General features: G+C 44.7%; 1 protein-coding gene and 1 pseudogene across 3 annotated transcripts; both read right to left on the bottom strand.

Annotated features, from left to right (window-relative positions):
* Positions 1-20,912: 20,912 nt before the first annotated feature.
* PHRF1 (PHD and ring finger domains 1) lies at positions 20,913-104,588 on the bottom strand. Of its 3 annotated transcripts, none has more exons than XM_040328612.1 (20): positions 104,496-104,588; positions 77,092-77,208; positions 70,469-70,582; positions 65,255-65,466; positions 61,194-61,277; positions 59,635-59,750; positions 58,385-58,479; positions 57,441-57,610; positions 53,472-53,604; positions 53,008-53,102; positions 49,847-50,034; positions 49,415-49,534; positions 47,180-47,334; positions 43,218-45,949; positions 33,151-33,403; positions 30,047-30,378; positions 28,837-29,014; positions 27,890-27,945; positions 26,688-26,816; positions 20,913-21,587 (listed from the first exon to the last, which is right to left on the bottom strand). In XM_040328612.1, exons 2-20 carry the CDS (start codon positions 77,183-77,185, stop codon positions 21,438-21,440), a joined length of 5,406 nt encoding a protein of 1,801 aa, XP_040184546.1. In that variant the 5' UTR covers positions 77,186-77,208; positions 104,496-104,588; the 3' UTR covers positions 20,913-21,437. The 3 variants fall into 3 exon arrangements, with proteins under 3 accessions (XP_040184546.1, XP_040184548.1, XP_040184547.1); XM_040328614.1 differs by having other exon boundaries at positions 57,441-57,607; XM_040328613.1 differs by lacking the exon at positions 104,496-104,588 and adding an exon at positions 104,383-104,483.
* A 10,932-nt stretch (positions 104,589-115,520) lies between these two features.
* On the bottom strand, positions 115,521-115,651 carry LOC120918031 (annotated as a pseudogene).
* Positions 115,652-140,495: the final 24,844 nt, after the last annotated feature.

The raw sequence follows: 140,495 nt of genomic DNA, 5'->3' as shown, positions 1-140,495 counted from the left end.
TCAGTCCTGTATCCCTGCCCTGCTATCCAATCCCTTCCAGCCTCTCCCTGTCCATTGCTCCATGTCCCCCATGTGCTGACCTCCCGTTATGACCCTGGCTTGCTAGACTACGATTCCGGTATTCCCTTTGGCTATATTTATTTGTCTGCTTATTGTTATTTTTGGGTCTTGTCTAATATTGGTTGTTGTGCACTGTGTATTATTGGAGGTGGTTGTGTTTCATATTATTCACATTTTCATTAATAAATTATTTACTTTCTTCACCTATATACGTTTGGTTCACTTGTGCAGTCCACACAGTTCTGATCGCATCTGATTCATGACAGGTATTCTAAGGAGCCCTGACCAATCCCCAATCTGGATTGGCAGGCCTCCTTAAATACCCAGGGTCAACCCAGCTGGGGAGGAGTTGATTGGATGGAAGAATGGAGATGGAGTGTTAGGCTGTCGGGGCCTTTGAGGGAGCTCCCCAGTCTAGGGGGGTAACCTTGGGCCAGAGCCTGGGTGCAGATGGGACCCTCTTACAACCCGCAGAGGTGTCCTGGACAGGAGGCACAGGAGGAGCCAAAGAAGAAATTGGGAGAACACTGCTGGGCAAGTCTCCAGGAGTTCCACAACAGCAGCCAGGAGGGCTGGTGAGTGTTACACAATCAGGAGGACTGGGAGGCATGCCTGAGAGGACTGATGTGTACCAGTCTGGGATGGGTGCAGAGGCAGTCAGGAGGATCATGGTGGTACAGGCAGTGGAAAAGGGCAGCTGCAGCCAGGAGGGCTGGCAGTGCCTAAAGAGGTGGTGCTGGGAGCAGTAGCCACAGGGACAGCTAGCATTGGGACTTTTCTAAAATGTTGCTACACCATAGGGGCCTACAGTGCTAGCTGGTATGGGAAAAAGAGGAAGCAATGTGCAGGAGTAGTAAGGAGTGATACTCTGAAGAAATGAAGTGATGTGTAGGAGGAGAAAAGGAGTGATGTATATATAAGTCCTAAGTTCTGCTGTTTGATTGCCTGGGCATCTCATAAGTCCCCACCCATCCAAGTTTAAACCCCCTCATTAAAAAAAAACAAGTGCAAGGACTGCTTCATGTCTTTGGATGAATTACAAGTGTGTGCCTTGCTGGGGCAGGGTGACAGACAGACCACAATACTCAGCAGCTCCTACAGGGGTACCGCTACATTTACCTTAAACTGCTCCCTTGTAAATGTACTGTAACCTGGTTTAGAGGCAAGAATGTGTGCACCCCCTGCTGACCTGTGATTGGACACCACACAAGTGTTGTTCACCTGTGGACTGTGTGCTTGTAAACCTAGGCTCTGGCTGGATTTCTCCCTGTCGTTTATAACGCAAGGAGAGAAACCCAGCGAGAACTGTGAGTAAACGCATTACACATAAACTTGTTAGGCACACAGTTAACCCCTTCATTGCCCTCCTGATCACCCCTGTCATTAAGCCAGTGCCATTAGTACAATGTCAGTGTACAGTATTATCACTGTATTTTTTTTTTTTTTTTTTTTGAGAGTTCAACATTTTTTACTAGTATTGGTTCATAAACAACAACAACATAGAACGACCAACACGTTTCGGGGGCTCGAGGGCCTTCCTCTTCTTTAGGGCTACAAAACATACATGAATTTCTATAAAACGGAAGGGATACATCCCAGATTTATATAAACCAATAAAGTAGTTCAGATATATGGAGATCTGTGGGATAGTGGCTGAAAAAGTGGGACGTCTTTGAGCCGACGAAACACGTTGGGAGTCCATAGATATTCTAAAGTCATTTCTGAACCAATACTAACAGTTCTTTCACGTCAGACTCTGCTCACATATGGCAGCGAGACTAGCTCATGGTTCGACCGCCCATAGCGTCTCTCTTGTGGCTTCGCATCATCCGTGGGGGTTTTTTTTTATTCCCCCTTATGTTTATTTTTATTCCTTTTTCTTTTCTTTTTCCTTATATTTCATTAATTTTTTCCATCATATTATCACTGTATTAGTGTCACTAGCGATGTCAGTGGTCAGCCAATTAGTTTCCCTCCCAGTCAGTTGCAGTTAGTCAGATTGCTCACCACACTATCACAGTCTCACTATAAGTCGCTGATCACCACCATTACTAGTATAGTGTCTGTATCAATCAGTATCTTGATCACGATCAGAACTATACTAGTGTCCCCAAAAAAGCACAGCGTTAGCAGGATCAGCCTCCGATCACTGCCAGCACTTGCAATATGGTCTAAGTTTATAAAGAAATTTGATTTAATTGGATGTGTTTTATATCGAAAAATATTTTTTTTCCCCTTCTTCAAAGTGTTTGATCTTTTTTTGTTTATATAACAAAAACCCAATGATGATCAAATACCACCAAAAGATATGGCCTGCCACAAAATACGTTTTTTTTTTTCCAATTACAGCATGCCATTAAAGCCCAGCCCTCTCTAGCTTAACTCCTCATTTAGGTTAGGGAAACTTCCCCCATCTATGACGAGGGCTAGTATTATTCTATTGCTGAAGCCAGGCAAGGACCCCCTTGATCCAGGCTCGTATAGGCCTATTTCACTGCTGCAAAGTGATGTGAAAATTCTAGCTAAGGCATTGGCCATGAGAGTGAATGAGGTTATTTTGTCCATTATCCATCCAGACCAGGCGGGGTTCATGCCTCGCAGTTTTACCGTAACTAACCTTAGGCGCCTATACTTGAACATGCAGACTCCCTCGGACTTCGTCGGCCATAGGGCACTGTTGTCTCTTGATGCCAACAAGGCTTTCGACAGTGTCGGCTGGCGGTATCTGTGGGCTGTACTGGCCAAGTTTGGTTTTGGCCCCAACTTCCTGAGGTGGGTGAGACTGCTGTATGACGCGCCGCAGGCGGCCATACGCTTGTCGGACAGGATGTCTCATGCCTTTGCCCTGGGCAGGGGGACCCCATTGCTCTTCCCTTTGGCCATTGAGCCCCTGGCTGCCCAGGTGCGGAACTGCCCTGCAGTCAGGGGCTTCCGATATGGCGACATGCATGAGAAGATCATGCTTTATGCCGACAACATGCTCCTCTTCTTGGAGGATGCGGAGGACTCCCTGAACCAAGTAATGTATCTTATCACTGGGTTTGGACGCTTTTCGGGCATCCCCAGTAACTGGACTAAGTCCGCCCTGTTGTTTCTGGATGGGCCCCCCACGTCTGGTGGTGGACCCCCTTGCCCGGTTCCTGTAGTGACCTCCTTCAAATACTTGGGGGTCTATGTCTCCCCTAAGGTGACCGACTACTGTCGCTTAAATGTTTTTCTCTTACTGACCCGGTTTAGGGATAAGATCCACATATGGAACAAGCTGAAAATGTCCCTGGCAGGCAAGACTAACCTCATCAAGATGATTTTAATGCCACAGTTGCTGTATCTGCTCCATAACTGCCCTGTAGTTATTACCCTTAAAATATTTAGAGTTGTTAACTCTCTTTTTAGGCAGCTGCTGTGGCACACTAAAACTCCCAGGATAAAGCTGGAACAATTACAACGCCCCAAGGAGGGAGGGGGGATTTCTCTTCCCAACCCCTGGATTTACTACCTGGCTGCACAGCTACAGCACCTGATTGGTGCTATGTCCCCGGTGTCGGTGGGCTCCTTGGCCAGGCTCTTACTGCTGGGTTCGGGAGCCGATTCGATACCGGAGGGGCTGGAGGCCCAGCGGTTCCAAAAAGCAAATAAGAGAATGCCCACATATGCACTCCTTCAAAAGGTTTGGAATAAGGCAAAACAGCTCCAGGGGGTCACGGGGTTCACTGCATTCAGTCCGCTGTGGGGGAACAATACATAAGCTGAATTGGCTAAGATAGATCAGGGCCCTAGATGGCACCTTCTGGGCATAACACTCCTCAACCTTCTGGGCATAACGGCGCTTTACTCCCGTTTAGTACTTTACAATCTAGCTTTGCGCTTCCTCCCTCCATGTTATTTTACTATTTGCAACTGCAACATGCAATTAAAGCCCAGGGGGATGTGGTGGAGTGTGTTCAGTCCCCCACTCCGGTCTTCCGCATCCTACAGGCTGCTTCTGAGACTAAGGGCATTATCTCACAGTGTTACAACATGTTGTTGGCTTCATTTTTGTAGGGGCACCCCATGATAGCAGTGGGTCAGTGGGAGGCAGACATTGGACCAATAACGGGGGAGATGTGGGAGGAGGCACTGCAGGCAGTCAACATGTGTTCGCTTAACGTAGCACAAAAGGTGTCTCAACTATACATTTTGCTGAGGGTCCATTACACTCCGGTTAAACATTTCAAAACGGGAAGGGCCCCTGACACGTTGTGTAACAGATGCAGGGTAATGTCTGGTGATTTGATTCACCTGCTCTGGCGTTGCCCCAAACTCCACCGGTTCTGTACGGGGGTCTTGGCTACACTCAATTCGGTGTTCCAGACCAACGTCCCTCTCGACCCGCTGCATTGCCTGCTTGGAGTTCTGGAGGGGGTGATAATGGAGGAGTTGACTCAAATGGCGTTTGCTAGAGCGCTATTTCAGGCCAGGAAAACTATTCTTCTGAATTTGAAATCGGAGGCGCCCCCTACGATTAAATCTTGGTTGGCACACATGGGCAGGACGCTTATAATGGAGAAATACATTTATCAACACAGGAGAAATGCGGATAAATTTGATAGGCTGTGGGATGCATGGCTTGCCACACCTGGCTTAAGCCCCGTGGAGCTTGTCCGTCTGAGGTTGCTGAGGGGTATTTAGTGTTGCAGGGGGTGGACCGGCTGGCCACAAGTCTGATCACCTGAACGGCCAGGAGGTTTTCCGGTGGTGACTTGGGATGGGGCCTTTGGGAGATGATTTGTGATTCACTAGCATGTGGGGGGAATGTTGCTGGATGTGTTCATTATCTGTTCTATGCATGATGGAGAGATGCATTGTTAATTTGTTTTACACACTTTGTATGATATGTCATATTTTTATTCCCTGTATGTTCTGTGAGCAATAAAAACCTTTTTGATTTAAAAAAAATAATCCACAGTGCAATGCTTTCGATACACTCACTATTACTTGGACTACTGATAATTATCACCAATTAATACTTCCCCTTTTCAGCTACCTAGGTATGGTATTCCTCATTTGAGGCCTCTTGTCACTCCTGGGAAATTAACCATGCAGCCAACCATTGCCTTCTGTCCATCTGATTATTGTCTGCCAAATGGGCTGTTATCTAAAAGATATCTTCGTTATTGGTGGGACACAGGCTTCTCCTTTTTTTTTTTTACCCTCGATTGTATAGCAAGGTGACTGTAATTGCAGGTTTTCTAGTCCAAATGGGTGGCCTTTTGTACAATTATTCAATTTCTCTTCAAATGGTGCAGCCTTACAAAATGACATCTATTCTCACTCAAAAAAACAAAACAAAAAAAACCCACATAAGATATGGTCACTGTTCAGCACTTAAGGGTAATAACAAATTTGGAGCCATTATAATATACTTGGCTCTACCTGCAATGCCAAAACAGCATGAAATGAACTCTCCCAAAGTCCCAACCTTTTTGCATACATGCAGCCAAGACTCTGGATGAAGAAGGTAATTCAAGACCTTGACCTCTGCCAAACTCTGGGCATCAGCACAACCAATTTATGAAATCTAAGATCGTAAGGCAAATAGAAACTGCATAGCCAGTGTAGAGAAAAACGTAGTTTTGCACTAAACATACGTGAAAATTAAGTTTTAATGTTTATGACAGATTGTGGTCTTTTATTCATCTATTCTCCATGCCTTGTTTCCTAATGGTAGGGCCCATAACTCACAGTCAACATGTCCTCCCCTAAAGCTGGGTTCACACTGGTACGACAAATGCTCTGATGGACTTTAAGGGGAACCCCAAGCCAAAAACTGCATGGGGTCCCCCCAAAATCCATACCAGACCCTTATCCGAGCACGCAGCCCGGTTGGTCAAGACACCTTGTCCCCATGTGGATGGGGACAAGGGCATTGTCCCGACAACCCTGGCCAGGGGTTGTCAGGGTCTGCGGGTGGGGAACTTATCGGAATTCGGAAGCCCCCTTTAACAAGGGGAACCCCCACCCCATGTAAATATGGGGTACATTGCACCCCTACACATTTACCTAAAAAGTACACAGGTTTTTGACAAAGTAATTTATTAAAGCAGCTCTGGCATCTCTTCTCCTTCAGATTTCTTCTCACTTCGGTGCCGTCTTCTCCCCCCGCTGGGTCTCCTCTCTCTGCTGTCTTCTCCTGCTGCCGGGTCACCCCTCTCCTATGTTCTCCTGACACTCTCTCCCGCTGTAATGCAGGATTCATGTGTGCCATTACTCATATAGGCATGGGGCGTGGCCCCCCAGTGATGTCACCACCCCATCATGCCATGGGTGGCGATGTCACAAGGGGCAAGAGCTCAGGATGATGTCACTATGTGCCCTTGCCCAATGGCTATAACCCCCATTAGTCTTACCGGTAACAGTATTTCCATGAATCTTCCAGGACAGCTACTTGAGAGATGATTGGCTCCACCTTCTACAGGAAACACAAATCAGACATAATTTAAAAGGCCCCTCCCTTTCCTCTGACCCTCAGTTGTTTGAGGATCAAGTAAACCTCCACCAAAAGTACCGCAGAGGGGGAAAAAAAAAACTCCCATAAAAACCACCACCAGGTAAACAAGGTCGACCAGTGAAAAACAGAATAGGGTGGGAATATAGTTGCTGTCCTGGAAGATTCATGAAAATAACGTTACCGGTAAGACTAACGGGGGTTTTCCCATTTATCTTCCAGGACAGCTACAAGATTCTATACCTTAGGGAGGGACGACAGCCTGAAGCACTTTCCTACCAAAGGAGAGGTCCTGGCTGGAAAGCATCTGAACTCTATAACATTTGCTATGCGAATTGAGCGTGTTGTGCGAATTGAGCGTGGCTTAAACCCCATCCAATTCGCATAACATTATAAAATACATTGATTTTAATGAGGCTGGTACGCATATGTGCGATACATTCGCACTGCGCATTGCCCAAAAAACGTGTGAATTTTCTAGGCATTGCGGTGCGGCTCAGGTGCGAATTCACCTAGTGGTTAACCCCTTCACAGCCAGTGTCATTTTCACAGTAACCAGTGCATTTTTATAGCACTGATCGCTGTGAAAATGGTCCCAAAAATGTGTCAAAAGTGTCCGATGTGTCCGCCGTAATGTCGCAGTCACGATAAAAATCGCAGATCACCGCCATTACTAGTAAAAAAAAATTATATATATTAATAAAAATGCTATAAAACTATCCCCTATTTTGTATACGCTACAACTTATGTCTAGATCTGGCTGACAGTAACCTCCTGACCAAAGGGTCCTCCATTAGTCTTCTTTCTGTAAACAAAGATAGTGCAGCAATCTGAACCCTAAGGGTGCTGACAGAGTCCTTTTTTCACTCCCCTCTAAACCGGACTTATTTTTGCCAGGAAACAAGTTTTCCAAACTTTTCCATAGATTTTCCTTGTGATCAACTTACAGCTGTCCAGGATAGTTTGAATAACCCTCTCAGAACACCCTCTTAACTGTAGGATGCGTCGCTCAGCCTCCAGGCTGCCAAATGAAAGGTCTGAGGGTTTGGATGAAACACTGGTCCCTGATGGAGCAGATCCTTTCCTATATGGTAGGGGCCAGGGTGGATCTACAGAGGGGGCTCTCAGAGAGGAAAACCAACTCCTCCTGGGCCACCAAGGGGCAATCAGAATAACTTCTGCCCGGGCCTGAATAATTTTCCGAACTCCTAGAGGTAAGAGGGGAAAAGGAGGGAAGGCGTAGGCCAGAGTGAAATCCCACGGGAAGAAGAGAGGATCTGTAAGGACTCGTCTCTCTCCAGTGAGAACGGCAGCAGCTTTCTGTTGAGACTGGATGCAAAAAGATTCACGGTGGGAAGACCCCCATCTTAGTACAACCACCCGGAACGTGCCTTGATGTAGTTCCCAAACGCTGAAGCTGATGCTCACCCTGCTCAGATAGTCCGCCAGGACATTCTCTGTCCCAATGATGTGGACTAGGGTGATCACATTTCCAAACTGCCATTCAGGGACACCCCCCCCCCCCCCCAAAAAAAAAGACCCCCCCCAAATGCAGTCACTTGTGCCCCATCAAATGCAGTCACTTGTGTCCCATCAAATGCAGTCACGTGTGCCCCATCAAAGGCAGTCACGTGTGCCCCATCAAATGCAGTCACTTGTGCCCCATCAAATGCAGTCACTTGTGCCCCATCAAATGCAGTCACTTGTGCCCCATCAAAGGCAGTCATGTGTGCCCCATTAAATGCAGTCACTTGTGTCCCATCAAATGCAGTCACTTGTGCCCCATCAAATGCAGTCACTTGTGCCCCATCAAATGCAGTCACTTGTGCCCCATCAAATGTAGACACTTGTGCCCCATCAAATGCAGTCACTTGTGCCCGTGAAATGTCATCACTGTGCCCCATCTAATGCCGCCACTGTTCCCCTCATATGCACCTACTTGTGCCCCATCAAATGCACCTACTGTTCCCCATCAAATGCCGCCACTGTGCCCCATCAAATGCCGCCACTGTGCCCCATCAAATGTTCCCACTGTGCCACATAAAATGCTGCCAGTGTGTACTGCAATTGTTGCTACTGTGCCCCTTCAGATGCTGCCAGTGTCCAGCAATTGCCGCCAGTGTGCCCAATAAAATGCTACCAGTGTGCCGAACAATTGCTGCTACTGTGCCCCATCAGATGCTGCCACCCAGTGTCAATTGCCCCTATTTGCTCACCTTTTGATATGGAGTCATATAATGGAGATGGAGTGACTGTCTGACTGACTCCTCGTCTGGTCACTGGTGGTGGTGGAGCAGGGCAGTCTTCAGCCAGCGTTGGCGCCGGTCTTCTCTTTTGGTTCCAGTCTCAGGACTCGAGGAGGCACTGGCAGTGAATCGGGCGGGAGCCGGGAGGAGCCTGCCTGGGCGGTGGAGGAGGTCAGACCGGCGGAGATGTGTCTGTGTGACCGTCGGACGGTCGGAGAGATGTCGCAGCCAGGGCCGGACTGGGAGTAAAAACCAGCCCTGGAAAACATTTCATACCAGCCCCGGAAAACCTTTCATACCAGCCCCATAGCATTATTATACCAGCCCAACATCATAACGTCATTATTTTTTTGTTCATAAAAGAGAAAACCATACATTTTAAAGAAACATTTAAAGAGCGTATTATATAAAGATAAGACAGATATGAAAGCACATAGGGCTAGGGATATATATATATATATATATATATATATATATATATATATATATATATATATATATATATGTTACACAGTGGAACCGTGGATTACGAGCATAATCGGTTCCAGGAGAATTCTCGTAATCCAAAGTGCTCACATATCAAAGTGAGTTTCCCCATTGAAGTTAACGGAAACGAAAATAATTTGTTCCGCATTGACTTCAATTGCATGCAATACCGCATGTAGCCAGAGGTGGGGGGCGCTGGAGAGCATCGGAAGACACTCGGAAATGTCACTTGCCACTTGTCACCAGATTCAGCATGTCACTTGCCATCCGTCCCCTGGCACCAGATTTAGTGTGTCACTTGCCACCCATCCAGTCACCAGATTCAGCTTGTCACTTGGACTGGGTGACAGCAGGTGACAGGGGGCTGGGTGACAGCGGGGGGCTGGGTAGAGAGAGATTATACAGTCCAGATTACAATTTGCAGGGGCAGCAAAGGTGACAGAGAAAGGGGGTGCACCATGCAACCCCCTCTCTCACTGTCACCTCTGCAAATTGTAGTCTGGACTGTATAATCTCTCTCACCATTGCATGGTCAACCCCCCCTCCCCCTGCACCTACCTTTTCTGCCCCTGCTCCAAGGATGGCCGGCGCGGCGCAGCGGAAGTCGGGACTCGCGGGAGGTTGGGACGGACGATCGAGTCCAGCTGAGCAACTGAGGCCTGGAGGGGAGGAGGAGGTCTTGGTCTGTGCCGCGGTAGGTGACGGTGAGTGACTCACTGTCTCTGCCTGTTACGCTGCTGCTCTCTCTGCTGCAAGAACCGCGGCTGGCCGCTGGAGGAGGTGGGGGTGGAGTCGGAGCCGCAGAGAGAGCGGGACACGGTGACGTCACTGGTTGCTACACACCAAGCGGGGCGTCCCTAGCAACCAGTGATTTAGAATGATTTAATTACAGTGGCAGTGAGTGTGGCAGACTGGCAGGCAGTTGATTCCGGGACTCTGTATTGTCCCGGTTTGAAGGCTCCCGGGACACGGGACAAAAATGTATATTACGGGACGATCCTGGGCAAACCGGGACACGTGGTCACCCTAATGTGGACTGCTGTGACTGGAGTGACATTGACCTCCACCAGGACAGAATCTGCTACCTTAACATGGTACACCATGGTTGTAGCATTGTCTGAGAAAATCAACAGGTCTTTTGAATAGACCCTCTCTTCAAGAGATATTATAGCCTTCCCCACAGCTAGTAGTTCTCTGAAATTTGAGGAGCGGATTGCCTCCTCTGGTAACCAGGCTCCCTGGGCCTGCCAGTCCTCTGAGTGAGCACCCCAGCCCCACAGACTGGCGTCTGTGGTCATTTTCACTGGATAAGGTTGTGCCCAGTCCTCCCCTCCCTGCAGATGTTCACGCTGCTCCCACCAGGACTGATTGAGAAAATTCAAGTTAGGCTTACCGGTAACTTGTTTTCCAGAAGTCTTTCAGGACAGCACCTTGAGATATCATGATCCTCCCACTCCATCAGGAAACACCTTCTTTCATCCTTTTAAAAGGAGGCCCCTCCTTGCACTCCTCAGTTGTTATAGAGAAACCTCCGGCCCCGGCTGGAACACACAAGCATATATGTTAGTCACAGCATAGTACATCACAAACAATAGGGCGGGTCGTTGCTGTCCTGAAAGACTTCTGGAAAACAAGTTACCGGTAAGCCTAACTTGAATTTTCCTGAGGCGTCTTTCAGGACAGCACCTTGAGAAGACAACAGAGACTTACTACCTTAGGGCGGGACGACAGCTTGTAGGACCTTCCTGCCAAAAGCCTGATCACTAGCTGAGGCGAGGTCCAACCTATAGTGTCGCACGAACGTGTGGAAACTTGACCACGTCGCTGCCCTGCAGATTTGCTCCGGCGTGGCACCAGCTCTTTCTGCCCAGGAAGTTGCGAGAGCTCTGGTCGAATGGGCACGGATACCCTCTGGCGGAGTCAGGCCTGCCTGTAAATAAGCCTCCCTGATAGCCAGCTTCAGCCATCTAGCTAGTGTTCCCCTAGATGCCTGCTGACCCCTTTTGTTACCCCCAAAAAGGACAAATAAAGAAACCTGAAAGCCTAAATGGGCTTGTTATTTCTAAATAATATAACAAGACCCGTCTGACATCCAACATATGAAAAAATAATTCTTTTTCACCCGAAGGGTTAGAACAAAAAGTGGGAAGTACAATGTCCTGTACACGATTATTGTTAGAAGCCACTTTAGGCAAAAACTTAGGGCTAGTTTTAACCACTACCCGACGGCCGTACGACTTTATACGGCCGCGGGGTGGTTCTCAATCTCTAACGGCCTGCGCGCGCATCCAGCGGCGCGGGCTCGCCGCATCGCTGAGATGCCGATGCGAGTGCCTGGTGGCCGTGATGTCCGCCAGGGACTCGCGATCGGCAGCTACAGGGACAAGATGTGGAGCTCTGTGTGTAAACACAGAGCTCCACGTCCTGTCAGGGGAGAGAGGAGACCGATCTGTGTCCCTTGTACATAGGGACATAGATCGGTCACCTCCCCCAGTCACCCCCCCTCCACCTACAACACAATTTAGGGAAACACATTTAACCCCTTCCTCACCCCCTAGTGTTAACCCCTTCAATGCCAGTCACATTTATAAAGTAATTAGTGCATATTTATAGCACTGATCGCTGTATAAATGTGAATGGCGCCAAAAATGTGTCAAAAGTGTCCGATGTGTCCGCCATAACGTCGAAGTCACGAAAAAAATGCTGATCGCCGCCATTAGTAGTAAACTAAAAAATAATAACAAATAATAATAATTCTGTCCCCTATTTTGTAAGCGCAATAACTTTTGCGCAAACCAGACGCTTCTTGGGATTTTTTTAATTTTTTCCCCCCAAAAATATGTAGAAGAATACGTATCGGCTAGACTGAAAAAAAAAAAGTTTTTTTTAAAAAAATGGGCTATTTATTATAGCAACAAGTAAAAAATATTGTTTTTTTTTCAAAATTGTCGCTCTATTTTTGTTTATAGCGCAAAAAATAAAAACCGCAGAGGCGATCAAATACCACCAAAAGAAAGCTCTATTTGTGGGGAAAAAAGGACGTAAATTTTGTTTGGGAGCCACGTCGCACGACCGCGCAATTGTCAGTTAAAGTGACGCAGTGCCACAAGCTGAAATTTCACCTGGTCAGGAAGGGGTATATGTGCCCCGTAAGGAAGTGGTTAAGCACTACCCTATCCGAAAATAAACATAAATAAGGCTCCTTCACTGACAGGGCCTGCACTTCGCTGATCCTACGTGCTGAGGTAATAGCGATTAAAAATAAAGTTTTGAAGGTAAGGTTCCTAACTTAAGCTTCCCCTAAGGGTTCAAAAGGCTTGCTTGCCAAAGATCTCAAAACCACTGAGAGTTCCCACTTCGGGAAACCCTTTAACCTTGGTGGTCTAGACCTCAAAAGAGATCTAAAAAACCTCACCACCAATGGTTCTGTGGCTACAGATCTTTCCAAAAAAACTGTAAGTGCGGATACCTGTACCTTAAGGGTGCTAGCAGCTAAGCCCTTATCAGCCCCCTCCTGTAAAAATTCCAGGATAGATTTCAGTTCCTTAGGGTCCTGACTCGAAGAGCTACACCAAGAGGAAAAAACCTTCCAAACCTTGGTGTAAATTGCTCGGGTTACCTTCTTCCTGCTGTTGAGTAAGGTGGAAACCAAGCGGTCGGAGAACCCCTTTCTTTTCAGGATTTCCCTTTCAGAATCCACGCGGTCAAGGACAGCCGCGCCACATCTGGGTGAGAAATTGGACCCTGAACTAGGAGATCCTGCCTGAGGGGCAGGTGCCAATAGGGCCTGGTTGACAAGGCTAGAAGCGTTGCAAACCATGCTCTCTTGGGCCAAAATGGGGCGATGAGAATGACCGGAACACTTTCTCTCTGAACCTTCCTCAGAACTAGGGGAATTAACTGAAACGGGGGAAAGGCAAAGCAGAGGCGGAAATCCCAGGGATGCGACAGAGCGTCTACCCCTGGGGACCCATCCCCCCGACTCAGAGAAAAGTATCTTCCTACCTGGGAGTTCTCCCTCGAGGCAAACAAGTCTACCTCTGGGAGACCCCACCTGCTGGAGATCTCTGAGAAGACCTCCGCATTCAGGGACCACTCTGACTCCCGAATCTGGTGTCTGCTTAAAAAGTCTGCCACCATATTCAGGGACCCCTTTAGGTGTAGGGCTGTCAAGGAGAGCAAATTGCTCTCTACCCAGGAGAGAATCTCTGTGGCCAGGGACAGAAGCGAAAGGCTTCTTGTACCCCCCTGCCTGTTCAAGTATGCTACTGTTGTAGCATTGTCCGTCAGGACCTGAACATGATGGCCCCTGAGAAATGGAGCAAACTCCACTAGTGCCAGGGCCACCGTCCTTAGTTCCCTCCAGTTTGAGGAACGCAGGGCTTCCTCCCTTGACCACCTTCCCTGAGAATTTCTCTTCTAGGTGAGCTCCCCATCCCCAGGCGCTGGCATCCGTGGTGAGCCTTAGTCCCACGGGGAAGGACCACTCCAGACCCTCTGCAAGCACTCGCTGGTTTTTCCACCAGTAAAGGGATCTTACTACCCGGGCTGGAATTTTTACCCGGGTGTCCAGAGAACTGGTTTTCCGATCCCATGTCTTTAAAAGAAAAGCCGGCAGGGGCCTGAAATGTAACCTCGCCCATTGGACCGCCGGCATGGTGGAGGTCAAAATTCCTAGGGATGCCATTACCTGTCTGACCGTCAGACTGATGGGACTGAAGCAACCGAACAGTGTCCAAGACCTTGGATGCTTTTTCTGGGGGGAGAAAAATTCTCTGGTTCCGCGAATCCACCTGGTATCCCAGAAAACGAATCTTCTGAGAAGGAACCAGGGCGGATTTCTGAAGGTTTAAAATCCATCCTAGGGTTTCCAAATGGGTTCGCGCCAGAGAAAGATCCCTTAACAACTTCTCCTCTGAGGGAGCAAAGAAGAGGAGGTCGTCCAAGTAAGGGATGACTGCTATTCCTTGTAGACGCAACGGGGCTAAGGCCTCGGCCAGCACCTTCGTAAAAATCCGAGGTGATGATGACAGCCCGAAGGGGAGGGCCCTGTACTGGAAGTGCTGAACTTGACCCCCCATCTCTACCGCCAGTCTGAGAAACGTCTGGGACTGAGGGGAGATAGGTAAGTGAAGGTACGCATCCCTCAGGTCTATCGACGCCATGAAGCAATCTGGCGTCAGCAGATTCCCGATTGAGAATATTGAATCCATTTTGAATCTCCTGTACCTGACACACCTGTTTAAGGGTTTTAAGTTTAATATCAGCCTGAACTTTCCCGTAGGTTTCCTTACTAGGAAGACATGGGAATAGAACCCTCTGCCCTGTTCTACTAGGGGAACCCAGACCAACACCCCCTGCTGTTGAAGTTCCAACAACGAGGACTTTAACGCTACGTACTTCACTGGATCCCTTGGGGCCTGAGTGACCAGAAATCTCTTTGGCGGGGTTTCTGAGAATTCTATAGCATACCCCTGAGCTAGAGTGGTCAGTATGTACTGGTTGTTTGATACAGCTGACCACTGCGGAAGGAACCCCTGTAACCTCCCGCCTACCCTCAGGGTCGAGTCATTGCGGCTTATTGGCCGGCGCAGGAGGATGGAAAAGGACTCCCTTTCCTTTGCCCTTCTGCGCTGCCCAATTCCTTTTTCCTTGCGGTCTTTTCCCCTTATCCTGCTGCTTAAAGGCCCGAAAAAAACGCTTGGGAGGGGGGTTCTTGTTCTTGACCGGGAAGGCCTTATTCTTGTCTGCCGTCCTGTCCAGGATACTATCCAGTTCAGGACCGAAGAGAAGATCCCCTGAAAACGGGATTCCACACAGCTTGCTTTTAGAGGCTGTGTCACCAGGCCAGGTCTTGAGCCATAAAGCCCTTCTGGCTGAATTGGCTAAAGCAGCGGATCTAGCGGACATTTTGATCGCCTCGGCCGAGGCATCTGCCATATAGGCTACAGCTGCAGAAATGGTAGAAAAAGAATGTCCTGTTTTGGGGAGTCTGCCTCAATATGAGCTTTGAGTTTATCTAACCAGAACTCTAAGTTGCGTGCCACACAGGTGGTAGCCATGGCAGGCTTGAGGTTAACCATAATAGACTGCCAGGCTTTTTTAAGGAGAAGATCCATACGCTTTTCCATCAGGTCCCTCAGGATTCCCATATCCTCAAAGGATAAATCTGTGGACCTCGACACCTGGGAAAAAGCTGCGTCGAGTTTAGGAACTTTGTTCCACACGACTGATGGATCTTCTCCAAAGGGAAACCGCCTTTTGTGGGATTTAGAAAAAAATGGTTTCTTTTCTGGGTCCTGCCATTCCCGCAAGATTGTGTCGGAAATAACCGAGTGAACTGGAAATGTACGCCCCTTGGGCTCACAGAGACCGGCATACATCCGATCGTGCAGGCTTAAGTCCCTCTTCTCTTCGCTGAGACCTAAAGTGGCATAAATAGCCCTGAGGAGGCCATCCACATCCTCCAGGGACAACTTAAATTTTGAGGGAGGCTCTATTTCTTCCTCATTTTCTGAGTCCTCACTAGAGAGGGCTTGAGGCTGACTATCCCTGGACCCCTCGATATCAGAGGGCCTAGGAGCCCATCCTGCCTCCTGAGAAGACTGTGATGTGGAGGGCTGAGAAATGGTGACAGGAGCTAGCGACTCTCTCATAGTCTGAAAGGTGGCCAAAAGCTCATCTTTAACAGAAGCCATCAATTCCTCTCTGACTGAGGCTGACTCCTTCTGTACTAAGGCTGAAATACATGCCTTACACCATGGCTTCTTCCAACTTTCCCCCATTTTCTCCCTACAAGAAGGGCATCTCTTTTTTTCAGGTTTGACCTAAAAAAAGGAACAGGGAGAGAAGAAAAAAATAGGGGAATCCAGCATGAGACCCGGTCTCAATGAACAAACAGGACCCCCCCCTCACCTAGGTGCACTTTAGGAAGCAAATGCCACTGGAGGGAAAAAAAGTGAAGAGACCGAGAGAGAAATCCCAAAAGGAGAGCACCCTCACCCCTAGGGAAAAACAGACTTACGTTGCTGCTTCCCGCCGAGGTCCTGCTGGTGCCCGTGCCTGTCTCCACCGCTGATGCATCTGCAGTATCCATCGCAGGAATCAGCGCTCTGTGGCATCCACGGCGCTTCCCGGACTCCAATAGCGCCGCTGCGCCGGACCAGGAAGCGGAAGTAGGCTCCAGCGTCCGCCCTACCCCTCCTCCTGGCGCGCCGGAAATGACGCGCCTCTCCAGCGACCAGGCTACGCCAAAATGGCGACGCCCCGCAAAACGAGGCACCTCTCGATCGCCGAAGGCTGGCTCCACTGAGCACCGGGAGAGAGAGGAGCCCGACTACCATCACCGCCGCGCGGGTGGTACGGGAGAGCGGACAGTCTCTGAAAGAAAAAAAGGTAAGAGGAAAGAGTCTGTTTCTCAGGCAGCACCTGAGACATCAGACCCTTCCCAAGAAGATGCTCCCTCCGGAGGAGGAAACACAAAAACTGAGGAGTGCAAGGAGGGGCCTCCTTTTAAAAGGATGAAAGAAGGTGTTTCCTGATGGAGTGGGAGGATCATGATATCTTAAGTTGCTGTCCTGAAAGACGCCTCGGGAAAATCCTCTCTTGGCAGCTGCAGAAGCTGATCTAGAGAATTCCTCCTGCGTTCTCAATAGCGTAAAAAAAACGCCTGGAGTGCAGTTGGGCCAAAGGCTGCAGTCATCAACCCTAATAACGAAGGAAGGGCGTTGAACTGCCAATGACTTGGCCCGTTCTCCATAAGAACCGCAAATCTGAGGAACCTTCGTGATTCTGGCAGATTGGTACATAAAGATAAGCATCCTGAAGATCCAGGGTTATAATGAACACCCCTGGCAACAACAGATACCTTCCAGAATAAATGTTCTCCATCTGGGAACGTCTCTAAACCCTGAATTTGTTCAGGACGCTTAAATTGATGACCATACGAAAGCTGCCGGATGCTTTTTTGACTGTAAAGACGAGAATAAAATTCAAGGAAATTTTGAACTTTCGGAACAGGAGAAATAACTCCCTCCGTTTTCTACATAGTAATCAGATTCATCATGGCTTGCTGTCTCTCTTGGGCTCTCGGCAGATGGGTATGAATTTTTTTTTTTGGGGGGGGAGAGAGGACTTTTGAATTCCAACCTGCAACCCCTTTCCAATATTTGAAGAATAAAGGAATTGTTGGAAATCTCTGCCTGTTTTTTTTGACAAAATGGGACAACCCCACCCCTGTCCTGGCATCCTTTTGCTTGTCTTTGTTAAAGCTTGTTTTGGAAGTTACAAAAATGCCTCTTATTCTGGGAACCGGTTACACTTCTCAGAGCTTCAAAAAGGTATGCCACAGAGTGGCGATCACCTTCCCAAGATTTAAGCCAGATAGTTCACCTAGCTGAATTAATGAGAGCTGAAGACCAGGCTGTAGACTTTACAAAATATCCACTGCTGCACCAGCCAAAAAGGCAAACTACTTGGCAATAAGGGGGAGAGACTCCCTAATCTCCTCTATGGGGGTGTTAGATGAAAAAAGATCACCCAGACGCTGAACCCATACGTCTAAATTCCTAGCCACACAGGTGGATGTTACCGCAGGACCCAAAGAAAAAGCCAAAGCAGCCCAGGCCTTACATAACAATGAGTCAGCCTTCCTATCCCTTAGATCCTTAAGGACCCCAGAGTCTTCAAAAGATAGATATGACCTCTTGGACACCTGCAACATAGAAGCATCTAATCTAGGACACTTTTAAAAAAAAAATATTCGAACTCAGACTGAAAAGGAAACTTTTTGTGTCCTCTAGACTGGAACAACCTTATTTCCAGACAGAATCATGTCCTTAAGTGACTGGTGCACAGGAAAAGCTCTTGACCTCCGCCCCTGTAGACCACTATACATTTTATCGTGCACAGATTAGGCTTACTGCGGTATCTCAATCTGTTCCAAGGTATATATTGACTTTAGAAGTTCGTCAATGTATTCAACTGAGAAAAAAAAAAAAGATACTTAGTTGAGCTACCCACATCTTCCCCCTCTGATGCACCTTCTTCCAGATCAGAAGTATTGCGTGAACTAATGGTCTCAGACACTAATGGAGGAAGGGATTTTGCGGAGGCTGAAGGCTCTTGAGCTATGGGTTTAGACGAGGAAGGTCTTAGCCCAGCTACCCTGTCGTTAAAGGACCGAAAGGAGGCCACTACCCCTTTCATAGAAAACATTAACTCATTAAAAGAGGTACTCTCTGAACTAGCCTTGGATGGAATACAATCCGCACAAAGTAGCTTTTTAAAACTATCAGAAAGCCTGGCCCTACAGTTCCCACATTTCTTCTAGGCCAAACCTGTGAAGGAGAGCAGAAACAAGAACCATAAACAAAAAAGGTTCATACAAAAAAAAAAAAAACCCTGCTGTAGAAGCGCCTAGCCACAGACAAGAGCTTACCTTGGGGGCAGTATGGGACCCGGATGCTACCGCTGGTTCCAAACGAGCGGGCGCTCCATCCTCAGACCTGTCCTCAAGCTCCATGAAAGCAAGCGGAGACTGGCTGGAGAGATTAACTGCTGCTGCACTGCTAAATGCGACTGTCTGGCATTTGGCAGACTGTTCCCAAAGCCAGCACGTCCTCATCGTATCTACACCATGCTTCCTTATGAAAACAGAGCCCGAAAATGCATCATGCGACTTCCGGTGCCATCTTTCCGCGTCACTGGAAGTCCTCCGACCTCATCTTGGTACACTCCACGGTGAAGCACGAGGAAACAGTTTCTCCACTCAGCTAGCGCTGAGAAAATTGAAGGGAGTTGCCACCACTCACACCACCAGGCAGGCAAGTAACCCCAAAACCGGGAAACCCTTCAGGATGCAACAAAAAATACAGGACCATCACCCAGGACTTGGCCACAACTAGTCCTGGATGATACCAGAAAAGGGTCCACCAACCACAGTTACCAGACCTTAGAAAACAACAAACATAACGGTGCTCCTGGGGGGTCTGGAAACACAAAACAATTAAGGGTCAGAGGAAAGAGAGGGGCCCTTTAAATTATGTTCGATTTGTGTCATCTCTTACGTAGCTGTCCTGGAAGATGAGGGGGGAACTAAGTAATGGCACACAGCGGACCCAACATTACAGCTGGAGTGTCAAGAGAATATCGGAGGAAGAACAGAGGACAAAAAAAGGGGGAGAGGACAAAAAAAAATGGGAGAGGACAAAAAATAGGGGAGAGGACAACAAATAGGGGAGAGGACAAAAAATAGGGGAGAGGACAAAAAAAAGGGGAGAGGACAAAAAAAAGGGGAGAGGACAAAAAAAAAGGGGAGAGGACAAAAAAAAGGGGAGAGGACAAAAAAAAGGGGAGAGGACAAAAAAAAGGGGAGAGGGAAGACCTGGTGGTGGGAAGACAGTGGATAGAGAAGAACCAGCAGTGGGAGAAGAACCAGCGGAGAGGAGAGACGTCGGAGCTGCTTTAATAATTACTTTGTCAAACCTGTGTACCGTTTTTACTTTTGACACTTTTTAAGGTGAATGGGTAGGGGTACAATGTACCCCATACTCATTCACATAGGGTGGGGGGCAGGATCTGGGGGCCCCCCTTATTAAAGGGGGCTTCCAGATTCCGATAAGCCCCCCGCCCACAGAAACCAACGGCCAGGGTTGTTGGGAAGAGGCCCTTGTCCCCATCAACATGGGGACAAGGTGCTTTGGGGTGGGGAGGCGGGTGGGGTGCTCGGATAAGGTTCTAGTATGGGTTTTTGGGGGAGAACACACATTTCTCTTTGGTGTGGGTGCTCCCCTTGAAATCCATACCAGACTGAAGGGTCTAGTATAGTCTTGACCCTATGCCGTTTTATTTTTTATTTGGCGTGGAGTTTCTGCCAAAGATTCATGCCAGACACAGAGGGCCTGGTGTTGTCGGGATCAAAGTCGGATCACCGTTTATTGAAGTCAGATGGAAGTCGGACTTCAAATCGCAGGGCAAAGTTGGATCCACAGTCGTATGAGTGTCATGTCGTACTAGTGTCGAACCCAGCCTTAGCCCCTTTCACACTGCTCGGACTTCAAAGTCACACGATTTCAGGAAATGCCTGGGTAAACTTGAGGTATATGGACCTCAACTTGCCTGAAAGTCGGACCAAAGTAGTTCAGGGACTACTTTGAAGTCGGCATGACTTGAAGTCGCACATATACGAATGGTTACCATTGGAAATTATGAGGAATGACAAGTCACACAAGTGTGAACAGGTCCTAAGCCAACAATGAAAATTAAACATTTTTCTTCATTGTTGCCATAAGAGGCTATAGGGGGAGACGGAATAAGTATCTGCCATTGTCTTTTAGAGCATTACTATCATACAGAAATTAGCTGTGTGATGGACTAAACAATGGTCTCCTAAACTATTTTATATTTATAAGTGTATGTGGTAAGAAACACCTTTCGCATAGACCCTTTTATGAAAACTATATAAATTTGATATAGTAGCCCTTTAATGCAGGAAGTGCCCACAGATATAAAAACTTGCCAAAAGGATGTTAAAGAGGAACTATATTCCCACTTACAAGGTGCACAAGGATTCACTAGAATAGGTATAAAAAATAAAATAAAAAAAAAAAAAAAAAAAACAACCCAAAGACAAAAACTTTGAAACAATTAAAATTTGATTTATAAACTGTCCTTTATACATATTACTTTGTCAAAGGACAAACTTTATTCCAGAACATTTTCTTCTATCGCTCTGAATATAAAGCACTGGGTCCCCTTCTCAGTTCCTCCTTTGGCAATTAAAATAAGTGTATCCATAGCCATCAAAAATAGTTGTTACAAATTCCTCCTTCTGTATACACCTCTGTAAGCACAGAGAAATTGTAGGGGAAATGACAACGACCTCCACAGTAATCCCAGTTTTGATGCCAAAGTGTTGAAAAGTCATCGCTCAGGACCTCCTCAGTGCCTTGGCACATTGGTGGGCCACTGTGAAACTTCACATGACTGTCAGATGATTGGTGTGCAGTTTATGGCAACAAAACCATCAAATCAAAATCCAAGATGAGCTTATCATTGAAAACAAAAAAGGACAGTGTCCAGAATCATCGTATTATACAAATCTTCCACTGTGACATCTAGCAATCTACGCTGTCTAGGTTTCGAACATGACAACACTTTCTTCATAATGGTGAATCTGGCCCGAAGAGGTGATCATCTAATCCTCCTGACTTCTTACTCTTGTTTCTAATATGCTTGTACTTGTCCACATAGCCTTTCACTAGGTTCACCACTTTGACTGGATTAATTTCCCCACTCTTGCTGTGGCAGATCTAGGAAAGAAGATAAATACATTGATTTGTCTCCACCAATACCGTTAGGGGTCACTTAAATGACTAACAATACATGCCATTACAATGATGTAATACTACCCTTATAATTTATATAAAGAGTACTTTATGCTAAAACTGAATATGCTGCAGCAACTGGTTTTGGTCAAGTTGCCAGGCACTGCAGGAAATAAGCCAAAAACATGCCATTAAAAAGGAAACTATGATAGTCTTTGGGAAATGTTATTTGAAATTTGCTTAAAAAAAATATACACAAGCTGAAAAACTACATTTAACATTTTTAACAAAATATTTTTACAGGGTAGCATTGCGACATTCTGTTTTAAAACAGCTTGCATCTCAACCCAGTCCTCAAGTACACCCCAAACAGGCCATGTTTTGGGAATTTCTTAGATAACATAGCTGTCCAAAATACCGGTTGAGGGTACTTGAGGACAGGGTTGCGAACCACTGAGCTAGAAGGAGGATGAAGGGGTTGTGTTTCAATTCAGCACAGAAACTAAGAGCATGAGACTTCACGCAGCACAGCACTTGCAAACTGGCTGCAGATGAATATAAATACAATATTTAGAGCAACGTTTCATATTTGCCTGATTAATAAGCCATAAATCACTTTTAAAAGTATTTTTTAATACTTAAATCAGAGCTACACCAAAAAGGGGGAAATTGAGGTTTTGGGAAAGAGCAGGGGCCAATGCTTTTAAAGACTCCACGTCTCCTCCCCCATTTGGCAAAATATCATCGATAAATCTAAACAAAACCACCCCATGTGACAAAAATATTGGGTGTTCAAAAAGTGTAAGAATTTATATCAATCTGTAGAACAGTTTGTGAGTGTTTCTGAATGGCTCCGGTGCTCCCTCTGGCCAAATGCGGTACTGCACACTGCAGAGGCTTGAATCCTGCTAGTTTTGCGAGACACTAGCAAACCGAGTCAGGATTTTTTTTTAATAATCACTCGTATTGTTTGTTAACCACATTACTCGCAAAGTCAAAAAGAGAAGTGTGTTTTCAAATATATGATTAAACAGGAGCTAAATGCTATAAAGGGTTTGTCTCAACATACAGGGTTATCAAGCTGGCTGATCAGGGCGGCTCATTGATTGTCATAGAAGACAACGCCGTACTGGTACGGCAAATTGAGCAGCTGAGCCAAACTGCGACGGCTGGCCGGCAAGTGGTCAGGAGACACCAACGATTTTTTGATTAAATTGAGCAATGTGACATTACCACAACAATCCGTTTTAGTTACCTGGGATGTAGCGAGCTTATATACATCATGAGTAGAGGTCGACCGATATGGGTTTTTCTCTGGCCGATGCCGATATTTAGAAATCGGGGCAGCCGATGGCAGATATATGATGCCGATTTTTGCGGCCGATATTTTGGGCCGATTTTTGGATTGGGATGCATTGTGGAGGAGGATGGATGGTGGTGGGCGTGGGTGGGAGATGCGCTGTGGAGGGGGAAAGATGGTGCTGGCTGTGCGTGGGGGATGCATTGTGGAGGGGGATGGCTGGATGTTGCTGGCGGTGGATGTGTTGTGGAGGGGGATGGATGATGCTGGCCGTGGGTGGGGGATGCGTTGTGGAGGGGGATAGATGGATGGTGCTGGCCGTGGGTGGGAGATGCGTTGTGGAGGGGGATGGCTGGATGTTGCTGGCCGTGGAGGGGAAGAGATGGATGGTGCTGGCTGTGGATGGAGGGAAGGGGGTGGATTGATGGAGCTGGCCGTGGGTGGGGGATGCATTGTGGAGGGGAAGAGATGGATGGTGCTGGCTGTGGATGGAGGGAGGGGGGTGGATGGATGGAGCTGGCCGTGGGTGGGGGATGCATTGTGGAGGGGGATGGATGGATGGAGCTGGCCGTGGGTGGGGGATGCATTGTGGAGGGGAAGAAATGGATGGTGCTGGCTGTGGATGGAGGGAGGGGGGTGGATGGATGGTGCTGGCTGTGGGTGATGCTTTGTGGAGGGGGATGGATGGATGGAGCTGGCCGTGGGTGGGGGATGCATTGTGGAGGGGAAGAGATGGATGGTGCTGGCTGTGGATGGAGGGAGGGGGGTGGATGGATGGTGCTGGCTGTGGGTGATGCTTTGTAGAGGGGGGTGGATGGAGCTGGCCGTGGGTGGGAGATGCTTTGTAGAGGGGGGTGGATGGATGGAGCTGGCCGTGGGTGGGAGATGTATTGTAGAGGGGGGTGGATGGATGGAGCTGGCCGTGGGTGGGAGATGCTTTGTAGAGGGGGGTGGATGGATGGAGCTGGCCGTGGGTGGGGGATGGATATATATAAAATGTGTGTGTATACAGGAGTATGTATACGAGTTTGTATACAGGAGAGGGGTGTGCTCTGACATGTACACACTGTTCCCTCCAGCACTGCCCATTGGATGACACCTGTGAGCTCCCACGTGAGTAGAGTACTATCACTAGAGAGCCGAGGCACCTATCATAGATAATATGAATACTGTACATTACCCCAGTATCAGGCTGCCAGCCTCCAGCAGCACGAGAAATGAATCCCTCAGCCACGCTGCTGGTAGCCTCAGCCTGCGCGCCGGCCCCGCCCCCCTACCTCGGCAGCTGCAGTAGTTGTCTGTGCGAAGAGATCACAAAAGCTTCCTGCATGCTGGGACGGTGGCGAGATTACTGAACATGGGCTCTAGGCTACGGCTGGAGCTGTAGCCTAGAGCCCATGTTCAGTAATCCCGCCACCGTCCCAGCATGCAGGAAGCATTACATGTGTGATCTCCGCACAGACAACTACTGCAGCTGCTCGGGCTTGTGACATGTTTGCTTTCTGCTACAGCCCGCCGAGGTAAAGGGGGGGGGGGGGGGGGCCGGCGCGCAGACTACCAGCAGCGTGGCTGAGGGATTCATTTCTTGTGCCGCTGTAGGTGGAGCGGGACTTAGTGTGGCAGCCGAAAATCGGCCGATTTTTTTTACAATAATCGGCCGATGCCGATCTCTTAAAAACGGTCAAATATCGGCCGACCGATATATCGGTCGACCTCTAATCATGAGATTGGCATATATGCCACAGTGAAACTTTTACAGTCCCGTGCTCTATATAGTGAGGCACTATACTCCAACCAAGGATTGGTAACTGCTGATGGGGACACCAGTGTCCCCATCAACTATGATGGGGACGCTGCTGATATTTTATACATACATATTTTTTTTTGGCCCCCGAATACTTGTAAAATCTACAATGTGGCCCTTGTGTTGAAAAGTTTGGAGACCCCTGGCCTAGGCCATCTTTATGTACAGCATCACTTTGTTTTCCAGATCCTCAGAGTTCTTTGCCATTAGGTGCCATTTCGAACTTCCAGTAACCAGCAGGAGAGAGAGTGAGCGTGATACCACCAAATTTCACAGACCTGAGATCTTGTAACACTAGCGAGTCACATGACACCGGGGAGTGAAAATGGCTAATTGGGCCCAATGTGGACATTTTCAATTGGGGCATACTCCCTTTTGTTGCCAGTGGTTTAAACATTAATGGCTGTGATGAGTAATGAGTGTTGAGTTGTTTTGAGGGGACAGCAAATTTACACCGTTATACAAGCTGTACACGCACTACTTTACATTGTAGCAAACTGTCGTTTCTTCATTGTTGTCACATGAAAAGTTATAATAAAATATTTACAAAAAAGTACTCACTTTTTCGAGATATTGTATATATGTTTTTCAAGATATTGTGTGTGTATATATATATATATACACACACACACACACACACACACACACACGTTTTATAGATTTCCCTTTATGTATACTTTATGAGACCGAGCTACTTATGCCCCAAACTTTATTAAAAAAAAATCAGATATTCAAATTCTGGGCTAGAGGACACACAATATCTCCACCTGATCATTTAACTCTGCTAAACTGTATACAAACTTCACTCATATCCTTACGCCATTTTCTTGGTCCTTTATTTTTGAGTACTAATGGTGCCTTAGTTTATACTTGGTTGGACTGTACTTTACCATACTTATATAACGCATTATGATTCTCATATTATTAGGCTCTTATCCCTTGAGCCATTCATTGATGCACAGGCACCTGGATGCCTCCCGGTGGCGTTGAGAGATGCTAAATATTCTGTTGATTTTTTTGCAAGTTGAAATTGTAAACTAATGTAAATTTATATGCAACTATCTATTGCCATTTACGCTTTTGAATATCTTTGTTTATTATTAATGGATATTTTTCTTTGAGAACCTATTATTTCTGTCCACCAGAAACCTCTAAAGAAGTCTCTCTCTCGGTGCCTCAAAGTCCCCTCCCTGGTGCTGTTTATTCATAATTTGCCATAAGGAATTGGCACCTTTACCTGTGAGACCCATAAGGCACAAGAGGTATATTTAGATTCCACAGACCAGACCATTACCCAAGACACTAGCAAAAAACCGAAGCCTTGCCTAAAACTACTTTCACAATGAAGGTGTTTTAGTGCTAAAAATAGCCTGAAAACCGCCTCCCATGTGTAAAAGCCCAAGTACTTTCACACAGGGGCGATGCGCTTGCGGGACAGGAAAAAAAAGCCTGCAAGCAGCATCTTTGGGGCGGTTTGGGAGCGCTATACAGTGCTACTAAACTGCCCCTGCCCATTGGAATGCATGGGCAGCCTGAAAAGGGATTTGGAAGCGCTGTAACACGGGCAGTTTTAACCCTTTTAGGGCACTTAAAGCCCCGCTAGCAGGCAGCTAGCAGCTGAAAAGCGCAGCTAAAACTACAGTAAAGCACCGCTAAAACTAGAGGAATTTTACCGCCAACATGACACGGCCCTCAGTGTGAAAGTAGCCTAACTGGGAGGGGTTATGGCTAGGAGAGGATCGCCTGCTTTTTTGCCAGTGACCAATCAGCAGAAGGTGGCATAACCCTATTGTAAAGAAGATAAAGTTCCCCTGTGTCCTGGGATGTACAATGAAAAAATAGAATTCCTGTTTAGCTGTATTGCTGTCTGAAGAATCTTTACCTTACTTTTTGTCCTAGACACACCAGGAATAATGAGTCACCTGAACAGGACAGTTGCCTTTATCATTGTGGTGTGTTATATATTACAAATCTCACCCACCTTCTGTACTGCTTTCCGCAGGATCTCTTTGTATTCATCCTTGGTGATTTCCCTCTTCTGGTAAAATGGTTTGATGGCCAGCTTGACCTCTTCGACTGCTCGTTCCTGTATGTGAAGTTTCTTCATGTACTATAAAAAAAAAAATAGAAAAAATGTAAAAGGGGAGAAGAAAATTGACATCATGCAAATCATCATCTGGCTTCCTCAGTGTTCTCATGGGATGAGCCATATATTTTCTCTTCAACGCCTATTCCACGAAATATAAAAAAAAAAAAAAAAAAAAAAAAAGAAGGACATGGGGCCTCGGGTACTTATTTACAAAACTAGATGGCAATTCTATCCCATCCAGTCAACCCACTAGAAAGCCTTCCACTGTAGTGAATTTGATAAAGTCCATACTGTGCAGGCCACACAGTGAAGATATCCAGAGAGAAGCCCAAAAATTGTTCTGCTGTATTTTGCTTTATCCAACAGGTACTGCTACATAAACTGAGACCTCAGCTTTAGCAAGTCCAGGAATTTAGTCCCAAGTGCTTCGCATATTCAAAAAGGTACATTCACTATTGGACACCTTTTAAAAGAGAAGTAAAAGTTGTTTTTTCCCCCCTGATGATACTTACTAAGGGTGGATGCAGCATTGGTTCAGTGCTGCATCTGTCCCCCACTGCCTCTGCACGGAGAACCAAGCTTTTGAACATTGCCAATGGTTCGGTTCTCTCAGCTCCCCGAGCAGGGAGCTGCTGGCCTGTCAGTCAGCAGCTCTCCGCTCTGCCCCCCTCACTGGATCGCCGAGCTGTGATAGGTATATCAGGATATACAGCAGGATACCCGGCGGAGCTAGAGCTCAGAGCGTCCTACTCCATCGGCTGCAAGCCACGCCCCCGCCGAGCTGTGTAGGTGCGGGGAGCGGCCATCTCAGGCTCTCAGCGGCTCACTGGGAGGCTGAGACGGACATCAATCCAGGCACCTGGGGTATCCAGACTTCATTGTCGTGATGATAGGGTGCCTGGACCGATTCCTGTGATGTCAGCAGAGAGCGGACTTCAGACCGCTCATTGTTGAAAATGAGTCATAGGAGTGCAAAATAAATTGCACTTCTGTGCCAGATAGGAGAAGCCCAGCCAAACAAGCTCAGACTGGACTTCTCCTTTAAATAAAAATGGAATGTGAAACAAATGTGAGAAGAATGCACAAAATCTTACCTCTTCATTTTTAACCACCTCTTCTTTTTTCAGTTTTGATTTTCCCTTTCCTTCACCTAGAGCACCACATAACAAAATCATAAATCAAGCATCCTTTTACACATTTTTAAAATCATCAAACCATACACTCAACCCACACATGGCTGTCCTTAGAAGCTTCAGGTTTGGCATATAAAAGCAGAAAAAAAAAAAAAAAAAATACCCTTTCAGGACAGCAGAGAAAGATTCAGATAAAATCCCTGGGTAGCTTTTTGGAAAAAGAATGATTCTAAAACAGTCAGTAAATAATCTGCAAAAAGCATCCAATCTTTTTAAATGTAGTAAAGAGAAGCACATTTCAGTACAGATTACTACCTACTGACAGGGATCAACTGCCCAAGGATCAGTGTGTGTTACTAGGTCACATTTTTAGCTATCTGCATGAACTTTATTTCTACCAAACTACCTGTCAGGCAGGCAGGACGAGACACTTCCATATACATTCAGGCAATAAGAAAGGCATACGCGCATTATAAGCAGAAGGCTTGCTTTTTGTTATTAAAATAAATTAAAATATTGACATACTAAAAAGACGTTGTCAGTGTTAAGGCCCCAAATACCATAAGGATAGACATCAAGACAGAACTGGGGCCGGACTCACGTAGTACTGAACGTCCAAAATCCAATGACGAGAGTAAAAATCTAGCACCAGAATGTCTTGGTATTAAAAATGTATCTATCTTTATTTAATTCATCAAACTTGTTTCAGCCTCCTACATAGGCCTTAGTCATAATCATTATGACTAAGGTCTATGTAGGAGGCTGAAACGCTTTTGATGGATTAAAGATATCAAATTTTTAATGCAGAGGCATAGTGGTCTCGGATTTTTACGCTTCATTGTTAGTGTTAGGCCTTGGAACTGTTGAAATGTCAAGAAACTGAAACAACTGGACGCCAATAAATTTACCTGTGCTTGCCGCTTGCATTTTCGGCTCATTAGTTGCAGCCAGACTGCCAGCTTTTGGGGTTTGGCTGAGGACTGCTTGGCTGCTCTGAACCACACATGGCGCTGTGGGCTCACTTACAGGGGCAAAGGGAGGAAAGATTGGTGGGAGAGGTAATGGAGGCAAGGTCTGTGGAAATACCTGTGAGAAAACAGGACAAATATTAGCAAGACTTCAAGTAAAAATCCTTAGATTTGTACACATTAGGACAGAGCGATGCTAAGGAAACAAAAGAAAACCTTTGCCTGGAAGTTCACAGCTATATCTTACCTGCCTGTTTAGCGACATAGTAAATTCTGTTGGCATGCACTGTTGATGCACAGCAACAGCATTTATAATTGCACACAAAACAGTTGGCTACACTGTAGACTGCTTTCTGAAAGCTCTGCACTGGGTATTGCACAAGCCTGTGCACATTACAGGCTCCTCATTTAAAGAATTAGGTTACATTACTGTATAATTAAGATATGCAGCGTTTCCACATTCAGAATAAGGTGTAGCACAGTACAGCCTTCCTAGAACAGAAGGTATTTCTTATTAGAGTATTTCTTATTTCAGGACCATGGGCAGAGCCATGCAAGTCAGGCAAATACCATAGCCAACTATGCATCCAGAACCACGGGTGTAGAGTGCAGATACAAAATGAAAATTTATAAAGCTATTTATTTCGAACTGCATCATCTTTAGGCTTGTTAATCATCAGTGCAGTGTATAGAAACCATGATTTTTAGGGAGAGGAAAGTTCTGCTTTCTTGCAGTGAACCATGAATTAATTAGTCATAGCTTAGTCTTCATGGATCCATTCGGTGATACACAACACTTATATCACAGTAACAGGGGCTGCAGTAGGTCTGCACAAAGCTCACCTTGTAACCTCTGACAGTTATTAGTTGCTAGGAAAGGTTTTAACTATAAAACTACTTGGATTGCTACTATTTTCTTTGCATGGACTACCCTTCTCAACCCGTGCGTATCAGAGCACCTGGTAAATAGGCTGAGCTATGATCTCGGATGTCTGTCAACTCTGTGAATGTTATGATAGTGGCTGTATGTCATGATACTGCTCATCTGAAACAAGGATATTATGTCCTGAAGAACCAATTTATACAAACCATAACCTTGTATGAAAAAACTAGGTAGTGTAGTTTTAAAATTAGGCTAAAGTAAGGGCACCTGCAAGGGCGTATCAGTTGCAATCCAGGGGACTTGACTGCCATCTTTCGCAGGAGCTTGTGCAGTGTGCCAGTCTACCGTATGGATTGCAGGTTTGTCTTCCGGCTTATTCACAATGTGTGTCGGGGATTTGATGCCAGCGTCCCATGAAGCTTGAGTTAAGGATTCTTTCCTGGAGTCTTGTGTGGTTTTGTCTGGTAGTGTCCAGGTAACTGAAGTGGATGTCTCACTCTCACTAGTGGGGTCAAGTTCATAACTGGATACTTTATCATCTGTATGCTTCTCTGGGGATAACCAAGACTCATCATGCTGAGTGTTGTTGAAGGGGGAAGCTTTAAAGATAGAAAAACAATACAACTGATATAATTCATATAACCAAAAAAATGAAATGACAGAGATTATATATAATATATAAAATGTACAAAAGACAACAATAATGAAATTTCACTTCCTATTTATTAAACTACAACTCCATGATTATTCAGGCAAGCTATTTGTGGTAAAACAAGGAGTTTATTAATGTACCACAATGCATGATTACACTATGCATACTGTATGCGTTTCATATTGCCAACTATTCTTAACCACTTCCCGCCCGGCCCATTGTAAAATGACGTCCACAACGGACCTCTAACGATCCGGGTGGACGTCATATGACGTCCTGGGCTTTGCGGGTGGATATCTGAATGATGCCTGCAGCTAGAGGCATCATTCAGATATCCTTCTCTTGTGCCGGCGATTCTGCACAACGTAAGAATGATCATAGTGGCCGCTAGATAGTTCTTACAGGCGGCGGGAGGGGACATCCCCCCCTCCCGCCGCCATCCGGTGCTTCTCCGGGCTCTCCCGTGCCATCGGGGGCCCGGAGAACGAATCGTCCGGCGCTGGCAGGAAGCATATCTCTATGACCGTCGGAGGACCCGGGCGCGATGTGATGACGTCACGCCCAGGTCCCCGTAAGTAAACAAAGCCGCATTTGCGGCTGCTAAGCAACAGTAAGCATGAGATCGGTGAATTTTTTTTCACCGATTTCATGCTTTCCAGCCTGGAGGAGAGATGTGGGGTCTTATTGACCACGCATCTCTCCATAAAGAGTACCTGTCACACACATTCCTATTACAAGGGATGTTTACATTCCTTGTAATAGGAATAAAAGTGATAATAAAAAAAATAAAATTAAAAAAAAAAAATGTGTAAAAAAAGAAATAAATATGTAAAAAACGCCCCTGTCCCCAGTAGCTCGCGTGCAGAAGCGAACGCACACGCAAGTCCCGCCGACATATGTAAACGCCGTTTAAACCACATATGTGAGGTATCGCCGCGTGCGTTAGAGTGCCAGCAACAATTCTAGCACTAGATCTCCTCTGTAAATCTAAACTGGTAACCTGTAAAACATTTCAAAGCGTTGCCTATGGAGATTTTTAAGTACCGAAGTTTGGCGCCATTCCATGAGTGTGCGCAATTTTAAAGCGTGACATGTTAGGTATCTATTTACTCGGCGTAACATCTTTCATATTTTACAAAAAATTGGACTAACTTTACTGTTCTGTTATTTTTTTAATTCATGAAACAATTTTTTTCCAAAAAAAAGGCGTTTGAAAAATGATTGAGTAAATACCGTGCAAGATAAAACGTTTCAATGACCGTCGTTTTATTCCCTAGGGTTTCTGCTAAAAAAACATATATAATGTTTGGGGGTTCTGCGTAATTTTCTAGCAAAAAAATTATGATTTGTACATGTAGGAGAGAAGTGCCAGAATAGGCCTGGTATGGATGTGTGTATAAAAGCCCTGTATGGAAGCGGTTAAAGCAGACCTTGCATGGAAGGTCCACTTAACTGACAGCCACCACCCATGAAATACATACAATTTAAAGCAAATCTCCTTTCCTTTACAGCCAAGGAAGGCACCATCTTATCCTCTGTTTGGTCTGCAGTTGCCATGGCGCTGCATGTGATCCGTTATGACACTGGTTATTTGCTGGCTAGACAGTCTGGTTGCAAGTTTTCATTCACAAAATGCTATACTGTAACCATTTTGGGAAACTTAAATGATTGGATATAGTTCTGATTTGGGCCTGTCAAAAACAACCAAAAATTGGTTGAATCTTACTCATGCCCTTTGGAAAAGATAAACGTTTGAAACTCGCAATTGCTCTTTATTATAATCCCTTAAAGATGAGCTATGTCTTCTTAGTAACCAACCACAAACCAATGAGACAGATTGCATTAACCTCTTTTCTGCCATGGCAATTTTTAAAAGGTTACATACATATGAATTTGGTAGAAAACCATTTTAAACTGCCAAACTAGATGTCTATTAGAACCCCAATGTCATGACTGCCCTCTACTAATCATCAACCCAGAAGGCTAACGTTTACTTTGCTGTAAACGGCTTTAACCTTTTAAATGCCAGGATGTTTATAGAAATACATTGGTGGACAATGGCTTATAGATGGTTAAAACTTTATAGGATACTGTTAGCAATTCATAAATCCATGTTCTTTTTGTGTTACTCATAAATGCATGGCCTGTGTTATTCCATAAATCCTAATTTGTTTTTAAATTTGAACTATGGCCTCTAATGATATTTTCTGAAAGCAGAAAACCTTTACATTCTGCGTGCCAAGTGCTCATCTTCTTTTACTATATGCCCCTATACAATAAAGAATAATCTTTAGCGAAGAATGCCTAGCATTGTCAGGCAGATTCAATAAGGCAATGCAAAGAGCAATGAGTAGATAAAAAGTAATCGAAAGCAAGGAAATGGAAAGCATCTTTCATTCCAGTAAGGTGAAGTCTATTTAGCCTCTTATCGTTTACTACACTTTGCACATCTATGCATTGCCTTATAGTGGAAGCAGATTTGTTCATTCTTCTAGAACAGGGATATGCAATTAGCGGACCTCCAGCTGTTTCAGAACTACAATTCCCATGAGGCATAGCAAGACTCTGACAGTCACAAGCATGACACCCAGAGGCAAAAGCATGATGGGACTTGTAGTTTTGCAACAGCTGGAGGTCCGCTAATAGCATATCCCTGTTCTAGAAGTACAACACATCGGATCCACTGTGCACCTTGGGAAAAAAAAGACCAGAATCTTACACGGAGATTGGTCTGGGGTTTCATCCTCAGACGCGTTGTCCTGAAGGTTCCAGGTGACTCTCTTTATCTGAGGTTTGGAGGTGGAAGTGGGTTCTTTTTCTTTAAGCTCATCAGCAGACTTGCTTTCTTCAGAAGGCTTACTTTTTGAGGTATTTTCATTAATGTGATTTCCAGCCTCTGTTTCCAACAAATTTTCATCATCTTGAAGAAATGGAATGACTGATGTTTTGGAGAAGTTAATTAAAGTCTGCTCCTAGAATTTTAAAACAAAAGTCAATTAATAAATTTGCCTTAAAGTTCAGGTTAGTGCTTTCATCAGAAGGGCTGCATTAGTAGTAAAAAAAGGTTTATTTTGCAATGTTCCTATCCAATACATATTTAATTTGTTCACACGCTACCCAAATATATACATTGACAGGATTTTTAAAATTTTCAAGCTTACCATTGAACTGGAACTGCAGTCAAAACTACTTTTAAAAATGTTTCCCCTCCCCTCTTCTAGCATGAATTCTGACTAAAAGAACAATCTAGTACAATCAAAAGAAATCATCTACTATAGATGGATCACAGATCTTCAACTACTCCAATGTTGGCAATGGGCTTGGGTAACTCAAAAGACACACTAAAAAAAAAAACAAGAACAGAGGGTGCACCAGCCTTGCACATTGTGATAGCTTTAATTATAATAATTTTGTACGTATATAAATCGGTTTTATTAATAAAAGGTACCAATTCTGACTAATTTGATCCCATATATTTGCCTAGTTTCAGGCCACTCCGATCCAGGCCCATGATTAGCCCACCTGTCAGCCAGTACCGGCTGCAGGGGACAGGAGAGAGTGACAATAACGCAACAATAATGGGCCATAGTAAGCCTATAGGTGACGTCACTGCTCCCAGGCATTATCAGGTGTTATAGAGCGCCTTCTCCATTCTCCTGCCACTAGCTGACACATGGGAAGATCACGTGACCAGACCGGAACAGCCTAAAAATTGGTATTAAGGCCTCATGCCCACGACGTTTTTACAGCCACTTTTATGAGCGTTTTTTGCAGCTTAAAAACACCTCTTCATATTAGCCTATGGCCTCATGCCCACCATGGCGTTTTTGAGCTGTAAAATGGCATAGCTGTTTTTAAGCTGCAAAAAAAAAAAAAAAAAAACACACAACAGGACCAGTGCATTGAGGCTCCAGCGCTAGAGCTGTAAAAACTTCAGATGCCGGCAAAATGAACGCGATTTAACGAGGCTCAACGCTGTGTTAATCCTCGTCCGGCGTTTCTGTCTCTATTCAAAATCAATGGTTCCCTATGGGAGCCCATTGATTTGAATAGAAGTCGCACCAGAAGTCGGATAAAGAGGATCCGACTTTGTGCTGAGAAACTTGAGGGTGTATGGTTCTTAAGGGGAACCCCACACCAAAAAAAAAAAAAAAAATGGCGTGGGGGGTTCCCCCCAAGATCCATACCAGACCCTTATCCGAGCACGCAGCCCGGCAGGTCAGGGAGGGGCAACCCCCCCCACCTGGACCATGCCAAGCCACATGCCCTCAACAGCGCCCCCCACCCCAAAGCACCTTGTCCCCATGTTGATGAGGACAAGGGCCTCTTCTCGACAACCCTGGACATTGGTTGTTCGGGTCTGTGGGGGGGGGGGGGGGGACTTATCGAAATCTGTGAGTCCCCTTTAATAATGTGGCCCTCAGATCCCAGCACCCCCACCCTATGAGGATGAGTAAGTGTAAAAAATAAAAAAAAAAACAACACACACAACACCACTGCAAAAGGTTTTTAAAGTAATTTATTAGGCAGCTCCGGGGGTCTCTTCAGCTTGTTATCCGCGCTCTCTGGCCTCTTCTGCCGGGCTCCTCTGCTATCTTTTGCATGCTCTTGCTAGGTCTTCTCCGTCGTCTTCTTTCCTCTCCTCTTCTTCCAATGCCAACTCAACGCTCTCTCCCACTGTAATGCAGCGTGCGCAATGACTTATATTGGCATGGGGCGGGGCCACCGGGTGATGTCACCCCTGTGACCCTGCCCCTTACGACATCACCATCCCAGGGCATGATGGGCCGGTGACGTCATAAGGGGCGGGGTCACCGGATGACATCGTCCAGTAACCACGCACCATGCCAATATAAGTTGTTGCGGCATTACAGTAGGAGAGCGTGTCGAGTCAACACCGGAAGAAGAGAAGAGGGAAGACAGGGAAAACCTTGCAACCATTAGCAAAAGAGCGTGCGATAGCAGAGGAGCCCGGCAGAAGACACCGGACAGTGAGCGAAGAGGCCGGACAGCCCCCCCCCGAAGATAGAAGAGACCCAAAGTCAGAAAAGACTCCCAGGGCTGCTTAATAAATTACTTTAAAAACCTTTGTAGTGTGTTTTTTTATTGACACTTTTTTCCCCAGGTGAATGGGTAGGGTACCCCATACTCATTCACATAGGGGGGGGGGGGGAGGCCAGGATCTGGGAGCCCCCTTATTACCATAAGCCCCCGCCCGCAGACCCCGAAAACCAACGGCCAGGGTTGTCCAGAAGAGGCCCTTGTCCCAAAGCACCAACCACCCCATGCTGAGGGCATGTGGCTTGGTATGGTCCAGGAGGGGGGGGCACTTGCTCGCTCCCCTTTCCTGACCTGCCAGGCTGCGTGCTCGAATAAGGATCTGGTATGGATCTTGGGGAACCCCCACGCCATTTTTTTTTTGGTGTGGGGTTCCCCCTTAAGATCCATACCATTGATTTTAAATAGAGAGAGAGAAACGCGGCTGAAAGCCAGCCCGGCTAAACGTGCATTGAATGCAATGCAAAACGCAGATAATTGCATTTTTAACGTCGCTTTTTTCCTGGCGCCTGTACTGGCTTTACAGCACGTTTTTTAAAACGTCCATGGGCATGAGGCCTTATACAGAACTTTTCTTACAAAAAGGTTAGTCATAATTTGTGTCAGGAGAGAGAAGGAGCATTGTTAAGAGTATAGTAGTAAGGCTTTAATCAGAATTCTACATGTGAAAAATACATTATTGACTTTTTATTTGAAAAAATATTTATAAATCTGTAGAGCTGCTCTTAGAAATAAACAGTGTTATAGTAAAAACAGTGTTAAATAAAATAAAAAAATTATCAGAGTCTACTCCTTTGTTCAGGAAACTTAAAAGGTGACGTACATAAACGTACACATCTTATGTGGAAGTAAAACAATTGCTCATGTACGCGTTCTATATTTTGTACAATTAGCTTGGGGTTCCACTTCAAAAAATGCTTCAAGTGCATTCATTGATTAAAGCAGGGGTCTCCAAACCCCGGCCGGCTTGTGCCTTTTCCCTAGCCCGTGGCTCTCCCAGACTTATAGCATTGCCGATCTGCTGCCTAGGGTTCAAAGCAGCAGATCGGCAGTATGACTGGCAGGTCCATAATACAAAGCCGCTCCCCAACACCCTCCCATGCTGCCACACTGTGCTGAGGATTGGCTGCTGGGACCACCTGTCCTAGCAACCAATGACGTCATCAGTGCGGCATCTCCCAGCGTCCCGCCCGCTGTTTGTATTAGAGATCCTTCCACGTGTAGCAGCGGGCGCGAGTCGGGAGGTGCAGGAGAGCTGCCTCGTGTCAAGAGGCAAAATGTACAGGAGCCTCTGCTGGGGAAAATTATAATTTGGACACCATGTGGGGAGATTGTTCCTGGGAACACTGATGATTGTGACATTGCTGCTGGGGACTCTGATGATGGGGACACTGATGCTGAGGACACTGATGATTTGGACACTGATCCTGGGGACATTGTTGATCCTGGGGAGACTGCGGATTTGGACACTCTGCTGGGGACACTGATGACGGGGAGAATCTGATGGATGGGGGGACACGGTATTGGGGAGACTCTGATGGGGGACACAGATGTGTGGAAATGCTCTGATGTGGACACAATGTGCAAGGAGACTCTGAGGGGAACACAGACATGCAGAAAGGCTATGATGAGATTATTTACATTGTATTCATTTATTTATAAATAACACATTTTTTTTTGGCCCGCAAATATTTGTAAAATCTACAATGTGGCCCTTGGCCTAAAAAGTTTGGAGACCCCTGGATTAAAGGATACCTATACTAAGAGAAATAGATGGTCGTTGTTGGCCTCTTTATGAACACTCTTGCTGCCTGGCTGTCGCTTTGGTCTAACTGATCTAGATACATTTTCAAATCTAGAGAGTTCTGACCTGTGTAGTCAAGTGTATGCTTAACACTAGCAATTAACTTCTATTATTTGCTCCCTTTTGTTCTGTAAATATACCATTTAAAGAGTTTTTATATCTGATAAGTGCAAAAACGTGCATGTTGATCCTGCTAGATAACCAGAGAGCTGATAACATCAGTGCTGCACAATTATCTAATTCAGTGGTCTCCAAACTGCGCAACAAAAAAACTGTGGAAAGAGGGCACCTGGGGCAGTGCGATAGTAAGAACAAGTAACACTTTATTCAGATAGATACTTTCATGTAAATGTATCTTGCAAGCTGCACGCAGGGTGGATGTGAATCCCTAATCAAGCAGCTAGCTTTCACAAGGGATGAGAAGACTGCTGTGGGGATAAGCACGGAACCCCCTGCATTGGAGGTACATCTCCGGACGAGGGCATTTCTGAGGAACCTCCCCTTTCAGGCAAACCTGCCCCCCTCTAGTGGGAAAAAAATGTATACTATCTGGACAGAATCAAAAACAGCCAATCGGCACAGAGACCAGGCGTGGCTATTTGCCCGATCAACAGGGCAATACTGTCAGGAATTTATAGTTGCGATCCAATCTCCAACATGTAAACATGTATACCTGTCATAGCATGGCTGTGCTATAGGTACACTTGTGCCATGCTATGACAGTAATACACGTTGGAGATTGGATCGCAGCTATAAAAGCTGGCCAGTTTCCCTGTTGAATGGCTATGACTAGCCACGCCCGGTCTCCGTGCCTATTGGCTATTTTTTGATTACGTCCAGACAGTATAATTTTTTCTCCTCTAAAAGGGGGGGGGGGGGTTTGGGTGAGTTTGCCTGAAGGAGGCGGAGCTTCTGAAACACATTGCAGCACACCTATCCAGATTTGGTACTGTGACATATACCTCCATATGGCGGGTCCGAGCTTATCCCTACAGCAGTCTTCTCATCCCTTGGGGCGGCTGCCTGCTTGATTGGTGATCCACATCCTCCCTGCTTGCAAGATACATTTACAGTTGTGCTCATAAGTTTACATACCCCCCGCAGAATTTATGTGCCATTTTTCAGAGAATATGAATAACACAAACTTTATTCACTTATGAATAGTTTGGCTGAAGCCATTTATTATCATTCAACTGTGTTTACTTTTTTTAAATCATAAATGGCAACAGAAACTACCCAAAATGACCCTGATCAAAAGTTTACATACACGGTATTAAGAACTGGGGTATTGCCCCCTTTAACACCGACAGCTTGAAGTCTTTTGTGGATGAGGCCCTCTATCTTTTTCACATGGTAAAGCTGCCCATTCCTCTTAGCAAAAAACCTCCAGTTCCTGTAAATTTTTGGGCTGACCAAGGCCCCTTTCACACGGACGTGTCGGTGTACGAGCTATGTTTTGCTCAGCAGGTATCGCTCCGCCGATCTCGCTGAACAGGCATACGACTGGTCTGTATCTGAACAATGTGCAGGGACCAACCTGTCAGAGCGCAGCTCTCCTCTATCGGTTCATCCGATAGAGCAGGGATCCTCAAACTACGGCCCTCCAGCTGTTGTAGAACTACACATCCCATGAGGCATTGTAACACACTGACATTCACAGACATGACTAGGCATGATGGTAATTGTAGTTCCTGAACAACTGGAGGGCCGTAGTTTGAAGACCCATGCGATAGACGGATGGAAAAATAGGGTTTCCATCCGTCACACTTTGGTGGATCGGATGTCAGCGAACATGTCACTGCTGACATCTGTTGCACCACAGGAGGTGCACGGAGCGTCCGTTCAGGTCAGCCTAAAAAACTGACAGGCGGTCCGCCCGTGTGAAAGGGGCTTTACATGAACTGCACGTTTGAGATCTCCCCAGAGTGGCTCAATGATATTGAGGTCAGAAGACTGGGAAGCCACTCCAGAACCTTCACTTTATTCCTCTGTAGCCAATGACAGGTAAACTTGGCCTTGTGTTTTGGATCATTGTCATGTTGGAATGTCCAAGTACATCCCATGCACAGCTTCCTGGCTGATGAATGCAAATGTTCCTCCAGTATTTTTTGATAACATACTGCATTCATCTTGCAATCAATTTTGACCAAAATTTCTTGTGCCTTTGTAGCTCACATTTTCCCAAAATATCAGCGATCCACCTCTGTACCTTTTATCATAGGCCTTGTTGACTTCTCTCCAAATGTAGCATTTATTGTTGTGGCCAAAAATAAAAATTTTGGCCTCATCACTCCAAATGACTTTCTGCCAGGAGTATTGTAAAACGGGATACTTTGTGGAATTTGCGTAATAATGGCTTTCTTCTGGTGACCTCGACCATGCAGCTTATCTTTCTTTATCAGTGCTTCCTAATTGTGCATCTTCAAACAGTCCCACCACATGTTTTCTATATTTCACCTGAAGCCATTTGTGGGTTTTTCTTTACATCAAACAATTTTCCTGGCAGTTGTGGCTGAAATTTTAGTTGGTCTACCTGACTGTGGTTTAGTTTCAACAGAACCCTTCATTTTCCACTTCTTGATTAGAGTTTGAACACTGCTGATTGGAATTCTCTATTCCTTGGATATCCTTATATATCCCTTTACGGTTTTATAAAGTTCAACTACCTATTCCCGCAGATCCTTTGACAATTCGTTTGCTTTCCTCATGACTCAGAATCCAGAAGTGTCAGTGCAGCACTGGATGAAAGATGCAAGGGTCTGTCAGGAGTCCAGAAACGCATTGGCCTTTTATACACACACACGCCAATTACAAGAAAACAGATCACAGGTGAGGATGGTTACCTTTAATAGCCATTCAAAACCCTTCTTGTCAACCTGTGTGCATGTTATCAGGCCAAAATCACCAGAGTATGTAAACTTTTGATCAGGATGAGTTGGGTAGTTTCTGTTGTCATAATGATTTTAAAAGAGTAAACACAGTTGATAATAAATGGCTTCAGCCAAACACTATAAGTGAAAGAAATGTTTGTGTTAATTATATTCTCTGAAAAATGGCCAAGAAATCATTTCTGCCAGGCTATGTAAACTTATGAGCACAACTGTATGTATCCGTTTTAACTATTGCACTGACCCAGGCACCCTCTTTCTGCAGTTTTTGTTAGTGTCTGAGGGAATTCTCATTTCCTGCTGAAGAGCTGCCCTGTGTGCTATCCCACTCAACCTGTGGATCCATCCGTCCTGCGGACTTCTCCTCGATATTCCTTACTACCATGGACTAATTCTTAGTCAATTTGTTTTGAGTACATCTTGCCGCCGCCGCCCCCCCCCCCCTGTTAATATCACTTATGCTCCACCTTCTAGCTGCCAATGAGCGATGACACACACTACCTGCTAGTTCTGTGCGATATATTGCTTGTCTCCAAACTGCATCCCAGGTGCCATATGTGGCCCTTTTCTTGCTTTTATCTGGCCCTTGGGGCATTATTTCTCCGTCAAGTGGGACACCATTACTGACACCATTGATGGGACACCATTACTGACACCATTGATGGGACACCATTACTGACACCATTGATGGGACACCATTACTGACACCATTGATGGGACACCATTACTGACACCATTGATGGGACACCATTACTGACACCATTGATGGGACACCATTACTGACACCATTGATGGGACACCATTACTGACACTGATACCAATGATGGGGCACTATGTCTCTCACTGATACCAACAATGGGGCATTATTAATTCCCTCAATACCAATGATAGGGCATTGTTCAATCCCACGACACGTTCCCAGCTATTTCCATGGACTATAAAACACTCCTACTCTATGTTGCAAAGAAGGGGGGGGGGGATTCTGTAGTCCTTTTCTAGGGAGACTATGCTGCTACCTACATATCTAAAGTACAGAAAGTGAGCAATATTACCGTGAGACAGGAAGTGTTGTGACAGACAGGATCACTAGGTAAAATTAAAGTTTTTTTCACCACCACATCGAATGAGTGACAATTAAAGTGCCTTGTAAAAATATTCACCCTTTTTGGTGCTTTTCCTTTTTTGTTGCATTACTATCTGGAATTAAAATTATTTTTTGGGGCTTTTTACCATGTGATACACAACATGCATTTGACTTTGAAGGTGCAAAATGTTTTTAGTTTCTTATTTTAATTGGTTTTATAAGAAAAAGGCATACAAGACTGTATATGTTACAGTCCATATTGTTAATGCTTCAGAGCATATATGCAGTACAGTATAGCATAACATAACATTGGTGAATAACTAGATGCGATCAGACTTTTCAAACGACAGGTGTAACAGTATTGATTTTGGATAATAAATATTAAACTGTTTAACAATTTATTGTAAAACAAATCAAGCCGGAAAAAAAAAAAAAAACTAAACTCCCAAATAGGATGTGGTCAAATCAATTAATATCACAAGTCCCATGATTAGTTACTTCCAGGTTTTAATGCAACACAACAGGCAAACAAATCAGTTTCAAAATACTTTCGCAAGCACTATACACATTTTGTTCTGCAGCATTACATACAATTTAGGTCTGCTTCCAGGTGTCATACGTTTTGTAAAAACCTTCATTATTAGAACATTACTTCCGGGTTTCCCCGAAAATATGACCTACCCCGATAATAAGACCTAGCATGATTTTCGGGGAGGGCTGCAATATAAGCCCTAACCCCAAAAATAAACCCTAGTAAAGTCTGTTACATAATTTTTTGTTATCTTACAGAACAATTACACAGCTATAAGGTTTACGTGTCTCCCTTTGTAACTGCATCATGCAAAATACTTTATTTACAAACTCGCCGGAGGTCTTCTCCTCCTGGCTGACTTCTTCGGCCCCTCCCTCTTCATTGCACGGAGCAGGCTGACGTCAGCGGAGATATCGGCTCTTCCCTCTTCTGCTCTCCTCCCAGCTGTCTGCGGCCCCTCCCTCTTCAGTGCACAGAGCGGGCTGATGTCAGCAGGGATCTCGGAGCGGAGAAGATAAGCTCAAGTAGATCATGTGATGCCCAGGGGAGCTATAAAAAAATGCTGTAACAAAGGTATTTCCTGTAAAACAATTACAAAGGGAGACACGTTGCACCCCATACCGGCACAATTCCTACAAAACGGATTAAATAATTCTATAAGGACTTAAGAATTTTTTCGGGGAAACACTATATTGCAGAGGTGAGCAACCCCTTACAATTGTATCCATTTAAAGTGCTTGTAAACCCTTGTTTACAACTTAATGTTACAGGCAAGCCTATATTAAGGCTTAAATGTAGCCAACAAGCATATCTCCTAAACCTGCACGGTTTAGGAGATATCCCTGTATTAGCATGTGCCGACTTCATGCGACAAATGCGTACTTAAGCCAACTAAAGCAATGGCACTATGTGTAGTTGCTTCAGTTGTACTGTGCCGTTATCACGCGCATACGCGGGACAACATGTCGGCGGCCAGAGGGGGGGGACGTGGACCGCTGCGGGGGCTTCAATCGGAGGCAAGTAAAACATAATCAGCTAGTCTAGCCGATAATGCCTTTGACTTGCAGGATTTGCATTTTTTTTCGAACGGAGGGCTTACTTCCTCTTTAACAGACCAGGGAGCATAAGATTACATTGGGCATTAGCCTAGGACAGCGTCTCCAAACTGAGGCCCTGGGACCAAATATGGACCATGCAAGCATTAGCCTGTTACTGATTGAAAAGACAGACTTTATGTACCACCCGTGCTACCTGGGCAATTAAACATGGTGCTCTGTCCCAGTGTACAGATTGGTACATAAATGTAAATGAATCCTTACTTTTATGAAAACCAGAAAAAAAAAAAAAAAAAAAAAAGGAAAATTAACAAATACATAACAGGTTCACAATCCTGAACACTGTATTAAGAAATAGATTTTACCTTAAAGTCACCTTCCCGCTTCATTAATATAGCTTCTTCTAGGTCAACATCGTCAGGGCTGGCTGCATCTATAGAGCATACATCATCTGAAAGATCGTTTAGAAGGAGGTCATCTAAATGTGATGGTGACCACTGAAGGTCATCAACCTCCTGTTTGACTGGTGAAATAGGGGCAGACTGAACAGCTCCTTCAACAGAACCAGCATGTGGACTATGCAGCTTTGGACTTGGTATATCTGACATTACAGACAGGGGAGAATTCTGAGGACTTGCAATTTCTGAATCAGAATGGAAGTCATTTACAGGAGAAGCATCCTGGGGTGAGGGAGGCTCTGGATCATCTTCACTCTTGGTGTCTGGTAGCAAAGAATCCAAAAGAGAAGGTGACCATGGAGGGCTATTGGCTTCAAGCTTAATTTTCTCATCACATGAGTGATCAGACATGTCTGAAGCCGATTCCTGTTTAATAGAAACCTTCCTTTCAGAAAAAAGGAAAGAGTCATCTTCATCTTCCTCCTCTTTTGGTAGACTGAGCACAGACTTCTTTGTCTCTTGGGTAATTGTGGGAGACTCCGCTTTAAAGCTAACTGTACACGTTATAGTGTTTTCATTGTTATTTGGGGACAACACGATATGTCTAGTTATTTCGGTGTCTCGAAAATAGGTTTTGTCTTTCGATTTGTGAACTTTAAATTCTGTGTCGACTTGAGGCGATTTCGATCTTTGCTTTCCTCGATCGTCCTTTGATTTCTTTTTCTCTTTTGGCCTGGAGCTCCCTTCCTTGCTGGAGTAACCCTTTTCACTTTTGTGTTTCCGTTTTCTCTCTTTATCAGGAATAGGACTAATGGAATAGCCTGGCGATTCACTTCTTGAATCTCTCTTCTTTTTCTTCTTCTTCTTGCTGTTGTATGCTCTGTGGGAAGAACTGCTATGGCTGCTCGATCTGGACCGCCTCCTTTCCCTAGACTCCGAGCGTTTTCTTTTTTTCTCTTTCTTCTTTTCTTTTTGGCGCTTTTTCTTAGAACGTTCACAACTTCCTGAGCTTGATCTGTCACTACGTGTTCTTTTTCCCTTGTGTGATTTTGACTTGAATTTTCTATCCCTTTCTCTGTCCTCAATGGACATAGAAGCAGATCTTGAATCTCGCTCTCGGGAATGTGGTCTCAATCGTGAACTTGAGCCTTCTTTCGATTCCTCTTTAACAGTTATCTTCTTCTTCGTTTCACTGGTACGGCTAGTGGGTTCAAGTGGGGTTTCTGAATCCCAAACTAACCGATTGCTTGATGTACTTTGAAGGCAAGTCCTATGTGGAAGAACGTCTGGATCAGGTTTAACAGAAACTACAGGGTGTTCGTTTTCTACATCAAAATGAAATCCACGAGTGCCTCCTGCTTTCAGATCAGATGTAATTTTTAGTCCCAACGGACAAGATATCCTAAAGGGTGGAAGCTCATTTGTCTCTTCCGGAATTATTTCTTTCTTGATATCCTTTTCCAACTTTAAAAATGAAGGAATGATAGGACTTTCATTAACTTGACTTATAGATTCTTCTGGCTCTTTATTGGTAGGTGACATTCCAGAAAAGCCTGGGCCAAGTTTGAAAACACTCACTTTGCTTGAGTGGCTGGTAAATTTAAAGCTCCGAAATGCTCCTACTTTTACCCCACTAGATTGAGTTTTAATTGCAGTAGTTTCTACAGATGGAGGAGGGGGAGGAGTGGGAGGGGGAGGTGGTGGCGGTGTAGCTGGCCTTTCTGGGCTGCTACTGGGAGAACCTGAATCTGAACCTGTTGGTTCAAAAGGATCATAAATTTCATTTTTAACAGTTTTTTCTTTCTTGACTGTTGTAGAATAAGGGGATGACGCCTTTTGTGGCATTTTGCCATCTGAAGTACGAAAGGGATCTTTTGAAACCGGACTAAATTGTCTGCAGGAATTTGTTGAACTTCCGCTAATCGTTATTCGAAGTCCACCTCCTCCAGAATCTGAAGAACCAATGTTCCTTGAACTGTTAGAATAAGATGGTGCTTTGTTACTGCTTGATGCCGTTTCACTAGATGATGTACCACCAGTGTTTCTTGAATGTGCTTGTGACTCTTGTCGGGTGTTTCTTTCTGTGTTTTCAGCTGTAGAAAACCTGCCTAACTGCTTACTGTTTTCTCGACCAGTTAGTTGGTTCATGGTAGGCCCTGAAGAATGAGCTCCTGAGCTCTTGGTTGAGGGTTCCAGTTGCTTATTGACTTCATTACTAGGGATGTTGTCAGATTCCCTTTTGATCTTTGGTATCCGGGGAAATTCCGAAATGTCAAGTCTTAGCGACGGTGGCTTGGTAGTATACTTGATCTCTGTTTTCTTCGGTTGTGTAAGTTCTCCTTTGTGAAAAGTCCCATTGAGGCGTGAAGTCTCTCCAGATTTAGAATTTAGGCGGCTACCAGAAGAATGTACCTGGACTACCCTTGGTGTAAAAGCATTACTTAGTCTGAAGTTGGGTCCTCCAGATACTGAAGGACTGGTACCAGATAACCTATCTAAGCTGCTTGAAGGTGGTGATGGTGATGGTGATAAAGAATAAAGACCAGCTGGAGAAAAACTGGGTTGGGGTGGCTGCTGTTCAATGGGTTTCCATGTACTGGAAGATGTAGTTGTTGGGGACCCTGAGTGAGACGGGCTTGGTTCCATTATGTCTGCTGGTGCAACAGCTTCTCTAGATTTTCTCTGTGAGGTTCCATCTTCTGTGAAAGAATAAAACAAATATGATGTGATATTTTTCAAGAGTGTAAGTAGTTTAACATGTGAACAAACAAAAATATGGTTATTTGTACACCTCAAATTTTCTCATAAATCACATTACTGTAACATCCATGGAAAAGATCCTGACAAGTATTAAAAGTAAAGTACATACTAACAGATGGAGACACCTGCAGAAGCTTTTAGTGCTCTAACTCAACATATATAAGGGCAGGTAGGTGTAGGCAACTACTGAAACTACCAATATGTGCCAGAGATTTGCCCAAATAAAACTGCCCATCATTTGTGGAGAGCAAATACACAAAGCTATATTGCAGTCACCTCTATGTGCAGGATATGACATGACAAATCTCAGAAACCATGTAACCAATGTTGTCCGTGTCCCAAACCAGTTGGCTCTTATAGTGCTTCCATTAGAAACATTTTCCCTTTTTCATCATAAATGTCGCCTAGCTACTAAATTTAAATAACCACTTTGCTTATACTTCAGAATTTTATCTACACGTTAAAATACACCATCCATGTCCTCCTCTGCTAGGCAGAAAAAAAAAACTGAGCTGCTATCTGCAGGGCGGAGGGTTACATCCGGAGAGACTGCCCCCTGGGCGTGGCTGTTTAACTCTGTTAATGTAACATGTATTTAAATATCCAACATGTTCTGCCTAGTCCTCTCCTATGAACAGGAACATAACCCATATGTCATGAATTGTGAAGGCTGTGTCCGTCCATGGACAAAAAGAGAAAATATTTTTTCTTCTTTTTGTATTTGGGTAAACCCATCTAAAAGAAATATATTCTGAAAATGCTAGTTGTCAATCTATGACCTGCTTAAAAGGACACAAAATCAGAACAAGGATCTATCAAGCAAGGACACGTTCTGATACGCATACTTCCACTTCAGTGACTAGGTGATTGCTGAAGACACAAGCTGATGGCAAAACCACCAACATTTTCAGATATGGCATCCTACATATTTCTCTCAGCACAGGATCTCTAAAGTCTGCATTTGACAGCAAATATAAATAAAGCAGGACTGTCTTGCCAAATGACACTACAGTACAACCAAATGATTAGCAACTACTTTCCATTCACCATGCAAGTTCAGTGTCAAACTTCTCTGTAAATCTTGCATGTTTTCTCACTTGTTAATCTAGATAACTGTACTACAATTTTTCATACTGAACAAAGTACATGTCACACAATTAGCAGCTTACTAGCTTTCTTAGTCGACAAGGATCCATCTCTACGGATGACGATATCTGAGCTCGTCATCATCAGTCTGCTCTGTTCAGACAGGATGCTTCCCAGAAGATCTGGCACAGGTTCAGCCACTGCCACCGAGCCAAGAGCCAGTGGTGCCACGCTGCCTCTGCAAAGCGTAAATAAGATAAAAAAAAGCAGAGGTCTCATTAGTTTACATACATTGTGATAACACTGAACTGGCTTCTTTAAAAGTGTAGCTCAAAATATACTAGACTGCTGTACCAGTTAAAATGTGGCAAGAACATGCTTCGACTTTTCAGTTGTGCACTAAATTATGCCCACTTCACACAAAGGGTAGTAGATGTGCTAGTTCATTTAACATTTTAGGAATTCATTAAATAGGGGTGTTCAAGCCGTTTCTGTGTTTATTAAAAGTCAGCACCTACAAAAAGAGTAGCTGCTGACTTTTAATAAAGTTGGCACACTGAAAGGAAGTGGGAGCTGGGTACCAGCCCCCCCAAAATAGGACATGCCAAAAGTAGGGAGTCAGGAGTACTTAAAGCAGAAGTTCCAATTTTGGGTGGAACGCTGCTTTAACAAACAAGAGCTAAAGGGCATTAAAACATAAGGATCAGATTTCATGCTTTCTGATAAGACAAAATAATTCTGCAGCAGCTCACTACACCATGAGAAGTACAGTGCATCTGGAAAGTATTCACAGCATTTCACTTTTTCCACATTTTATGTTACAGCCTTATTTCAAATAGGATTAAATGTTTTATTTTACTCAAAATTCTACAAACGATACCCCATAATGACAATGTAAAAAAAAAAAAAAAAAAAAAAGTACATAAGTATTCACAGTCTTTGCTCAATACTTTGTTGAAGAACCTTTGGCACCAATTACAGCCTCAACTCTTTTTGAGTATAATGCTAAAAGCTTGGCACACCTATTTTTGGGCAGTTTACCCCATTCCTCTTTGCAGGACCTCCAAAGCTCCATCTGGTTGAATGGGGAGCATCAGTGCACAGCCATTTTACGATCTCTCCAGAGATTGTCAATCGGGATTAAGTCTGGGCTCTTGTTGGGCCACTCAAGGGCATTCACAGAGTTGTCCCATAGCCACTGCTTTTGTTATCGTGGCTGTGTGCTTACGCTTGTTGTACTGTTTGAACATAAATTTTCACTCCAAGTCTGAGGTCCAGAGAGCTCTGTAGCAGGTATTCATTAAGGATGCCTCTATACATTGCTGCATTCATCTTTCCCTTGATCCTGACTAGTCTCCCAGTTCCTGCCACTGAAAAACATCCCCACAGTATGATGCTGCCCCACCATGCTTCGCTGTAGGGATGGTATTGGCCAAGTGATGAGCGGTGCCTGGTTTCCTCCAGACACAACGCTTGCCATTCAGGCCAAAGAGTTCAATCTTTGTTTCATCAGACCAGAGAATTTTGTTTCTCATGGGCTGAGAGTCCTTTGGGTGCCTTTTGGCAAACTGCAGGTGGGCTGTAATGTGTCTTTTACTGAGGAGTGGCTTCCATCTGGCCACATCTCTGTCATACAGACCTGATTGGTGGAGTGCTGCAGAGATGGTTGTTCTTCTGGAAGGTTCTCCTCTCTTCACAGAGAAACGCTGGAGCTCTGTCAGAGTGACCATCGGGTTCTTCTCACAATTGCTCAGTTTTGGCCAGGCTACATGCTCTAGGAAGAGTCCTGGTGGTTCTAAACTTCTTTCATTTAACAGATGATAGAGGCCACTGTGCACATTGGGACCTTCAATGCTGCAGACATTTTTCTGTACCCTTCCCCAGATCTGTGCCTCCATGGCTTGGTCTATGCTCTGACATGCACTGTTGCCTGTGGGACCTTATATGGACAGGTGTGTGCCTTTCAAATCCATGTCTGATCAACTGAATTTACCACAGGTGGACTCCAATCAAAGTTGTAGAAACCTCTCAAGGATGATAGGCGGAAACGGGATGCACCTGAGCTCAATTTTGAGCATCATGGCATGGCAAAGGCTGTGAATACTTATGTACATGTGATTTTTTTCATTTTTTGTTTTTAAAACGTTTGCAAAGATTTCACACAAACTTCTTACACACTGTTATGGGGTATTGTTTGCAGAATTTTGAGGAAAATAATTAAAATTTATTGTGGAATAAGGCTGTAACATAAAATGTGGAAAAGGTGAAGCGATGTGAATACTTTGCTAATTCACTGTATTTGTTTAGATCAGTCTTACCGTGACAGTCCCACAGAGATTGGTCTTGCAACGGGTTGATGAGACCTCAAGGCAGAACGAGACAGAACTCTTCTCTTAGCAGTCAGTGGAGATGATGGACTGCTTGCATTATCCTCATTACTGTAAAAAATTCACAACCATCAGGTGAAAACATAAGCCTACTTTTGGAAGTGAATCATGCTTTTATAACAAAAATAAGCATAAAAGACAGATTTTGCCTATAGACTCACTTGGACTTAATGTCGTGAGGCATTCTCTATTTTACAATCCTTTGCATAATAGACAGGTATGCAAATCCACAATATTTTTTTACTCCTACGGTTACCATGCTTACTGTAAGGCTATTGTTCCAATTCAATATTAGAACCGAGACTACAAGTCCAAAGTGTATTTACCAGCTTTATTCCAGAAAACAGACTGTAAAGTGTTTACCTGTCAAAAGGATCTAGGTCATATGCGCTTCCAAATACAGACAGTGTGGCAGCGCCAATGTCACTTCTCATGGAGCCCAGTGTTTGCTCTGATGATCTCTGTATACGAGGTAATGTAGTCCCTCGGGTCGGATTACACATACCCAAGGATTTAGCTATGCGCCTATGAGAAGTGGGAACTTTTCTATTCTGGAAAAAGAAAGAAAACATTAATTCATACGGGTGATCAGCATGCAAAAAAATTATGCGAATCTCCTTCGTAGAGCCTAAATTTAATTGGAGTGTAATACATACCTTAAAGGGAATGTATATAAGTTTTTAAGCAAGCATATACAGTATTTCGATTCATAATTTTAGGTTTTAGAATAAATCATAATATTTCGCCATAAGTTTGCGATTGTGAAATATAGCAAATTGCAGTTTATCCACTAGAATGAGCAAAAAATCTGCAATCACTCATCAGAAGCATTGTACAGAATATATTGCAGCTCGGGATCACCATGTTGCCAAGAAGCTAAAGTTACATTTTAATGCTCATCTCCAAGCTGGTCCAAACTATTTGCTTCACTAACAGACGCAGTGGCGATGTGCTACATACAGTATACAGCTTTGTTCTGTTGTCTCTGTAAGAATATCAAGACAGGCTGAGCGCTACTTAGCCATTCACAGGAAGCTCCTTTAAAAAACACCATCATGTCTCCCCCCACCCCCCCCCAAAAAAAAAACAGCATGAGGTAGGGGTGCGACGGATCAAAAAACTCACGGATCGATCCTCGGATCAGGAGTCACGGATCGGATCAGCAAAAAAAAAAGACAAATCTCGTTACACCCACCGGAGTTTTATATTTTATAGTTATTTTTAACACAAAAAACGGAGCTTAAATACAGTATATGTAAATCTGACGGACTGTTTACATGTTCAATTTTAAAAGCAGCAGCAAACCCGCTGACCTTACATGCTTGCTAATGTGACAGAACACCTCTGATTTTCACATTTAACATTTAGTTAAATGTGAAAATCAGAGGTGTTCTGTCACATTAGCAAGCATGTAAGGTTTGCTGTTGCTTTTAAAATTAAACAGTCCGTTGGATTTCTAAATACTGTATTTAAGCACATAAGCTCAGTTTTGTGTTGAAAATAACTGATATATATGATCGGACACACACAGGGCTCCTCCACCTGTCAGTGATTATTGTGGGGTATGATGGGGTCTCCATAGTGAGTGTGTAATGACAGGGGACATGGTGTGGAGGGGAGGGATGTGTCCGGCTCATACTCGCAATGTATTCTAACTTGGCTGTGAAAGTTCTGCTCTCTGATGGTCACCTCGTCCATCCTTCATATTGCTGGAGCCCACCATAGACTACGGGTGCTGGTGATGCCAAAGAGCATCCTCCCCCGTCCAGGAACACAGGGAGGAATAATAATAACAACAAACACTCGGCCTCCCCCCGGGCTCCGCAGCACTCCTTCTCCCTTCACACACGGCTCCGGCCAAAACACTGGCACACACGCCGACCTGCTCGTAACACGCCTGCTGATTGGTTCGGAGGCAGGGCAACTCTGGGTCGTCGCTTCTGTTCTGCATCCTGATTGGCCGAGTGCTAGTGTTTTGTTTCCCACCTCCTCCTTTCCTGTCAGTCAGTGTACTGCAGTGAGAGGAGGCTGAGGGAGCTCACAATCTACGAATCATACGGATCACATGTGTGCCGAACCGAATAGGTTGATCCGTGCGGATCATGGATCAATGACGATCCGTTGCACCACTAGCATGAAGAACACATTGTGTAACAGTTGCATCCTCTGCCCCCCTTCCTATCACTCCCTCCTACAGTAATGAATTAATGGACTTGTATAGCGCTACACATGCTAACTGAATCGCCTCTAGGTGCTTTTTTGCAGCCAGTGTCTTCCTGGCTGGTGCGGTCATTTTACACACATATATATACTGGGCCAATTTGGCCAGGACCCAATTAACCTACCAGCATGTCTTTAGAGTGTGGGAGAAAACCGGAGTACCCAGAGGAAACCCACGCAGGGATTCAAACCAGCGACCCTTTTTCTGCTAGGTGAACGTGCTAACCACTACACCACTGTACTGCACGGTAGGGCCCCCCCTCCCCAGTAGTGTCCTCTGCCCCTCGAAGCAGTGTTGTCAGGCCCTCTGTCCCCCACACTAGTGTCCTCTTGCCCTCTGACCCCCCCCCCCAGAGAAATGTCCTCTGACCCCTCCCCCCCCCCCCCCCCCAACATCAGTGTCCGCCTCTTACTTCACATCATCCCCCTTACACAATGCAATGTAGGTAGCACTGTCCCACCTTGAGAGGCAGCACATTTTTGGCAACCAATCACCTGCTGGTTAACTTCAAAGGTTAACTGATGCAGCTCCCGCTCCCGCCTTTCATCTAATGCTGCTTTGCCACTGAACAACGACAATCCATGTTCATGATTCTATAAAACCGACGTTTCCAAGCACACCCCCTACTCTTGAGTTCCCACCACTGCGCTTACAGATATTTAGTGAAGCTGCCACTTCAAACTTAAAGAATGTGAATAGTATTTTAAACTCAAAACAAATAAGTGTAAAAAAAAAAAAAAGTGGCGCTAAAATAGCACTTCTCAAGTGATGTTATAAATGCTTGGTTGGTGAGTGTGTTATCCGACGTGAGGAATCACTGGCACACTGGTGTGGTGGATGAAAAAAAAAAATTTTTTGCTGAGAGAAGCATTTATAACATCACTTGAGAAGTGCCATTTTAGCGCCGCTTATTTTTTTACACTATTTGTTTTGATACTATTCACATATCCATGATCTACCTGATGGCTGCCTGCGGTTGACCAGTAGATCGTAAATCGGTGAGTTGCTAACCCGGGACAGTTGGGCTTTAAAGAGGAGTTCCACCACCGCCATTAATTTTTTCAAAAATGTACACTGTTCACCATTGTGTTGTGCTGCATTAAATCACAGGGTGTTTTCCATCGCTCAGGAGAAAGACTGGGAACATGTTACATGAGATTGCTACAGATCACGGCCATTAATGTCCATTTTACAAATTGATGGTCCCATTCCCACTACAGGATTACTACAAAGGGCCGCAAAGCAAGCATCACATTTGACCCCCTCAGGCCACAGACTGGGCTCCAAGATAATAGACACTTACAGTTTTCCTCCATCCTTTTCGTCTCTTGACTCGCCGCTTCCGCCTTTTACCCACGCCACGACTCCCTTTAGACACTTTGGGCTGACCCTTTTTGACTGTTGGGAGGGGGAGGGAGAGAATAGTTACATCTACTGCCACAGATAATGTGGTGTGTGGGGGGACTTGCATTAACAGTACCAAATGTATACAAGTTTTCTTTATACTTTTTGCCGTATAATGAAAATGAATAAAAAAAATACATAGAGATCGGTGTACATTTGTACCATCTTTAACTTTGAGGAAAAGTCAAACATAGGCATAAATCTAGTGTCGGATCAGGTGCCATCTTTCATTTCCTACTCTGAATTAGGAAAAAAAGGTCAGCTGGAATGTAGCCAGGTGTTGGGGAACACACTAATGTTTATGGATGATAAACCCTACTTGTCCTGATTGGATCTGCGTGCGTTTCCTTTTCTGACACTCACCGACTCTCCTTTTCCTTCTGGTAGATGCAGGACGAGGGGCAAGATTACGTATGTACACAGCACTGTTCAGTCCAGCCACAACCGTTTCAATGGTTTCATCGAGGAGAGATGACAACACATATCTGGGGACATTCTGTGAACAAAATAAAGAGGTTTTAGAATTAGGAGAGAGAATAGAATGATCCATTTATTTGAATGCAACCAGGGTCTCCAACGCCACTTAAGTGTCTGTTCACTTTTCAGGAGACTGGCAGAGTTTGATATCCCACTGTTCCATTGCAGGTATCCAGGAACCTGGGCAAGCACTTTTACTGTATCCAAGTATGTCATGTCTGGCTTCTCCATAAGCACATACTGAGGGCTAAGCAAATTAACTGATGCAAAGCATACATATACTCAACAAGCATATCTTTATGACCACCCACCTAATGTTGAGTAGATGCCCCCTTTGCCACCAAAACAGCACTGACCAATTGTCGCATGGACGCCACTAGACCTCTGAAGGTATGCGGCGATATCTGGCACCAAGCCATCAGTGGCAGATTCTTTATGTCCTGTAAGCTGTGAGGTGGGGCATCCATCACACAGGTTTTTCTAGCAGATCCCATAGATTTTTGGCTGGATAGAGATCTGGGAGAATTGAGGCAAAGAAAACACTTTAAACCCATTGTTGTGTTCCTCAAACCATTCCTGAATTCATCAGACCAGACCACCTTCTTCAATTTGCTCCATGGTCCAGTTTTGATGCTCAGTGAAACTTTTGGGAGCCTTTGGCTGCGGACATGGGCCCATTTTTTTCTGCTTTCAACAAGGAAACTTCAGGGACAACAGGTTCTCCTGCTGAATAATCCCAAGGACTTTTAGATATCATTGTAACAAGATAATCAATGTTATTCACTTAACCTGCCAGTGGTCATGTAGTCAAGTTATGGTTGACCGGAGTATAGCAGAAAAGGTAAAGAACTGTTGCTAAACATCCCTATCTTTACCAGACTCTAACAATTCAGCAGGTCCGGTCACTTTGTTCCACCCAAACAATCCATTTTAAAAAGAAAAAGATGCAAAGTCTGGTACAGTTGTGCAGAGAAACCAGATTAATTAAAAAAAAGTTTTAGTAAATCAATCCCAAATTGTTAAAGGCCAGCTCCAACTGGGCATTTACATTTTTAAAACCTAATAAACGTTTGCCATGTCATGTTTAATTTCTTACTGAAATAGCCGTTATGGATTCCCAGTAAGATGCCCCAAAAAAAAAGTGCAATGTGATCTGCACTTTTGGCTCTCTGCGCTACATCGGAACAAGGTTTATGGCACACAAATTTCGGTGTTGTGCCTCCACCCTTTTCCATCTGCTGGGCCATTCACAAAAAAGCACCAGCGTCATCAATATGCTATGCTTTGTGAGGGAGATGGCAGCAGCACAGCGCCAAAACTATGTGCATCATAAACCTTGTTCCGATGCAGCAGACAGAATTACGGCTCCTTCTACGCTTTTTGGTATTAATGGGGGGACACCAAAAAAAACTTTTGGCAAGGGAGAGGGACCATTACACACAGTCATTCCATAATATACAGTCCCTGACAAAAGTCAGGTCACTTGTGTACAAATTGACCTGAAGTGCCGCTAAAATATATTTCTAATCAAGATTTTGTTACAAGAAATGGGTCATTTTAATCCCAACAGCTTTTGTAATAATGTTTCAGTGCAAAACTAAACTGACAAAAAGTATTCCAATATTCACAGCTTGGTAAAGCCCATTGAGTCAATTTTTTCCAAGACAAAGTGTTGTCACCTTGATATATGAGCTTCACATGTGACTAATAATGGATCAATTAGGTCTCAGGTGTGTATAAAAAGAACACCAGTACACTAGACCTTCTCAACTGCAACTAGACCTCTGAGAACATGCCTAAGATTCACCCGGAGACTAAAGTGTTGATCATCAAGAGGCTGAAGACCAGATCCACTGCTGATGTGGCAGACACCTTCAATGTGTCTCAGCGTCAAGTTCAGAGGATAAAAAAGAAAAAAGATTTGAAGAGACTGGAGACGTTTTGGACAAGGCCAGGTCAGGCCGACCCCACAAGACAACTGCTCGGGAGGACCGTTTGTTGGCTCGAAAATCCAAGGCCAGCCCATTTTTCCACTGCAGCAGAGCTCCACGAGACCTGGTCACCTAAAGTCCCTGTGTCAACCAGAACAGTTCGTCGGATTCTGTCTCGAAATGGCCTCCATGGTCGAATCAGTGCCCATAAGCCAGCACTAAACAAAAGACAATTGAAAAACTGTATGGCATTTGCCAAGGGCCACAGCCTGCTAAAAAGGATGGACTCTGAAAAAGTGGCAGAAGGTGGATTTTTCAGATGAATCTTCTGTTGAATTACACCAGTCGCCGCAAATATTGCAGGAGACCAACTGGAACCAGCATGGAGCCGAGATTTACCCAGAAAACAGTGAAGTTTGGTAGAGGCAAAATCATGGTCTGGGGTTACATCCAGTATGGGGGTGTGCAAGGGATCGGCAGGGTGGAAGGCAACATCAATAGTCTAAAATACCAAGAAATCTTAGCTACCGCCAAATTTTGCAGCAGGATGGTGCTCCGTCACATACTTCCATCTCCACATCAAAGTTCCTTAAGGCGAAGAAGATCAAGATGCTCCAGGATTGGCCAGCCCAGTCACCAGACATGAACATCATTGAGCATATGTGGTGTAGGATGAAAGAGGAAGCATGGAAGACGAAACCAAAGAATATTGATGAACTCTGGGAGGCATTAAAGACTGTTTTCTTTGCTATTCCTGATGACTTCATCAATAAATTGTATGAATCCTTGCCAAACCGCATGGATGCTGTCCTTCAAGCTCATGGAAGTCATACAAGATATTACATTTGGATCTCACAGCACCACTACTTAATTTGCTGACATATTTTTGGGATTTTCAGTAAAGTTGTTCAATTTCTGTATAGGCGACAAAACTTTTGTCTTGCCAAAATTTGACCTGTCTTGATTAAATGATAAATCTTTTTTTAGTGAAACTAATTTATTTCAGTGCATTAAACATCATTTGGGAGGGCTTTAACTTTTCATATGAGCTATTTCTAACACAATTGATTAATTAAAAGTCAGGTTAATAGCAGGAGTTTCTACAAAAGGTAGAAGCGACAAGACTTTTGTCAGGGACTGTATAAGCAGATCAACATACCCAAAATAACACTGGCAAAAAAAGGGGCCAAAAGGTAGGTATAACAGGAGCCCAGACAGTATGTGGCCTTCTTTTGGGACCTTGGCACCTCTCATTTTTTTGGCATTAGATCACTAGGGCTCAGTAACAGCTCAGTAAACAAAATAAAATTACCAAGGTAATAAGGCACAACCTTGTTAACAGGTTTTTAAAAAATAAAAATGCAGTGCTGTAAGTTAGGCCTTAAAATTATACTTCAATTCACAACTATGGAATGGGTAAAGTAGTCAATAAATAAATGGCCAACTGGCATCAATTACATGCGACTTACCAAAAAAAGGGACATAGTTAAAGTTGGTCTGGTTGAAACAAAGACATAAGTCCATCCAGTTCAACCAATAAAAGGGGGAATTTTTTTTTTTATAATTATACAATCCTATACCCACAGTTGATCCAGAGGGCAAAACACCCCAGTAATGCATGATCAAATTAGCTCCAGCAGAAAAACAAATTCCTTCCTGATCCATCAAGAGGCAATTGGATTTTACCTGGATCAACATCAAAACATATGGGGGCCAATTTACTAAAATTGGAGAGTGCAAAATCTGGTGCAGCTCTGCATAGAAACCTTTTTTGTCAAAGTTTAATTGAACAAGCTTAAGTTAGAAGCGGATTGGCTACCAGGCTAAGCTGCACCAGATTTTGCATGCTCAACCCCATTTTTTTCCTTTGATTAGGAGTCAATATGAAAAAAACAAATAAAAAACACAGGGATAGCACTATTACCTGTGTGTTGCGTGCTGTTGTGCGGATCCTGTTGACACTGGCCCTCACCCTCTCACTTTGCCTGGTACGTGCAATGGCTCGAGTCCTTACAATATTGGTCCTGAGCCGACTTGTGGTGGGAATCACATCGGCAAGCAAGCTGGTCACCTCTTCTTCACTCACTTGTTCTGCTACAACAAATTGACTAATTAAATTGGGCTGAGGCAGATATCAAACTATCATTCTATTCCTCAGCTCTTCCAGAAAATTAAATGGTATGTCAAGCCCACATTTTTTTTCTGATCACATGGGTAAGAATCCAAACCCCTGCATTTTTTACTGCAATTCAGTGTCCTGCTAGTCTGTCTGCATTACTGTTGGAGATGATCTCTGGTTTCCATTCTAGTAAAACCAATGTCTACATAATAGTAAGTGAAGAGAAATCTCTTGGAGACCCCCAGTGTTTAGGTCACAGGAACATTACAGCTCTATAGAATAAAAAAAAAAAAAAAAAAAGTGACGAATGTAGTATGCACCAAACTCTATTCTATGTATGGACAAGGGTGAATCCTGGCACATTCTAGGTGTGGAGAGGAGAGGCAGTTTTCAGAAAAAATCTACCAAAAGCTCCAGAATATTTTAAAACTTTGCAAGCATGGCTCTATAAACTAAACAGTTGAATGTTGAATGACAAAGGAATAGATTAATGCTGACAGACCCTGCTGCAGCCAATTAACTCAGGGTAGGAAAACAGCAACTGAAAAGGATTTCCTAACCTAACCAACTGACGTTTCCTTAAACAGCTGTCAGCACCAGACATCCGCTTGCCACCATAGATATAAGATGGCCATCTTTCTACGGCTCTTTAGAAGTGCCCCATGTAGGCCAAAACATCTGTTCCAAATATAAATCTATGCAATGACAGACTACTCGAACTTGTGGTGGTGCAACAATACCAAACATACCTTCACCTGGCCGATTACTAGGGGCACACTCTGGGCAAAACCATTCATCAACTGGAATAGCATTGAGAGGCGGGGTCAGGCATTCCATGTGATACCTAAGGAAGGAAAACATTTTCCCTAAATGAACTTTAGGAATAGCTGAAGGAATGGGTGTTATGCAATCACAAAATCTGGGAATTAAACATCTGCAATCATTGTGTACACAACTTTTCAAAGTTTCTATGGTTACAGGAAATGAGGTTTGCATTTTATGTCCGTTTTAGAAAATCATATCAGGGTGTAAAAAGGAAAGGACAATTTTAACAATTTACAAAATGGCTTGTGTAAAAGTGTATGCAAACCCCAACAATGAACTTATTTTCCAACTTTTGTTATATGTTAAATACACCACTGAAAGCTTTTTTTTTTTACGTGTTCGAGAAGTGCATGAAATAAAGTTACCTGTTGATCACAAGTTAAGTAACACTTTAAGGCTTCCTCTCCCGCTCCGCAAAGTAATGAACGTTTTTTTTTTTGGGGGGGGGGGGGGGTTGGGGTTTGACAGGTACCCGCTTCCACATCCGCTCGGATTGCCTAGGCATCTTAGCCCACAGATAAGATGCCGGTGACCAAAGACAAGTGGAGGAAGGGGCTCGGGTGAGCACGGCACTGGATCCTGGGATTGGCGAGTATGTGTATTAAAAAGTCAGCAGCTACAGTTTTTGTAGCTTCAGACTTAATTTTTACCAAAAATGTGTGGAACTCTTCTTTAAGGCGTCACAGCCAGCGGCTTGGACATCCAGTGGTCTGATCCATGTGCCAAAGTCACCCTCTAACGGGATCATTCCGTAATTACTTTTATCAGCAGCCCTGATGAAGTGGGAAGTCCTCAGTCCCCCAAAACACATTGGCCTTTTTTTTTACTGCTGAAACCTCAAATAAAACCCATTATATATTTACCTTTACTGGATACCGGGGCTCCTTTACCTTCTTTTCTTCCACATCTTACAGAGTCGACTTTAAGGCCGCACACTCTAAACACAGCGTGACGCCAGGGGCACGTGAGTGCCTGAGACCCGGAGGTGTCAAATCAAGTACTAGGGTACGTGATCTGGCACAGAGTGATTTTGCAATTAAAAAAAGCAGCAAAAAAAAAATAAAGTAGGTCTGACACTGCTAAAAGCAGCTGGAAAAACGTCCTGTGTGCATGAGGCCTAAAGATTAAAAAGACTTTAGCAGACAGTGTAAAAATAGGCTGACAAAGTGCTTACCCAGCGTCACAGCCATCACAAAGTAGCAGTCTGTCTTCGCGGTCACTGCGCCCACAAACCTCACAGTTTGTTGGATCCTCTTCCTCTTCGATCAGGTTTTTGTTTTGTATAGAGACCTAAAAAAGGGGAAAACATTTTGGTAATACAGGCTATAATTTGTACACAATTATTGCTTAATTTTATGTAGATATTGCTCAGTACTTTCTAACATGAAACGGTTAGCATCACATTCTGGGCAATATAGTTTCCTGGGCAGTTAAGGAGGTTCTTTCTTTAAAAAGGCCATATATAAAAGAATGCAATCAATGTCTTTGCTGAATGGCTAAAACCAATTCTATTATCAAATGGCATTTAAAACGTGTTAAAAATAAAATTTCTGCTCTGTATATTGCAAAGATTGTTTTTTTCTGTGAGTTCCTACCCACTAATGCTGCTCTAGGTTTCATATAAACACTCGTTCTCCATGCTCTGTAGATGCAATTGAGAGGAATGTATCCTGTGCATTAGGACACTTTCACACTTGTGCAACCTGAAAGTCACACGACGAAGCAATGTCTGCGTAATCTTTGAGGTCTATGGATCTCAAGTCGCATCAAAGTCGGACCAAAGCCTTTCAGGGACTACTTTGAAGTCACTGCGACTTGAAGTTGCACAGATCTGAACGATACGACTTTAATGCGACTTTTCAGTCCCAGGACAAGTCACACAAGTGTGAAAGAGGCCTTAGTGGCACAGACCGCTTTTAAATGCAACAGACACTTTTCAGAAGTTGTGCAAAGACACATTAAAAAGTCCCTTCACACGTGTATGACCTGAAAGCGACACGACACTGCCACAACTTGAAGCAATGCTCGATTAATCTTGAGGTCTATGGACCTCAAGTCACATCAAAGTAGTGCAAGAACTGCTTTGAAGTCATGCGACTTTGCAGTCCCAAGTCAAGTTGCACAAGTGTGAAAGGGGCCTAACTGTGTGCAACCCTGGACTCTTGTGAATACAAATGTTTTTATTTTTCAAAAGCTGCTATTAAGACAATAAACTTGACAGAGCAGCACAAACACTCCCCAAAACGACAGTTTGTGATTTATTCATCAAATAAAAAAGCAACCCAAAACTTCATGCTACACATTACAGTAGGCCAATACAAAGTCTGGTACTTACACTAGCTTTAGATAAAATATTAAATTTTTATGTAGCAAATAACTGCATTCAATTTGGTGATTTTTAGATCTACTTGGATTTTTGCTTTAAGATCACCACCATTATACACTAGCTTCCTATCTGCAATAACTGTATTGAATCGTGCTTTTTATATCCAACGCAATCTCTAGTGCAATTAAAATATCATTTATTTTTTTTAACAAAAAAAAAAAAAAAAATTAAGAAAAAAGGCATGTTCACATGATGAAGCGAATACAAGTTTTAAAAAAATCCTGTGCAGATTTCAAGAATCTGCATTGTTTAAGATTATAATGATCACACATACATCTAAACAATAAAGAAAAATGTTTTCATTTACATTTCAACCCTACATGGTAAATCGGATAAAGGGGAATCACCTTTTTTAGGATCTCGCCACCATAGTGTGCCCGGATATGAATGCAGGAGAAAGTGATTCTGTCCACAGGGCAAGAATTGGCATTCTGCAGAAAACACAATTATAAATTAGCAGCAGGATCAACAATGCAACTTTGTTACTAAGTCATAACAGAAATGTCCTAATGTATGCAATTACATCATTTTGGATTGAAAAATCTCACAAATAGGGCCCTCCTAGCCCCCTTGTATTGTAACTGTACTGTCTCCCATAATTCTGTAAAGTGCTGCACAAACTTTGCACTATATAAATTCTGTAAAATAACAATGTATAATATATTAAATTCTAATCTCAACCTTACAGAATAATCCTGGCGCCATCATAAGTCTGATTAGGTAAAACATTTTATTAACCACTTCAACCCCGGACCATATTGCTGGTCAATGACCGGGCCACTTTTTGCGATTCGGCACTGCGTCGCTTTAACTGACAATTGTGCGGTCATGCGACGTGGCACCCAAACAAAATTGGCGTCCTTTTCCCCCCCACAAATAGAGCTTTCTTTTGGTGGTATTTGATCACCTCTGCGGTTTTTAGTTTTTGCGCTATAAACAAAAATAGAGCGACAATTTTGAAAAAAAATGTTTTTTACTTTTTGCTCTAATAAATATCCCCCAAATATGTATTTATATAATATATATATATATATATATATATATATATATATATATATATATATATATATATATATATATATATATATATATATATATATATATATATATATATATATATATATACATACATACATACATACATACATACATACACACACACACACACACACACACACACACACACACACACACACACACACATACATACATACATACATACATACACACACATATATATATTCTCCTCAGTTTAGGCCGATACGTATTAGTCTACATATTTTTTTGTGAAAAAAACAAAAAAACGCAATAAGCGTTTATTGAAAATCTTTTTATTGTGTATAAAACATAACAAACAACAGTATACCTGCCACAGCATTGGGATTAGACCCACGAAGGAGTCAGTACCAGCTGGCAATAGGCTGCTTCCATCATTAGTAACATACAGCAGTAGCATGGTCACATAATAAGACAAACAAACTAGTGGTGTATTGGCTCTCACTCAAAAGATATTGGCTCCCACTCAGATATCTCAGTCGAGATCCAAGGGACAATGAAATATATCCCATAAACCCATAACAGAGATTATAATAAAATAAAAAAAACACACCCAAAATGTATCAAAATCACATCAACTAATGGAGTGGTATTAAGTACATGCTCGATCAGTCTGCTGTCGCCATGGAGGCCTCCGCTAGCCATTTGGCCCACACTCTATCGTATTTTTTGTGGCATCCTCTATTTTGGTAGGTTTCCTTATAAAATGGCAGTACTTTGACATGCGTTTTCCATAGCAATATGGATGATGGGGCACGTTTTTTCCAGCATAGTGATCATTTTCCTGGCATAGAATAACAGGAGTCCTATCAGAGTTCTCTCTGCCACCCTGGGGGCTAATTCTTCTACCAAGCCTAGAAGGCATATCTGCAGGGTTGGGGCCACAGCTATTCCCACCACCTCTTGTATTACCGAGAGTACTTGTGCCCAGTAGTGTTCAATTACCGGGCAGGACCAGAAGATGTGCATAAAGTCACCCGGGTCCCCCATACACCTCCAGCACTCAGAGGACAGGGAGGTTCTCATTTTATGCAACCTGTACGGGGCAATATAAGCCTGATGTAGGATTTTGTATTGTACGAGACAGTCTCGAAGTGAGACCAGGATTTTGAAGGGGAAGTCCCACATGTCCTCCCAATCCTCGGAGTCCAGTCCCGGGATGTCCTGTGTCCAACGCTGACGAAGCTTAGACAAATCTGGAGAGGAAACTAAGGAGATGCGCGTAGAGCAGTGTTCATCAACCCTGTCCTCGGGGCCCACTAACAGGCCAGGTTTGCAAGGTAACTGAAATACATCACAGGTGATACCATTTGCTACTTAGTGATTGCAGTATTCTAGTCTGCATCTCCCCAAGGTAATACATAAAATCTGGCCTGTTGGGGCCCTGAGGACAGGGTTGATGACCACTGGCGTAGAGGACCGAGGTCGGTTTCCCGGTGCATTCATATCGAAATACCCTCTCCAGATCAGACTGCACTATTTGCGTGACGTTTGGCGTTACCTGGGCATTAAACACATGAAACAGTTGCATATAACGAAATAGATGTGAGGGAGGCACGTTGTTTTGGGATACTAGCTGATTAAAGGGGCGTATAGCCGCGCCGGCTGTGAGGTCAGATAACAGTTTAATACCGCATTTGGCCCATATTTTGGGGTCTGGCAAGTGAATAAAAATGGGGCAATGTAGGGTTGTTCCATAGGGGGGCATGTGGGGAAGACTGCATTTCCCAATCCCGCCATCCAGGCCTTCAGAGTCGTGTGCATGGAGGTGGTCAAATCATATGGAGCCCTGGGACCGCGAAGGGGCAAATGTGTTAGGGCCTCTACAGAACGAACCACCACAGCCTCCAGAACTGACGACAGGTTGGACGCATCCGGCACCAGCCACCAAACTGCCATGACCAGCTGGGCTGCGAGAAAATATTTCCGGCAGTCCGGAAACGCAATAAGCGTTTGATTGGTTTGCGCAAAAGTTATAGCGTTTACTAAATAGGGGATAGTTTTATGGCATTTTTATAAAAAAACAATTTTTTTTACTAGTAATGGCGGTGATCAGGGATTTTTATCGGTACTGCGACATTATGGCGGACACTTCCGACACATTTTTGGGACCATTGGCATTTTTATAGTGATCAGTGCTATAAAAATGCATTAATTACTATAAAAATGCCACTGGCAGGGAAGGGGTTAACACTAGGGGGGCAAGGAAGGGGTTAATAATGTTCCCTGGGTGTGTTCTAACTGAAGGGGGTGGGACTGACATGGGGAAATGACAGATCGCTGTTCATACATTGTATGAACAGATGATAGGACAGATCCCCCTGACAGGACTGGGAGCGGTGTGTTTACACACACACACACAGCTCCCGCTCTGTAACGAGCGAACGCGGGTGCCCGGCGGTGATCGCGCCCGCTGGGCACGCGCGTCGACATCAGGGGGGCGCGCCCCTATTGCCTGCGGCGGCTGGTCAGCAAGTAGTTAAATGGCGCAAAAATAATAAAGTCCCATGGTAAAGAAGTCCAATTAGGGAGAATCACTTGTATGATGGTTGCAGCTCCTCCAGCAGAGTATTGGATGATCCCTGTGCACTACACATCCATCTGCCAGCATTTTGACTGCTTTCCATAGAGTCCTGCTAGTGACTAAAGACTGATAATGAACCTGTCTCTTACGTTTGCGAGTTGATTTTTAATAAAACTGATATGGTGGCGCCTTCTCTTTGTTGTTTAGAAGTGTAAGGCTTGATTTACAATGCAGAAGAGTTTCTAGTGCAGTGTTTTTGGTGAGGGGGAGCGCTGCAACGCCACACTTCTCAACTGTAGAATGTCAAGCAAGTCTTACAGCTCAGTACACATTTTAGGCCAAGCAGCCTATTAAATGTGCCCCCACAATTTTTTTTAAATAAAAATAACCACAAAACACAGCACAGAATGACAAGTCCAAAAAGATTCAGTCTGGCACTGTATATAAAATCTTTCTATACAAGAAGCTTGGATGGCATAATGATTATCTGCCCCCCACATTATTTGACCAAAATAAACATACTTACCATAGAACAATGACTACAGCACCAGTTTATCTATGGTTATTCAAATAAAAAGGGAGGATGCATACTGTAATCAGCACACTCTCTAAACATGATTATACACAACTGTCATCATTTACAACATTTGGGCTGGTAAACACGCTCACCCTAAATATGACCGCCTTACATTTTATGCAAGTTTGAAAAAAAAAAAAATCCACAAAACTTACACCACCAGCCATATTACAAGAATAAAAGAGGAGATTATCAGACTTCATAAGGGACCATCTCTCTCTCAGTGTAGATGTTTACATGTGGTTACTAACCTTTGACCACTCTGCGATGCAGTCCAGGCAGAAGTAATGGTTGCAGTTTTCTGGGGTTCCCACAACCTGGTCTCTGAATCCATTCAGACAGATGGGACAGTTCTCTCTTTCCTCATCTGAGCTCACACCATCATTCAAATCTGCTGCAGAAACAGCAGGTCCTGAGCTTTGTAATGGCTGCTCTTCTTCTTCTTCATCCTCTTCCTCTGAATCTAACAGATATAACATTTATTAGTCTATGATAAATAAAGGTCTAAGGCAGTTGAAAAACAAAATGCATATAATGTACAACTTTAAACAGCACAATCACGTATACAAAAACAATCTAGACAATAACTAGGCTTAAGGTCTATGGCAGGGGTGTCAAACTATTTCATTGCAGGCCATATTCGCATTATGGTTGCATGCAGACATTATAAAATGTATCTACTCTAGTAGATTAGATAATTTCCTCTGCATTTGATTATTAGTTTTTATAATAAAAGACTGAAGACCTGATGCAAGTCTGAAAAGGAGGGTCACACAACACTGGTATCATCCACAAGAAACTTTATTGGAGACTTCCCAGACAAAACAGTTCTGCCATGGTGCTCTGTCTGATAAGTCTCCAATAAAGTTTCTTGTGGACGATACCAGTGGTGTGCGACCCTCCTTTTGAACTGGCATAGAATTGTATTCTCATAATATTTATAAAGCAGATGTCCCGAGCACCCCACCACCCCCTGACATCAGATGTCATGAGCCCCCCCCCCCAAAGCTTGTGCCGCTGCTGGGAAGAAGCAGAAAGTGCAGGGTCTGGAGTCAGCTGCCCGAGTCTTCTAAATGCTGAGACCAGGGGAGGCAGAGATGAGGGGGTGCCGTAGCTGCACAGAGAACTGTAGCAGTTCTGTCCTCTCTGCGACTGCTGAGGCGGGGGGGGGGGGGGGAGATTTTCCACGGCTGCACAGGATCTGGAGGAGGTCTGTCCTCTCTGCTGCTGCCTTCTGAAACGGGGGGCACAACTGCAGAAGTGGTAAGCGCCACACGAAATGGCCTGCGGGCTGGATTCGGCCAACGGGCCATGTGTTTGACATGTACATTCTTCTATTTGGGCTGGGATTACTCCAGGCACTCCCATTTTCCCCTCACAACCCTAAAAAGACTGTTAGGTCAATTCATTTTTACCCAGAATAGTGTAAATGTGATGGCAGTAAACACATTTAGGGATGTCACAAACTTTTTTTTTTTATAATGAATTTGTTGGCCGATTGTTGCTTTAAATTATTATTTCAAAAATAAAAAAAGATGACATAATGAAAAGTGTGTTACACAAGGACAGAATAAAAAAATAAAACACACACACACACACACACACACACTTTACATTAAATATTACACCATTGTACACATGTTTTAAAAGCAGAAAAAAAAAAGAAGAAAAGAAAATTATAACAAGGTAAACTATCACTGTTCCAGAAACTTTGCATTGAAATACAAGATATAGGGCACACAGACTCAAAAATATAAATATTTAAAGCCCAACTACAACTTTTGTAACACTTTACATAGTTTGTTTGGGCCAAGCTGACTCAAACTAACTATGTCCCTCGCCAACATGTGAGGCCGCTGGATGTTCTGTATAAACTGTATGTAGCTACAGCATACCGCACTGTGTTCCGGGTTGGAGCCAAGACTTCCTGTCTCATACCCAGAACAGAGTCTATCTGATCAGCATTTAGCCAATCAGAGAAAGCAATGTCTTCTAGCAATAAATAAAAAGAGTCAGAGAGACGGGCTGATGATACAACCTTTGACTCTAGAATTTCCTGGTAGAGGGCTGCTGGACTTGATAAAACATACAATGGACCAACACCAGGAGATGACATGGCTCCCCAAATCATCATGGACTGTGGAAAATGTAGCATTTCATTTGGAAATCAAGGACCCAGAGTCTGAAGGCAGAGCAGAGAGGCACAGAATCCAAGTTGCATGAGGTCCAGTGTGAAGTTTCCACAGTCTGATGACTTGGGGAGTCATGTCATCTGCTGGTTTTGGTCCACTGTGTTTTATCAAGTCCAAAGTCAGCACATCCCTCTACCAGGAAATTCACAAGCACTTCATGATTGCCTCTGCTGACCAGCATTATGGGGATGAGGATTTAGGTTTAAGGATCATGGTATCACTGTACTTGATTGGCCAGCAAACTCGCCTGACCTAAACCCCATAGAGAATCTGTGGAATATCAAGAGGAAGATGAAACACCAGACCCAACAATGCAGAGGTGCTGAAAGCCGCCATCAAAGCAACCTGGGCTGCCATAACACCTCAGGGAGTGCCCCAGGCTGATGAACTTCATGACACAACACATTGATGCAGTTGTTTATGGAAAAGGAGCCCCGACCAAGTATTGAGTGCATACTATACTGTACATAGACATACTTTTCTGTAAGCCAACATTTCTGTATTAAAAATCTTTATTTTTTATTGGTCTTATGTAATATTCTAATTGTCTGAGATACTGAATTTTGGGTTTTCACTAGCTGTAAGCCATAATCATCAAAATTAAAAGAAAGAAATGCTTGAAATATATCACTGTGGGTAACAGCTATATAAAAATAGGAGTTTCACTTTTTGAATTGAATTTCTGAAATAAATTTAACTTTTTGATGATATTATATGACTTCCTTCTCGTGCCCAGAACTACATGTCCCATAAGACATGACATGTATGAATGGTGTACTGAGCTTTATGTGTGCTGCACTGTGTATACTGACAAACAAATAAATGAATTCTGTATGAAGTCCAACTAATTGGCCGATTAGCCAAATCGATGTCACCGATTTTTATTAACAATTATGTCAATTTGTTGTTTCAGCCCTAAACACATAATGTAAACGACTTTAGGTCCCTTTCAAAAAGGGCTCCATCTGGTCCAATCAGGGTCACCCGATCTGTAATCTGATCCTCTGTTGAATATGAGCAGAGCATTTGTGTCCAGTTATATGCAGAGTTTGAAAAAAAAATGCTACTTTAACCACTTGACCACCGCCCCATGTCAAAAAGACGTCCTGTATTTAAAGTTGAATATCTCGATAACGGCAGCAGCTGCTGCCACAACCGAGATATTCATCTTTTCAGGGGGCGGTGGTGTACACGATAACGGCGGTCTCCGCGGCGGATTCGCCATTATCGGTGGCGGGAGAGGGGGCCCCCCCCTCCCACCGCTCTCCCGCGCCCTCCGCCGCTTACCGGAGCCGTCGGTAGCGGCGGAGGGGATCGGATGTGTCCGGCAGCTGAGCGGGGACGGGACTGAAGGAGAAATCTCCTTCACCCGTCCTCATAGCTCTGCTGGGCGGAAGTGACGTCAAAAACGTCAGTCCCGCCCAGCCTCTTAAAGAAACATTTTTTTTTTTGTCATTTGAAAAAATTACATTTTTATTTTATTTTTAATTTTTTTGCATTTAAGTCTAAATATGAGATCTGAGGTCTTTTTGACCCCAGATCTCATATTTAAGAGGACCTGTCATGCTATTTTCTATTACAAGGGATGTTTACATTCCTTGTAATAGGAATAAAAGTGATCAATTTTTTTTTATTTTTTTATTTCAGTGTAAAAAATTATAAAACTAAATAAAAATAAATAAGAAAACAAAAAAAAAAAAAATTTAAAGCGCCCCATCCCGACGAACTCGCGCGCAGAAGCATACGCGAGTAGCGCCCGCATATAAAAACGGTATTCAAACCACACAAGTGAGGTATCGCCGCGATCGTTAGAGTGAGAGCAATAATTCTAGCCCTAGACCTACTCTGCAACTCAAAAAATGCAACCTGTAGAATTTTTTAAACGTCGCCTATCGAGATTTTTAAGGGTAAAAGTTTGACGCCATGCCACGAGCGGGCGCAATTTTTAAGCGTGACATGTTGGGTATCATTTTACTCGGCGTAACATTATCTTTCACAATATATAAAAAAATTGGGCAAAATGTATTGTTGTCTTATTTTTTTATTAAAAAAAGTGATTTTTATCCAAAAAAAAGTGCGATTGTAAGACCGCTGCGCAAATACGGTGTGACAAAAAGTATTGCAATGACTGCCATTTTATTCCCTAGGATGTCTGCTAAAAAAAAAATATATAATGTTTGGCGGTTCTGATTAATTTTCTAGCAAAAAAATTGTGATTTTCACATGAAGGAGAGAAGTGCCAGAATAGGCCTGGTGGTCAAGTGGTTAAGGACCTCAGTGAGATCTATGGGTGGCAGAAAGTAAATGGATTTGCATCTGTTTAAATGAGACTACCTCAAATCCATCGTGAACCTCCGCTTGCTCAGCACAGATTGCTCCGTTGATCCCCGCTGAGCCCGGAGGATGACAGGGCGGTCCCCGCACACTGTGTCTTTTCTCCACTCTCCCCTATGGGGGGGGGGGGGGGGGGCGGATGAACACGGACCGTCTGTCTGTGTTCATCCGATCCGATAGACGGATGGATTGAAAAGTAGGTTTTTCCTCTGTCACACTTTGGCGGATCAGATGTCAGCGGGCATGTCACCGCTGACATTTGCGGCTCCATAGAGGAGCACGGAGCGCCCCTTTAGACCTGCCAGTTAGGGGGGGGGGAGCCGTTTTTTTTATTTAATTTTTTTCGATTTTTTTCTCACATCTGAACAGACTCTGAAGTAACTGGGTGTAAACAGATGCAAGTCCGTTTACATCCGGCCTCCCCAATAGACCAACATGCAGCTTTTGATCAGATTGGGGCTTTAAAAATAATGGTCATATATAAGTGTGCCAACGTATATACAAATAGGATAATTCTGGACACCGCCAACGAAAATTATTTATTTTGAACAGGACTATGCATGCTACCAACATTCTGTTAGAAAACAAGTTGGGCATATGATTTTTTTTGAGAAGACAAACACAATGGAAACATCCTTTAAAAAGCGTATGTAAAGCTTAACGGTTTGCCAGTGGTTGCTAGTAACAGAATCAGCTTCAACCCAACAATCGAGTCCCAAGCTCTCCCTATTAAACCGCAGACCTCCACTTGCGGTCTACATTTACTTGCTCCAATGACCTACCAGAGGCACAATGTCACCCAACAGAAAGTAACTGAACTTAAAGACCTTTATGGTAAGGTCACCAGATGTTCTTTTAATAAAAGCTTGGGTCCAGATCTACTGGGGAAATAAAGAAAAAAGTGACTGGATTTTCTGATCATTCTATGTTGAAACTAACCAGATCCCTCCTCCTCCTCTTCACCATCCTCTTCACCATCCTCTTCACCATCCTCTTCATCAAGGTCGTCCTCTTCACCTTCACTCCCTGATTCTTCAGACTCGGCAACATCATCTACCACAACAACAAAAAATTACAGTGTCATAATTATACATCACAATCAGGAGGCTTGCACTTTATTATTTTTATTTTAAATGGCACACAGATACACAAAAAAAAAAAGTATAATTAACCACCACAAAAGCTGCCCAAGTATGTGACTCCAATAAAATGCATGAAATGCTACAGCACATTTTAGATATACAGAAACACTTATTAGGCTGCATTCACATCTAGACGGACGAAATCGCGGCGTTTTGTCGCCGCAAATCGCGGTAAAAATAGCGGCGTTTTGTACCGCGATTTGCGGCGACAAAACGCGGGTATTGTCCGCCTAGATGTGCCCCAAGATGACCCCCTCTATGGAGATGATTGCCATCTCCTAGCCGAACGCTCGAAGACGCCTGAAAAAAAGGTCCGGGACCTTTTTTCACGCCGCAGGCGACAGGCGTCCGGCGTGGAGATGTGAACCATCTCCATAGAGGGACATGTATTTCCAGCCCTCTGGCGGCAGAGGCGTAGCGCTACAGGCGTAAAAACGCCTAGATGTGAATGGGGTCTAAATGTCAACCTCCCATTTCACACTCCAAGCAAAATACTTTTGAAGCCCTCATTACTTACCTCTAACCCCCCCCCCCCCTTCTCCCATTTTATATTTTACACTGTTATTGTTGCTTCTGAGGGGAGCTTATGTTCATTTTTTTCTCCTTTCACAGATATGTCTACGTGTGCATTGCAATACAGAGCTTTTATATTTATATTCATGTGAAATATGTCGGCTGACGTCACAGAGCCAATCCAGGCTCTGCAGGGATCCTGAGAAGGTCGGGATCCTCCCAGATGTCTGACCTGCACTGACAGACTGAGATGTCTGCTCTCACCGCCTACACATTCTACACTCCAGTAAGTGCTGGAGGGACAGAGCACACAGCGTGATGGACTTGAAAACATTAGCAATATTATGCGGATAGTCCTTAAAAGGGTTGTAAACCCTTGCGTTTTTTACCTTAATGCATCCTATGCATTAAGGTGAAAAAAATTTCAGTGACCAGTCTCCCTGTTTTACTTACCTGAGCTCCGTCATTCACTCGGCGGAGACGTGCTCTCCCTCACTTGATAACGCAGCCATTGGCTCTCACTGCTGTCAAGCAAATCCAACGACGGGGGCGCCGGGGCCAAGTCAGGCATTCGTACCTATGGACGCCGAATACTGGATTCGGGAGCGTGCCCGCAAGGTAACCACCCCCCCGGAGAGCGCTTCTCCTAGGGGGTTATCTGATGCGGGGAGGAGCCGCTGAGGGACCCCAGAAGTTGAGGATCGGGGCCACTCTGCAAAACGAACTGCACAGTGGAGCAAGTATGACTTTTTTTTTTGTTAAACACACACACACACACACATTACAACCACTTTAAGCACTTGCCGACAGCTGCACGACGATGTACGTCAGCAGAATGGCATGGGTGGGCAAATGGGCGCATCTGTACAACCCTCCGTCATCACAGGTTAGCGGGCATGCTCGTGGACTATGTATGCCGTGGCCCACAATCGTGGCAAGGAGAGGCAGAACGGGGAGATGCCTATGTAAACAAGGCATTTCCCTGTTCTGCTTAGTGACACGACAGGGATCTACTGCTTCCTCTCATCGGTTAGAACACACTTAACCTCTTGATCGCCCCCTAGTGTTTAACCCCTTTCCTGCCAGTGACATTTATACATTAATCAGTAGCTATTTTTAGCTCTGATCGCTGTATAAATGTCAATGGTCCCAAAATAGTGTCCGATCTGTCCCCTGCAATGTCGCAGTACTGATATAAAAAAAAAAAAAAAAAAACTGACCACCGCCATTACTAATAAAAAAAAAAAATTATATATATATATATATATATATATATATATATATATATATATATATATATATATATATATATATATATATATATATATATATATATATATATATATATATATATATATAAAAAATTGTCATAAAACTATCCCCTATTTTGTAGACACTATGGCCCAGATTCACAGAGAGCAAGGCGCACATTACGCCGCCATAGAGCACACACCGTACGCCACGCCAACGTAGCACGGAGAGGCAAGCATTGCATTCAGCAAGCCAGTGCTCCCAACGCTGCGCCAGAGTGGCGTAGGTTTCGAAGGCATACGCCGACGTAGGTGGAAGTGGGCGTGACCCCATGCAAATGATGGGCCGAGCGCCAGACAGGTACGTATCACGAACTGCGCATGCGCCGTGACGTGGACGCATACACAGCACCCCCCTGCGCCTGCTCACAACCACGCCGGCACAACTGCCTAAGCTACGTCGGATCACCGCGTACGCCGTGAACATAACGTACGCCCAGCCAGACACACGTCAAACGCACAATACGCCGGCTTGTGTTCCCTGGTGCAGACCTGTGCATGTCTGTTGCCGGGTTGCACCTCATTTATGGGGAATAACTTTACGCCAGACGTACAACTTACGCGCATCTCGCGTAGCATGCGCCGGGCACACGCACGTTCGTGAATCGGCTTATTTCCCATGTTTGAATGGCTAATCAATGGGAGCAGCCCCATGCGTCCAGCCCATATGTGCGCCCACCCTATGCCGGCGTGTGCAAGCTACGTCGGCGGGGTTTAGCATTTTTAGGCGCATGTTGGTTCGTGGGTCTGCCGCACACATACGCCGGCGCATATTGGCACTTACGTCGGCGTAACACGTTATACGTCGGCGTAAGTGCTTTGCGAATCTGGGGCTATAACTTTAGCGCAAACCAATATATGTTTATTGCGATTTTTTACCAAAAATATGTAGAATACATTTCTTCCTCAGTTTAGGCGGATTTTTTTATATATATTTTTTAGGGATATTATATTAAAAAAGTAAAAAATATTGTAGTATTCAGTAAAAATATAGTAGTTTTTCATTTTATATTCTTTACTAGTTTTTATATTACATGAAGGCTGAGGACAGAGATTCCCCTTTCTCAGCATTGAAGATGAATGGACAGAAGACCCGCTCCTGTTCATTCATAAACTCAAGCAGAGTAACACATACAGGGTTTCTCTGCTCAATTATTACAGGACATATAGAGCGTTCGGTAGCGATCGTGCTCTCGATGTTCAATTCAGAAAAGGAAAGGGTCGGTAAATTACATATTTACCGGGCCATTTCTCCGCTCTCCATCCTGGCACATATGTTTCGCAGCCAGCGGGAGAGGAAAGGAAGGAGCCAGAGAACACAGAGCTGGAGGAGGAGGATAGAGGGCCGGAGAACACGAGCAGGGGAAGGACACGGCGGACATTGGGGGGGGGGGGGATGATCGGTGTGCCAGAGGGACAGTTGCAAGTACCGATCTCCCTGTATGGCATTTCAACTGACAGCCGCGAAAAGGTGGAGAAGTAGAAGTGGCTGACTGAAAAGCCATGCAGGGAAATCTGTGCTCGCAACTGTCCCCCCACTGCACCAATCATCGCACACATGGATGATACACCACCCCCACTCCACATAGGCAGAGACTCCCAGAGCTGTCCTGTGAATACTTTAGCTCTCTGCTATTCCATTTATAGCAACCTCCCGACCCAAGTTTCAGGCTGGTTTTATCTCGATTTACAGAGAACTTGTCAGACGTTATGGCAACAGAAGAATGGCGCAGGAGAAAGCCACGTGACTTAGTGCTTTGAAGAGAGATAAAACACAGCAGATCTATGTGCCCAGCTCAAATTTCATGAATCAGGTTTACATCCACTTTAAGTGCTTATTAAACCCAGAAGGAAACTGTATGTGGATGAGAAAATCCTGTCTGCTGAGCTATTGTATTCTGACAGCGAGGAGACGTCCTTTGAACACTTGGTAAAAAACAGACAGGGCTGTTGTACAGGAGTCGATTGGTAAATCAACTTCTATCTAACCACTTTACCCATACACGGATCTAAATTTAGCTGGCTACTGCCTGCTGAACTAGCCACATTTCGACTCGTGAATGGCCAGATTAAAGCGATTGTAAACGATCATCTAAAACAACATTCAGTTTAAAATAAGAAATGAAAGGCAAAACATTTGCGTAAAGATATAAAAAAACAAAAACCAAACACAACATTATAAATACCTCCCCCCCCCCCCCCCCCCCCCCTTATTTTATAAATGATCATATATCCTCTGTTCTCAGCTGCAAAGGAGCTGGGGGAGGAGATTCAGCAGCACACTAATCTACCCAGTGAATAGCTGTGCAGGAGAGGAGTGTCAGGACAAGTCTGATCATTGGAGAAGAGCAGGCTGCATTCCCAGCATAGCTAGAGAACTGACCACTGTGTGTTCTCCTTCCTACTGTGATCAGTTAATAGGAAAGCAGGGACTGGCAGGAACACCAGGGATTTCACACAAAGGAAGCAATACAAAGAACAGGGTACTTTTTCATACAAGTACATGGCACAGCAGGCACATATCAGGAATATGAAGTGTTGAGTTTACATGCTCCTAACGCACTCCCCAGACAGACAATGCTGCTGTACAAAGATGCCCCTGTGCTCTTTTTTTTGAAAACTTAAATTTTATCAATTTTCAACAATTTCCATAAAAAAATAAAAAAAAAGAGAGACAAAAGAACAAACATTGTAGAGAGGCAGCACTTGGTAGGACAAGCAGTATTGCCGGCTATACAACTGAAGCAAAATATGCAGGACAAACCACTAGACAGTTCAAAGCAAGATCCAATCTGGTGACCATAGGGCCAAGTGTCCATATGATCACAGTGTCCTGCCTGCCAGAGTGGGCCTTAGCGAACAAAGGAGAATGGGGTATAGTGTAGAACAGGGATACTCAAACTACGGCCCTCCAGCTGTTGTAGAACTACACATCCCATGAGGCATTGTAACACTCTGACATTTACAGACATGGCTAGGCATGATGGGAATTGTAGTTCCTGAACAACTGGAGGGCCGTAGTTTGAAGACCCCTGGTGTAGAAGTAAGATGTCAGTGAAAGTGAAGGAGAGTAAAGAAAGAGGTAAAGAGAGGAGAAAGAGAAAAGATAAGACAACCACCCGCCTTAACCCCCCCCCCCCCCCGCAGCCCGGGGTTACCAACCATGCTGTGCCCCCCCAAAGCGGTGGGTTATTCATGCGATCGGGGCCTCCAGCGCATTCCATAGTTCCCATACCCGGTTGCGAGTATCGAGAGCGTTATTCAGGGAGGCCGTCATATACTCCATCCTCTTGCCGTCCCTGACCCCTGTGCTCTTTAACCACTTAAGCCCCGGACCAATATGCTGGCTAAAGACCCAAGGGGTTTTTACAGTTCGGGACTGCATCGCTTTAACAGACAATTGTGCGGTCGTGCGATGTGGCTCCCAAACAAAATTGGCGTCCTTTTTTCCCCCCACAAATAGAGCTTTCTTTTGGTGGTATTTGATCACCTCTGCGGTTTTTATTTTTTGCGCTATAAACAAAAACAGAGCGACAATTTTGAAAAAAAAATGCAATATTTTTTACTTTTTGCTGTAATAAATATCCCCCAAAAACACACATACACATTATATATATATATATATATATATATATAAAAAAAAAATTTCCTCAGTTTAGGCCGATACGTATTCTTCTACCTATTTTTGGTAAAAAAAAAAAAAAAAAAAATCGCAATAATCGTTTATCGGTTGGTTTGCGCAAAATTTATAGCGTTCACAAAATAGGGGATATTTTTTTGCATTTTTATTTTTTTTTACTAGTAATGGCGGCGATCAGCGATTTTTTTCGTGACTGCGACATTATGGCGGACACTTCGGACAATTTTGACACATTTTTGGGACCATTGTCATTTTCACAGCAAAAAATGCATTTAAATTGCATTGTTTAATGTGAAAATGACAGTTGCAGTTTGGGAGTTAAACACAGGGGGCGCTGTAACATTTAGGGATCACTGTGTATGTGTTTACTAGTGTAGGGGGGTGTGGCTGTAAGACTGACATCATCGATCGAGTCTCCCTAATAAAAGGGATCACTCGATCGATGCGCCGCCACAGTGAAGCACGGGGAAGCCGTGTTTACATACGGCTCTCCCCGTTCTTCAGCTCCGGGGAGCGATCGCGACTATAAACAAAATAGCCGCGCCGTCGTCCCGGATCGCTCCCCGAGCGGACCCGACCTCCGCATGTACCGGGGGGGTCCCGATCGGACCCCCCCACCCACGTCTAGGTAGGCACGTACAGGTACGTGATTGTGCCTGTCCGTGCCATTCTGCCGACGTAAATGTACATGAGGAGGTCGGGAAGTGGTTAATGCAAGTGTGTTACTGGCCAGATCACCAGGTAAAATCCAATGGGGAAAGCCTAAAGAAAGCTAATGCAGCCGCCACATCTAATGAATGGCAAGTTCAAATATATTTTTTGATTTTGGGGTAATACCGTTTTAAACAAACCACAGGTTTCATTAACACAAAAGATACAAGTAAAAGATATGTTGTGAGATAAACAAATTAAGCAATTTAGTTCAGTGGCCCATAATACTCATCTAGCAGTCATTACCATCATCACTTGATGCAAAGAGTCCTTGGTGCCGGTTTTTACCCTGTGAGGTATTCCTGTTTATTAGATTATCTTGATTCTCTTCATCATCCATTGTTCTGCATCAGAAGACGCTCCCTGCAAGATGGAGGACACAGTCAGTAACTAAGAACACATTTAGAAATATTGTAGACCATATGTTGTAATATTGCTTGAAAAGTCACACAGTCCGTTCTTTCAATATCACAAGTAGCCATTACCTAGGGGCCCGAGAATGCCCACTCTTCCAGACTGACTACATCTCAGGGCATTTTTATATTTGTGAAACGCCTGCCCATTGCTTTCATTAGAAGTCCTGGGAGGCATGCTGAGCACGGAGCATAGATGTTTTCAGGAAGTTATGCACAGCACAATCCCACACAAAGACCCAGTGAGAACATACCTGGCTCCAAAATAAGGTATGTAATAACAGAATTTTTTTTTTTTTTTTTTTTTTTTTTTTAAATAAGTCACTGGCATGTTGATGAAGTGAGGAAGAGGAACTGAAAAAGGCAAAAAAAAAAAAGCAGATTCATCTTTAGCGTTAAATATGTTAGTGCAACCTAAACCAACTTGGCTCTGCCCTGGGTGGGCAGTGATACAATCATTTACTTGTTCTTAAAGCTCAGACAAGACTCCAATTATGGAGAATCCAAAAAGCAGCACAGTACACAGATTACATTTCAGACAGGGTCTCATCTCCTACCAGGGTAACCACATACGTAATCTGTTGTAAAATATATATAGGCAGAATGCCACTGATGACCTCATTCTGAAAATGCCATCTGCCTGGTTGTCATCTTAATCTTCTGACTATGAGCTGATGAACCAGGAGGTAGCCACATAAAAAAGGACCATATTCCCAGATTATCCATTTAATGTATTTATGCATACATTAGCCTGGAATAGCCTCCCTTGTGTCAACATCTAACATCCCCGAGACTGACATTTGGGATGCGATTTCAGAAGCTCCAGTAGAAACCTAAAGGGGTTGTAATGGTAAAAATAAAATTCCCCCCTAAATAGCTTCCTTTACCTTAGTCCTCCTCCACTTACCTCATCCTTCAATTTTGCTTTTAAATGTCCTTATTTCTTCTGAGGAATCCTCACTTCCTGTACTTCTGTCTGTAACTCCACACAGTAATGCAAGGCTTTCTCCCTGGTGTGGAGTGTTGTGCTCGCCCCCTCCCTTGAGGGAGCGAGCAGGAGAGTCAGGACACTCTATGTTACAGATAGAGAAAAGAGCTGTGTGTTAGTGGGCGTCCTGACACTCCTGTAGTCCAAGGGAAGGGGCGAGCATGACACTCCACACCAGGGAGAAAGCCTTGCATTACTGTGTGGAGTTACAGACAGAAGAACAGGAAGTGAGAATTTCTCAGACATTAAAAAGCAAACTCGAAGGATTAGGTAAGTGAAGGAGGACTGCACTAAGGTAAAGGAAGCTATTTAGGGGGAATTTTTTTTTACAACCCCTTTAACCACTTAAAACCCGGACCAAAATGCAGCTAAAGGACCGCCCCTTTTTGCGATTCGGCACTGCGTCGCTTTAACTGACAATTGCGCGGTCGTGCGACGTGGCTCCCAAACAAAATTGTCCTTTTTCCCACAAATAGAGCTTTCTTTTGGTGGTATTTGATCACCTCTGCGGTTTTTATTTTTTGCACTATAAACAAAAATAGAGCGACAATTTTGAAAAAAAATTCAATATTTTTTACTTGTTGCTATAATAAAAATCCCCCAAAAATATATAAAAATATATTTTTTTCCTCAGTTTATGCCGATACGTATTCTTCTACCTATTTTTGGTTAAAAAAAAAAAAAAAAAAAAAAAAAAAAATCGCAATAAGCGTTTATCGATTGGTTTGCGCAAAAATTATTGCATTTATATTAATTTTTTTTTTTTTACTACTAATGGTGGCGATCAGCGATTTTTTCCGTGACTGCGACATTATGGCGGACACTTCGGACAATTTTGACACATTTTTGGAAGAAGCACAATGAAGACACTCCTTGCCTGCGGCACCACCCGCGGGAGCCGAGCAAAATTGTAAATTTTCAACTTTTCTCACCCAATTTTTTTACAGGTGGAAGAGAGATTCTATCACCTAATGAATAAACAGACCTTGTGCTTTAAACACAAAAAACTAGCAGCTGTGACGTATTCATGCCCTCTTTAGGTTGGGCACATTGAAACACCACCGTTCTAAATAGCATTTGTAATATGACTATTATAAAGAAGACTTGTTAAAGAGGAAGTAACCCCCCCCCCCTGAAAAACAGGGAACAAAAAATAACCTGCAAGAGAAAGACAAAGAGCTAGTATGCATAGCATGCTAGCTTATTATGGGGCACTTAACCGAGATCGAAGCCCCCGAAGTCCTCCTCGTTCCCCTCCACTGCCATGTCTCCTCGCATCTTCTTCCTGTTATCGCCGCTCCAGCGCTGTGATTGGCCGGAGCGACGATGACGTCACTCCCGCGCAATGCGTGAAATCTCAGCATTAACCCCGATAATGCCATTGACAAAAACTGCACTTTCAGTGCGCCTGCGCCGTAGACATCGGTGCAGTCATTTCTGCAAATATCTCCTAAACCTTTTAGGTTTGAGAGACATTTGTTGCACCTACAGGTAAGCCTTAATCTAGGCTTACCTGTAGGTTAAAGTGGGTTAAAGGGGTTTACAACCACTTTAAACTCCCTGCTGATTTTTCACACCCTCTGCAGGAAAGCTGCTATAAAAAAAAAAAAAAAAAAAAAAAGTCCTTTAGGACCTCACACCTAAATGCCATCAGGATAATTAAAGGGGTGGTTCACCCTAAAAACGACTTTCTTATTCCACTGCCCCCCCACATTACAATCCGATTAAGGCTCTTATTTTTTTTCATGCTGTACATGCCTTCGTACAGCTAATTCACCCATGGCTTCCGGGTTGCGAGTCCCGCGGGAGTGGGCGTTTCTCACATGCAGGTGATTGACGTTTTGCCCAAAAACGAGCTCCCCCCGTGGCGTAAGCCGCGTCACGGTTGGCGAAAGGAGCCGAACGGCGAGTCGGCGCTATACTGCGCATGGCCGTTCGCCTCCTTTCGCCAATCGTGACGCGGCTTACGCAACGGGGGGGGGGAGCTCGTTTTTGGGCAAAATGTCAATCACCAGCATGTGAGGAACGCCCACTCCCGCGGGACTCGCAACCCGGATGCACGGGTGAATATGCTGTACTAAGGTATGTACAGCATGAAAAAAATAATAAGAGCCTTAATCGGATTGTAATGTGGGGGGGCAGTGGAATAAGAAAAAGTAGTTTTTAGGGTGAACCACCCCTTTAACAATTGCTTTATGCATTTTTCTTTATTATTTGTGTAAATGGGCACAAAAATGTATTTAAAATATATTAATTTATAGCCAAAATAGATTTAAATACACTGTGTGCGCCAAATGCCTTTGCAAACCCAGATAATAAATGTTGGGATGACATCATCACTGTGCAGTACAGAATGCAGAGCTGTAGCAGCAGGCCCACCCATCACAGGCTCTAGGATGGGGCAGATCCAAGACCAGCCACCCTGCACAAGGGGAGAGCAGCAGTGATCTGTCTATCACAGGAAGCTCCTACACAAAGGCAAAGTTTCATGCTGGATTACACAGATCTGGAAAACACACACAAAGGACACCATGATTCAAGTATAAATTCACATGCACCTCTTGCATTTACACAATATTTGCTTATCCTGGAGTTCAGTTTTAAAATTGGAATCATTTCAGGTAATTATCAGCAACGACCTCATGCACACTGGTCATTAAGCCCTGCTGCATGGACATCCCGTGGGGTTTGGTCATGGGCGCTGGTGCACCATCCAACCCCTTGCTGACAAGCTGTCAAACTCAAAGTCTGACAACTGTTGCAGCTAAACAGGACTGGTGCTCTCCGTGGTACTTATCTGTCCAAGAACGAATGCCAAGAAAGCAGATTGCTTGCATTCCAGGCATTCGTCCCTGAGTGCATAATGACCTACCTCTAGATGAGCCATAGCCACCCAGCCCCATCCAACCGCAGCAGCAGTCAGACTCCCAGAGTTTGACAGGCTGCCGGAAGCAGGGCTAGATGGTGCACCTGTGCCCTTGGCTAAACCCCCATGCACTGGGGCTAAAAGCTCAGCATGCATAGGGTCCAATGAAGATATGGAATGCCCAACTCCTGCAAAAACGTATTTAGTTTTGGAAAAAACAAGAAAGCGTTACAGTCAGTGTTGGGCTTTTATTAAACAGTAACTCCCCTTTTGTTGAGAAAAAAACATTCCCCTCTGGGTGATCCATGTACAGTACAGACCAAAAGTTTGGACACGCCTTCTCATTCAGAGTTTTCTTTATTTTCATGACTATGAAAATTGTAGATTCACACTGAAGGCATCAAAACTATGGATGAACACATGTGGAATTATACATAACAAAAAAAGTGAAACAACTGAAAATATATTTCATATTCTAGGTTCTTCAAAGTAGCCACCTTTTGCTTTGATTACTGCTTGGCACACTCTTGGCAATCTCAAAAGGTAGTCACCTGGCGCAGCACCCCATCACTCTCCTTCTTGGTCAAATAGCCCTTACACAGCCTGGAGGTGTGTTTGGGGTCATTGTCCTGTTGAAAAATAAATGATGGTCCAACTAAACGCAAACCATGTTGGTTCAGTATGCCTTCAATTTTGAATAAATCCCCAACAGTGTCACCAGCAAAGCACCCCCACACCATCACACCTCCTCCTCCATGCTTCACGGTGGGAACCAGGCATGTAGAGTCCATGCGTTCACCCTTTCTGCGTCGCACAAAGACACGGGGGTTGGAACCAAAGATCTCAAGTTTGGACTCATCAGACCAAAGCACAGATTTCCACTGGTCTAATGTCCATTCCTTGTGTTCTTTAGCCCAAACAAGTCTCTTCTGCTTGTTGTCTTTCTTTAGCAGTGGTTTCCTAGCAGATATTCTACCATGAAGGCCTGATTCACACAGTCTCCTCTTACCAGTTCTAGAGATGTGTCTGCTGCAAAAGGTGGCTACTTTGAAGAACCTAGAATATGAAATATATTTTCAGTTGTTTCACACTTTTTTTTTTTATGTATAATTCCACATGTGTTAATTCATAGTTTTGATGCCTTCAGTGTGAATCTACAATTTTCATAGTCATGAAAATAAAGAAAACTCTTTGAATGAGAAGGTGTGTCCAAACTTTCGGTCTGTACTGTACATTGCAAGGATTTTAACAAACTTTGTTTCTACCTTTTGTTATTCTGAAGAAATAGTGGTTTGTCTGGGTCCATGTGCAAAGTGAATATGTATGGGAGTGGTTTTAGAATTATCAATCAGCTGCTGCACCTGCAGGGCTCTAATAAGGAAATTGGCAGGGTCTGCATCCCTTTAGATTTGATATCTCACCAATCCAATTAAGAGCAGAATACCACTCAGGTGTAGATGTTCAGAGGGATAACTCACAGGTGCCAACTCCGGCTTGCCACTGCATAAAACTAGAGAAATGGAGAGGCCGCACGCGCTTTTTCCTGGTTACGATTAAGCACTCTGTGTGAAACGCATCAACGGAATGTCATATTCTAGTGCTGCTTGTTCCTTTTTGGAAGAAAAAAAGACTTTAGTCTGTAGCCTAGCAGCCTAGGTTAGTGGGCTACAGACTGATAAACAATATTTCAGTACCCCAAAGAGAGGACAAAAAAAAGCCCTAATAGCATGCATTATTTTTCTACATTAGTTGAACAGCAGAAGAAAAATGCAGATCCATCCTCTTCACATCTCAGGCAAAGAACAAGTCAGCACACTATAAATAGGATCATGTAGAGACAGAATTCTGATCGATAAATTGTTCAATGGACATAAATGAAACCGTTCAGACGAGAAACACATAAACCTTTCGATTCGTTAGTTCGCCAGAATTTTTCTGCTCCAAAAAAAAATTAAAAATTAACTGCCCATTAACTGGATTGAAACCGAACGGTCCAGGTGACAGGTTTTCAAATGATTTTTCGGCTAATATATGGCTAGTATAAATAATAAAAAAAAAAATGATATAGATTTTTAGGAAGAGAAATTGATGGGATTATAGCGGTGCTAAATCATTGGAATATCAACATAACTTCCTATGTATTATCTTATCGGGATGAGGTGCGTTTTCTATATTTGCTTTTGAAACCATTGGGATCCACTCCATCTTTCGAATATAGATTTTTAGGCGGATCGGATTGGACCCTCCAGTCTCTTCTATGGAGAGGTAAATGGACACCCGCCGACATCCGATCTGCTAAAAACAAATAGGAATTTGTTTCACATTTATCTGGCGCATTGGATAGCAGCTGGATGTAAACGTACAGGCGGTCTGTTTACATCTAACCAGAGGTGAGCGGGCGGTGTCTGTCCGCTGTGCATAAGCGCAACGGACACAGACCAGCCATCTGCCTACTTAGCAGGCCATTTCTGCCTCCCTCCTCCATTCATAAAAGCTATAGGATCGCTTCCATGCAACAAAAAAAAAAAAAAACACATGGTCTATGACTAAAGCCGGGGTGCTCAATCTGTGGCCCTCAGAGCCCTTTGATGTGGCTCTCAACCTCAAACCAGGGAAGCGCACTTCGGTTTTATACTGTGGGTTTGGTGCGCTAGACTAAATAATGACTCGTGTGTTGATTCTTTCCTGAGAAAACAGCGATTATCGCTACAGCAGGGACTACCGAAAAATCCCAAGAGAATCAAACAGGCTAGTTGTATACATTTAGCCTGGCCAATAACGGTTCGAATTTCAGCCAGTTCCTGCTGAAGCGGCCGAGATTCAAACTGTGTATGGCCAACCTTAGGTTTTTAGATATTCCTCCAGGAAGGTCCCTAGCCTGGAATGGATCAGCAGCTAAAACACTCAAACATATACATTCCCTAGTTTTTTTTGTTAGTTTGGTAAATGTTATTCCCCCCCCCCCCCCCCCCCCCCGATACAACCAGCGTGCATGTAATGTATATGGCAATGTGTCATTCCCAAACCTCTAGCTTAACGCATGACAACACCTGCTAAGTAAGTCATTTCAAACATGCCATGCACTGTTTATGGGCTTCCTTATAATCCCTGGAATTACTGCCTGAAAACAGATAATAAACTAGGAAAATGTGTTCAAAGTCCACAAGGAAACACAAGGTGGTGCCAAATGCTCAATAAATTAAACCACAAAAAAAAAAAAAGGTACAGACAGCACCCTTTGCTTATAAAAATAAGAAGAACAGAAACTGGAGTAATCACCGGTCATATACAGAGAACCAATAGGAACCCACATCCGCAATTCTGGGTGTATGGCTCCAAAGGCCACAATCACACTGGCACTTCTGTATTTAGCTTTTGTAATAGCAGACATTCTCTGGGAAGTATAAACTATTATATGTCCCAGATAGAATTTCCCTGTGTTTGGGCCTTCCTGTTTTAACCACTTCAGCCCTGGAAGGTTTTACCCTCTTAAAATGACCAGGCCATTTTTTGCGATACAGCACTGCGTTACTTTGACAATTTTGCAGTAGTGCAACGCTGTACCCAAATAAAATTGATTATTTTTTCCCACAAATATAGCTTTCTTTTGGTGGTATTTTGTTTATGCTATAAACAAAAAAAAAAATAGACAAATAAAAAACGATTTTTTTACTTTCCGCTATAAAAAATATCCAAAAAATAAATAAATAAATCAATTTCTATTTTTTTCAACTTAGGGCAATATGTATTAACCGTTTGCCGACCAGACGCCGCAGTTTTAGGGGGGCAGGTCGGCACGGCTGCGCAAAATCACGTAATATTACGTGATTGTGCATTTCGGCCACTAGCGTTACAGCTCCCGGTCCTGTCAGGGGGAGAAATGACTGATCGTATGTTCATACAATGTATGAACAGCGATCAGTCATTTCCCCATGTCAGTCCCACCCCCCCTTCAGTTAGAAACACACCTGGGGAACATAGTTAACCCCTTCCTCACCCCCTAGTGTTAACCCCTTTAATGCCAGTGACATTTTTACAGTAATCAATGCATTTTTATAGCACTGATCGCTATAAAAATGCCAATGGTCCCAAAAATGTGTCAAAAGTGTCATAAGGTCGCAGTACCGATAAAAAAAAAAAAAAAAAAAAAAAAAATTATATATATATATATATATATATATATATATATATATATATATATATATATATATATATATATATATATATATATATATATATATATATATATATATATATATATATATATATATATATATATATATATTAATATATTAAAATGCCATAAAACTATGCCCTATTTTGTAGACGCTATAACTTTTGCGCAAGCCAATCAATAAATGCTTATTACATATTTTTCGTACCAAAAAAATAAATCGTAGAAGAACACACACATATATATATATATATATATATATATATATATATATATATATATATATATATAATATTGCAGCAAAAAAATATCGCTCTATTTTTGTTTATACCGCAGAGGTGATCAAATACCACCAAAAGAAAGCTATTTTTGGGGGGAACAAAGGATGCCAATTTTGTTTGGGAGTCACGTCGCAAGACCGCGCAATTGTCAGTTAAAGCGGCGCAGTGCCGAATCCCAAAAAGTGGCCCGGTCATTGACCAGCAAAATGGCCGGGGTTGAAGTGGTTAAGCTACATAATTTTGGTTAAAAAAAGAAAAAAAAATAAATAAATTTAAATCCCAACAAGCGCATATTGGTCTGCTCAAAAGCTATAGCAACTACAAACGATGGGATATTTTTATGGAATTTTTATTTTTTTTACAAATAGCGGGACTGACATTGCGGCGGACAAAACAGACACATAACATGTTTTTGACACGTTTTTGGGGACCAGTGACACTGATACAGTGATCAGTGCTAAAAATATGCACTGTTACTAATGACACTGACAGGGAAGGGGTTAACAGGGGCGATCAAAGGGTTAGATAATAGATCCTACATGTCGCAGTAAATAGGCGGTCGGCAAGTGGTTACAGCAGACTAGCCAGATTCTTGCCACTGGAATGAGCGATGCATGCAGGTAGTGGCGACCGCTCAGCCTGCACAAGTCATGACAGCAGCCAGTCGCTCTTCACATGTAGATGCACGAGCCTGGATACGAGCCTGGATATGGTCAGATTTGGCCAGTCGTGGCCATCCCTACTCACAAACAACTTTTCCAGTTCACACCACAGAAACACAGTTCAGATGCGTTTTCAATGCACTCAATTTTTTCCCCCAATGTTTCCCGTTTTATTTGATTTTTTTCTGTAATTCTGGTGCATTTTTTGAGGTGTTCCAGTGCAGTTCCAATGCAGCATGTTCTACTTTTGTTGACTGTACTGGGACGCACTGCAGTGGTGGACCTTTGCCCTTAAAATGCATGTAACCTACTGTCCATGCGTTGTTAATGCCAAAAAAAAAAAAAAAACGCACACACTGGACTGCATTTGATTGAACCAGCCCTTGGGTCTCCCACATCACTATCTCCTATGTTTAGCTGCGCCTGCCTTAAAACCAGCTTATCCACGCTTAGACAAGTTTTGCCACATCTAAGGGGTCCAAATGGATTTTGGAAGTACAAAATTCTATTTTCTTTGGTCAAACAGACTGCATCTCAACACAGGCACCATTGAAAAATTATTATATGCATCTAGAAATTACCTCTAAAATGCATATATACAAAAGGTGAGCATGAGGCCTAAAAGCTGCATGCACACGGCCACAAATGGCCGAATAGCATACAATATGGCAGCATTTTGTCTGCTGGGAGTGACAGAAGCATACTGCAGCCATCAATCAGTGAGTATCTATATACACAAATCTGAGGGGCTACATGCATACAAACGCCATATAGACTTGTCTGTGTATAGGGAGGTCGTATTGTATGCTACGAGGCCATGTGCATGAAGACTTATGTCTAAACTGTCCCATCTGAAAAATAATCTGCATTTGCATCGCTTTTTAGGAGGTGTTTGACAGGTGGTTAGAGTAATGGGACAACTCGCGCGTGTTTTAACCCCATAATTGATGCACCAGAGTTTTCAGGGAAACTTTGCCATTTGCTTAAATTGGTCACGTTCTGTGGGCTTACTGCCTGCCAAGCGTGAGCTGTGATAGCTTTTGCCACAGGAAACTGCAACATGTGAACACCCCTGTCTGCTGTCCTTAGGGGGGGGGGGGAGTGCTAAAAACATGGCTCAACCACACATGTCTAGATAAGCCATAGGATGTGAATAAATGCCTGCCTCTACCATTGCATATCTATAGTGCCATAACTTTCTGCAGTGGTAGATTCATCTCAATGGATCACCTCTGTAAGGGGGGCACCTCTACACTGACCACCAATGTAAGAGGACTCTTTCCCACTTTCCACGATCTAAAAGGGACACTACCATGGTAAAATATGCATGCGCAGCTCAACCTAGAAACTTGCTGGCAGGTCAGGTAAGATCTACAGTCTCTTCTGCAATAAATTCCTTCCTGAAATGTATTTTCTTAAGCTAAAGTTCCACTTAACAACATATCCAAAACCAAACAAGTTACATGATGTAGCTTACCAGTGCCTAGATGTGGAGGCTGCAGGTTCCAATTAAAGATGTGCCTTTTATTCATTAGAAACTGCTTTCAGGCTTTCCACAATTCTCCACACCTGTCACTCACCGAGCCTTTATCCTGCCAGCTCTGCAGCTGACAATGATACCATGTAACCGAATCTCAGGGGACAGGAGGTAGAAGGCTACAAAAGACACTGCAGTCTAAGGAGAGACACACGAGTCACATACAGGCCACTCAGCAGGGGGTCAGCTGTTGTGAAATTCTATAGGACTGCTATGGGCAATCAAGTAGACTTCAGTGGCCCAAAATATAGTCACAGATAATGCAACGTTTTCTTTGTGTTTTGGATACAGTAGGGAAGAGTTTATCTTTTGCCTATTGTGTTCCTGTGGGGAGATTTCACTTCCCACCCCTGAAAAACAACAGGAAGCAAAAGGAAATCTCTACAAGAGGTTTCCTTCCTCAAGTGGTTGTAAACCTCAGACATGAAATATGAACAAAGCATATCCCTCTATAGTGTGTATTTGTATCATTTGTGTCTGCTGCCTCGTTCCTCCGCTATCTGAAGTCCCTTCTAAAGAGTTTTCTTCACTGCAAGAAAAAAAAAATGGTGACAGGGAGGGCATAAGCTGTGATTGCCAGCCTCAATTCTGTTCCTGTGTACTGTGGAAAGCAGCTTTCCGTCGGGGCACCCGATGAGGAGGAGCCAGGAGCTCTGGCGGGGGACCCCAGAAGTAGAGGTTCGGGGGCTGCTCTAAAAAAACAATCCACATAGCAGGTAAGTATAGGCATGTTTGTTTTTTAACCACTTCCTTACTGGGCACTTAAACCCCCTTCCTGCCCAGAGGACTTTTTGCGAATTCGGCACTGCGCCGCTTTAACTGACAATTGCGTAGTCATGCGATGTGGCTCCCAAACAAAATTGACGTCCTTTTTTCCCCACAAATAGAGCTTTCTTTTGGTGGCATTTGATCACCTCTGCGTTTTTAATTTGTTGTGCTTTAAACAAAAATAAAGCGACAATTTTGAAAAAAATATATATATTTTTTTTTACTTGTTGCTATAATAAATAGCTCAATTTAAAAAAAAAAAAAAAAAATTCCCCTCAGTCTAGGCCGATACGTATTCTACATATTTTTAGTAAGAAAAAAAAAAATCGCAATAAGTGACTGGTTTGCGCAAAAGTTATAGCGCCTACAAAATAAGGGACAGATTTATTTTTTATTATTATTTTTTTTACTAGTAATAGCGTCGATCTGCAATTTTTATTGCGACTGCGACATTATGGCGGACACATCGGACACTTGACACATTTTTGGCACCATTCACATTTATACTGCAATCAGTGCTATAAATATGTACTAATTACTGTATAAATGTGACTGGCATTGAAGGGGTTAACACTAGGGGGTAAGGAAGGGGTTAAATGTGTACCCTGCATAGTGTTCTAACTGTGGGGGGAAGCGACCGATCTGTGTCTCTATGTACAAGAGACACAGATCGGTCTCCTCTCTCCCTGACAGGACGCTGTCATTATGAGATCATTTCTCATTGCCGGCTCTCACATGTTTACATATGAGATCATCTCTCATTAGCAGCACAGATCGCCTACCAAACGGCCACTCCGATTGGCCGTTCACGGCGATCTGTGATTGGCTGTGTCCAAGGGACACGGCCAGCACAGAAGTTCCCCGCTGCGCGCTCGGGAGCGCGCGCTGGGAACGAGAAAAGGGGCGGCCGGAAAAAGACGGCGTCCCAGAGAAGTAGAACCACCCTGTAGTCGTATATAGTCGTACAGCCGTCGGGAAGTGGTTAAACAAAAGCTTTACAACCAATTTAAAGTGTTTCTAAAGCCCCTTTTTAGCTTTGGATAAAGTGGCAAGCAGTTAAAACCAGAAACAAATGTCTAAGGGCCCATTCATTCCTATGCAATGCACCCTACACACTAAGAAAATGCACGCGTACTGCAGGGCACAGAATAGGAGGATCTGAGCTTCTCTGTGCAAAACCACTGCACAGTGCAGGTAAGTATGACATGTTTGTTATTTTTAGGCAAAAAAAAAAAGAAGACTTTTGTATCACTTTAAAAGGTTGTAAAGGTAGGAAAAAAAATCCCTAATTAGCTTCCTTTACCTTGGTGCAGTCCTCCTTGACTTACCTCATCCTTCCATTTTGCTTTTAAATGTCCTTATTTCTTCTGAGAAATGCTCACTTCCTGTTCTTCTGTCTGTAACTCCACACAGTAATGCGAGGCCTTCTCCCTGGTGTGGAGAAAGCCTCTTGAGGGGGCGAGCAGGAGGGTCAGGACACTCTACTTGCAGATAGAGAAAAGAGCTGTGTGTTAGTGAGCATCATGACACTCCTGCTCGCCCCCTCTTTCCTCAAGAGGCTTTCTCCACACCAGGGAGAAAGCCTTGCATTACTGTGTGGAGTTACAGACAGAAGAACAGGAAGTGAGGATTTCTCAGAAGAAATAAGGAAATTTAAAAGCAAAATGGAAGGATGAGAGGTAAGTGAAGGAGGACTGCACTAAGGTAAAGGAAGCTATTTATGGGGATTTTTTTTTTTTTTTTACCTTTACAACCCCTTTAATATTGTGGAAGGGTTTGAACTTGTCAGTTTTTTGTTTTTCTTGCTGTCTGTGTCCCCTCAAGGAAAAGTACCCTATTTCTCCTAAAGACCAGAGTTACTGGGACATAAGAAGTTTTTGCACTCCTTACTAAAAATTTACCTTGATGACTTTAGCTAGTTAAAGGAGTTGTAAAGGAAAAATATTTTTTGCTGAAATGACTGTTTACAGGGTATAGAGACATAATAGTTAACCGATTCCCTTTAAAAATGATTAAAAATAGATACAAATCGGGGGGGCGTGTCCAGCCACAGGAGTGTATGGACGCAGTGTGAGGGAGCTCTGCTATAACAGACTTCCCTGAGCTACTTATATAGCGACTTTTAACCCCCGAGTGACACCGTTTTGTTCCGGAGGACAGCGGGAACAAAAGAGGGATGGCGGCCAAAAGAAAAACGAGAGAGGGGCTACGTAAGCTGAGTGAGTTCTGTAGCCCTGCTTCACCTCAGAGAATCCAAGATGGCGCCGGCCCCTCTCCTCATGAAAGCAATACTGCCAGCTCTGACATAGCTGTGGAGAAACATAGTGCTTCACAGGCTGAATGCAGCACAGAGCACCAGGAGGACATTCTGAGCCCTGTGAGGCAGAGGAGAAGGATTTCTGATAAAGAAGGTAGCTTTTCCATCATTAACCCTGACACTGCCTATATTCCAGAATGTAATCCTTATGATGACAAACTTAATGCTATACAGACAGCAGGTCAACCCATACTGGACACGACTATAAAAGAAATGATTATGTCCCTCAGGGGTGCCTTACAGCATGACATGCTGAACTATATGCACAAGTCCAAACTAGAAATTGACACGCTGGGGGACAGAGTGGACTATGTTGAGAATAAGATGTGCGATTTTACCTCAGCGCACAACGAGTTAATAGATTCTCACTTTGACCTGGAGGAAGAAGTCAGACAGCTTAGAATTAAGGTTGGAAATATCGAGGACCAGAGCAGAAGAAATAATATAAAATTCAGAGGAATACCAGAAACAGTGAAACCATCAGAGCTGAAAGGCTTTATTAAAAGCATGATTTCAGACCTAATTCCTTCAGTCTCAAAACAAGAATTAGAGATTGATAGAGCTCACAGGCTCCCTAAACCACAGCATATAGCTGAAAAGTTACCGCGAGACGTCATTGCTAGAATTCATTTTTTTGAGGTAAAGGATCAGCTCATGCAATACGCTAGACGCCATTCACCACTACCTGACCCTTACGCTGGGATAATCCTTTTCTCAGACCTCTCCCAAGCGACAATTCTAGCTCGCAAGAACATGAATTCAATCACAAAAATATTCCGCAACCATGGAATGATCTATAAATGGGGGTTCCCCACAAAATTGCTTATAGATTACAAAGGATCCTCCTACGCAATTAAAAGTTTGGATCAGGGTCTAAAACTTCTTCGCTCCTGGGGTTTGATCCCCAATCAAGAGACTGATAAAATGGATGTCAGCGCTCCTGGACCAATACCACAAGACTGGAAGAAAAAAGATAACTTAGTCCACCATTAATTTGGTTCTACCGGTTTTCTAACGTTTGCCTTCAATATTTCATTCGGGAATTACCTGATGGCTCAGGGGAGGACGTTTAAGGGAACTTGTTTGAGTTATTCCCTATAACCTCCTACTTAAAAGTACATGTTATTGTACACAGGAGTTGTTCCACAACTCCTCCTATTTTTTCTGATTTTTGTTTTGTTTTTGTTGTTTGCCTTCCACTATAGTATCTGCACCATGCTGCTTTACCTGATACAACACCTCCACCTACTGGAAATAAAGTATTACTGCATCTGCACTCTGCTTTTTCCACATTTTAACATGCAACTTGTCTACAAAAATGATCTTGCATATCAGCAATTATCCTCTTATCAGCAATGACCCTTAAACTCTTGTCAATGAATGTGAAGGGCCTCAATAGCCCATACAAGAGAAGAGCTCTATGGGCCGACGCCATCAAATTTGGCAGCGACATCCTCTGTATCCAAGAATCTCATTTCGCCAAGGATAAGTCTCCTAAATTTCAACATCACAAATTTCCACATATTTTTGTTTCCAACCACAAGAAAAAGAAAAGAGGGGTGATTACGGCTGTAAAGGATACGGTTTCCTTTCAGCAATTAGACCTTAAGACGGATGCCCATGGAAGATATATTATTTTAGTAGCCTCTATCGATAACTCAACGTATACTATTGTCAACATTTATGCTCCAAATAAGAATCCCCACCAGTTTATCCAGAAAGTGATCAAGATGGCAAGGAAGATTCAGAAGGGTTGTCTTATTATTTGTGGAGACTTTAATGCACCCCTAGACCCGGATATGGACACTTCAAGAAAAAGAAAGACTCCTAGGAAAGGTTTAGCTGATATTTTCTTGAAAGAAGATTTGTATGATCCATGGAGATGCTTACACACTACAGAGAAAGATTTTACATTTTTTTCTAATGTTCACAAGTCATACTCTAGATTGGATTACTTCATCACAGACAAAAATCTCCTACCGAAAATAGTGGACGCAAAAATTCATAATCTAACGTGGTCAGACCACGCTCCTATTACGATAGAAATTGATTCTAATCAAATCTGCCCCAACAATTACTTATGGAGGAATAATACATTTATTCTTGCACAGGGGAAACATCAGTCTGTGATGAAGGAATCTATTGAAGAATTTTTTGTTATGAATGACAATAGTAGTGTTAATGATGCTACTTTATGGTGTTCCCACAAGGCCTACGTTAGGGGCCTCCTGATACAATTAACTGCCAGGGAGAAAAAAAATAGAAATATCAAAATAAACTCACTACTAAAAGAGATTGCAAGTCAAGAAGAGTTACATAAAAAAAATCCTCTAGATATTAATTTGGAACGTCATCTTTCCACTCTAAGAATGGAACTCAAATCTATCCTGATAACTGACCATGAGAAGTACTTTAAGAAACTTAATTTAAAATATTATTCAGAAGGTAACAGAGCGGGTAAACTATTAGCTTCCCAATTACGCCAGCGTAGACAAAAAAATAAAATTATTAAATTAGCCCACCACAAATCAGGAAAAGTAATGTTCAATCCCCAAGAAATTGTAGATGCATTTTCACAGTACTATGAAGAATTATACAATCTTAAAGAAGATATTAATACCCCCCAACCTAATACTAATAAAATAGAAACTTTTTTGGATACTGTTAATTTACCCTCCATCGACCCAATATCCTTAGAAAATCTCAATAAACCAATCTCCAATGAAGAAATTTTGAAAGTCATAAATGATCTTCCCAAAAATAAATCTCCAGGTGCTGATGGACTGTCAGGTGAATATTACTCGGTTTTTAAGGATATTTTAGCCCCATATTTATCCAGACTTTTCAATCAAGCAGCAAATTCAAAAACTTTCCCAAATGAACTTCTAGAAGCTGTAATAATAACACTTCCAAAACCTGACAAAGATCCTGACTCTCCCTTGAATTATAGACCAATATCTTTACTAAATTCCGATCTTAAAATTTATGCGAAAGTCCTAGCAAATAGATTAGTTGACATCACCCCCTCATTAATTAGACCCGATCAAGTAGGATTCGTTAAAGGTAGACAAGCTCCCGATAGCACTAGAAGAATGCTGAATATTATTAACAGAATACATAATGATCGAATGCCTGCCCTACTTTTAACAATTGATGCAGAAAAAGCATTCGACAGAATGCACTGGGGATATATTTCACACACTTTATCTAAATTTGGCCTTGAAGGATTTATACACTCTGCTATTATGGCATTATATACTCATCCCACTGCTAAAGTTTTTTCCTCAGGTATGCTTTCTAGAACTTTCACACTAACCAACGGGACCAGACAAGGGTGCCCTTTATCCCCACTGATTTTTTCCCTTGCAATAGAACCCCTAGCGGAATATATTCGCTCTTCCCCAGATATCAAAGGCATTGCGATTGGTCAGGATGAACACAAGTTGGGCCTTTTCGCTGATGACATTATACTGACTCTGGCCGATCCTGAATTATCCTTACCTTCAGTAATTAATGCACTAGAAAAATTTAAGGAAGTCTCATACTACAAAATCAACATAAATAAATGTTACATATTACCCATAAATATCCCTACTCCATTAACAGTCAGCCTTAAATCAAAGTTTGGATTCATATGGAATAACAACTCGGTAGAGTACTTAGGAATTCGACTTGCACCACTGCCAGCCAAAATGTATGATGTTAACTTCCCCCCCCTCATAGAACAAATTAGTGGCGACCTATCGAAAATGCAGAAAATTCAATTATCATGGGTCGGGAAAATAGCTGCATTCAAAATGCAAACATTACCAAAGATCATATATTACTTTAGATGCCTTCCTATCCCAATTCCGGCTAAATTCTTCAAGCAACTAAACATTAAACTGAGACAGTTTATTTGGAATAAAAAAAAACCAAGGGTAGCCTTTTCCATTCTTACCTCCATTACGGCTCATGGTGGTATGAACTTACCTGACATCAGGAATTACTATTATGCAGCAATACTAGATCAAATGAAATATTGGTTCTCCCCCCAGAAAGATAAACTATGGTTGAACATAGAACAAGATTCTACCAAGGCCTCCGATTTATACACCCTAGCATTAGCTAATATTGTACTCCCAAAAGTAGTCAATCCCAATCTATTAAGTATAAAGGCCACACTATTTGCATGGAAACACATACTTTCTAAATCTAGACATTTAGGAAATAAATCTAAATTATACCTCCCTACAGAAATTATTAACTACTGCAAAATTCGTATGTCAGTAGACGATTGGATCAAACAGGGATATTATCTTTACGTTAACCTCCCCCTGAATTATAAAAATGTCACTTTGTGCAAGCTGGGAAGGTGTAAGCGTCTGAGGGATTTTAACCCGGAAAATACGATAGAGATACCATCGTTAATCTGGGATTATTTATCCCAACAAAGGGATTACGTTAAAAAAGGTATTTCATACTTCTATAACATACTTTCATCCCAGCCAGTTGAAAAAAACACTCATATGATAAAATGGGAAAAAAACTTAGACGTATCCTTTTCCTGGGATCAATGGAAAAAATCATTCCAGACAATTAAAAATGCATCTTCATGCATCGAACATTGGGATAACGCCCAAAAAATTACCAATAGATGGTATCTAACTCCCTACAGGCTATCTAAAATCTACCCTACAATGTCCGACATTTGTTGGAGGTGCAAAGAACAAACTGGAAACCTCCTACACACTCTTTGGAGTTGCAAATCACTGAGAAGCTTTTGGAACTCAATATCATCCTTCATAGCAGATTTCACAGGCAACCTGCTTACGCTTACACCTGCCTCAGCTTTACTGGGCATTGACCTGGAGATATACCCTACCATTTATAGAACTGTCGTGACCCATATCTTGATAGCCTCGAGACTAACTGTTACTAAACTATGGAAATCCACAGAAGCACCTAATATTTCCACGGTTATAAATAGAGTGAATACCCAAGCTCAATTCGAGCTGATGCTAGCTTATAAAAACCACACAATCCCCTCTTTTAGGAAAAAATGGAAAACATGGCTAACACATCATAGAGCCTCCGCCTATTTAAAAGATTGCAATATTTAATTTCTACTTGAGTTTTTGAAAACATTTATGCTTAGTATTAAGCAGTATGCAGGTGTAGAGCAATGAATATTTTATTAGTTTATAGTGGATATTTTGTTTGTATTTATTTTACTTTTATTTTTATCTTTATTTATTTATTTTTACTCTTTCTATAGTACAGGCTGTACCATTACTTATCGTGATGTCCTTCCAGTCCTACAGTTAGAACCCAGTTGGGGGTAGACTGGTCTAGGTCATCAAGGCCCGTACCATGTTTACAAGCACAGCCTTTACAGATCTGATTATATCTCTGCTGTTTTGTTTGTACTGCAACTCTGTCATTTATGCTTTTGCTGTATGTATGTACTATTTTATTGATATAATAAAAAAATTATAGTTGAAAAAAAAAAATAGATACAAATCAATCATATAATGTACCTACAGTTTCAGTTTCGGTTTTGCATGCTGTTTCCTGGTTCTGTGATGTACAGAGACTCAGAGCCAATACAGGGCAGTGATGGTTTGACACAGTAATCACACCTCCTTGATTAGTGACCACAGAGAGAAAGCTCCCATGACTTTTTTTCATCAGGAAACAGACAACCAGGAAGTGTTCAAAACAGAGAAGGATTACAGCAACATCAGAGCAAAAACGAACAATGAGGACATGAAACCAGGACTGCAGTAAGGTAAAGGAAGCTATTTAGCTAAAAAAAAAATCCTTTAGTAACCTTTTAAATCTCCGAAGAAGTGACACTGTAAATGTTTATATCAAAGCAGGAAGTTCCACCAGGACACAAGCCAAAGCTGAGATTAACAGTACATATGCCAGCCAAGTCAGGGTCTAACATGGCACACAACGAGCATTAAAGTGGTTGTAAATGCTCAATCCTTTTTCTCCTAAAATAACAAACATGGTATACTTACCTGCTCTGTGTGATGGTTTTACAGAGCAGCCCCGATCCTCCTCTTCTAAGGGCGTCACCATAGGAAGCTGCTTCCTATTGTGGAATACCCGTGGGCTCAATAAGGCTCAATTCACACCTATGCATTTTTTGTACTTTTTGCAGATTTGCACTATAGTCCATTTACCATGGTTACCTATGGAACAAGTTCTGTAGTGCAAATCTGCAAAATGCAGAGGTGTGAATCCAGCTCAATACAGACAGCGTGGCTTAGCCTCACCTTCTGCTCACAGGATTTGACTGACAGCAACAGGAGCCAATGGCTTCCACTGCTGTCCAGGTTTCTGTGAGAAGAAAAAGATGCACTTCCCTGTGACTTTGTTCATGCCGATAACCCCTGCATACCCCCGTGTCATTGGACACAGCTGATCAAGTGGTAAAAAGCCGCCGTGATTGGCCCTTTATCCCCATCTGTGAACAAAGATGAATGAGTATAAAGAACCTTTATCAATTCATTATATAAAGGAAACATTTCGGGGGCTTGAGAGAAGATGAAGATCTTTTTCTGTTTACACCATTAAAAAGGAGAAGTCCAGCCTGAGCTTTTTAGGCTGGGCTTCTCCTATGGGTGACCGGTTTTCAGCGGAGAGCAGTCTGAAGTCTGCTGGTGTCACTTCAATCAGTCAAGGCAGCTCGTCATCCCGACTTAGTCTGGATCAGCCAGCTGAGACAGCCGATCCCTACCCCTCCACAGCTCAGCGCTCCAATGAGCATGGAGGAGCAAAGCAGGAGCCGAGAGAACCGTGGAGCCAAGAGAACCGAGCCATCAGGTGTTTGGTGGCTCGGTTCTCATTGCAGAGGCGGTGGGGGACAGATTCTGCATCCACCTAGGCAAGTAAGAAAAAAAAAAAACACACACACACACATGCTTCTCTTTAAACCCCCTGCTCTGTACCATCAGTCATCCCCATATGCCCTCCACTTCGTGCCATTGTTCATCCCCATACCATATGCCCTCCGATCCATCACTTATCCCTTTTTGCCCTCCCCTCCGTGCCATCGCTCATCCCCTTATGCCCTCTGCTCTCAATCCCACCCATGCCATTTTTCATTCCCTCTGCCCCATCATTCCTACTGCGACAGACCCAACCAGGACAGTGGCTTCCAGAGGGGACTGCAGGGTAGCTTCTTGTCTACCAACCATGGGCTCTGGCATTTGAGGGAGCTACAAGCATTCAGGAAGATGTCCTGTTATAGAATGCAAGATGACAAGTTATTACCACATTGAACAGTCAAGGAAGCCATGATGGTCTCTGGCAACTTAAAACTTAGTGAAAAGACAGATGTGAAACAAAGCTGGTTAGTGAATTTTGGAAAGCCCTGGACTTCTTGAATACTGGTGCCAAAATGTCTGAGTGGGCACTGACCTGAGTCACCTAGACTTGACTAGTTGTTAATTAGATCACTGTTAGATATTAGTTGCTAGCTGTTGATTAGCTTACTGTTTATGTTAGATGTGCTGTAGAATTAGATTGTCTTTTAAAGTTGGTCTTGTTTAGGATAATGTGATCAAGTTCTTATTTGATTTTGTGCAATATAAATTCTGCGCGCGTTTACAATAAAGGCAGTTCCAGTTTGCACCTAAGCTAGTGTCTCGTTCTTGGGTGCAATGCTCAGATATAATACCTTATTCCTGGTTCCAGAGTAAAGGAAGCTGGATCTTGGTGGAACAACCAGGAGGGGTGCTAGCGGTCCATCACATTTTGTGGCAGCAGGATCTGTTTCCTTCCTACAGAGCAGTTCCAAACTACCACTCGGACACATCTTCAGGAAACCATTGCAGTGGCGCTAATCCCCACAGTGATGCAAGTGGAGTTTCAGCGATGGATGCAGCGAGAGCTTGCACAGTTTTGTGGGCCTGGTTCTGTATGAGACGGATTGGTAAAAGGGGATGTCATGCATCAGGAGCATTGTGGAAAGGATTTTGCTACCCCAGATGAACAATACTGGCTCCAGCGGGACTTATGGATGCCCTTCTTCAGTGAGTAGCCCAGCAGGAATGGTTGACCCGACCGGAACGTCTGGTCTGCATCAAGATGATGTTGGATAAAGGATACCGAGTACTTCATTGGTACATTATCCAAGTTTGTCTGTGGCTGGGGGATGATGCGCCCATGGAGGGCTATGATTTTGATGGTCCAGAACTATTTGAGAGAATCTAGAAAGATCCAGACGTTGCAATTACAGCCGAGCGACGGAGATATGAGGAAGAGGGGTGCGCCTCCCAAAACACATTAGCTGTATCCCGTGTTCTGTCCATGCACTGTGTTTATGGCCTTTTGTCAGTTGCATTTTACGAGTACTTTTATTATTAAATTATCTCTGGTAATGCACTAGGTGTGCACGCCTTCCATTTCTGTTTTTCTTGTAGTTTCTTTCGGATTAACCCATCTGAGGAAGGTGACATCCACCTAGTTCTGGGATACCATATATACCTTTCACACTATTATTTTATCTGACATTGGTTACTCCCCACCTTGGAAGACCTATTAGCGCTGGAAGTGACTGTTTTTTGTACCTAGTTTGGTGGGCCTGGTTCTGTACTGGATGTATTGGTGTGGAGGGATGTCATGCATCGGGAGATATGGAAAGAAGCCCTACAGTTGGAGCAAGAGCATTGCGGAAAGGATTTTGCCAGCCCAGAGGAACAATCCTGTCTCCAGCGAGACTTATGGATGCCCTTCTTCAGGGAGCAGCCCCAGCAGGAATGGTTGACCCAACTGGAACGTCTGGTCTACATTGAGATGATGAAGGATACTTCATTGGTATATTACCCAAGTAAGGGCTAGTATTTTGATAATCCAGAACAAGGATCCGTGCACCTGGGAGGCAGTAACAGGGAAATGTCTTCCCAGCTGCTATATGAGACGGGAGATGGTGTAGCAGTTTAAGGACTTGGGAGAGGAGGAAGCCACCCTCACTCCCCAGTAGCAGATCCACAGTCCAAAAGGGGAGGTGGTCAGCCTCTGTCCCCAGCAGCATATCCACATCCTGGGAGTAGCGGAAGCCAGCTTCCCTCACTAACATTTAGCTGGAGCGGATGATTTGGGGTCCCCAGCAGAAACGCTGGCATCAGGGCAGAGTGCTACCAACCTCTACCCAGCACCAACTCAGGAGCTACAGGAAGCCGGGGCAGGTGGCCCCTCTCCCCAGTGACAGGCTGATGTAGTGAAGCTCCTACTCCCAGCTGAAGCTCTGGCAACAGGGCAGAGCGTCACTGGCCTCTGCCTAGCTCCTACCGCGTCTTCACGGCTCTAAGAAGTGAGGGGGACTCTGGCCTTCTCCCCAACAGCAGACCAAGCCTTGGAATGGTAAAGACCTCCCAGCTGAAGCGCTGGCAGACAGACAGAGGGTCCACAACCTCTGCCCCACACCTACCGATGACAACTTTTTCCTGCGGCCAAGAATTGAAATCATGTGGCCCAACTATGTGGGACCTAGTTAGTCTCATTTTGAGGGGGGAGAAATGTGACAGACCCAACCGACAGACAGGGGCTTTTGGAGGGGAGTGCAAGGTAGCCTCTTGCCTACTGACTATGGGCCCTGGTATTTGAGGGAGCTACAAGCATTCAGGAAGAGGTCATGTTATGTAATGCAAGATGACATTACAACATTTAACAGTCAAGGAAGCCACAATGGTCTAACAATTTGAAACTCAGTGAGAATATGGATGTGAAAAGAAAGGTGGTTAATGAGGTTTGGACAGCCCTGTGTCTTCTAGAATACTGGTGTCGAACTGTCTGGGTGAGCGCTGACCTGAGGCGCCTACACTTGTCTAGGTGACTAGTTGTTAATTAGCTTACGGTTAATTAGATCACTGTTAGATGTTAGTTGCTAGCTGTTTATTTACTGTTCATTAGATGTACTGATGGGACAAAGTTTATGGTTTAAAAGTTTGCCTTCTTTAGGATAATGTGACCAAGCTCTCACCTGAATTTGTGTGGTATATATTCTGCGTTTACAATAGTCAGTTCCAGCTTGCATCTAAGCTAGTGTCATCTAGTTCTTGGGTACAATGCTCAGCTATAATACCTTGTCCCTGGTTTGAGAGTGGAGGATGCTGTATCTTGGCGGAAGCACCCAGGTGGGGTGCCAGATGGTCTGTCACACATATCAATAACCCCTCCGCCCTGTGCCATCGGTCATCCCCATAACCCCTCCGCCCTGTCCCATCGTTCATCCCCATAACCCCTCCGCCCTGTCCCATCGTTCATCCCCATAACCCCTCCGCCCAGTCGCATCGTTCATCCCCATAACCCCTCCGCCCAGTCGCATCGTTCATCCCCATAACCCCTCCGCCCAGTCGCATCGTTCATCCCCATAACCCCTCCGCCCAGTCGCATCGTTCATCCCCATAACCCCTCCGCCCTGTCCCATCGGTCATCCCCATAACCCCTCAGCCCTGTCCCATCGTTCATCCTCATAACCCCTCAGCCCTGTCCCATCGTTCATCCCCATAACCCCTCCGCCCTGTCCCATCGTTCATCCCCATAACCCCTCCGCCCTGTCCCATCGTTCATCCCCATAACCCCTCCGCCCTGTCCCATCGGTCATCCCCATAACCCCTCAGCCCTGTCCCATCGTTCATCCCCATAACCCCTCAGCCCTGTCCCATCGTTCATCCCCATAACCCCTCCGCCCTGTCGCATCGTTCATCCCCATAACCCCTCCGCCCTGTCGCATCGGTCATCCCCATAACCCCTCCGCCCTGTCCCATCGTTCATCCTCATAACCCCTCAGCCCTGTCCCATCGTTCATCCCCATAACCCCTCCGCCCTGTCGCATCGGTCATCCCCATAACCCCTCCACACCATCGTTCATACAAATAATCACTACGCTCTGTGCCATCGTTCGTGTTGAAGAACCCGTTGAAGTATCCCTTCCACTGACACCTACGATGGGGCGCCATCCCTTCCACTGACACCTACGATGGGGCGCCATCCCTTCCACTGACACCTACGATGGGGCGCCATCCCTTCCACTGACACCTACGATGGGGCGCCATCCCTTCCACTGACACCTACGATGGGGCGCCATCCCTTCCACTGACACCTACGATGGGGCGCCATCCCTTCCACTGACACCTACAATGGGGCGCCATCCCTTCCACTGACACCTACAATGGGGCGCCATCCCTTCCACTGACACCTACAATGGGGCGCCATCCCTTCCACTGACACCTACAATGGGGCGCCATCCCTTCCACTGACACCTACAATGGGGCGCCATCCCTTCCACTGACACCTACAATGGGGCGCCATCCCTTCCACTGACACCTACAATGGGGCGCCATCCCTTCCACTGACACCTACAATGGGGCGCCATCCCTTCCACTGACACCTACAATGGGGCGCCATCCCTTCCACTGACACCTACAATGGGGCGCCATCCCTTCCACTGACACCTACAATGGGGCGCCATCCCTTCCACTGACACCTACAATGGGGCGCCATCCCTTCCACTGACACCTACAATGGGGCGCCATCCCTTCCACTGACACCTACAATGGGGCGCCATCCCTTCCACTGACACCTACAATGGGGCGCCATCCCTTCCACTGACACCTACAATGGGGCGCCATCCCTTCCACTGACACCTACAATGGGGCGCCATCCCTTCCACTGACACCTACAATGGGGCGCCATCCCTTCCACTGACACCTACAATGGGGCGCCATCCCTTCCACTGACACCTACAATGGGGCGCCATCCCTTCCACTGACACCTACAATGGGGCGCCATCCCTTCCACTGACACCTACAATGGGGCGCCATCCCTTCCACTGACACCTACGATGGGGCGCCATCCCTTCCACCGACACCTACGATGGGGGCGCCATCCCTTCCACCGACACCTACGATGGGGGCGCCATCCCTTCCACCGACACCTACGATGGGGGCGCCATCCCTTCCACCGACACCTACGATGGGGGCGCCATCCCTTCCACCGACACCTACGATGGGGGCGCCATCCCTTCCACCGACACCTACGATGGGGGCGCCATCCCTTCCACCGACACCTACGATGGGGGCGCCATCCCTTCCACCGACACCTACGATGGGGGCGCCATCCCTTCCACCGACACCTACGATGGGGGCGCCATCCCTTCCACCGACACCTACGATGGGGGCGCCATCCCTTCCACCGACACCTACGATGGGGCGCCATCCCTTCCACCGACACCTACGATGGGGGCGCCATCCCTTCCACCGACACCTACGATGGGGGCGCCATCCCTTCCACCGACACCTACGATGGGGCGCCATCCCTTCCACTGACACCTACGATGGGGCGCCATCCCTTCCACTGACACCTACGATGGGGCGCCATCCCTTCCACTGACACCTACGATGGGGCGCCATCCCTTCCACTGACACCTACGATGGGGGCGCCATCCCTTCCACTGACACCTACGATGGGGGCGCCATCCCTTCCACTGACACCTACGATGGGGGCGCCATCCCTTCCACTGACACCTACGATGGGGGCGCCATCCCTTCCACTGACACCTACGATGGGGGCGCCATCCCTTCCACTGACACCTACGATGGGGCACTATCCCTTCCACTGACACCTACAATGGGGCACTATCCCTTCCACTGACACCTACAATGGGGCACTATTCGTCCAACTTACAATGATGATGTAATTGTTTTTACTCCCACTGATCACCAAGCCTATGGCACTGTTTACTCCCTCCGATGCCAGGGCATTTTCTACTCCTGACAAGGGGGTGATGCCCCTCACACCAGCCAGAACACACCAGTCAGTGCTCTCGGGCATTGGCTGAGAGTGTTGATTGGGAGACAGTCAGCAGACCTTTTTTGGTCATGTCCCTTCAACAGAAGCCAGCCGAATGTCTGCCAGTTTCTATTGAACCAGCCGATGTCGCCCAACATTTGGCCGTGTACTAGGCTTAAGCTGGCTCAAGGTTTAGAAAGTTTGTAGCCCCCGATCTCTACGATCCCTCGTATCGATAACCCCTGTGCCCCATCCCTCGTATCGTTAACCCCTCTGCCCCATCCCTCGTATCGTTAACCCCTCTGCCCCATCCCTCATAGCGATAACCCCTCTGCCCCATCCCTCGTAGCGATAACCCCTCTGCCCCATTCCTTACATTGATAACCTCTCCTTGTCATTGTTCCCATTGATGAGCCTCGGCTCCATGCCATCCTTTGCATTGATAATCACACCCCACTGTTGTTCTTAAGGAAGACCCCTCCACTCCCCACCATTGTTGATACTGGTAATGCCCTCAGCAGTGATAGTCAGCCTGGACTCACCCCCCAGTCATAGGGAGCCCAGTGTTGTGCACCATCAATGTGAGTGTCATGGAGTCACACAGCCCCCAGCTCTCTTTATACTCTAGAAGGGGAAAGAAATAGCACTCACACACACACCCGGTAAACCCCCTATCAGATCAGCACCATAGGGGCCAATGTGCAGTGTGTCCCTTCCCCTCACACACATGATAAGTGTTCCGCACCTCAGTACCCCGGGGTGAGGGGCTCAGTACAGGCGACGCCACGAGCCGAGCGGCGATCCGCGGTGACGTCAGAGGGTAGGCGTTCGGTGTGTGCACACAGCTCTGTCACTCACCCGCTGGGGTCTCCTCACCGCATAATTCGTGGCCTCGGCCTCACACTCGGCGTCCGGAAGCCAACAACACGAGGGTTCTCCTTCCGGGTCACGGCTGTAAAAGTGACGTCACCTAAGCAGAAAGCCCCGCCCCGGGTTGACATGATTTTGCTCGGTGAGAATTTCTGAGGCGCAGTCTAGAGATGTACCGTGTGCAGGCCCGAAGGGGTCGCTAAGGAGTCGGAAGTATAGTCCACCTTTTACAGAAATGTAAAAAATACACCCACACTGACAATAAAATGTGCATTTATTAAATGTTTGTTTGAAGCATTGAACTGCGATCAGTGGACAATAGACGGGTGCAATGCTCGATCCAGTGGCGGCTGGCGCTCAATCTTTTTGGGGGGGCAAACAAACCTGGTCCCCTTACTCACTTAATCGATTGCTGCTTCGCCCGCCAGCCCCGCACTTACCCCATCCAGGTTGCGGCTTCCCCCCTGTATCTCCTCCCGAGTTCCAGCATTCACTTTTCCTCCCAGCCAATTGGGTCTTAGGACTCCCGGCCAATCGGGTCTCAGGACCCGCTTCCTGATTGGCTGGGAGGAGAAGCAAGAAGACATTAGAAAATATTAATTCACTAATATCACATAACTGGGTGGGCTCCAGTGCCCCAAGCCCACTACTTTTTGAAGTCAATTAGAGCCTCAGGTTTTAATCATGTGCTTAAAAAAATAAAATAAAATCTATGCATCCGGTGCCCCGCATTTAGATTAGGGGCGGGTGCATGGATTTAGGGGGGTGGCACCCCTTATGAGCAGCCACCACTGGCTCAGTCTCTTGCAGACTCTTTCTCCAGGTTCACTCGAAGGACCTGCATTGAAGTGCAGCATATCCTGCAGCAATGGAGTGTTGCCTTGGTATTCCGAAAGAATTACACCACACAGCATCCATGTAATTGTGATGTCATTTATGGGCAGGGCCTACTTCCCCCTGCATGCGGGGGTACCTTTTGCATGGAGCACACTCATCAGGCCCAGGACCAAGCGGAGACTGGGGTCATGTGAAAAGTCTAACATTAAGGCAGATCCCCGACTTACAGTTCCTTAAAAAAGTATTCATACCCCTTTAAATGTTCCACATTCCACACCTTTTTGCAGCCGGGCCGCGGTGCACTAAGGTTTTTGGACCACTGTTTTTGGGGATGTCTCTATCAGCTTGGAGAGTGGAATTTTTGCTCATTCTTCTTTGGAAAATAGCTCAAGATCTGTCAGATTGGATGGAGAGCGTCTGTGAACAGCATTTTTTCAAGTCTTGCCACAGATTCTCAATTGAATTTAGGTCTGGACTTTGACTGGGACATTCTAACACATGAATATGCTTTGATCTAAACCATTCCATTGTAGCTCTGGCTGTATGTTTAGGGCCGTTGTCCTGCTGAAGATGAACCTCCGTCCCAGTCTAAAGGCTTTTGCAGGTTTTCTTGTAACATTGCCCTGTATTTGGCCCCATCCATCTTCCCATCAACTCTGACCAGCTTCCCTGTCCCTGCTGAAGAAAAGCATTCCCACAACATGATGCTGCCACCACCATGTTTCACGGTGAGGATGGTGTGTTCAGGCTGATGTGCAGCTGACCAGAGCACCTTCTACCATTGTTTGCTGTGTCCCCCCGCGTGACTTCTCATGTTTTTTTTCCAACAATGGCTTTCTTTTTGCCACTCTTCCATAAATGCCAGATTTGTGGAGTGCACGACTAGAAGTTGTCCTGTGGACAGATTCTCCCACCTGAGCTGTGGATGTCTTCAGCTCCTCCATAGGCCTCTTGGCTGATTCTCTGATTAATGCTCTCCTTTCCGGGCCTGTCAGTTTAGGTGGACGGCCATGTCTTGGTAAGTTTTCAGTTGTGCCATACTCTTTCGGAAGATAGATTGAACAGTGCTCTGTGAGATGTTCAAAGCTTGTTTTTTTTTTTTATAATGTAACCCTGCTTTAAACTTCTCCACAACTTTATCCTTGGCCTGGCTGGTGTGCTCCTTGGCCTTCATTATGCTGTCTGTTCACTAAGGTTCTCCAACAAACCTCTGAGGGCTTCACAGAACAGCTGTATTTATACTAACATTAAATTACACACAGGTGGACTCTATTTACTAATTAGGTGACTTCTGAAGGCAATTGGTTTCCCTAGATTTTACAAGCTAAATAAGTGATAAGCGCTCCAGGTATGTGATGAATCACAACACAGTATATAAATAGATGAATGAAACACAAAAATGAAAAGGGGGTGAGTGACCAAACTCAAAATGTGCAGTGCGTATCAAAAAATACAATAGAAAAAACTCAGTGTTAAGACAACGTGAAACCCTTTGGGGTGTCGCGTCCCCTGTGGGTTAAAAATCACTGAAATGTGCACACATATAAAAATAAATAATATATAAAAGGTATAGGATATATAATATACAAAATGTGATGTCTAATAAGTGAATAGAGATCTGTAGTAAACAACAATAGTGATAATGATAAGACAGTCTATTGATGAGGGTAATGGGATGTTCACATGTGAAGATTCCTGTATGTAAGGCAGTGATTGGGGAATCCTTATTGGTGTTGTAGTGCCCTTACCATGAAGGTGCTATATGTGCGCATATAGGGATATCCCTCCGGGTCTCCGATCACCTTTCTCCTGGGATCACTCAGTGCAGGTATTTCAACTGCTGTGTGCCATGAAGGTGTTTATATGTACACATATAATGCTGGTCCTCCGGGTCTCCAATTCCTTTTTTCCTGGGATCACTCAGTTGGTTCCAGCTGCTGTGTAACTCCAAAAAGGGTCCAAGTAAAGGTGATCGGAGACCCGGAGGGATATCCCTATATGCGCACATATAGCACCTTCATGGTAAGGGCACTACAACACCAATAAGGATTCCCCAATCACTGCCTTACATACAGGAATCTTCACATGTGAACATCCCATTACCCTCATCAATAGACTGTCTTATCATTATCACTATTGTTGTTTACTACAGATCTCTATTCACTTATTAGACATCACATTTTGTATATTATATATCCTATACCTTTTATATATTATTTATTTTTATATGTGTGCACATTTCAGTGATTTTTAACCCACAGGGGACGCGACACCCCAAAGGGTTTCACGTTGTCTTAACACTGAGTTTTTTCTATTGTATTTTTTGATACGCACTGCACATTTTGAGTTTGGTCACTCACCCCCTTTTCATTTTTGTGTTTCATTCATCTATTTATATACTGTGTTGTGATTCATCACATACCTGGAGCGCTTATCACTTATTTAGCTTGTTTTTCCTTTTTGTGTTATGTGAACACTTTTAGATATAGCTGCCCCAAGTATTATCTGCACACTATTTTTTTCATTATTCTGTTTACTCACAGTAGCGCATTGGAATTATTATTTATTTTCATTGGTTATTCCCTAGATTTTAGTTAGGGGTATCAGAGTAAAGGGGGCTGAATATAGATGTACGCCACACTTTTTGGGTATTGCCTTAGTGATCCTTCCTGCCTTCCATGTGTCTTAGTGATCCTTCCTGCCTTCCATCTGCTTTAGTGTCCCTTCTTGCCCTCCATATTGTCATGTACCTGAGTGTATTCGAACCCAGATGTTCCTGGCTGCAGTCTTACTTGTTGTTCCACGGAGGAGCTCTGGAGTTATGGCAATGTTTTCTCAGTTTGATGCATTACCTTGGACTCACTAGCCCCACCTGCTGCTAGCTGTGGACAATCTACAATCAAAGCAGCCCATAAATAGCAGCACTTCCTGTCTCTCAGTGCCTGTTTGTGTGGACTTGTTGGATGTTGTGATAGCTTTGTGACTCTGATTACCGTGTATGAACTTCTGCCTCAATTCATGACTACTCTCTAGCCTGCTGATTATGTACTTCACCATCAGCTTGTGTATGACCTCTGCCTGACCACTCTCTAGATTGTGATCGTGTACCACTTTGCCTGATTTGTTGCCGACCTGACCTGCCTGACTAAGTTTTCGCCTGAATCCTCAGCACACAAGCTCCACTTCGGATACTACCTGCCACAGGTACCTTACACATGTGCCATAGTGATCCTTCCTGCCTTCCATCTGTAGTGGGTACCACTCAGCCTACCCGCATCTTCCGCCAGCTGTGTAGAGAGTCTCACACAGACAGGCGAGGAGACTGCGCCTGTGAGGAATTCCCCCCTTTCCTCTCCTCCTCTTGTCTTTAGTGTGTGATCAGCGCCGACAGAGCTACATCGGCCCGTTCTGCTCCCTCTCTTGCTTCTTTATTGGCAGGGGGAAGGGGCCAATCATGAGCCAGCATGACAGCAGAAGGAGATCATGGGACATGTAATCCCTAACACAGAGGGTCCCAATGTAAACTCCCTGAGGGAAAAGCACACAGCCCAGCATGCAGTGGAGAAAAAGAGACCAAGAGGCTGCCTGGAAGCTAGGCAATCACCACGAGGCAAGGAAAAAGACCAGGCTCAGGGGAGAGGTTCTGCCTTCCTGGGTCAGCATGCCATTACTCACACAGATCAACAGTTGGTCAAGGACATCCTGCCTGAGAGGGGGATCCCAGGTGCATTATCCAGATGCACCTTTACAAATGGCGTGAAGCATTGTGAGGTAGCCAGGCGGGCAACATAAAGAGCCTGTCTGTTCCAGAACACTTCCCTTGGGCTTTGGTCACTGGATTGGTGAGTGGGCACTTGCCCATTTTACAGAGATACAGAGACACTGCATACAGACAACGTTGCCTATTTGTCTACACCTACAGGCTTACTCCCAGTTAAGCAGTCACAGTGTCCACCTTTCTACCTGGATACTGCCAGCATACTGCATTTTCACTCTACCAAACAGAACATCTACATGCACCAACTATAGTGACTAGCTGAATATTCTTCCAAGTTACTGGTGCCATATGGGCACACACACATACCCAGGGCTCAGTATATGAGTGGAGTAATCTGAACTTGGGAGTTACATTATTGAACACTGCACTAGATAAAGTGTTTGCGGTTCTCTGGGTCTGTGGTGTCAGGGAACATTAGGGAGAGGTCTGACATAAGAAAGGGTCATTCCTCTACCCTCCTCCTGCCTGGACTCATAGAGCCCAATTTAACCACTTCCCGCCCGGTCAATAGACAATTGACGTCCGGGAAGTGGTTGTGAAATCCTGACTGGACGTCTATTGACGTCCTGCAGGATTTCGTGGGGGCGTGCAGCGCAGCGATCGGTGATGCAGGGTGTCAGTCTGACACCCTGCATCTCCGATCTCGGTAAAGAGCCTCCGGCGGAGGCTCTTTACCACGTGATCAGCTGTGTCCAATCACGGCTGATCACGATGTAAACAGGAAGAGCCGTTGATGGCTCTTCCTCACTCGCGTCTGACAGATGCGAGTAGAGGAGAGCCGATCGGCGGCTCTCCTGACAGGGGGGGGTTCACACTGATTGTTTATCAGCGCAGTCCCCCTCGGATGCCCACACTGGACCACCAGGGAAGCCCACACTGGACCACCAGGGAAGGGCAGTAAAAAAAAAAAAAAAAAGGGAATAGATGCCAATCAGTGCCCACAAATGGGCACTGACTGGCAACATGGGCACAAGTGATGCCCAGCAATGCCATTAGTGCCACCCCTCAGTGTCCATCAGTGCCACCCCTCAGTGTCCATCAGTGCCACCTCTCAGTGCCCATCCATGCCCAGTGCCCACCTATCAGTGCCCATCAGTGCCACCTATAAGTGCCGCCCATGAGTGCCCATCAGTGTTGCCTATGAGTGCCCAGTGCCGCCTATGAGTGCCCATCAGTGCCGCCTATGAGTGCCCACCAGTGCCGCCTATGAGTGCCCATCAGTGCCGCATACCAGCGCCGCCTATCATTGCCGCCTCACCGGTGACCATCAGTGCCGCCTCATCGTGCCCATCAGTGCCGCCTCATCGTGCCCATCAGTGCCACCTCATCGGTGCCCGTAATCAAAGTAGAAAACTTACTTATTTACAAAAAAATTAACAGAAAAAAATAAAAATGTATTTTTTTCAAAATTTTCTGTCTTTTTTTAGTTGTTGCGCAAAAAAAAAAAAATCGCAGAGGTGATCAAATACCACCAAAAGAAAGCTCTATTTGTGGGAACAAAATGATAAAAAATTGTTTGGGTACAGTGTAGCACGACCGCGCAATTGTCATTCAAAGTGCGCTGAAAGCTGAAAATTGGCTTAAGCAGGAAGGTGCGTAAGTGCCTGGTATGGAAGTGGTTAAGTAAAGTTGGTGAAAGATCTGTTAAAGTGTTTGCCATTTTGTGTTTTGTCATTTGTTAATGCGTCTCTCTGCTTTTGGGGATTATTCGCCTTGAGGAGTCCCCTGAAAGCAGCCAGACAGGACCATTGATTTCTATTGCTCTAGGATTCTCAGTCATTGTTACACAGTTTACTCAATGGAGATATATGTGTCTACTGTTACTATATTGCTATTGTTTGTTACTATACCTAAGAAGTTTCACAGTAAAGACTATTTCTGTGTTTTATTATAGCGTGTGTCTTTCATTGGTGGTGTTCGAACGAATATTATTGCCAAGTGTGCCAGAGGAGCTGGGACTGTTCTTGGGGTTGAGAGGCAAAAAACAGAACCAAATATACTCAATCCGCTCCTCTGGGGGTAGCACTACACATGTGCCAAAGCCTTTGTGTCTTCCATGTACCTTAGTGATCCTTCCTTCTATGTGTATTAGTGATCCTTCTGGTCTTCCATGTGCCACAGTGATCCTTCCTGCCTTCCATGTACCATAGTGATCCTTCCCGTCATCTATGTGTCATAGTGATCCTTCCTGCCTTCCATGTATCACAGTCATCCTCACTGCCATCCATATGCCATAGTGATCCTTCCTGCCCTTCATATGACATTGTGGTCCTTCCTGCCTTCCATGTGTCATAGTGATCCTTCCTGCCTTCCATGTATCACAGTGATCCTCACTGCCATCCATATACCATAGCGATCCTCACTGCCATCCATATATGATAGTGATTCTTTCTGCCATCTATGTGTCATAGTGATCCTTCCTGCCTTCCATGTACCATAGTGATCCTTACTCCCATCCATATGCCATAGTAATCTCTGTTGCCTTCCATATACCATAGTAATCCTTCCTGCTTTCCATGTACCATAGTGATCCTTCCTGCCTTCCATGTGCCATAATGATCCTTCCTTCCTGCCTTCCATGTGCCTTTAGCTGTTTGCCCGTTCTGTATAGCCTGGACTGACTGATTTTGGATTTTAAATTAAGAATAAAGGTGTTGTATTTGTGTGCGGCTGTCCAGGACTACTTTTTTGTTCTTTGCCTTCCATGTGCCATAGTGATCCTTGCTGCTTTCGATGAATCATAGTGATTCTTGCTGCCTTCCATATACCATAGTGATCCTGCCTGCCTTCCATATACCATAGTGATCCTTCCTGCCTTCCATGTACAATAATGACCTTTCTGCCCTCCACGTACCAAAGTTATCCTTTCTGCCTTCCATGTGCCATATTGATCATTTCTGCCTTCCATTTGCTGTAGTGATCTTTCCTGCCTTCTGTGTGCCATAGTAATTATTCTTGACATCCATGTACCATAGTGATAATACCCACCTTCCATGTGCCATAGTGCTCCTTCCTGCCTTCCATGTGCCATAGTGATCATGGCTGCCATCCATGTGCCACAGTGATCCTTGCAGTCTTCCATGTGCCATAGTGATCCTTCCTGTCTTCCATGTACCATAGTGATCCTTCCTGCCTTCCATGTGCCATAGCAATCCTTCATGACTATCATGTACCATAGTGATTCTTCCTGCCTCTCATATGCCATAGTGACTCTTCCTGCCTTCCATGTGCCATTGTGATCTTTCCTGCCTTTCATGACATAGTGATACTTCCTGCCCTTCATATGACATTGTGGTTCTTCCTGTCTTCCATGTGTCATAGTGATCCTTCCTGCCTTCCATGTGTCATAGTGATCCTTCCTGCCTTCCATGTGCCATAGTGATCCTTCCTTCCTGCCTTCCATGTACCATAGTGATCCCTCCTTCCTTTCTTCCATACACCATAGTGCTCTCTCCTTCCATTCTTTTATATATCAAAGTGATCCTTCCTTCCGTATAACAGTGATCCTTCCCATTCTCATAGAGGCTTCATACCACGATCGGAGTTGCGGTGTGTCAGACTGACATGCAGCACTGCACCCCCCCCCCCCCACGGGCAAGTGCCAGGTCCGTTATCCTGATCACGTCATATGACGTTCAATCAGGCTATCTAAACCACTTTGCCGCCACTTTGCTATACGGCGGGCTGCAAGTGGTTACATTTTGTTGACAAAACATTTTTTTAGTCATAGATGGATGAATGGTTAGGACTAGGGGTCGACCGATATCGTTTTTTCAGGGCCGATACAATACCGCTTTTTGGGCTGCCTTACAGGTCGATAGCCAATATCAGGTGCCGATATTGTGTAGATTAAAATGTTTTAATTGTTATACAGTCCTTTTAAAAAAACAAATGTGTGTTTTTTTATCACATTTATTGCTGTCAGAAGGATTGTAAACATCCCTTGTGACAGCAATAGGCAGGACATGTACTCTTTGGAGGGATCTGGGGTCTATAATACCCCAAACCCATCCTCTGCATTTCAAAGTATTCAAATCGCCAATATCCGCGTTTTTTAATACTTTCTATTTTTTAGCCACTTAAAGTGGTTGTAAACCCTAGATTAAGGCTTACCTGTAGGTGCTTGAAATATCTCCTAAACCTACATGGTTTAGGAGATATTTGCAATGTCTCCAAACGATGCCTTCTACTGCGCCGTCTTGAAAGGGCACGCTGTGCTGTTTCAAGCTGGGGTCATGTCGTGACTGACGGCTCCCGCCCGCATGCGCAGGAGTGAAGTCACGCCACCAGTCACAGAGCTGGAGTTTGCGGCCCCGAAAGGAAAAGGGGTGAAGAATGGATGCTCGCTGACAGCGAGAAAAAAGGGGACATCGCGGGCTACTCCTGCAGGTAAGTGTCACATAATGTGTAAATGTGTAAACACACAACTCCCGGACCTGTCAGGGGGAGAAATGAAAAATATCCAATTAAAAAAAAAAAACTGATGAAGAATTCAATTTTTATATTTTTTCAATTTAGGCCAATATGTATTAACCGCTTGCTGACCAGCTGCCGCAGTTTTACGGCAGCAGGTCGGCTCGGCTGCGCAAAATCACGTAATATTACGTGATTTTGCATTTCAGCCACTAGGGGCGCGCGCCCCCTGCTCGCTGGGGACCTGCGATCGCTCGTTACAGAGCGAGAACCGGGAGCTGTGTGTGTAAACACACAGCTCCCGGTCCTGTCAGGGGGAGAAATTACCTATCGTCTGTTCATACAATCTGTCATTTCCCCATGTCAGTCCCACCCCTCCTTCAGTTAGAACACACCCAGAGAACATAATTAACCCCTTCCTCGCCCCCTAGTGTTAACCCCTTCCCTGCCAGTGGCATTTTTATAGTAATCAATGCATTTTTATAGCACTGATCGCTATAAAAATGCCAATGGTCCCAAAAATGTGTCAAAAGTGTCCGAAGTGTCCGCCATAATGTCGCAGTACCGATAAAAATCGCTGATCGCCGCCATTACTAGTAAAAAAAAATGTTTATAAAAATGCCATAAAACTATCCCCTATTTTGTAAACGCTATAACTTATGCGCAAACCAATCAATAAACGCTTATTGCGATTTTTTTTTACGAAAAATATGTAGAATACGTATCGGCCTAAACTGAGGAAAAAAATCGTTTTTTTATATATTTTTGGGGGATATTTATTATAGCAAAAAGCAAAAAATATAATTTTTTTTAAAATTGTCGCTCCATAATTATTTTATTATTGGCTGCTGAAATTTACAGATGCAGCAATTTAGAAATTGGATGAAAGGTTTAGCACTGGGAAACACTTTTTGAAAGATAAATAGTGCATTTTATATACAACTTTTTTTTCTATCGAAAAGCCTATGGCGTGCAAAACACAACCCAAAAAACTCCACCCGGTGCAGGAAAAAATGTGCACACACATAAAGAGTGAAACACAAAAAACTGCGACGGGTGCCATCGTCAATGGTCCTCAAAAGAGGACCCGTCTCTGATCCCCCGGGGCGTTAGGCTCCTGACAGGGAAAAGAGTTACAGTGGTCCATACAGCCGTAGCCATATGGACCCATCTTGGTCCAAGCAGCCGAAGCCACAAGGACCCAACATCCTCAGAGGGACTGCCGGAACAGAACCCTCCTCGGTGAGGCTCCCCCGAAGGGAGACCCCATGAGAGCCGGCGAACTTAGCCAGAAGGCCGGGTCCACCAACTCCCAAGACTTTCAGAGGCAGGCCCGAGGACCAGCACCCTACTCGCCACACATAAAGTGCTCAGCACCAAACAAAAAAAGTAACAAAACAAAACAAACACGGGGAAAAATAAAAAAGGAAAGTGGGGAGAAGGAAGATGGGAGAGTGAGGAAAGTGACCAATGTGCAATACATTGGCCGGCCCTCCGGCCAGGAAACAAAAATTCCACTGGTCCTAGCCAAAAGGCCGGGCCCTAGCGGCAGGTGTCAAAAAGGTGTATTGTGGAGATAAGTGACCAAAAAGGTGCCACACGTTGAGTGCCCCTCACACACTCAGTGCAATGTATGGCACCCCTGGACTGCCACTCCAGGGGCACTATCTCCACAGGCTTTTCAACGGTCCCTAGCCCCCAGTCCGGACCGGCAGCACCCTTCCCAGCCAGGAAGGTGGGAGAAGAGGTTGGGGAGTGCCCACCTAAGCAGGCACTACCCACAACCCCTATCTCTCCCACCTAATCACATTCTGGAAGTACTACCCGCTCCTCCCGGTAAAGAGAGGAGCAAGGGTTCCCTCCAGAACAACTGACTGGGGCAGATACCACCAAATCCAGGCCAAAGGCCAGGGACCCGGCCTCTTGGCTTCGACCTCATGCCTCTCTGTCCCGATCAGAAGGCTTTCACCTCCACGACAACAGGCTTAGCGTCCGCCGACTGCCATCCCTTTCCCCCTCTCACAGGGTACCGGGGACAGTCAGCTTAGCACCACCTATTGGCAACTGATAAGAACAGATACTACACTTGATCTTAGCCAAAAGGCCGAGAAGCGTGGCATTTTATATACAACTATATAAATCAAACCAAAATGAGGGACAAATAAGGTGGAAAGATGGACAGATGGACTTTGTTCCAAATCAGGGACCGTCCCTCGAAATCAGGGAGAGTTGTAGCATGTAGCAAGAGTAGACAACCTTTTGCTATGGGCCTCTTTGACCTTGGACTCCAAGTCATCTCAGATTCTGTCACATCATTTGCAGTACTTTGGCCTTCTCCTGCATTCCTTTTCAGGCCAAGGTCATCCTAATGTTTAACAAAATTGCAGCCAGGTTTGGAAAATGCAATCCCAATGTCAGTCTGTCCTAAAGAAATGCATGATAGTACTGGGATTGATGCTATCCACCTTTGAAGCTGTTCTGTTTGTTAAAATCTATTTTGCAGGGAGACATCTCACAGCTCACAGTGTAGGAAAGCGCCATTCAGACAAGATGATTTGGTTGCATCTTTGAACCAAGATATCTCTATCGCGGAATCCAAGGGCAGGTTTATTTCCTATTTTAGACTGGAAAACAGTCCACAGAATACAAAACTCTGTTAAGCTGGATACACACTATACAACTTTTGTTGTTCGATTTACTTTAGATTTACCTTCAACTACACTGAGAAAAATTATAAAACGTGTGGCACTACCCCGTAGGAGCTGCTGGATTAGATTTGGGTCTGCCGTTACCTCACTGTTCACCGTATCAAAACTTGGAGTCTGTATTGGAAAATACATCCAAAGATCTATACACCAAGCACTTAGTCTTGTTCTTTTCCAATGCTTTTATTAAACAACTTGCAGCAATAGAGGGATGGAGGGTTAGGGGAGATTCAGATACCTTGTTTGCAGATCACAGGATCCAGAGGACAAACAGCTTCCAGCACTGGATCTCGCAACCATCGGATAGGCCTCTCTCACGACCTAGCAGCCGGTGTAATGCGCGGACAAAGTCTCTGCCACAGACTTAAAGCGGAGGTTCACCCGCACATGACACTTTTTCCCCTTCGCTTCATGCTCGTTTTGTCTAGGGGAATCGGCTAGTTGTTTTAAAATATGATCTGTACTTACCGTTTACGAGATGCATCTTCTCCGCCGCTTCCGAGTATGGGCTGCGGGACTGGGCGTTCCTATTTTGATTGACAGTCTTCCGAGCGGCTTCCGACGGTCGCATCCATCGCGTCACGATTTTCCGAAAGAAGCCGAACGTCGGTGCGCAGGCGCAGTATAGAGCCGCACCGACGTTCGGCTTCTTTCGGCTACTAGTGACGCGATGGATGCGACCATCGGAAGCCTCTCGGAAGACTGTCAATCAAGAAGGAACGCCCGCTCCCGAAGACCCATACCCGGAAGCGACGGAGAAGATGCATCTCGAAAACGGTAAGTACGGCTCATATTTTAAAACAACTAGCCGATTCCCCTAGACAAAACGAGCAGGAATCTAAGGGGAAAAGAAAAAAAAAACTAATTGGGTGAACTCCCGCTTTAACCAATACAATGAAGTTGTTGCACAATCCTCTGCCACAGGATTGCATAACCGAACAGTTTTTCCAAGTTTAAGCACAACTACACAGTACCAGAGTCTTTAAGCCGCCCGGCAGTACTGTGAGGTAGATTGGTTGGAATGCGTCCTCCAATTGAGTCACCAGGCCCCTTCCTGAGATACCAGCCATTCGCTCGGTCCTCTCCCGGAAAAGGTCCTCCCCTGGCTCCTCCAATTGCTGTCATGATCAGGCGTCACGCTTAGAGGCCAGTAGTTATAGCAGTGGCAGGGAAGGCGTACAGGCAGTCACTTCTGGCAGATGACACAGGCTCCCCTGAGGTGCGGAGTCTAAGTACTAGCTGGTTTTCCCCAGAGCTCCTGATGGTGGAGATGGATTTAGCTGCAAGCTAGTATCAGGTCGCGGTCCTCAAGTTTGCCCCACCAGGGTGTGAGCAAGCCGGGGTACAGTAGCGGATGAGCAGACAAGGATGAAAGAGCAGCGTGGTCAGTAAACAAGCCAAGGGATCAATCACGATTGGCTGCAGGTTAGGATCAGGCAGAAGAGTAGTCAAAGAACAGGCCGAGGGTCAAACACGGGTGGTTGCAGATTGGGATCAGGCAGAAGAGTAGTCCAGGAACAGGCCAAGGGTCAAACACGGTGGTTGCAGATTGGGATCAGGCAGAAGAGTAGTCCAGGAACAGGCTGAGGGTCAAACACAGGTGGTTGCAGGTACAAATGGCAGCAGAGCAGACAAATCGCAAGGCACTGGCTGGGAAGGCACAATAACCTGGCAAAGAGGAAGTGCTGAGACAAGGCTTATATAGGAAGTTCATGGGAGGAGCAAGGGGGTTCAAGGTTCAAGGCAATCAAGACACCAAGCAGAGTAGTCTAATGGATCAGGTTTATCCAGCAGATCAGACAGGGAGCTGTCCAGCATCCCAGATAGCTCAGTGGGAAGAGACAATGCCAGACACAGACAAAGTCCCAGGTTCAAGTCCAGGTCCTGACAATTGCTTGGCTTCTCCCCCGCAGGCAAAACAGCACAGGACAACTCCTGGCCACCAGAAACTCCCGGGCTTACTTCCAGTAACACAGCCTCGGGCCAGCAGGCCCCGAGGCAGAAGAACAGCTATGACATACCTTAGGCCAGGAGAGCCATCAGGTCAGAGAGACCCAGAAAATTACATCTATGCCTTAAAGCGGAGGTTCACCGGTAAAATGCTGTTTTTACCCTTAGATGCATGCTCATTTAGTCTAGGGGAATCGGCTAGTTGTTTTAAAATCCGAGCATTACTTACCTTTTTAGAGAGCGATCTTCTCCGGCACTTCCGGGTATGGGCTGCGGGACTGGCCGTTCCTTCTTGATTGACAGTCTTCCGACAGGCTTCCGAAAGGCTTCCGACGGTCGCATCCATCGCGTCACGATTTTCCGAAAGTAGCCGAACGTCGGTGCGCAGGTGCAGTATAGATCCGCACCGACATTCGGCTTCTTTCGGCTACTCGTGATGCGATGGATGCGACCGTCGGAAGCCTGTCGGAAGACTGTCAATCAAGAAGGAACGCCCAGTCCCGAAGACCCATACCCGGAAGTGGCGGAGAAGATCGCCCTCTACAATGGTAAGTAATGCTCGGATTTTAAAACAACTAGCCGATTCCCCTAGACTAAATGAGCATCCATCTAAGGGTAAAAGAGCAAAAAACAGCACTTTAAGTATCCTTTCCCAGAATGCCCAGCGACAAGAACGCTGTACTCAATGCACCCAGCCTGCTGTATTTCTAACACTAACCTGTGGTGACAGCGACACTTATTGTCAAGTGGGAATTCACACAGCACAACTGAATTAGAACAGAAGCAACAATTTGCATAATCACTCTGAGCCATTTACAGCTCAGATAACCCCTAAATTTACACATAGCGTCTACTTAACAGGAGCAGGGTGCTACAAACGCAACACTTTTGTGTTTGTCCAAAAAGCCAATTTCTCTCAAATATCGCCTGGGACCTGTCACATGTCCCAGGCGATTGCCTACAGGAGGGGCTGCCAAAAGGCGATTAGACTGCAGTCCCTCCGCGGAAGGAGGAAGTGGGACAGGAAGTCCCACTCCTCCTGAAGCCCCCACCCCCCCCCCCAAAAAAAAAATTACATGCCAAATGTGGCATGTAAGGGGGCGAGGAGTGGATTAAGCGGAAGTTCCACTTTTGGGTGGAACTCTGCTTTAAACAAATTAATTATTTAAATAAATATTTAAATAATTTAAAACAACATTTAACGGCAACATTATAACACACCCACAGCCTGTTGGTCTTTGACGGTACCCCCCAACACTTAAACCATACCACCACTACACTGCGGGACCCTTTTTTCATACAAGGCCTCCAGCCGTAAAAGCTTGGAGACACCCCATTATCCACAGTGCAACCAATACCGTATTCCATTGGACACCGTTCCGCTGGAATACCCCAGAGGGGCCCATATCACCACTAGACCCCCCACCACTTCCATCCAATCTGTTCTCTTCCGCCATCAGAGATCAAAGAACACTGCCGTTATCACTGCTATGATGACCTGAATCCATGACCTGAAAGAAAGAAAGAAAAGACGCACAACAGAAACACTTCCTCCTTCCTCGTTCTCTTCCCCACTGCCTCGTGCCGGCCCCACCTCCCCCTTTTGTGCCGGCCCCACCTCCCCCTTTTGTGCCGGCCCCTCCTCCCCCTTTTATACCGCTCTGCCCCCCCCCTGCAGAAAACTTCCTCCTGACCACCCCTCTTGGCCAAACATAACACTTTCCTAGTTTCCCATTCACAGGGTCATGCCTAGCCCTGCGTTACACTCCATGTTGTTCCCCTTCACTCCCTTGACCCTTGTAGTCTGGATAAACCCATACTGACCCATTATTACCTGCTTCCTATATTTCCCATACCCCAACCTTTAAAAAAAAAACAGTAAAAGAGACGACACCTGAGTTTGGTGTAAAAACTGGCCATAGCAGCCTTTTTATTAAACAAATTACTAATTAATTATTTAAATAAATATTTAAAAAATTTAAAACAACATTTAACGGCAACATTATAACACACCCACAGCCTGTTGGTCTTTGACGGTACCCCCCAATACTTAAACCATACCACCACTACACTGCGGGACCTTTTTCCATATCAGGCCTCCAGCTGTAAAAGCTCAGAGACACCCCATTACCCACAGTGTAACCAATACCATATTCCAGCGGACACCGTTCGGCTGGAATACCCCAGAGGGACCCATATCACCACTGGACCCCCCACCACTTCCATCCAATCTGTTATCCGCAAGGATAACCCCTTAACCTTAAGTGCCTCCCCACACCCGCAGGGCCCTTTGGATCCCCTCCTGTAATCCTAACGCCCACAATTCAATGCCCCCATCCCTCCTGTGATACAAACCCACATTGACCTCCAACTCAGCGTGTCTGATGACCAGGCCCCCGTTACAGGCCACAAACCTCCCCACCACCTTGTTCACCTTGATCCTTGACTTATTCACTCTCTCCACCGATCTAGCCATGCGCCAAGCAGTCCCGACCACCATGTCCGACCATACTATCAGCATCCCGGGAAAAGCCAAACGGAGAGTCATGAAGTCCGCTTTAATGGCTAACATCAATTTCCCTATTGGCCTAACTCCCAAATCATTCCCCCCCACATGAAGGACCAACACATCCGGTGGTCGATCAAGACGAGCATAGTGCCGTACCACCCTGCTCCACACCATTCCTAGAAATCCCAACCACCATACACTCGCCTCCCTCCTGGAAATGACCAACTGCCTGCCTTCCAGATGCATGTCGGCTCTCCTGGCACCCCAAAAGACATTTGAATGCCCTAAAATCCAGACGAGGCGTGTAAGACCTCCATCTGCAATGAAAATATACCAACATATTAATAACAAGCATAACAGACGCATGAAAATCACAGCATGAATCAACATCAAAGTACACATTCCCCCGCATCATCACCTATACCCTCCAAATTACTCAAGCAACAGCTGAGGCCATACATAGGATCGGAATCGTCTGGATTCCCACCGCCCTATCTTCCGAACCACCGCTTCATCCAACCTGCACCGGGCAGCCTCAGTGGCTGCCCCAATCCGGAAGGAGTGCGAAGCAAAGTGCTTACCAACGAACCCTGCTGCGTCCAGACATCTCCTAAAAACTGACACAAACTGAAATCTGGACAAGCAAGCCCCATCCCTGTGTACCAAACCCCCCCCCCGCCGGGCGTGCGGCAAAAAATTCCATCACCGCCCTGACCGGGCAAACGTCCGATCCAGGCAGCGCATATAGCACCACCCGGACCCCTGATCCGTCTTGGACTGTCGTAAATGCAACACCATGCTGTCCCCTTCCACTCGCACATCCTGAGCCCCCAAACCCCCCGCCACTGTCTTAGAAGGGCTCACCAATTTGCGTATCCTTACATGCGTTGCCCTTGCGATACCTCTTTACCGCCTGTTTCACCCAAAAGATTTTTGTGTAGTCCTGCGAGCCTTGCAGCTTAAACAAAAATGCCAAACCCGCCAGTTTTTTATCGATGGACGAGACAGACCTCCCCTCCTCCATCTGCCGGGACACAAAGTACAGCACCAACCACCCTGTCTCATTCACACCCCCCCTAGCCCGACATCCGTCAGCCGTAAAAAGTCAAGCCACTCAGCCCATACTCTCGAATACGCCGCCCAAGTCGCCCCACTCACCGACCGCTTGATCCATCCTGCGGCGAGTCCAATGCAATCTCCCACAGCCACCCCGGGCAAGGAACCCTGGTTTCTGCCGCCGAAGGGGCCAACTCCCTGAACCTGCCCCACTGAAAACGGGACGGGGAATCAGCGAGCGTGTTATCAACCTCCGGAATATGCACCGCATACAGAAAAATGTTACATTGCAAACATTTCAACACCAGCTGGCGCAGCAACCGAACCACCGGCAATGATGAAACGGAAATCCGGTTGATGACCTGCACCACCCCCATGTCATCACAGTTCAATCGATTCTTCATGTTGCAACACGACTCCCCCCACAACTCCATTGCCAGGACCACCGGAAAAAGTTTTAACAGCACCAGGTTCCGGAGAAAAACAGCCCCTCTCCACGACTCTGGCCAGGGCTCTGCGCTCCACTGTCCCTGGAAAAAGGCCCCATAGCCTGTCGACCCCGCCGCGTCCGTGACCAGGTCAAGGTCAAAGTTACTGACCGGCCCACCCATCCACAGCGAAGGCCCATTGTACGAATCCAGAAACGTGTGCCAAACCCGCAAGTCCGCTTTCAGTTCCCTAGTCAGTCTGATAAAATGGTTAGGGGTCTTGACTCCCGCGGTAGCTGCCGACAGCCGCCGACAAAACACCCGCCCCATGGGGATGATCCGACAAGCAAAGTTGAACTTACCTAACACTGATTGCATTTCCCTCAACTGCACCTTGTTGCGCCCCAGCAAACCCCTGATCTCAAGCCAGTCTTATCTGCCGCCAAGGGCACCCCGAAACGTCCTGCAATACGCACACACATTGGAGGACGGGGGGCCCACGCACAAGGAATCATCTAAATAGTGGATGACAGATTCCACGCTCGCCACGTCCCTGACCACCCATTTTAAAAACAAGCTGAACGTCTCGAACAAGGCGCAGGAGATGGATCAGCCCAATGGGCAGACACCGGTCCATATAAAACTCCTCCTGCCAACAGCAACCCAACAAACAAAAACTGTCTGGGTGCACCGGTAGCAATCGGAAAGCAGCCTCAATGTCTGATTTTGCCATAAGCGTCTCCTTTCCATAACGCCGTACCCATCTCACGGCTGCGTCGAAGAACGTGTACGACACCGTACATGATTCAATAGCATCATTCACGGAACCCCCTTTTGGAAAAGAGAGGTGATGAATGAGGCAAAATTTGTTCGGCTCCTTCTTAGGTACCACCCCCAGCGGCGACACCACCAAATCCCGTATCGGCCGCTCCCGGAATGGCCCCCCCATGCGCCCCAACGCAACTTCCTTGGCCAATTTCTCAGTCACAACCCCCGGGTGTTCCAAAGCCGAACGCAAGTTCCGCGCCAACAGAGGTACCCCTTCCAATGAGAACCCCTCCTCAAACCCCGAAGCTAACAGCCTTTCTGCCGCCACATCCAGGTACCTACTTAGAAAAGGTTGCATCCTTTCCACTCTCACCACCCCCGCGGCGTCCCTCTTGTTCGCAAGGTCTCCACCCCACTTACCCTTCTTAAAGCACCGGGTCAGGTTCCCCCCGCAACCGGAGCACTTGTGTTTAAAACGACAGTATCCCCTAAACTTGCAGGATCCCTCGTTAAACTGCCAACACACCCCCCATTTCTTTTCAGCCGATGGTCCAGAGGCTGCTGACCCCCCGGCCCCCCCCCCCCCCTGAAGAAACTGGTTCGGAGTACGCGGCAAAGACATAAGCCGCATCCACAGACTAATGTCTTTGTGATCCCACCTGAAGGAAGGCCGCACCGCCACCGGTCCCCCCACTCGCCTTGCACCACGGGCCCCCCCGCAAAACTCTGCAGCAGGTCCCTCAAACCTCCTAACAGGTCCTGGAGCTGCCCCGGCGCCCCCGGCGGGTTGCCCGCAGCACACGGGACAAGAACCTCCTCTTGCTCAGCGGGGATCACTCTGCTGATCCCCGCTAAACCAGCGGATGACAGGGCGGTCCCCGCACACTGCGCAGGGACCGCCCTGTCAGATCTCCGCTCTCCCTTATGGGGGGATAGGATGAACACGACCGTCTGTCCGTGTTCACCCGATCCGAACCTGCAGACGGATGTAAAAATAGGGTTTTCCTCCGTCTGCAGAATCGGAGCATTGCGGACCCGCTATCCGATTATTTCCCAAAAACAACTGTTGATATATGCTCGAGTGTGTGTTTATGGTCAAAAATTAAACTGATAATTAACTGAAAAAAACAATATGTTGTAATGAATTGAAAGAATGGAAAAGATGGGAAAATTTTTTTTATAGAAAGAAAAATAATTAAAAAGAAAAAAAATATATAAATAGAATAAATACAAAAAAAAAATAATAATAATAATAATAAACATTTGAAATTAAAATAAAATTAAATTAAATAGTAAAAAATGTATATAAAAAATAATAATAATGATATAAATTAATAATGGAATTAAAGTAAAACTTTAATTAATTAGAAATGAAAATGCTATGTGGAAGTGCATACATAATATGGGGCAGACAAAGAGAGTACGCTGGCGTATCTAGTGATACGCTGGCGTACTTTCAAATTTCCTGCGTCGTATCTTTGTTTTGAATCCTCAAAACAAGATACGACGGCATCTGGGTTAGATCCGACAGGCATACGTCTTCGGATCTTAGATGCAATTCTTCGGCGTCCGCTGGGTGGCGTTCCCGTCATTTTCCGCGTCGAGTATGCAAATTAGCTATTTCCGACGATCCACGAACGTACGAGCGGCCGTCGCATTCTTTTACGTCGTCTCTAGACGGCTTTTTTCGGCGTATAGTTAAAGCAGAGTTCCGGCCACAATTTCACTTTTTAAATATAAATACCCCTGTAATACACAAGCTTAATGTATTCTAGTAAAGTTAGTCTGTAAACTAAGGTCCGTTTTGTTAGGTTGTTACAGCATTTAGACACTTTATAAAATAGAAATTGACTGGGGCCATCTTAAGTGTGGGCATCATGAAGCCAGACTGTATGACTTCCTGGATTTCAGCCTTGCAGATCTCGCACATGCTCAGTGCTGCACAAGCAGTGTAATAGGTTTCAGATCAGGTTTCAGCACCTGTACTGTCCAAGTCACATGATTCTTCAGACTCCTGGAAAGTTACACCCACTACATTCCCAGGAGTCTGTGCGGTGTAGGTTAGGAAGCTTAAGCACCTAGGTGCAGGAAGTGGGAAGATTAACTATTCTGCCTAGCAACAACACTGTGAAGGCATCTAAAAAAAAAAAAAAAATTCTTAAAGGACTAATGACATTTTTTTAAAACTACTGATGTAATGTTATATTTATGGGTGGAACTCCACTTTAAAGCTGCTATCTGGTGGCGTAAGCAATGTTAAGTATGGCCGTCGTTCCCGCGTATAATTTTAAAAATGTTATTTCGTTTGCGTAAGTCGTCCGTGAATCGGGCTGGACGTAATTTACGTCCACGTCAAAACAATGACGTCCTTGCGACGTCATTTAGCAAAATTGAACGGCAGTAAATTTAGGAACGGGGCATGCGCAGTTCGTTCGGCGCGGGGACGCGCTTCATTTAAATGAAACGCGCCCCCTACTCGCCGATTTGAATTACGCGCCGTTACGCCGCGAGAGATACACTACGCCGCCGTAACTTACGTTGCAAATTCTTTGTGGATTCAAAGCTTGCAAAAGTAAGTAACAGCGGCGCAGCGTATCTCACATACGCTGCGCCCATGCAATTCTACGAGGATCTGCCCCTATGTGTATAGGCATTTACAAAATCAGACAGTAGAGGACAGCAGATCCCTATAGACAAAATCTAAGGTGTAACCATCCACACCTGCCTTTAACCAAACCAGCACACAAAATCAAGTTACATTGGGCTAGATTCACGTAGCTGCGCCCATTCGTACGGCGGCGCAGCGTATCGTATTTACGCGGCGCCGCCGTAAGTTTGAGAGGCTGTATTCACAAAGCACTTGCCTCCTAACTTACGGCGGCGTAGCGTAAATGGGGCCGGTGTAAGCGCGCGTAATTCAAATGATGACAAGGGGGCGTGTTTTATTTAAAATAATGGTGACCCTGCGTATTTTACGTTTCATGCGCCGTTCGTGAAAGAATCCCAGTGCTCATGCTCGAAATTTCGCCGTAAATCGTCATTGCTTTCGACGTGAACGTAAATTACGTCCAGCCCTATTCGCGAACGACTTACGCAAACAACGTAAAAAATTCAAATTTTGAAGCGGGAACGACGTCCATACTTAACATTGGCTGCGCCTCCTAATAGCAGGAGCAACCTTACACCGAAAAAGCCTATCGTAAACGACGTAAATAAATTGCGCCGGCCGTACATACGTTTGTGAATCGGCATATCTAGGACATTTGCATATTATACGCCGAAAACAACGGAAGTGCCCCTAGCGGTCAGCGTAAAATTGCACACAATTATACGCTGCCGTATTCAAGTTACGTCGGCGGGGGAAGCCTATTTTTTGAACGTATCTGCCTTTGAGAATCGGCGTAACAAGACGATGGCACAGATTTGAAATTACGGCGGCGTATCTGGAGATACGCCACCGTATCTGCTACCTGAATCTAGCCCACTGTCTTCTTTGTCAGGACAAATGGTGTATGGGGCACAAGGCTGTATCCAAAATCTTTGATAACACTACTATGGATACACAATAATATGTGGAGCAGAAAAGGAAGATGATTGGAAATGGGATATCAATGGATGATATTGACATGGAGCCACTTACTATTAGGCTGCATTCACACCTGACCGTTTTGTAGCTTGAAGCTTCAAAACGCTGGAGGTGGTAAAATCAATGATTATCTATGGAGATGGTTCACATCTCCACTCCAAATTGACTGAAGTCAAACGCCTGAAATAAGTTCTGCAGCTTTTTTTGTCGCTCAAATTGGACAGATTTTGCACTTTTTTGTGCGTATTCTCTGCTCAAATTAAAATTTGTTTTCAAATTGTAATAATATATGAATAAATGTAAAATATACAAATAACTAAAAATCATCATAAATAAGTCAAATAAAATTAATAATATGCAATAATACTTAAATAAATAATAATAATTAACCTCTAACCTTAAAAAAAGATTAAATACATTATTGTTATTATTATTAATAATAATAATACTTATAGTAAAATAACAATAAACACCCAAAACCCAAACAAAAAATGTATTAATAATAATAATAATAATAATAATTTATTTTGTGTTAGGCCCCATACACACGATAGAATCCATCCGCTGAAAAATCTCAGCGGATCGTTTTCTTTTTTTTTTAATTCTTTATTTTATACATTTTTCAGTTTTAAACAAACATATTTTCCAATTTTACAATTACATATGGCTTAGATATGCTAATACACAAATTGACAGATTGCTCCTATCTCTCTTATGACTTCTCTATATAACTATTTAAGAAAAAGGAAAAAGCAAACACACAAAACAACAAAACAAAAACAAAAGCAAGACCTAAAATATCCCTCTTCTTCCCTTGCCCCATACCATACCTACCCCCCCCCCCCCTCTACCTTCCCCGAAAAACAAACAAACAAAAAAAAATTCCCCTTCCCCTCTCCTTTCCGTCTCCGTCTCCCTCCCCCCTACCTCACCCTCACAGAGCTCTCTCTCTATATCTTATATAGGGGGTCCACGTCGATCTATAATTATCTTCTTGTTCTCTTATTCCCGCAGTTAGCTTTTCCATCTGTTGGATTTCTGATATTCTGCCTAGCCATTGTTGTCTAGTAGGGCTACTTGTACTTTTCCATAAAATTGGTATACATGCCCTGGAAGCTGTCAAAAAATGTCTTATCAAAGATTTTTTGAACCTAGTCATGGAAATTGGTATATCGAGTAGTAAATAGGTAGCAGGGTTTTCTCCTAACTCTACATCCAATATTTCTTTTATTGTATCCATGACCATTTTCCAAAAATCTTTTAGCTTTGGACATGTCCAAAAAACATGTAACATTGTGCCCCTCTCTTCCCCACACCTCCAGCATCTGTCTGATATTTCGGGAAATATCCGCTTTAGTGCAACTGGAGTTTTGTACCACCTGGTTAAAATCTTATACCCCCCTTCCTGGTATCTTGTGGCTAGGGAAGCTTTGTGTGTAAAGTTAAAGATTTTTGTTTTCTGTGTTTCCAAGAATTTCACTTCTAATGCTGCGTACACACCATCACTTTTTTAAAAACGTCACTTTAATTGATCGTGTGTGGGGGAAAACGTCGTTTTATGTCTTCTAAAAAACGACCAAAAAAATTGAAGCATGCTTCAATTTTATGTGTCGTTTTTCAAAACGTCAACTTTTACTTCACAGAAATTGACCGTGTGTAGCAAAAACGTAGTTTAAAACGACGTTTTTTCACCCGCGCATGCCTAGAAGCTACTTATGAAGTGAGCTTCAGTGGAAAAACGTGGTGGAACGTAACCTCGCTTTGCTAGAACATTGTGAGAAAAACGATGGTGTGTAGGCAACTTCGTCTTTGAAAATTGAAGTTTCAAAAACGTAATTTTTTACTTCACAGAAAATGTCGTTTTTTTTCATCACATAAAGTGATGGTGTGTACGGGGCATAACTCTCTTTCCCATGCTTGTACAAATGGTAATTCCTTTGGGGCTTCTAGGTCTACCCATAGACTATACATCTGAGAGAGGGAGTGTCTCATCTCTTCTCCCTTCAAACATTGTTCCTCAAATCCTGAAAGAGCTCTGAGAGGACCTCCTTTTGGGTTCAATGCTCTAATAGCAGTTTTTAATTGAATTTGTCTCAGTGGGTCAAGTTCTTTTCTCACTGCCTCCTCCCTTCCCTCTATCCCTGTCCTTTGATTATCCCCTTCGAAATGTATTATTCTACTCCAACCTAGACGTTTTATCGTGTCGAAGCGTGGGTCTACAAGTCCCAGATGGAACTTGGGGTTCCCCAATACCGGAATGAGTGGGCTTGGATATTTCGAGAGATTCGTTTTCCTAAATAGTTTTTTCATAACTCGTAGAGTAGCGCCTAAAGTTGGGTGTTTTTTTACCTCCAGTGGTATGTCTGCCTCATGAATCCACGCCATACCTTCCAAAGGAATGCATGTGGTTTTCTGCTCTATACGTATCCATGGTTTGGACTTCTCATTTATACACCATTCAACCGTCCTAGCCATATGTGACGCCTCGTAGTATCCTATTGGGTCTGGGAAACCCACTCCTCCCCTCTCTTTTGGTAAGGTCAGAATTTCTCGCCGTATCCTCGCGGGTTTTCCTGCCCATACAAATTTGGCAAGTCTGGATCTTAAGTCCCTAAGAAATCCCACGGGGATCTTTACCGGTAGGGTTTGGAATAGATAGAGTAGTCTTGGTAAAACATTCATTTTCAATATATTTATTCTCCCAAACCATGTGAAGCTTTCCTTATCCCATTTCAGGAGATCTAGCTTAATCTGCCTTACCAAGGGGGCGAAATTCAACTCGAAAATTCTATGTAATTTTTTCGAAATTTTAGTGCCCAGATAGAGTATGTGTGACTCTGTCCATTTAAAGGAAAAGTTCCCTAGTAATTGTTCCTTGGTCTGTCGATTTACTTCTATCCCCATCGCCTCTGATTTACTGTTGTTTACTTTAAAGTTAGAGAGGTCTCCGTATTCCCTCAACTCTTTCAGCAGAGCTGGTAGAGACAATTCTGGAGCCACCACCGAGAACAAGAGATCATCTGCGAAAGCAGCCACTTTATATTCCTCCCCTTTAATCCGGAAACCTCTTATATCCGTGTTTGATCTAATTGTTCTCAGAAGTGGCTCCAGTGTTAGGACAAAAATAATCGGAGAGAGTGGACAACCTTGCCTTGTTCCGTTTCGTATTGAAAAAGGATCAGATAGTACCTCGTTTACCTTTAACCTTGCCGACGGGCAAGAGTAAAGGCTTGCAATCCAATTTTGCATTCCTATCCCTAAGCCTATGTGCTTTAATGTAGCGCTCAAAAATCCCCAATCCACCCTATCGAACGCTTTTTCCGCGTCAGTTGATATTAGTGCCATTGGGGTCTGGTAATGTTGGGCCAAATATATAATACTTAGCGTTCTTTGTGTATTTTCCCTTCCTTCCCTACCGGGGACAAATCCCACCTGATCTGGATGAATAAGAGGGGGAACATGCGCCACCAATCTATTAGCTATTATCTTGGAAAATATTTTTAAATCTGTATTCAATAGGGATATTGGACGGTAACTTGAGCATACTGTAGGATCCTTCCCTTCCTTAGGGATAACTGCTATATGAGCTCCTAGTGTTTCTCCTCTCATCGGCTGTCCATCTTTCAATGAGTTAAAGGCCTCCAGAAATGTAGGTATTACTTGATCATAGAAAGTCTTATAGTATTGTAACGTGTATCCATCTGGGCCTGGGGATTTTCCTGCTTTCATTTCTTTAATTACCTCTAGAAACTCTCCCGCCGTGATTGGACTTTCCATATTAACTACACTCTCATTTGGAATTTTAGGCATTCCTGACTCCTTCAGATAAGTTTTTACTCTCTCTTCTCTACTCTGTATCCTCCCTGGGGTAGACTGTTCCTCTAATTGATATAAGCTACTGTAATATTCTCTGAACGCTCCTGCTATTAATTGTGAGGAGTACACTAGGTTATCTCCTTGTATTTTTATTTTCTCTATGTGTTTTTTGGTTCTTGTTTCTCTCAGTGCGTTCGCTAGCATCCTGCTTGGCTTATTCCCAAACTCGTAAAAGGCCCTCCGGCATCTGCTCAACTTGGCTTTCGCCTTGTCCATGAGAAATAAATTGAGTTTCTCTCGAAGAGACATCAGCCTCTCTTCAAGATCTCCTTTTTGCGCTTTCTTGTGTTCATTCTCTACTATCTTAATTTCACCAAGAAGGGTGTCTAGCTTTGCACTGAGGGTTCTTTTTCTGTGAGCCCCCATTGCAATAAGTATTCCTCTCAAGTAGCACTTGTGTGCTTCCCACTTACAGAGCGGAGATGTTTCGTCGTCATTATTCCTCTCAAAGAATGTCTCTATTTCCTGTTTTATTTTCCCCTCATACTCTGGGTCTTTAATTAAAGTTTCATTTAACCTCCAGCTCCATTCCCTGTGTCCCAAAACTCCCCACTCAATAAGACAGCTAACTGGGGCATGATCAGAAATTGTAATTGAGCCTATTGATGCTTCCCTTACGTTCATTAGGACCTTTTGGTCCAGGAATATATAGTCAATTCTTGTATAAGTTTTGTGTTTATGGGAGTAAAAACTGTAATCTCTTTCATGGGCATGCAGTGCCCTCCAGCTATCCACTACTTGTAGATCATACATTATGCTCCTTGCTTTTCTCAGTTTACTGTTAGATATGCTGTAAGACCCCCTAGACGAGTCTAGAGTAGGGTCCCACACCATATTCATATCTCCTCCAAGAATCAGAACCCCTTCTCTATTTTCTTTTATCATTTCTGCAAATTTTTCCAATGTGGGGACCGGATCTTCATTCGGAAGGTAGATGTTAACTAACGTGACCTTTTGCTCATTTATTGTCCCTTTTATCAGGAGAAACCTGCCTTCCTCGTCCACCACTACTTTAGATTCTTTCCAAGATATGTTTTTAGCCAAAAAGATTGCCACCCCATTTGCTTTTGAGGACTGAGATGCCCCCATGTATATCACTGGGAATCTCTGAGACCTCATTTTTGGGATTTTGTCCTTTCTAAAATGTGTTTCCTGGATAAAAACTGCTTGTGATTTTAATCTCCCTATTTCCAACATTAGTTTTGTTCTTTTTTCTGGGATGTTTAACCCTTTCACATTATACGAAGTTATATTTATTTTATTCATCTCTAAATGATTTATCTGATACCTCTTGTAAACTTCTATTACGGGCTCAAATTATTACCACGCGTCCCTCCCTATCTCTGCGAGAGTGAGGCGGAGGGAAGAGACGAAGACAGTGAGAGGAAAAAAAAAAAAAAAAAGTCCCCCCCCCCCCTTGTGTCTCGGATTCAGGACCACCGTCTGATTGTCCGAGTAAACCTTATTGACCCTCTCGTGGTAACAACTTCCCCCAAGATGTCCCACCTTCACCCAAGGATCAAAAAAAAAAAAACCCTAGCGTCTCCGACTACCCCCCAACTGGAGGAGAGACGCTTTATTGGGGGAAAGTGTGAAAACACAGCGGAGAGTCACGTCCGCTGTCCCCAGTCCGGTGCTCGCCCTCGAAATATTAGTGCCATATCCCCATCCTTCTACTCCCTATATATTGCCTCTTAAATCTAAGGAACTATGTCCCCTCTAAGTTATCTACTATTATATCCGCCCGTCGTGAGGTGGACCATGCCTCTTGTTCACAATACATAATAATAATAATAAAAAAAAAAAAAAAAAAAGGAAAAACCCCACTACCATTGAGTTATACATATTATAGATAAATATACAGGTACATCTCACTGGAACCCGCTTAGAACGCTGTCCTCCTCCTTGACCTTGATCTCTGGTCTGTCTCCATTACCTCCTTTATAATATTACAACATGATCATCATTCGTGAGGTAAAAATCGTATTGGCGGGTACGGCGTGAGGTAATAATCCTATGAGCGAGGACTACTTCAGGTAATTATATTAGTGTATATTATATTGGGTGTAGTGTAATGTAATAGCCATATTGGTGGGTATAATATAAGGAAAAAGTCATATTAGCGGGTACGGTGTGAGGTAAAAAAAAAAGAAAAAAAAAAAGAATTTATGTCACAATATATTACCTCTTCCTCTTAACCTCGTACCCTCTCACCTATCCCTTTTCCCTCCTTCCTATTCTCTCCCCTTCCCCCCCTCCCCCCTTGGATCTACCTATGCGTCTGTTGGTTCTGTGGGCCACCCCCCCCCCCCCCTCCCCCCCTCCCCCCATTCCCCCCAAAAAAACTTCTATAATGTAGACCCCCACTTCTATAACATAGATTACCCATCTCCCTTACCCCCTCCCACCCCTCCTCCCTCCCCCCCCCTGAATGAAACATCCCCAAAAAGTGAGGCAAAAAAATTTAACATTCCGTGTATCGTTTATCTCGTGCATCAAACCTGATCAGTGTCTTCCCCCTGGGGGAGAAAAGGAAACCCCCCCCCCAAAAAAAACATCTATTTATGATTCCCTATAATACAGTGAAATCCTGGGGCCCTCTATTTCCATGAGCCTCCATCGGGGTGCGGTCTAGTGTTGTTCTATATAGGTGCCCTTTGCCCCCCCCCTCCCTATCCCCCCCCACCCTTCCTCCTCTACTCCCCCCCCTCCCTGATGCGCCCACGTAGCCCAGGGGGGGGAAAGAAAAACTAGGTGATTTGGGGTATTTGGGGTCTATAATAAATCACATACCCTTTTTACAATTAACCACCAATCCTTGTACCCTTATTTCAGTGTACTTATACCTATGCATATCCTATTACTCTATAAGCATATACATATTCAATCCGCACATCTAATCCAGTCACCTACAAAAAAGAAAAAGGGAGGGGGAGGGTAAGGGGCCGGGGAACATAGTTAGGCTCTATCATACATTATTCATTCCTCAAAGTTCCTTTTACCAATACCTGCCCCCCCACTCCACCCCACCCCCTTCCCCTCCCAAAAGAAAAGTCAAACTAAGCCCCTAAAAAAGAGGCATCCAAAAAAAAAAAAAAAAAAATCTGCTAAACATCCTCGAGACATAGTCCCCCCACTGTTGCCCGCAAGAGACTATTGTCAGGTAGCTCCCTTGCGCAGGGTGCCATGCCCCATTCTCCCTTCTTCTTCCTTCTCTCTTCCTCACTGTTACCGCAATCCACCCCCATCAAATCCTCTTGTAGGAGCAAAAAACAGTTGATATCCCGGATTGTGGTAGAAAGCAGGCCTTATACCCCTTACCAATAGCCCGGTATGTGCCTACTTGTTGTTTATCTGGCTCTCTCTTTCTCCTTCCCCGGAAAAAAAAAATAAAAAAAATAAGAAAGTCCATCCAGCTTCTAGGAAGGAGAAAAAAAAAGGAGGAAGAAAACCCGGAGGAAAAAGAAGAGGGAAAAAGGGGGAACGGCTGCTTCTCCAGACCTCTCCTGACATCATTTGGGACAGGTCTTCTTAGTTAAATAGATTTTTCCTTTCCCCTATTACTGACAGGTCCAACCAGTTAGGAACACTTATTGGATCAGCTCCCAGAAATTGAAAGAATGTTTGAAGCTGCGAAGGCTCACTCAAATAGTAGCTCCTTCCTTCCTTTTTTACTATTAAAGCCAATGGAAATCCCCAACGATAAGTGGCCCCCTTACTGCGCATATAATCCAGTAAAGGTTTTAATAACCTTCTTCTATTTTTGGTTTGCCAGCAAAGGTCTTGAAATATATGGATTTTCGCCCCCTCCAGCACCCCCAAAGACCCTTCCTTCCATGCCGCCCTGAGAATCTCTTCCTTAGTCAAGAAAAAGTGGACTCTGCATAACACATCTCGGGGGTTCACTTGATCTTGGTATCGTACTGAGGGGATTCTATGGACTCTGTCCAATTCAAGAGCAGCGTCTGAGGGTTTTTTCAGAATTGTATTCAATAAGGTAGCTACAACCTCTCTTAGTTCCAGACCTTCATATTTATCGGGTATACCTTTAATGCAAAGATTATTTCTTCTACTTCTATTTTCTGTTTCTTCAGCCTGCAATTGCAACCTGATCAAGTGTCTCTGTTGAAACAGTAATTTTTCCTCTAACTCAGTCAGTCTGACTTCCATACCGTTTTGCTGCTCCTCGCATCTCCCAATTTTTTGGTCGGCTTCCGCTACCTTTGCATGCACATTTTCAATCTCACCTCTCAGTGTAGCAGTGATGTTTGCTACTATCTGCTGTATGTCTTCTTTAGTAGGAAGTGCTTGAATAAGCCTACTAATTTGCCCAATATCTGTTGAGGGTCCCGGTTCTCCTCTCCCAATCTCTTGTGTATGTTGTAGCTTAGCTGGGGTATGCGATCCTGATGCCTCCGCTGCCATTATCTGACTGGTCATTTCAATGCCCAGGCCCTGTTTAGTTGCCTCCATGCTTAGACCCGATGGTGGGCTCAAAGCCCCTAATCTAGGCTCTGTGGAGGGCTCTAAGGCGGGGTCCATAGCGGGCTCTAAGGGCCCCCCCAGGGATGGCAAGGCTCTACTTAATAAGTTCAGGATAGGTGGCTCCTTTACTGTATCCTCCACTGTATGTTCCACTATATGTAAAGCCAAATGTCCACCTGTAAGTGTTGAATGCTGGGCTCCTTCCTTCACAGTTTCAATGTATGAAGCTCTTCTCACCTGACTTCCAATAGGCGCTGCTCTCTGCTCCAGAGGCTTCTCCTTCCGACCTGTCAGCCGTGTATCAGTTGCTGTTGCGGGAGCCGCCGGCTCTGTGGATAAGGGAGCTGTCCTTCCAGGCGCTGATGGTAAGCTCTCTGTCAGCGAGTTCCTCCTGGTTGCTCCTCGGTCCGTCTGCTCGCCCCCCTTCCCGGTCATAAACCGAGTGATATGCGCTTGGCTCGGTTGCGGAAAGGCACCCCCGATATGCTTCGCGGCGCTCCGGCCTCGTCGCGACATCTGCCGCGCAAGCCTGTCTTTCTCCCCGCTCAAGGGGCGTTAAGGGACAGGCGGGGATTACGAATTTTTAGCCGCTCTCCTGATTTAGCGAGCACCGCGGGACTCGGAGGACTCTCCTAGCGAGGACGCCTACTCCGCCATGCTTCCGACTCCTCCCCCAGAAAACGGAAGTCCGAAGTTAGCGGATCGTTTTCAGCGGATGGATCCCCTGGTGTGTATGCTCCAGCGGATCTTTATCCGCGGATATTTCCGAATTCCAGCAGATAAAAATTTGTTGACATGCCAACAAATCTATCCGCTGGAATCGGATTCCACGGATCGATCCGCTGGTCTGTACAGACTCACCGGATCGATCCGTCCGAGGGGATCCCCCGCATGCGTCGTAATGATTCGACGCATGCATGGAATTCCTTATATGACTGCGTCGCACACGTCGCCGCGTCATCATCGCGGTGACGGCGCGACACGTCATCGCCAGAGGATTTCGGCGCGGATTTCGATTCGATGGTGAGTACACTCCATCGGATGGAAATCCGCGCAAATCCTCGAGAGGATTTATCCGCGGATACGGTCCGCTGGACCGTATCCGCGGATAAATCCTCTCGTGTGTATGGGGCCTTAGGCCCCATGCACACGAGACACAGATGCAAACTCATCTAAACACACGTCTTCAAATGCAAAAACAGGCGTTTAAAACACCCGTTTTGCCGCGAATTTCGCGGCGTTTGACCGCGTTTGCGTTTATAAGCGTTTAGTTAAGAAACGTCATAAGACCCTCCCTAAGCTCAAAAAACGGTATTATTAACTAGGGTTGTCCAGATACCGATACTAGTATCGGTATCGGGACCGATACCGAGTATTTGCGGGAGTACTCGTACTCGCGCAAATGCTCCCGATACCTAAATAGAATACTTTTTTTGTATTTATCAACATGTTCTATGAAAATTCTTTGAGTTTTTTACTACTGCGTGACAAGCAAATAAAACATTTTTATTCATTTTTACTCATTTTTATTCTTTTATAATGTCTTGAGTTAGAGTTCTTCATAATTCTAAAGAAAATATCCTTAGTCTGTATTGTGGTTTGAAAACTGTCACATGACATTTAAAAAAAGTATCGGTATTCGGTATCGGCGACTACATGAAAAAAAGTATCGGTACTTGTACTCGGTCCTAAAAAAGTGGTATCGGGACAACCCTATTATTAACCATTTCAGCCGTTTTGTGAGACCAGAGTGAGTAGCATCTGAGAGAGCAGCAGTGTACGTATCTAGCGTGTCACTTGCCACATCAACTGCCACAAGCTCCGGATTGTCCACTTGCCACGTCACCTGCCACAAGTTGTGAATTGTCCACTTGCCACGTCATCTGCCACATTACCCGGCCAAGCCACCTGCCACAAGTTGTGAATTGTCCACTGGCCAAGTCACCTGGCCACGTCACCTGCCACAAGTTGTGGATTGTCCACTGGCCACGTCACCTGCCACGTCAACTGGCCACGTCACCTGCCACAAGTTGTGGATTGTCCACTGGCCACGTCACCTGCCACGTCAACTGGCCACATCACCTGCCACAAGTTGTGGATTGTCCACTTGCCACAAGTTGTGGATTGTCCACTTGCCACGTCACCTGCCACAAATGGATTATCCACTTGCCAAATCACCTGGCCACGTCACCTGCCACAAGTTGTGGATTGTCCACTGGCCACGTCACCTGTCACAAGTTGTGAATTTCCACTTGCCACGTCACCGGGCCATGCCACCTGCCACAAGTTGTGAATTGTCCACTGGCCACATCACCTGGCCACGTCACCTGCCATGTCACCTGGCCACATCACCTGCCACAAGTTGAGGATTGTCCACTTGCCATGTCACCTGGCCACATCACCTGGCCACGTCACCTGCCACAAGTTGTGGATTGTCCACTTGCCACGTCACCTGACCACGACACCTGCCACAAGTTGTGGATTGTCCACTTGCCAAGTCACCTGCCACAAGTGGATTATCCACTTGCCAAATCACCTGGCCACGTCACCTGCCACAAGTTGTGGATTGTCCACTGGCCACGTCACCTGGCCACATCACCTGCCATGTCACCTGGCCACATCACCTACCACAAGTTGTGGATTGTCCACTTGCCACGTCACCTGGCCACGTCACCTGCCACAAGTTGTGGATTGTCCACTGGCCACGTCACCTGCCATGTCAACTGCCACAAGTTGTGGATTGTCCACTTGCCACGTCATCTGACCACGACACCTGCCACAAGTTGTGGATTGTCCACTTGCCACGTTACCTGGCCATGTCACCTGGCCACGTCACCTGCCACAAGTTGTGGATTATCCACTTGCCAAATCTCCTGGCCACGTCACCTGCCACAAGTTGTGGATTGTCCACTTGCCACGTCACCTGGCCATGTCACCTGCCACATCACCTGTTCACATCACCTGGCACGTCACCTGCCACAAGTTGTGGATTGTTCACTTGCCACATCACCTGGCACGTCACTTGCCACAAGTTGTGGATTGCCCACTTGCCACATCACCTGCCACATCACCTGCCACGTCACCTGGCCACATCACCTGCCACAAGTTGTGGATTATCCACTTGCCACATCACCTAGCCACATCACCTGCTATGTCACCTGGCCATGTCACCTGCCACAAGTTGTGGATTGTCCACTGGCCACATCACCTGGCCACGTCAATTTGCCACAAGTCAATTTGCCACAAGTTGTGGATTGTCCACTGGCCACATCACCTGGCAATGTCATCTGGCCACGTCACCTGCCACAAGTTGTGGATTGTCCACTTGCCACGTCACCTGCCACAAGTTGCAGATTGTCCACTTGCCATGTCACCTGCCACGTCAACTGGCCACGTTACCTGCTACAAGTTGTGGATTGTCCACTGGCCATGTCACCTGCCATGTCAACTGGCCACGTCACCTGCCACAAGTTGTGGATTGTCCACTTTCCACGTCACCTGACCACGACACCTGCCACAAGTTGTGGATTATCCACTTGCCAAATCACCTGACCACGTCACCTGCCACAAGTTGTGGATTGTCCACTGGCCACGTCACCTGCCACAAGTTGTGAATTTCCACTTGCCACGTCATCTGCCACGTCACCTGGCCACGCCACCTGCCACAAGTTGTGAATTGTCCACTGGCCACATCACCTGGCCACGTCACCTTCCATGTCACCTGGCCACGTCACCTGCCACAAGTTGTGGATTGTCCACTTGCCATGTTTGTTTGTGAGTAGGCAGGTACATTTCAAAAATACAATGTCAAATTAACAAGGGTCACGGACACCAACCAACCTCTTTGAGGATACAAAATACAAGATAATAATGGTGTTGTGGTAACTTGACACACAAAACGGAAAAAAATATTAAGGAGATCACTGGAATAAAAAAACAACAAAAAAAAAAACAACAGGAGATCTTGATTAAAAAAAAAAAGATCACTATAAAAATTAATTCTAAACATAATTATGGAGATCTGGCTTAAAAAAGATTCAGGAGATCACAAGAAATAATAAAGACATCAGTTTGTCAGATCTCTGTGAATATCAGCAGAAAAAAATATTAATTATTTAATTATTCGAGCATTATAAAGAAAAAGAGAATGCGAGGCATTAAAAGATTAAAAAATTTGCAGCGTGACGAATGTGCTATCTCCATTACAAAAGCTAGTTTTACCAGACCGAGCGCTTCCGTCTAGTACTTGATTCAGAGCATGCGTGGAATTTTGTACGCCGGAATTGTCTACACACGCTCGGAATTTACAAGAACGGATTTTGTTGTTGGCAAATTTGAGAACCAGCTCTCAAATTTTTGTTGTTGGAAATTCCGACAGCAAATGTCCAATGGAGCCTACAGAAATTCAGAGCGTGTGTACGCGGCATTAGTCTTTTAGTCATTGACTTAAATGACATTTTAGTTTAGTTCTTTTGACTAAAATGGCAGTTTTATTTTAGTCGCCTTTTAGTCATCTCAATTGTTTTAGTTTTAGTTGTATTTTAGTAGACTATAATGGTATTAAGTTAGTCAACTAAAATGTTTTAGTCAACGAAATTAACACTGCCTAACCCTAACCTAAATTGAACTCAAACCCATTACCCTAATGAAAAAACATTATAATAAATTATTAATAATAATAATAACCAATGCTACTCTATGCTGTACATGTTACCTAAAAACTTAACAGATGATCGTTGGCAAGGTTGCCTCTCACCCCATGGCACAGTGAGTGCCCAAATTGGGGTGCTGGGGTGTGGAGATAACACCGACACCAACAGAGAAATACCAACTTCACATCTAGATCTTAAAGCGGGAGTTCACCCATTTGTTTGTTTTTTGCCCTTTTCCCCTTAGATTCCTGCTCGTTTTGTCTAGGGGAATCGGCTATTTGTTTTAAAATATGAGCAGTACTTACCCGTTTTCGAGATGCATCTTCTCCGTCGCTTCCGTGGTATGGGTCTTCGGGAGCGGGCGTTCCTTCTTGATTGACAGTCTTCCGAGAGGCTTCCGACGGTCGCATCCATCGCGTCACTAGTAGCCGAAAGAAGCCGAACGTCGGTGCGGCTCTATACTGCGCCTGCGCACCGACGTTCGGCTTCTTTCGGAAAATCGTGACACGATGGATGCGACCGTCGGAAGCCTCTCGGAAGACTGTCAATCAAAATAGGAACGCCCAGTCCCGCAGCCCATACCCGGAAGCGATGGAGAAGATGCATCTCGTAAACCGTAAGTACTGCTCATATTTTAAAACATCTACCCGATTCCCCTAGACAAAACGAGCATCCATCTAGGGGGAAATAGTCATATATACGGGTGAACCTCCGCTTTAAAGTTTCAACACAACACCTCTTATCTACGTGTTACCTTTGATGTAAGTCTTTAACGTTTGCTATAATACTCAGTACGAATTGCTGTTGATAATATCTTTCTCAACCTTATGTATTGATACTTTGTGAAAACTTCAATAAAAACTTTGATTAAAAACTTTGATTAAAAAAAATAATAATAATAAAAGAAATAAAAGCTAATGGAAAAACGAAAAAAAAAAAAAAAAA

The sequence above is a fragment of the Rana temporaria genome, chromosome 11, assembly GCF_905171775.1.
Source record: "Rana temporaria chromosome 11, aRanTem1.1, whole genome shotgun sequence".
Classification (NCBI taxonomy): domain Eukaryota; kingdom Metazoa; phylum Chordata; class Amphibia; order Anura; family Ranidae; genus Rana; species Rana temporaria.
Note: the sequence above shows the minus strand (reverse complement) of the source record. Positions and strands in the feature narration are given on the sequence as shown.

Bases quoted from the DNA above. Each gene is read 5' to 3' on its own strand.
- PHRF1 (XM_040328612.1), bottom strand. From the start codon at position 77,185: ATGGATGATGAAGAGAATCAAGATAATCTAATAAACAGGAATACCTCA. The intron at 45,950-47,179 runs GTAAGCTGCTAA...ATTCTTTCACAG, and splicing joins CTTGTCGACTAAGAAAGCTA to AAGATGGAACCTCACAGAGA. The intron at 29,015-30,046 runs GTGCCCTTACTT...GTTTTCTCACAG, and splicing joins CAACTGATACGCCCTTGCAG to GTATTTCCACAGACCTTGCC.